Below are 131,833 nucleotides of genomic sequence, written 5' to 3'. Positions count from 1 at the left end.
TCACGCCGCACCTCAGTCCAGTGTTTCCCGAACTCCAGCCTTTAGCACACCCCCTTCCCCAAGCTTTGCCCACCTTCCTACCATCTCCCTGTTCTAGTTCACACTTCGTATTTTATTGAAGTTGGCTTGCTTTGGGGGTTCAAAGAAATTTACTTTAAAAAGGGAACCTTCTCTCATCAGCAGGTGCAGAGAACCTGAGGCTAGAGTAAAACGGAACACGAGGAAAACGGAAGAGAGTTGGGGCCAGGGGCTTCACTGTAGAGGGCGCTCTCTGTTGTAGCGAGGTCAGGGTGGGGAGGCATTCGGGGCACAAGGCACCCCCTGAGACGGTCGCCTTGCTGTGACACAGAGGAGAGAACAGCGCCTGGGTGGGAGGCCTTTGCTGCTGGGTCACTAGACACGCTCAGTCACCTCGGGGACCAGCAGGATGGGCTCCCCACACTTTGGGGGATACTGCTCATCCCACAGTGATCTGTTCTCAAGTACAAAGGCCACCCTGTGGCTCTCCTGTGCCCCGCAGCCCAGAGCAAGAAATCCAAGCTCAGTACAGCTGACCCCACCGGAGGGCAGGCTCCTCCACCCTGCGCCTGACCCTTAGACCCCAGACACCCTGAGCTTGTCATTCTCAGGGTACCAGGACCCTCCCCTCCTCCAGGCCTTTGCACATACCTGGTCCCTCCCCTTGGTGTACCCCCCAACATCTCCCCCCCACAACGTCACCTTTCCTTGCCAGAGAATCCTGCCTCTTTGCTCTAAAAGGACTTCTAGGATCTTAGCAAGTCAGCCTCAGCAGTTGCCGGCTGAATGGCAGTTCCCAGTTCTAGAGAGATCCAGGAGTTTTTCAACACAAAAGAACCTCAGGGCGGGGTCCATTCTGGGACACCTGACTGCAAACAAAATGGAAGCTGGATTCTTTTCCCTTCTGGGATTTCACCATTCTGTACTCACCGTGGGATGCGATCCAGAAACTTGGACTGAAAATGTGGGATTTCATAATTTATATTTTTAAAAAATGATGGTCCAAAAGTTGCATAATCCTCATTAGGACTTTTCTTTTTCCCCTAAATCTGTGGCTTTTGTCTAAGCTGACACAGCATTTGACACAATCAGAGAAGATACATCTCCCTCGGGCTGTATCGTGAGAAACTGTCTATCCCCACAGCCTTGAAGAGGGGGTGTCTGTCGGTGAGTACCCACAACTGCACAGCCTGGGGCAGAAAGCTGAGCTCCCCCAGGGCAACATCTCCGACAGGAATCTCTGTCAGTTGCTCTCCTGGTACAGAGGCAGGGGAACTGTGGACACCTCCCCCCAAACACCCAGACACCAGATTCTCATTCCTGAATGAGATGATCTCAGTCGATGTTCCTTCAAGAGGGAAGTCAAGAAAACAGGACACGTGTTCCTTAATACCATGTGACCCAGCTATTCTGCTCCTAGGGGTAGACCCAAAACAACTGAAAACAGGTGTACAAACAAAACTGTGTACACAGACGTTAATAGCGGCATTATGCACGACAGCCAAAAGGTGGAGATGGCCCAAACTTCCATCAGTGGAAGAAGGGATCAATGAAAGGTGATCTATCCAGACACTGGAATAGCATTCAGCCATAAAAAGGGACGTAGCACGGACACAGGCTGCATCATGAATGAACCTTGGCAACGTTATGCTCAGTGAGAGAAGCCAGACGCAAAAAGCCACGTACTGTAGGATTCCATTTATACGAAATGTCCAGTATAAGCAAATCCAGACAGACAGAAAGCAGATGAGGAGTTGCCCGGGGCCGGGGAGGACAGATGGGGAGCGATGGCTAATAACGGTTATGGGGTCTCCTGTTGGGATGCTGAAAACGTTCTGGAATTAGACAGTGGTGATGGTTGCAGAACACTGTGAATGTACTAGATGCCACCAAACAGTGCACTTTAAAATGTAAGTTTTATGTTGATGAGTGTTTTACCACAATAAAACCTGTTTTTTCAAGGAAAAAAAGAAAGAAAGGAAAAAGAGCATGGCTGGCCCTACCAACCACGACCCAGATCTGCCTGACCCTCCCTGTTCCAGAACAGAGTGTGCTCCCTTTGGGACTTTATGAGGGGCTCCAGATGCCCTATGCCATGAAGGTCTGAGAAGCTGTTCAGTTCAACGAACTGAAGATGAAATGAAATGACGCCTGTGTTATATTTTCCTTTCTTGACAAGCCATGAGCTCCTCTGAGTGATGCTGGGTTTGCACATCTGGGACTGATCAAAAACCAGTGAGTCTGCAAAAAAAGGGGGGGAAAAAAAGCTTCCTAGGTCGGGAGCAAGCAGACACAGAGGCACCTCCCATACGCAGTAAATTACTCTGGTGACAGAGAAAAGAAATGTTCCAGCTCCCACAAGGCCAAAGAGGTCGGCATTTGGGGGTCCTGCCTTTAAAAGCCAGTTTTCAAATGCAACCTACCACAAACCCCAGCTATCCAACGTGAGGTCTCTGAGGGAGGGATGCAGTTTGGGGGCTTTTAGAAGCTCATGCTCTTCTGCTGAGCTCCAGCCCCTCCCCATCAAGCCAGCTCTCCTTTCCAGACGCAGGACTGTGGGAGCAGCTGGCATTGCTCTGGGCTCCCCAGCGGGGCCCTCTGCACGTTGACACAGGTACCTGTCAGCAGAGTGGATCCCAAGCCCCTCTCCAGGCCCACCCTTAACCGGGGCCAGGGATTCAGAACCCACATGGCAGAAACCTTGTGCAGCAGCGTGCTCTGCACTGACAGTCCTGTGGCCGGCCACCGGACCGGCATCTTCTTCCAGAATCTCGGGTGGGGTCCAGCCAGGATGGCAGCTCTTCCCCGCTCTGGCCGTGTCACGTGGGGTACATACCTTAATCACTCTGAGCCTCGACCGCCTCCTTGTAAAAAGCAGGACAGTCCAGCTCATAAAAAAGTCAGCAGGATAGGTCATCCGTGTAAAACCCCAGGCGCGTCTGGGCCACAGTATGTGCCAGATAAACGTCAGCTGCTGGGAGGATTACAGATGCTATCATTACTATTCGTACTCCTATTTTTTAAGAGACTGTAAAAATCAAGATCACTCTCTTCATTCTCCCTGGCTGCGTCATCAGGGACGAGGCTGGGGCTCAACTCTGCTGCTGTTTCACGTGGAACCCCTCTCAAACGAAACGGTTCCTTGTTGAAGGTCAGGTTCAGACGTAGAGTCAGCAGTTGGGCAGAGAAGTGCCTTAAAGGAGGCAGGACCCAGCCGCTAAGTGTGTAGGGTAAGTAGACAGAGAGATCTGGGGTGACAACATCACACGCAAGCCAGGGGACCTTGGGCAAGCACTTCACCTCTTTGAGCCTCGGTTGCCTCATCTGTAATGAAAACCTGGAGGCCTCGTGCCCAGGTGTGTTGCAGGTAAAGACGACGGCAACGGCCCTCAGAGCCGGCACACCAGCAACGCAGCTCCCACACCTTCTGCTCCTTCCCCCACGTGCAGCCAGCCAGGTCAGGGGCAGAAACCGAAAATCAGGTGCACAAGACAAAGAGCCCTGAGAGCTCCCCTCTGGGTCTATCTGGAGAAGGGGGCACGGCCTTCACCTTGACCTTCACGTGGTCTCTCATCTGTCAGGCTCCAGACCCTTGGTGTCCCGATCCCACTGCGGAAGGCAGGCTCACCCTATTCTGCCCAGGCAAGGAGACCAAAGGTTCAAGGTAGAAACTCACAAGCCCACTCTTGGCTGGAAGTTGAGCTGGGCGCCTGACAGACTCCCAGCGGCTTCTGATCAGAGGAGTAACTCACCTCTGGCTAAAAGACACCCAGTTCAAATCGGACTGCAACGAGCAGGCGTCAGCTAAGCCCTTCCTGGCTTGTCCACCAGCCCAGCCCTTTCAAGGGAGGTTCTGGGTCTGCACTGCACGAGGGGCTCGCCCTGGCTCTTCCACCTGGGGCTGCAGATCTCCTAGATCCCAGAGCTGAGCCCTCAGCTCCCAGCCGTCCCCCCACAAGAAGTTTACGCAGATATCCACTCCGGTTGAAGAGACCCAGGAACTCTTCCCAGACCTGTAGGAACTCTGATATGCCCCACGCCTGGACGCATCCACAGCCACATGGAGCTTTGGAGGCAGACAGAACTGGGTCCCAGCCTCTGCTCTGCCTGGACACTTCACCTCTCTGACCCTCAGGAAGACTACCTGGAAGGTTTGTTCCAAACAAAATCATAAAGGGGTGTGGCCCTGTAAACTTGCCGAGCAGAACGCACACGCCCTTAGGATCAGCCCGGCCCTCCACACGTGGGCAGGACGCATTCGAAGTCCTGCCACATACACACCATCAGCTTTCTATTTATTGACGCCCACTGTGTACACAGGAACGAAACAGATGCTAGCGAACTGCACAGGTGAGGGAGGAGTACACAGCCTCGGGGAGCACGATTCTGCGGTCAGACGGCCTTTGAGTGCTGGCTCCCTAGCTTCCAGCATGTGAGGTCTCAGGCAACTTGCCCTCGCTGAGCCTCAGTTTCTCCATCTGGGGACGGGCATGCTGCCGAGCACGGTTCTGAGATGCAGGTGGCGCGCTCAGCTAAGAGCCTGCACACAGTAAGCCCTAAGAGACGGCATCTGCGCCGGCTATCTCAGCTCCTCGGAGATCGCGGGAGCGGATCGTACAGTGCAAAGAGGAGAACCATTTAAGTCACACTTACCTCCCTCCGCAGGGCTCCAGCCACCTCCTCGCCGGCGTCTTCTGAGTGGAGTGGCGGCAGCGTCAGCAGCAGCACAGGCACAGCGGACACAGCGGGCAGGTCGCGGGATATGGTACACCGGTGCCGCCGAGAGATGCAGTGGGTCCGAGGACCCTGCGCGCCGCCTCTTGTAGGCTGCCCGGAGCCCCGGGGCCACGCCCCGCGGCGGTCGGCGGCGCTGATCGCGCCGCGCCGTCGCTGCCCCGCCCCGCCAGGTCCTCCCCCACCCCACCGGCCCCGCCCCTCCCGGCCTCGCACCACCCCGGGAGCCCGGAGGACACCCGGAGGCGCGGGCGCCCGGGGTCGGGTGGGGGGCGTCGCAGGGAGCGCGGGATCACCCGCGCCCAAAGAACTCGGCTTGACAAGAGGAGGACGCGCTCAGTTTCTCGTCATGACCATAAAAGTATCGTTTCCATTGACAGCTTAACGATGCACCCAGCGCGATGCCAGGCACTTTCCACCAGGGGTGTGCAAATTCACCAAATTCCACTTCTCTGCGGCTCAAGTGGAAAATGGGAAAAGGGAAGCTATCTCCTGTGGATTGCAGCAAATGAAATCAGGAAGGGCGGGGGCTCCACCAACTATGGTGCAGAATACACACTTGCTAATTTATTTCCATCCCCTACGCGCGGATAGAAAACTTCACTCTTGCCACCCTGAAACACACACACACACACACACACACACACACACAATTTCCAGGTGCGAATGAAGACAGGAAGACCTTACTGGGTGAAGGCAGCAAAGCTGAGGTCCAGGCTAAGCACTTTGCCGTCATTATTCCAGTACAGGTTCACAGGAATCCAGTGAGACGGAAACGATCCCATTTCACAGACTGGGCAACTGAGGCTTGGAGAAGCGGGTGCCCCAAGTCCCCAGAGGACACTGCAGTTTAACACTCTAATCAATTGAGAGCCAGAAGCAACTGCCTTTGAGGGATGTAAAGCCAAGGCCCTTGTTGGCAGCAGAAGAAACCAAGGCTGCAGGAGCTAAAGGACTCCCCCCCCACCCCGTGCTCCCCACTTAGTCACATAGTATGGACCTACTGTGTGCTGGTGGTACCCAAGGGCGAGATGGAGCCTGTCCTCACCACGTTGCTTATTCCTGCATGAAGACACCGAATCAGCTCACTCAGTATCGACTCCCCACACACAACCCCCATCCAGTCACTCTGCACCCGCCTCTGTGCTATGCGGGGCGATCTCAGAGTCTGGGGCACCGGGACAGGTCAGAGCACACGGGGCGGGGAAGGGGTGTGGACAGGCATAGGGCAAAGATAAGGGAAGAACCTCAGTGATTGGTCAGACATGTGTGACACGGATTCAGAAAGCTGGAAGCTCTTGAAGATTTTGGTGCAGCTCTAATGCAGATAAAAAACAGTTATCTTTTTAAAACTCATTATTTTCATTTCTTCTACTTTTCTTCCTTTTCTCAGTTTTTGAAGCATCATTTTCAGCTCAACATCCATTCATCCAGTACTTATTAAGCACCTACTATGTGCCAGACTCTGTCCCAAGTACTGGGGCATTTAGTGGTGAGCAAAAGACTGCTGCAGAACAAGCGTCCTCGGTTTGACAAAGAGCAAATCCAAGGGGAGAAGAGATCTGTATTCTTTTTTTTTTTTTTACTTATTTATTTACTTCGGCTGCATTGGGTCTTCGTTGTTGGGTCTTCGTTGCTACGTGCGGGCTTAATCTAGTTGCGGTGAGCGGGGGCTACTCGTTGTGGTGCGTGGGCTTCTCATTGCGGTGACTTCTCTTGTTGCAGAGCACAGGCTCTAGGCGCACGGGCTTCAGCAGTTGTGGCACGTGGGTTCGGTAGTTGTGGCTTGCGGGCTCTAGAGCACAGGCTCAGTAGTTTTAGCACACAGGCTTAGTTGCTCTGCGGCATGTGGGATCTTCCCAGACCGGGGCTTGAACCCGCGTCCCCTGCATTTGCGGGGGGATTCCCAACCACTGCACCACCAGGGAAGTCGCAGATTTGTATTCTTGACGGATGCCTCTCAGGTACCCAGCCTCGTACCCATCATCCTGGCAAACTCCCCACTCCCAGCGGCCCTCTGAGGCTGGTGCTGTCATCATCAGGAAACTGGGCACAGAGAGGTAAGTAGCTTTCCCAAGGTTACACAGCTCCCTAGTGGAGGAACTGGGATTTGTTTTTTTGTTTTTGTACTAGGGGAGAAATTTTATTTCTTTTTACAATTTCAATTAAACTTTGGTAGAATAGTGACTGTGCATCTGAATCTCAGGAATACTGAGCAGCTTAAGGCCTCACTCACCTCTCACCTACCAGGCTGGTTCCCTGCTCTCACGCACACTCCCTCCCATCACAAGGAACTGGGATTTCAACTCACGCTCACCCCCACTCAGCTGCCACCACCTTGTGTACCATGAAACCTGGGGTCCGGGGGAGTGGGAGAAAGTGGTCCCTGCCCCAGCAGAGGGGAAGGGAAGCCACACAGAATCAGATTTCTCACGGGCCCAACATTTGGGTTGGGGTGGGGAGGTGTGGTCAGTACCGACACATCCACAGCTCAGCTTGCTCGGGCCTCCGCCTCCTTTTTGGGGCAACTCTGCAGGCTCCTCACTGGTCCCGGACGGCTCTGGGGACACCTTTCCCAGCTCGGGTGTTCCAGGGGGGCTGTTGGCAGAGCTGCAACCTGAGGGCACCTCTCTACAATGTCGCCCCCCAGCCGAGCTGCCAACTCCTGCCCAGACTGGCAGCCGCTGCCCCAGCACCCTGCACCAAGGAACTTCCAGACCCCCAATCTCCCCTGTTTCTCCTTTCCTCTCCCTCCCTGGTCTCCTCTTCATCTGTCTACCTGCTTCTCGTCTGCCATGCTGAGAGACGGGATCTGACCGTGCCCAGCACTGCCCGCTGACTTCCATCCAGCAAGCACTCACGCCTGTGACCTTGGCCCTGAACCAGGTGGTCTGAGAACAGGGAGAAGGACTGCCCGCAGTGTGAACCCGTTGGGCATTCTGAGCGACTTCATTTCTCTTTAACATCTCAGCGGGGTTAACACTTCTCAGATGGGATGTTATGGCCACTAGTGCTGTGTAACAAAACATCCCAAAATGTAGTGGCTTAAAACAACCATCTTATTTTGCTCGTAGTTTTGTAGCTCAGGAATCTGGGATGGGCCCCGCTGGATGGTTCTTCCTTGCTTCATTGTGTGGTTGCAGTCAGAGGTTGGCTGGGCTGCAGACGTCTCAAGGTTCCACTGGGCTGGTCGTCCAAGCTGAGTCACCCACGTGGTAGGAGAGCCACGTGGCCTTCCCAGGAAGGTAGTCTCAGGGTAGCCAGACTTTTTACTTCCCCCAGAGCAAGGCTCCCAGGAGAACCAGGCAGAAGATGCGCACCTTCAGTGGCCTGGCAATGGAAGTCGCAGAACATCACGGCTGCCGTACCCTTGGTCAAGACACGGAGCCTGCTTGGAGTCAGGGAGAGAGGGCACGGACCACACTTTTTAACAGGTAGAGATCAAAGAATCTGCAGGCTTGTTTCAAATCCTCTCCAAGTTTTAAAACGGACACGATAGGGAATTCCCTGGCAGTCCAGTGGTTAGGACTCTGCACTTTTACTGCCATGGGCCTGGGTTCTATTCCTGGTCAGAGAACTAACATCCTGCAAGCTGTGCCGCGCGGCCAAATTCATTAATTAATTAAATAAATAAATAAAACAGACACAATATGTGGAAACACACAGACAGTGCCAAGCACCAAGCAGATACTCAGTGAAAGATAATCAATCCTTCTCAGGGAGCTAACTAGTTAGTCCAGGGGAAGGAGGGTCTAGATGGATGTTTGAATCCCGACTCCACCAGCTTTGTGTCTTCGCTCAAGTCACCTGGCCTCTCTGAGCTGCAACTGCCTCCCAGGCTGGATCAGCCAACGGGCAGGTTGAGTCTGAGTCTGTAGCTTGTGGGTCGTGCCACCTTCTGGAACCAGTAGAGCTGAGTTCAAATCCTGGCTCCTCTACTTCCAAGCCTGGCCTGTGCTCAGCTGCCCACCTGTAGAGTGCGGTGATGATAACAGCATCTTCCTTCTTCAGGGCTGCCATTAAATGGTTAATATATGGAAAACAGAACACGGCCTGGCACTTAGCAAGTATTAGTTAATATTATTGTTATTAGGGGCCAACAAGGTACAGAGAGAGGGGTTTGCTTTCCATCAACTTTTCCATCATTGTGCAATCTTAGACTCTAATTTCCAAAAAATAACATTTGAGTTTGAATAAAATGGTGTGTCATGGGCAACCTGGGCTCCCGGGAGGTCCCGGATAGGAAAGAACCGAGAGGCACCCAACAGTCCTCCTGAGAAGGGACTGGCCACTTATAACCTTGGAAATCCCAGCGAAGGATCCCGTTTGTACCCAGGCAGGAGTTAAGTCATGGAGAGTCTGAGACCAAGGAAAAGGCCCTTCTGGTCATAACGAAGCGCAATCTGGAAAAAGGAACGCTCCGGCCTGGAGAGGTTCCACCCCTCTCTCCACTCGCTCTCTTGGAACCAAGGTGGGCTGATGGGAGGACCACACACGTCTGCAAAACGGTGGGGTTGCGCCAGACGGCATCAAGGTCTTTCTTTCCTATCTCGCGAGGTGGTTGCCATAGAACTAATGGGTCTTGAACTCACACCAACATCTTCTCACCAGTTGTTTTGATTGGCGCCTCTGATTTGGACACCAAGAGCCAAGGCTGTGGAGTTCCAGCTTCTCGTTTGTTCCTGCCACACCCATTCAGCAGCTGCACTGAGCCTCGATTCGGCATCAAAGACCACTAACAATTTGAGTCAAGGAGACACAGGCGTACCATTTTGTGATGGGCATGGCTTAGAAAGAGGAACGAAAAGGACGGGGAAGATGATGACACCTCTGCGTTGACAGGTGCCGATCATGCGGTCCTCCGGGATCTCAGCGGGGTGGATTTGCTTGACTTGTCAGAGAGGAAGGGTGCAAGTGTGAGCTCCACATCTTATATTGGCAGGCAACCCTTTGGGGGAGGGGGTGCAAATCTAGGGTAAGATCTTGATCAACTGAAGTTGCAAGTAACAGAAACCCACTCAAGTTAGCTTAAGCACAGAAGGGGGGCTCTTGGTAGGATACTGGGTTAGTGTGGAATTCAAGGACTGCCAAGACCCTCAAAGAACTAGCATTAGTCCTGGAAGGGTGTCAAGCACGCTGGCAGTACTATTTCTCACACTCTGAAAGGGGTCCCTCCCTTCTCCCTCTGCAGCCAGGCCTTGCCCATCCCCTGTGGACATGACCATCCCACCCGCATGGGAGTTATCATCTCCCTTGTTCCAGGGACCAGCTCAGGTTGTGCCCAATCATCTCCCAGTTCTAACTTCGTAGAGAGAGAATCTAACTGGCCCTGTTGGGAGCAAATGTCAATCCATGGCCAATCAAATGAGACCAAAGCCCCAAAATGCCTGGGACTTATTTAATGCCCCTGAGGCATCGGCTGACAGAGGCTAACAGGGCTGGGGGTGTAAATACCCCAGATCCTGCGCTCTCGGCTGAGATGATTCAGAGGTGGATGTTTCCCAGAAGGATTCTCTAGCTGATCACACAGTTGTCGGCTTAATGCTGTACACTTTACCACGTTCCTTCCCTTCCCTGTATCTCTTTCCTGTATTCCTTGCATCTCTCAAATAAGCTGCCTGCCCTCAAATCCTCAGTTCAGGGTCTGCTTCTGGGAACCCAAACTAAGACGAGGACCCTGAAGTCTAGGGAAGGAAATCCAGGAGTCTCCCTATTCTCTGAGGATATCTGTGCCTTCACTCTTCTATGCACTGAATATTAGTTGAGCACCTACTATATGTCAGACAAAGTGCGGGCAAATATAGGAGAGAAATAGGAAAGAACTGAAAAAGTCTAGCCGTATAAAGAGGAAGGCTTTTTACAAGAAGAAATTAGGACGCCAAAGGCTGAGCTGTGGTATTATTTAACTATATAAAAACTATGACTCACGTAGGAAAAGTGAACACCAAATCCCAGAATATGATGGGCACCCCCTTAAAGCTCGAGAGAGGTAGTTTAGAGCAAATTAAAGGAATTCTTCAGCCAACAGTGGAAAGCAAATTTATCCACCTCAAGTTACCCCACAAGAAGTAATACAGGCAGAAAATGTATATATATTTTTTAAATAAATGAATGCTGGAGTTCACTTTTTATTCTATTTGATGACATTTACTGAGGACTTCCTTTGGACCAGGCATTCTGGGAATAAAGAGATGAATAAGGCAGACATGAGACAAGCCTTGTGATGGGGGGGACCCTGAGTGGACAGTCAATGCATCCTCTCTGCTGAGGGCAGTGACAGGGATCTACAGGCTTCCAAGGAGCCCAGAGGGGGCGGGTGTCTGGACCGAGGGGTGAACAGAGGCGTCACGGATAGACGTGATGGGGGGCCAGATGCAGGTTATGGAAACGTAACTAGGACAGACTGAGGAAGACAAAGAGGTGATGTATCGGCTACTATGAGTGGGAGGCCCAGAGGAGAGACAGTTTCAGGTATACCTGGGCCTCAAAGAAGATGGTCACATCCCCCTCCCCTCCCCTGACCTCCCTCCGTCTCTCTGGGCTCTGCCTGGCTCCTCTGGTCACCCCACGAGGCAGAGAAGGTGGCCAGTGGCAGCTATGATTCAACAGGTCACACCTTCCACCTGGCTACAAATTGAGAAGTAAAATCCCAGGGAAAGACACGACTGGCCCGGTTCAGGCCACATGTCCACTTTGGCAGATGCTGTCATGCCCCATCCTGGTCCTTGAACCCTGACGGCTGCAGTGCCTGCCTGCCTGACTTCCAGCTGCCGGCACAGACATTCCTTTGCCTCTGGGCACGATGCCCATGGCAGGCCAAAATTGGCATGGAATCACACCCGTTGGAGCAGCATCAACCAATAATTTTTTTTTTTTAATGTTTGGGGTAGGAGTTTATTAATTTATTTATTTTTGCCGTGTTGGGTCTTCGTTTCTGTACGAGGGTTTTCTTTAGTTGCGGCAAGCGGGGGCCACTCTTCATCGCAGTGCGCGGGCCTCTCACTCTCGCGGCCTCTCTTGTTGCGGAGCACAGGCTCCAGGCACGCAGGCTCAGTAGTTGTGGCTCACGGGCCCGGTTGCTCCGTGGCATGTGGGATCCTCCCAGACCAGGGCTCGAACCCGTGTCCCCTGCATTAGCAGGCAGACTCTCAACCACTGCGCCACCAGGGAAGCCCTCAACCAATAAGACGATCTGGAGTATAGGTACCCCAGCTCCCTCACCGCTCAGGGGATGACACCTGCTCCCAGAGAACCCAAGGGACTACGCTCCAGGTGCCCCAGTGATAGCTGACGTGATGCCCACTCTTCATTCGCTCTTTCTCTTTTCCCCCTCCTCCTGGTATTTCCTGGGATCATCTCCCCAATAAACTACTTGCACGCACATCCTGTCTCACAGGCTGTTTGGGGGGAACCCAAACTAATACACCCAGCCATCATCACAAGTCTGTGGCCGGGGGACAGGACCTGGCGCACGTGTTCACCCAGTGGCCAGGGCAGCCAGAGCTGTTGATCCGAGTGGGGGAGGATCCAATGCAGGGGGGCTTGGCAGAGAGCTGGCCCAGAGAGATGGGTCTGGAAGGATGAACAGGGAACACAGGGACATATTGGGGAGGCGAGGCTGGGGGTGGGAGCCTGAGCGAGCCTGCCAAGCAATGTAGATGTGAACCTGCGGGGAGAGAATTAGGAGCCCCCGAAAGGCAGACTTCCATCTGGGGAAGATCACGAGGTAGCCATGGGGAGGATGGCCCGGGGCCAGGGGAGCTGGAATGGATGTCTTGGGGGGAGCTCCTGGCACCACAGAGGACAGTCAGTCACAGCCCCCCATACAGCTCCCTTTCTCTCTGGGCACCTGGGTGCTGGGTGAACCCCGAGCCCACAAGAGGGAACTAGGAACCCCAGCTCATCATCTACTGAGTGCTTTACATGAATCCTGTCTCCCATCCTCATGCCGGTACTGTGAGGTGGGATCTGAGGTTCACACGCATAAATAGGTGGCCCAGGATCTCACAACAAGAGATACAAAGGCTGTGAACCCAGTGGACCCCAAAACCTGGGCTTTTAACAAATCTGTGATGTGGTAATTGATCACTAATAGGTCCAATGGGGGGCTCCCTCTCTGTCTTTCTTTCCCTCCCTCCCTTTCTTTCCCTCCCTCCCTCCCTCTCTTTCTGAATCTATTCAGGTCCCGAGTTCCAACTGTGAGCTTCCAGCTAGCAAGGGATACCTGTTGAAGCAAGGAGGTGGTCATAAGAGAGTAACCTATTGAATTTTTTGGTTAGAAAGTACTGGAACATTCAGGGAGCTTTTCTTTACAGGATTTGGGATGGAAACGCTTTAATGGTTTTGAAGTACAAACAATTATCCTGGAACACTCATGAATCCTTCCTCCTCATCCAAGGAAAAGCTTATGAAAAGTGATAAGGTTGCCAAATCATCAACACCCAGGGTGACACAGTTTGTGGCCATCCTGGGACAATAATGCCAGCTTCCCAATGCTCCATCTCAGTGCTAGATCCCTTTCACCACAAAATTCCCCAGCAGTGACACAGAATGCTCAAGTTGCCTCCAGATAGCTCATCTCTTTTCTTCCTTAAAAATAAGAAGATTCTTGATTTCTAATCGAGTGCACTGTCACTCAGCTAAAAAATGATACTTCTCAGCCAGGCTTGCGCCTTCTCCTTTCTGTAGAACTTCATCTAAGTCAAGGAGGAGTGAGTGGAATAGTCTTGTGTGGCTTCAAGGAAGTCTCCCCAAAGGGAGGGGGAGGTTTGCCCTTCGCGGTTCTCCTTCTTCCTTCCTGCCTAGAACATGGGTATGATGGCTGGGGTGCAGCAGCCACTTTGGGCCATGAGGTACCTTGGGAACAGAAGCCATAAATGGTGGCACTTGGGTCCACGACTGATATAGGTCTCTATATCAGTTCTACTACCTACATCGGACTTCTTTTATATAAAAGAGAAATAAACTTCTATCCTTATTTAGGTGGGGAGGAGAGGTGGGGTTCTTGTTCCTCCCTAGTAGCCAATCCTGATAACGTCTTTAGTTTAAAAGTGATAATAAATCTAACGTCAGAACAAGGGAGTCTGTTTTCTGCTGTTATTGTTTCTTTGTCTTCTGTTTTTTTGTTTGTTTGTTTGGGTTTTTGGGGGTTTTTTTGGGCCGCACTGCGCAGCATGCAGGATCTTAGTTCCCAGACCAGGGATCGAACCTGCGGCCCCTGCAGTGGAAGTGCAGAATCTTAACCACTGGATCTCCAGGGAAGTCCTTGTTTTCTCTCTTTTGAATCATCCGTCTGGAACCTCTTCATTCTTGGAGGCAAACAACAAAATGGAAGTATGATTATATCTTTATGAAAACGGGAAGACTACATTTCACAATTTCATGAGAATCTTTGCTCACACTGCTTTGAAATCATTAACCTGAAACATGCCTGGGTTCCCGCCATCACCAGGGTTTCTACCCCCTTCTCTTCTCTCCAATATCCAAGGAGAAGAGCCAGAGAACACCGATGACTGTGGCTGGGAACGCCTCAGGAAATGCAGCTCTTTTGGCAAACGCTACAACGGTGATTGCTTTCTCCCCGGATGACGATCAGGCTGTTCCAGAGGAGGCTGGGCCCTGGGTTTCACACCCAGGGTGTGGCATTTCTGGAAGATTCTAAACCTTTCTGCCAGCCTGGGGGGAAGCCAAGCATCCCGATGCTGCCTGTTCTCTCACAAACGGCATCCCCCAGTGTGCGTGCTGGGTCCTTATGTGAGCTGGACCCCTGCACACCAGCCGGGGGAGTGACGGATGAACAGAATGAAAACTGGTCTCTCCTCCAGCCCCCAGGAAGGGAATCACAGCACTGCACCCTCCCGCTAGGGAGGGGCCCTGAGCCTCTAGATCTTCTGCTGGACCTTGAATCCAAGCTCTGTCCCTCTTGGCTTGAGACCCTGGGCAAGTGCTTTGACTTCCCCGTCCCTCGATCTCTCCATCTGTGAGATGGGAATAGTAACAGACCCACTTTTCAGAGCTGCTGTAGTAACGAGTTAATTGTCGAGAGTTCTAAGTATCATCCCTCTCACCCACGTCCTCTGAGTCATCAACACTCCTGTTTCTTTTTTTTAAATATATTTATTTATTTATGGCTGCGTTGGGTCTTCGTTGCTGCGCACAGGCTTCCTCTACTTGCGGCGAGCGGGGGCTGCTCTTCGTTGCGGCGTGCAGGCTTCTCATTGTGGTGGCTTCTCTTGCTGTGCAGCACAGGCTCTAGAGGCGCGGGCTCAGTAGTTGTGGCACGCGGGCTCAGTAGTTGTGGCACGCGGGCTCAGTAGTTGTGGCACGCGGGCTCAATAGTTCTGGCTCACGGGCTCTAGAGGCGCGGGCTCAGTAGTTGTGGCACGCGGGCTCAATAGTTCTGGCTCACGGGCTCTAGAGGCGCGGGCTCAGTAGTTGTGGCACGCGGGCTCAATAGTTCTGGCTCACGGGCTCTAGAGGCGCGGGCTCAGTAGTTGTGGCACGCGGGCTCAATAGTTCTGGCTCACGGGCTCTAGAGGCGCGGGCTCAGTAGTAGTGGCACGCGGGCTCAATAGTTCTGGCTCACGGGCTCTAGGGTGCAGGCTCAGTAGTTGTGGCACGCGGGCTCAATAGTTCTGGTTCACGGGCTCTAGAGGCGCGGGCTCAGTAGTTGTGGCACGCGGGCTCAGTAGTTCTGGCTCACGGGCTCTAGAGGCGCGGGCTCAGTAGTTGTGGCACGCGGGCTCAATAGTTCTGGCTCACGGGCTCTAGAGGCGCGGGCTCAGTAGTTGTGGCACGCGGGCTCAATAGTTCTGGCTCACGGGCTCTAGAGGCGCGGGCTCAGTAGTTGTGGCACGCGGGCTCAATAGTTCTGGCTCACGAGCTCTAGAGGCGCGGGCTCAGTAGTTGTGGCACGCGGGCTCAATAGTTCTGGCTCACGGGCTCTAGAGGCGCGGGCTCAGTAGTTGTGGCACGCGGGCTCAATAGTTCTGGCTCACGGGCTCTAGGGTGCAGGCTCAGTAGTTGTGGCACGCGGGCTCAATAGTTCTGGTTCACGGGCTCTAGAGGCGCGGGCTCAGTAGTTGTGGCACGCGGGCTCAGTAGTTCTGGCTCACGGGCTCTAGAGGCGCGGGCTCAGTAGTTGTGGCACGCGGGCTCAATAGTTCTGGCTCACGGGCTCTAGAGGCGCGGGCTCAGTAGTTGTGGCACGCGGGCTCAATAGTTCTGGCTCACGGGCTCTAGAGGCGCGGGCTCAGTAGTTGTGGCACGCGGGCTCAATAGTTCTGGCTCACGGGCTCTAGAGGCGCGGGCTCAGTAGTTGTGGCACGCGGGCTCAATAGTTCTGGCTCACGGGCTCTAGAGGCGCGGGCTCAGTAGTTGTGGCACGCGGGCTCAATAGTTCTGGCTCACGGGCTCTAGGGTGCAGGCTCAGTAGTTGTGGCACGCGGGCTCAATAGTTCTGGCTCACGGGCTCTAGAGGCGCGGGCTCAGTAGTTGTGGCACGCGGGCTCAATAGTTCTGGCTCACAGGCTCTAGAGGCGCGGGCTCAGTAGTTGTGGCACGCGGGCTCAATAGTTCTGGCTCACGGGCTCTAGGGTGCAGGCTCAGTAGTTGTGGCACATGAGCTTAGTTGCTCTGCGGCATGTAGGATCTTCCCGGGCCAGGGCTTGAACCCGTGTCCCCTGCATTGGATTTTTTTTTTTTTTTTTTTTGTGGTATGCGGGCCTCTCACTGTTGTGGCCTCCCCCGTTGCGGAGCACAGGCTCCAGACGCGCAGCCCCAGGGGCCATGGCTCACGGGCCCAGCCGCTCCGCGGCATGTGGGATCCTCCCGGACCAGGGCACGAACCCGCATCCCCTGCATCGGCAGGCGGACTCTCAGCCACTGTGCCACCAGGGAAGCCCTGCATTGGATTCTTAACCACGGAAGTCCTGTCACTCCTGTTTCTATAAATACCGTCCCTCCCAAGCACTATCGCCTATGGGACACCCTCCTTAATCTCCCCCACCCCAGAAAACTGTCAAATAAATGGAATCTGTGGTCAGAGTTTGAAAAGCAGGGTAAATGAGCGTATCCGTGTCACGGGTGTGCCAGAACAAATGACCACAAACTGGGTGCCTCAAAACAACAGAAGTTTGTTCTCTCACACTATCCGAGGCCAGAGTGTGAAATCAAGGCGTCGGCAGGGCCAGGCTCCCTCTGGAACCTGGAGGGGACGATCCTTGCTCTCCTCTTCCAGCTTCTGATCTGCCGTGTCCCCTCCTCTCCATATAAGGACACTAGTCACAGTGCATTAGGGCCACACTAGTTCAGTATGACCTCATGGTATTACACCTGCAAAAGCCCTTTTTCCGAACGAGCCCCATTCTGAGGTTCCAGTGGACATAAGTTTTGCAAGGACACTATTACCTTGATTCTGAACTGTGTGACCAAGAATATGGCAGAAGTAACGCTGTACTAGGCCTTAAGAACCTGGTAGCTTCCACTTCTTCCTCATGGGACGCTTGTACTTGGAAGCCCACCGCCATGCCGTGAGGAAGCCCAAGCTGCCCCGGGGAGGAGAGCCGGCAGCCAGCACCAACGTGCAGTTGCAAGTGCAGGTCCTCCAGACGCAGCTGATGCACGAGCAAAACCGATGACTGGTGCTGTCCTGAGGTGGTAAGTTTGGCGGTGGTTTCTTGTACAGCAGCGATAGGTAACAGGGACAGGAAGGGTCAATCCGCTCCTTGCTTTTACAGCACAGGGCCGGGCACACAGAAAGCGGTCATCAAATGTTTGCTGACTATAACAGAATCATCTCTGACTCCCAAGAAAGCACTCGGCAATGGCAACAACCGAAGTCATTAATACCCCGTGATCTACTGAATAGAACGCGACAGGGCTCTGTCTTCCTTCTTGTCTAAAGCAAGATAAATTGAGGTTCTTATTTCCAAATGATGGGGCGGCCTCTGTGTTCCTATTAAATACTGGCCCTAATGGAAGACAGGCTTCTGGAGTCCCTGGCAGGCTGTGGCGGGGTGAGTCAGTGGATTCATGCAGATGTGCGAGTCCTCGCGGGTCTCCGACCCAGGAACACTTGTGAGAAGGGCCTCTCCCTGTGCACACGTGTTCCCAATCAGCAGCTGAATGACCTGGGTCTGTCGCTCACTGGGGCTTGCTGTCGACCCGAGCCAAACCTGGAATCGTCTCCCCAGGAGAGTCATGACCACGTGGCCAATCGTTAGCATGACGGCTCCCAGTGACCCCCGCCTCCCCGTGTCCTCGCCCCGCTGTGGCTCTGCCCCTCAGCTCCTTACCAGGTGGAGTCTATTCTTCAGCCCTTACACCTGGCTTGCCTGTGTGCTTTACTTTGAACAATAGATTACGGTGGAAGTGATGGGGCACCTGCTCCAAGCTTGGGGCCCACAGGGTCTGCAGCTTCTGCTGTCACTCCCTCAGACCCAGACACAACTGTGCTATAAAGAAGCCCAGTCTAACCCACTGGAGGATGAGACGATGCGGAGTACGGGGGGCTGGGGACGCCAGTACCTGAGCTGAGAGCCAGCTCCAACCGCCAGGCACATGAGCGAGTGGCCTTGGACCCTCAGCCCTGGCCAAGCTGTCAGTTCCCTGCAGTGACACCACAGGACCACCCCACAGAACCTGAGGATAATACTGCATTGTGTGAAGCCCCTATGATTCGGGATGCTTTGTTACATGGCAAAGGCTGACCAAAACAGACCACGCCATGTAGCCTGGTCAAGGATAGAATGTTCTGAAAGCCATACATTCCCCCTCCAAACAGCCAACTTTCCGAGGGAAGAATCCCAGGGAATATTTTGTATTTCTCTTATAGGCTGAACTGTGTACCCTGCCCCCCAAATCTGCATGTTGAAGTCTTTTGAAAAGAAAACGACAGGGCTTCCCTGGTGGCGCAGTGGTTGAGAGTCCGCCTGCTGATGCAGGGGACACGGGTTCGTGCCCCAGTCCAGGAGGATCCCACATGCCGTGGAGCGGCTGGGCCCATGAGCCATGGCCGCTGAGCCTGCACTCCGCAACAGGAGAGGCCACAGAGGTGAGGCCCGCGTACCGCAAAAAAAAACAAAAAACCGCAGGCCCGAAATGGCGTCACTTGCGCTAAAGCCCATGGTAGCAAACCTAGACTTCATACCTGGGTTAACTGCAGTCTCCAGCAACTCAGCTCCTCCCCAGCATGGAGGTTTCTCCGCAACTCCAAGGCTCTGTAACAGGCTGAATAATGGCCCCCCAAGATGTGCACATCCTGATTCCTGAAGCCCGTCAATGTGATTTATATGATGCGTTAGCCTCTTAGGGCTACTACAAAGGACCCCAAATGGGAAGGCTTAAAACAACAGAAACTTATGCTCTCACGGTTCTGGAGGCCGGAAGTCCAAAATCCAGGTGTCAGCAGGGCCTTGCTGCCTCCGAGGCTCTGGGAGAGGATGGGTTCCACGCCTCTGGTAGCTTCCGCTGGTCACAAGTTGGGGTTCCTAGGCTCTGCGTCCCTCCAATCTGACTCCATGGTCACACGGCCATCTTCCCTGTGCCTCTGTGTCCAAATTTCCCTCTTTTTACGAAGACACCGGTGACTGGATGAGGACCCACCCTATTCCAGTGGGTTCCAACTGATTACATGTGCAAAGACCCTATTTCCAAATAAGATCACACTCTACGGGCTGGGTGGAGATGAAATTTGGGGGAACGCTAGTCAACCCACTACACATTGTAAAAGGGACTTTGTTAATGTGATTAAGGATCTGGAAATGAGGACATTATCCTGAATTATCCTGTGGGTCCAGCGTGATCACAAGCGTCCTTACAAGAGGGAGGCGGGGTATTACAGGAACAGTGGCGACACGGTGTTCCGGAACCAGAGTGGGGCATAAGTAATCTTGCTGCCATGCCTCCAAGCTGTAGTTGTGAATCAAGCTAAATTCTAAACAGAAGGTGAACCTCTGAGAAAGTCAGATATACTTTAAAAGTCAGGATGTGGATCCAAGGAGGACAGCCTTGGCAGCAATGGCCCTTGCATCAGCAACAATGGATGCAGTCACTCCAGCACCAGGAGGATCCCAGCCGGACTGACTGGGCTGCACTGGCTCAAGCTTGGATTTGCCCAAAGAGTAGCTTCAGGACAGCAAAGCATGGTAGAGCCACCACCAGGAATGATGCCAAGTGCACAAGGTACATCTACCATGGAGTCTGGTCCAAACAATCATGGGAATTTCCAAGGGGATTCAAACTTTTAACAGAACGTGGCAACCAGGCTGACAGGGGCTGGGAACACTGGAAACCTCACTGGGCATCTAGGGAAGACAGCATTTGAGGTCTCTCTGTTGCAACCTATGGCCTTTTTAGCAGCAGCCCTGGCAGAGCAAAACATGTCTGGTCTCCAATTAAAGAAAATTTGTGTCACTATGTGACAAATTAGTCTGTCAGAGATACTCTGCCCCTACCATCCACCCATCTTTTCTCTTCCTTTTTCAGATAGTGAAGATCTTCCGTAAGTTTTTATCTGTTTATTTTTTTGTCTGTTTGCTTTTTTTCACTTCACAGTACGATTAGGTTCCTTGATGCTAGTTCAGTTTTCTAGGACTTCTGTTATTATTTTTAACAGTCACTTCAAATTATTTATAGGTGGGCTTCCCTGGTGGCGCAGTGGTTGGGAGTCCACCTGCCGATGCAGGGGACAAGGGTTCGTGCCCCGGTCCGGGAAGATCCCACATGCCGCGGAGCGGCTGGGCCCGTGAGCCATGGCCGCTGAGCCTGCGCGTCCGGAGCCTGTGCTCCGCAACGGGAGAGGCCACAGCAGTGAGAGGCCCACGTACCGCAAAAAAAAAAAAAAAAAATTTATAGGTGAATCTTATTTTCATTACGCTAATGGTGAAGTCATAGCTCCTTTTCCTTATTAGTACTTATTATTGTTTCTCAGTGTAAGAATGGAAAACTCAGGAAGTAATCCTCTAATATCACTTTTAAAAGAAAAACGAATATTCTAATCTTTAACACTGGGAAGTAGTTCATTTCTAGTTTTCTGGAATCTATGCCAAATGTTCCCACATCTGAAAATGTTTTGGTTCCTAAGTTCCGCAGTGATTCACCCCGGCATTCCCACTTGCCCGACTTTACTCTGCTGGTGTTGTGTCCCAGGCAAGTGATTTAACCTCTGTGTGAGTCAGTTTCCCTTCCTGAAATTAGCAAAAAGACTACCTGATTTCTCCCTACCTCACAGGGATGTTGTGAGGATAAATGTGTTCACGGAAGAAAGAAATTATATAAAAATCTCAAGGTATTATATTTATGGTATTGTTACCGGACAGAAATAGAAAAATTCAACAGGAAAAAAAAAGAAAAGGGAGGTGGGGGTCAGAGTCGGAGGAGGAGGAGGTGTGATGCAGAAGCAGAGGCTGGAGGGGTGCACTCTGAGGCTGGAGGAAGGGCCACGAGCCAAGGGATTCAGGCGCCTCTAGAAGCAGGAAGAGGCCAGGAAAGAGATTCTCTCCTGGAACCTCCAGAGGGAACCAGCCCTGCTACACCCTGACTGTAGTCCAGTGAGACCCATTTTAGTCTTCTGACCTGCAGGCCTGCAAGACCATAGATTTATGTTGATTTATATGCTGTTTTAAGTCTCTAAGGTTTGGTTCACTTATTACAGCAGCCAGAGGACACTAACACTGATCCATGATTCGCTGTGACTTCAAAAGGGCATCCGGGCAGTCATGAAGCTGGGCCACAGGCTCCCGTGCTGCCCCTCAAAGGGGAAACAACTGTGAGTCAGCTGCAACGCAGGGAACGGCTTCCAGGCAGCGCGGCTCGCACAACACAGCACTCGGCTCAGCCCTGAGTCAGCTGGCTCCAGAGGTGCCGCTTTAGAGCCTCTTCACCGGAAATGACCCGGGTTCGCCTGGTTATTTTTCAAGCAATCAAGTAACACTTTCCAGATGCAAAAGTCGGACAGGGGCCAGGCTCAGCCTTCATCCCCGTGGGCAGCAGCCACCCTCCACCACTGGGGGAGCCCCAGGACGCCCGCAGAAGCTCGGACCAGACTGGACGTAACCGTGGCTGAGACCGCGGGCAGAGACTCCAGGCATCCTCGGCATCTCCCCTCGCTGTCCTGCTCCTCCGTGCACTTCTCATCCCTGTGGGACAGACAGCTACGCTCACACGTGGGCTCAGAGGTATGTCTCTATTTTCTAAAACGGGGTGGTTGGAGGTGATGTGGGAAGTGGTACTCGGACTTGACAATAAGCAGTATCTCAGTTTCTCTCACTTGAGAGCATCTCTGCTCATTCGAAAAGTCTCAGGTCACTAATCTGAGATGCGCCACCCAGAGCCTCTCACGGCTGCTTCTTCCTTGACTCTCTCCTTCCTGTGATGCCTCCTGGGGTGGGAGGAAAGTTTAGGGTCTTTGTGGTTTTCTCGGGGGAGGGGAGGGGAACCCACCCAACCCCCAGATCCTTTTACGAGACACAGGAGCCAAGATTAGTGTCCTGGGGCTGCCAGAACAAATGACCACAGACAGGGGGGCTTAAGACAACAGGAATCCATTTTCTTGCAGTTCTGGAGACCAGAAGTCTAAAATCAAAGTGTGGGCAAAATCCTTCCTGCCCTTTCCAGCTTCTGGGGGCTCAGGCGTTCGTTCCTGTGGCTGCATCACCCCAACCTCTGCCTCCATCCTCACACAGCCTCTCCTCTTCTCAGAGGGACACTGGTCGTTGCAGTGAGGGCCCACCTGGGTGATCCAGGATGATCTCATCTTGAGATCTGCTACAAGACCACTTGATCACATCTGCAGACTCTTTCTCCAAACAAGGTCACACTCGCCATTCTGGGGGTTGGCGCGTGGACACAGCTTTTTAGCGGGCACCTTCAACACACTCCAGCAAGCTTGGGCTCAGCTCCGGCCACTCCCTCCTAGCCAGGTCACTGCAGCAGCCTGGGCCCACGGCGCTGCCCCATGTTGGAGCTCGCCCGGTGCACGGTGGTCTCCCCTCCACGTTGCACTGGGGGTGGCTCTAAGTCCTTCTGCTTTCAGCCTCCCCCTTAATCTCCCTCCCTCCCTCAGCTCTGGCGGAGGGGGCACCCAGGGGGACATCCCAGGGCACTTCGCCACCCCCGTTTCTTTCTCATTCCCCCCTCACCCGGCTGGAGCTGGGAATGAAGGATTTCCCACCTTCGTGTGTTGCAAGGATGCCCCTTTCACGAAGCCCTGAATTTTACTCCCCTATGGCTGCTAATCAGCTTGGAGGCCAAATTCAATGCGTTTTTTTTTTAATTGCAGTACAGTTGATTTACAATGTTGTGTTAGTTTCAGGTGTACAGCAAAGTGATTCAGTTATATATATACTGTTTTTCAGATTCTTTTTGATTATAGGTTATTAAAAAATATTGAGTATAGTTCCCTGTGCTATACAGTAGGTCCTTCTTGTTTATTTCATATATAGTAGCGTGTCTTTGCTAACCCTAAGCTCCTAATTTATCCCTCCCCCCTACCCTTTCCCCTTTAGTAACCATAAGTTTGTTTTCTATGCCTGTGAGTCTGTTTCTGTTTTGTAAATAAGTTCATTTGTATCACGTTTATTAGATGCCACATATAAGTGATATCATATGCTATTTGTCTTTGTCTGGCTTACTTCACTTTGTATGATAATCTCTAGATCCATCCATGTTGCAGCAAATGGCATGATTTCATTCTTTTTTATGGCTGAGTAGTATTCCATTGTATATACGTACCACATCTCCTTTATCTATTCATCTGTCGACGGACACTGAAGTTGCTTCCATGTCTTGGCTACTGTAAATAGTGCTGCTATGAACGCTGGGGTGCATGTACCTTTTTTTTTTTTTAATTTATTTTTGGCTGTGTTGGGTCTTTGCTGCTGCATGCAGGCTTTCTCTAGTTGTGGCGAGTGGGGGCTACTCTTCGTTGCGGTGCGCGGGCTTCTCATTGTGGTGGCTTCTCTTGTTGCACAGCAGGGGCTCTAGGCGCACGGGCTTCAGGAGTTGTGGCATGCAGGCTCAGGAGTTGTGGCGCACGGGCTTAGTTGCTCTGTGGCATATGGGATCTTCCCAGACCAGGGCTCGAACCCACGTCCCCTGCATTGGCAGGCGGATTCTTAACCACTGAGCCGCCAGGGAAGCCCGCATGTATCTTTTTGAATTAGAGTTTTCACCTTTTCTGGATATATGCCCAAGAGTGGGATTGCTGGATCACATGGCAGTTCTATTTTCAGTTTTTTAAGGAACCTCCATACTGTTCTCCACAGTGGTTGCACCAACTTAAATTCCCACAAACAGTGTAGGAGGGTTCCTTTTTCTCCACACCCTCACCAGCATTTGTTATTTGTAGAATTTTTGGTGATAACAGGCCTGGCTCTTGACGCATAAGTGGGCGCTAAAGGGATTTAGAAAACCTTTGTCTTTACCGGTGTCCATTTTCAGGCCTCTGATCTCAGTAAGAACTCTAAAAGCTAGACTCCGACTCCTCTCTCATGCTGAGCTCCTGAAGCATCCCTGTTCCCCCAGAGGCAGACAGAAGCCTCAGCTGAGAAGGGGAAAGGCCAGGTACCCCGAAACACGAAAGAGGAAGGGGTATCTGCGTGTTCTCATATGATCCCCCTCCACTGACTAGCGGCGCCCACACTGACCCAAACCCACCAGCAGGGGGACGCAGAGGCGTTTTAAAATCAAACCTATAGGAGGTCGACTTCAAATAGAGCTCAACCAGTTCCAACAAACGTCTATACCGCACAACCACAATCACAGGTAGAAGGTTTCCACCACCTCATGCCCCTCCCCAGTCAGCCCTGGGCCCTCCCTCACCTCCCACCCCCCTCCCACCTCCCCCAGCTTTGCCTGTTCCAGCAGGTCCTGTAAATGGGATCACACAGTGCATTAAGAGATGACCCTTCCCTTCCCCTAGAGGTGAGCACATTCAAGCCTCCCGCTCGTCAAGCCTGGCCAGTGAGGAAAGACTTTACAATAAGTTAAAACGCATTGATTTGTATGCTAAAAAAAATAATACGGGGGACTTCCCTGGCAGTCCAGTGGTTAAGACTCTGCGCTTCCAATGCAGGGGGCACAAGTTCCATCCCTGGTTGGGGAAGTAAGATCCCACACGCCGAGCAGAGCGGCCAAAAAATAAAAAATTAAAAGCTAACACCCCCCCCCCAATAATAATAATACAGATGCCATGAGGTTGTTGTGAGGTTTAAACGCAAAGTGCCCAGCACTTCTTTAGAAACCTGTAAACGATAGTCATTATTGCTGTGCCTCCTCTCTTCCCCACTTTGTGGCCAGAACTGTCATCTGAACGTTCAGGCCTGACCAAGACACTCCAGCTTCGTCCCTGGCTGCCTTCCGGGGTCCCCTCCCGCCCTGCGCCCTCTTCCCCGCGCCTCCCCTCACACACAGCCGCCCATGCCTCCGCCTCCTGCCGCTGAGCCCACAGGGCCCTTCTGTGCCCCTGGGCCTTGGTACATGCTCTACCCCCTCCGCCTGGGGAGCTCCCGCCTCGCACGACCCAGCGCAAATGCTACCTCCTCGGTGAAGACAGACGGCTGGCAGGTCACCGGTGCTTAGGCCACTGTCCTCCTCAGCGGCACCTTGTGCTTCCTCTTTTCTTGCATTTATCATGCAATTTACTTTACTCACCTGTCAAAACGGATGAAGTAAATGGAATCAACTGAATTACTGATTCGTCACGAGGCTGGAAGACTGTTCTGCGGCCCCATGGCCTGGGGGCTTGCGTGGCTGGTGGGCAGAGATTACGCCCCATCTCCTGGCTTTGAACTTAGCCATGTTTGACCACTTTCTTTGTTCAAAGGGCTTCTATGATGGCCACAAGGAGAACAGGCCACACTTGGGGGACTGGGCACAGAACAAAGATGTGGGAGCTGGAACGGGATCCAACCTGCCGCCTGGAGGCAAGCCCAGCGGAACCTGGCACAGATCAGGTGATCCCCACCCCCATCCCCAGCTACCTGCAGTTGTGCAAGCCAGGTGACGCCAGCAACAGCATCTCTACGACAAAGACCATGTCTCGTTCCCTCTGTCTGCTCAGCACCAGCACAGGGCTGATTCCTAAGGGGAAGATGTTTCAGAAGGCCCTGTTAAACATTTTATTGTTCATCTCACCCGTGGGGGAGAACAGACAAAAATGGGAGATCCGAGCACAACGGGCCCTCTCGGGGACAGCTCCGGGCTTCAGAGCATGGGTTCTGATGGGTGGACAGCCCAGACATGAATTCCAGCCTCTGCTGGAAGGGCTGGAGCCTCAGTTTCATCACCCACAAAGTGGGGCTAATGACAGCGGGGACCTCCCAGTACTGCTGGAAGGAGCAGATGAACTGATGTAGACAAAGCTCTGAGTGTGGTGCCTGGTGCGCTGTCACTCACGCCCGTCACCAAAATATGCCCTAAAACCGATGCACTGGAGAGACACGCCAGCCAACCCAAGAGTAATTGCTGGACTTCGCAATTACTGGAAAACACTAGTCAGAGGTATGCTGTGGCCAGGGACATTTTGGAGCATGGAACACGCAGCTCTGCAGAGAGACGCTTAGCACAAGGGAAGGGAGGAAAACCACAGGGAAAAGGGGAGCCGAGGTGAGCTCGTCATTGCTGCGGGCTGGGCTTTTAGCCATCACCTCACTTCTCCCAAATTTCCAGAACTCTCCATCTTGCTCCTTTGACAACTCAAACCATAGACACCACACCTGTGAGCTTGGGGAATAAAAGGCACTTGGCTTCTGGGGTAGGTTTACTCTGTTTCCTACTGGTAACCAGAGGCAAACCCAAATATGCATTTTTATTATCATTGACCTTTTCCTTAACCAATTAATTGTCTCATGACTGGTCTCATTATTTTAGGGAAAATGGCTACTTTCTGTACATCCCTAATGAAACTTTAACTTTCTAAATATCTACAAGTAAATAAAAGAGGTAAATTAGAATCAGACAAGCTATGCAATTGATCTAAAAGAAGAGAAGAAAAAATGATAAAAAAGTAACAAAAGATAAGACAAATGGAAAGCAAAGAGCAAGATGGCAGGTTTTAACCCAATGATGTTATTTATTTTAAACATAACTGATCTCAACACGCCAATTAAAAGGCAGAGGTTGTCAGACTGTATAAAAAAAGCAAGGTGCTGGGGACTTTCCTGGTGGCGCAGTGGTTAAGAATCCGCCTGCCAATGCAGGGGACACAGGTTCAAGCCCTGGTCCGGGAAGATCCCACACGCCGCAGAGCAACTAAGCCCATGCACCACAACTACTGAGCCTGCACTCTAGAGCCCACAAGCCACAACTACTGAGACCGCATGCCACAACTACTGAGCCCATGCACCACAACTACTGAAGCCTGCGCACCTAGAGCCCGTGCTCCACAACAAGAGAAGCCACTGCAATGAGACATGCACCGCAACAAAGAGTAGCCCCCACTCACCGCAACTAGAGAAAGCCCGCATGCAGCAACGAAGACCCAACACAGCCAAAAATAAATTTAAAAAATTTTTTAACAAAAGAAAAGATTAAAAAAAAGACACCTGTACCCTTACGTTCATTGCAGCATTATTTACCATAGCCTAAGGTATGGAAACAACCTAAATGTCCACTGATGGATGAATGGATAAAGATGCTGTGTATATATACAATGGAATATTACTCAGCCATAAAAAAGAATGAAATCCTGACATTTGCAACAACATGGATGGATTTAGAGGGTATTATGCTAAGTGAAGTAAGTCAGAGAAAAACGAATACCATATGATTTCACTCATATGTGGAATCTAAAAAACAAAGCAAAACCAACAAAAACTCACAGACTGTACACTTAAAATTAACACATTATAAATCAACTATACTTCAATTAAAAAAAAAAAACTCATAGATACAGAGAACAGATTAGTGGTTACCAGAGAGGAAAGGGGCTGGAGGGTGGGTAGAAAGGGTGAAGGGGGTCCAGTGTATGGTGATGGGTGGTAACTAGACTCATGGTGGTGACGACTCTGTAGTATATACAGATGTTGAACTATAATGCTGTATACCTAATACTTATATAACAACAACAAAAAATAATAATCACAGCAAGTTATTTTGGGTAGACATTAACGAGCAGATCCTAAAATACACATGGAAACACAAAGAATATAAAATACTCAGAACAAATTTGAAAAAAGAAAAAAGAAGGTTTACATTCCTATTCAAGATTGTTAACATAAAACAGAAAGCAAGACCCACACACATATGGTCAATTTTTTGTCTGGGAAAGTGCAAAGGCAAATTTGATGAGGAAAGGATTTCGAGTACCTTCAACGAAAGGTGCTGGAAGAATTAAATATCTAAATGCAGAAAATTAACTTTGATCTACACCTTGTACCATATACAGAAATGAACTCAATCAAATCAGAGACCTACATGTAAAACCTAAAATCATAAAACTTCTAGAAGAAAACACAGGAGAAACTCTCTGAGACCTTGGGCTAGGAGGTGATTTCTTAGATACAATATCAAAAGCACAATCCATAAAAGAACAAGTTGATAAATGGGATGACAATGAGTTGTTGGTTTACAATGTGTATAGAGATGATATATGTGGCTACAGTAGCATTTAGTATGGGGGAGGGGTACATGAAACTATACTGTCGCAAGGGTCCTGTATTCTCCTGGAGTAATTCAATATGAACACTACGTAGGTTGTGATCAGTTAAAGATGCCTATTGAAATCCCTAGAATGACCATTAAAAATCATGGGTGTGGGGCTTCCCTGGTGGCGCAGTGGTTGAGAGTCCGCCTCCCGATGAAGGGGACACGGGTTCGTGCCCCGGTCCGGGAAGATCCCACATGCCGCGGAGCGGCTGGGCCCGTGAGCCATGGCCGCTGAGCCTGCGCGTCGGGAGCCTGTGCTCCGCAATGGGAGAGGCCACAACAGTGAGAGGCCCGCGTACCGCCAAAAAAAATAATAATAATGGTGTTTTCCATGACAAGAGGGAATGCTTCTAAAACATACTAAGCAAAAACAGAGAAAAAGAGCATCATATAAGGGTACAAGCCTAAAAACATATATATACATACGTGTGTGTGTGTGAGAGTGTGTGTGTGAGTGTGTGAATATAAAAAGGCCAAAAAGAAATATTCACACATATGAATGTTGAGATTACAGAGGTTTGGGATTTTTTTCCTTACTGATCAATGACTAACAAACACGTTTCCAGTGAGCATGTATTACCTTAGGGGGAAATGTGCAAAACAGGCAAATGAAAGAAATGTGAGGGAGGGAAGAGAAAGAAAAAAACAAGGAGAGAAGGGAGGGGGGGAGGAACAGAGGGCGCAAAGGAACACCTGTTGCCAGGGATCTTGGACAGCAGATGGGGGAGGGCTTCCCCACCCTCTAAGGCACCATCAAGTGTACGACGACCTGCCAGGTACCTGCAAGAGCTGGGCATCCGGTGAACGTGGAGGAGACACGTGCCTGTCAAACAGTTCGCACCTGGAGCCGCCTGGTCTGTCCTCAGTATGGACTGAGGGCAGCTGGAGGCACGGTGCTGCTTTCCTATTAACTGAGAACAGCAAGCAAGTCCACTTCCTGCCTCTGTGCAGGCGCAGGCGCAAATGATGGGGATCAAGTGCTTCTGGTGCGTGGATGGGGTCCCAGGGTAGCCCCACTTGCGGCCTGTTTCTGAGATTGATCAAAATAATGAGGAGGGGGCTTCCCTGGTGGCGCAGTGGTTGGGAGTCCGCCTGCCGATGCAGGGGACGCAGGTTCGCGTCCCGGTCCAGGAGGATCCCACGTGCCGCGGAGCGGCCGTGCCCGTGAGCCGTGGTCGCTGGGCCTGTGCGTCCGAAGGCTGTGCTCCGCGATGGGAGAGGCCACGGCAGTGAGAGGCCCGCGTACCGCAAAAAAAAATAATAATAATGAGCAGTCAGGGAAATTCCTACTTCCACCTCTTGGCAAGCCCTAGGGGACGGGTCGGGGCTCGGGCCGCTGAGTCAGTCTTGCTGACCAGGACAGAGATGGGTCAGCGGAAGAGAAGGTTCTAAAGTTCCCGTGAGTGACGGGATCTTGCTGCATCCGCAGAAGGCGCCAACTCTGGCGGGGAAATGGCAGCTCTCCACACAGAAAGGCAGCTCTGGCCTCCCAGAATCCTTAACCAAAACAAAACATCATCAACGTACAAACTCTTCAAGGATAACTCTTCTTTTGCCAATATTTCCTGCCAGGAAACAAAACTCATCTGAGAGGTTAACGACTTAGCTATTTACGAGGTCTCTGTGACACAGGGGCTGATCCGCCGGTTATGAATCAGAAAGGTTGTGACCAGCAGAACGCTGAAATTACAAAAGTATGTCCTTGAAGGATGAGCCAGCCAGCCCGCTGTGTTTACCGGGAAGACGTGTCTTCAGAATTTGATTTTTTAGTTTATCCTGGCTAAGAGGCACCATAAAAATGGGCCTGGGTTTGAATCCCTGCCATAGTGCTTCCTTGCTGTGTGCCCTTGAGAAAATCACTTGCCTTCTCTGGCCCTCACTCCCCTCTGTGAACGAGGATAGTAAGCATGATCTACCTCCAAGAGCCGCTGTGGAGATAAATGAGAGGATTATGAAGTGCATATTGGTCAGGACGCATTAAGCGCTTACTAAGTGATAGCTCTTATAATTAGTATTTAAAATACAGACTCTGTGCCACGTGCGTTTGACCCAAGTGTTCCACTGCCTAGATGCATCGTGCTCTGTTAGCAGAGACCGCAAGCACCCTCCAGTGGTGTCAGAGCCTGGGCCCGGGACGCAGAGACCAGGTAGGACCCTCACTCTGCCACACCTGTCCTCTCTGTGGCTTAGTTTCTCCATCTGTAACATGACAGGCCTCAGCCAGCTCCCTAAGAACCCAATCCCCTCTGACCTTCTCCACTTTTCCAACGAAAAGCAGAACGAAAATCAGCTCAACACATACAATCGGGATGGAGATGGACGCACACGCGCCCAGGAGAGTTGAATTCAGGGTGAACCTTACACTATTGTAGAGGAAAAAGGCTTCCAAGCTTAAACCTGATTGACTTCTGGGTCCCTGCGATGCCAGGACGTGCTGAGTTCCTTGACACCCTCAGCTGCCATGGGCTCCCACAGTGATTATCATCATTAAAAATAAAACCATGGAGGTCTGGTGCTGTCAGGATGCACCAGCACTGTCCCTCCTGCCTCTCCCACTGAAATCAACTCAGAAGTAAACAGAGGCAGACAGACGGGGGGAAGAGCTAGAACGCAAGGCATCCTGGGGCGGCGGTGAGTTTCCACGCTTCTCCTGGTATCTCCTGGCCTGAGCTCATAGGCGCTGGGAGGGAACCGCGCACCAGGCAGGGCAGAGAGAGCTCCGAGAGAACCCTTCTGTTTCTGCACTGGGCAACAGCAAAGGGAAGAGTTAGAGAGAGTGGGGAGTGCCCTGAGTTATTCTCCCTTTGTTCTGTTTTTCCCCCCCCCCCCCCCGTTGTCTCCTGTCCCGGCCCCCAGGGAGTCTGCGGCAGGGAGGCGGTTGGGCAGGCACCTGGAACTTCAAAATCTGAAAAGCTCTCTAATCAGAAAAACTGTGGTCCCAAGAATGCGGGGGCACCCCCGTGGCTTTTCCCTCACTCTGACCTCTTTCTTGCCATTTGGTCCTGGAGGCAGACAGGGGCAGGAAGAGCATGGCAGAGCCAAGAACTAAGGCCCAGGCTCTGTGGCCATGGGAGGGGGAAGGAGAACCGGAGTCTGGGGAGGTGGGAGGAGGAGGGAACTCAAGAAAGTGACCCATGAAGTGGCAGAGGAACTCCCAGGCTCATCTCTGTGCTGCATACACATGGAACTCTCAAGACATATTAGAAAATGTTTTGAACTGAAAATGAAAATACAAAGTATCAAAATTGGTGGGATGCAACTAAAGCCATCTTTAGAGGGAAATTTATAGCATTAGAAAATACTAGGAAAAATATAATAAAGATCTCAAATCCACCATTTAAGCTCCCACCCTAAGAAACTGGGAAAACAAGAGCAAAATAAACCCAAAGCAAGCAGAAGAAACAAAATAATAAAGACGAAAAGCAAAAATTAACGACACTGAAACCAGTGACAGAAAACCAATGAGAAAATCAATGAAATCAAAAGCTAAAACTTTTAAAAGGCCAGTAAAATTTGACAAATCTCTAACAAGGCTGACAAAAGAGAGAGAGACAGACAGACACACACAAATGGCCAATATTCGGAATAAAAAGGAGTTAACACCATAGATAGACAACAGAGACACTAACAGGATAATGAGAGAACACCCTGAGCATCTCTTTGCACTTAAACTCAACAACTTAGATGAATTAGAACTATTCCTGAAAAGCCACAGATGACCAAAACTCACCCAAGATGAAAGAGATTATCCAGGAGTCCCGTATGGATTAAAGTAATTGAACTTGTAGTTTAAAACTTTCCGAAAAAGAAATCTTTAGGCCCAGATAGTTTTACTAGTGAAAACTACCAAACGTTTCAAGTAGAAATAATACCAGTCCTACACAAGGAGGGAACACTCACCAATTCATTTTAAGAGGCCAGTACTATTCTGACACCCAAACCGTACAAAGACAATACAAGAAATGTGCATGGACCAGTGGCATCACAAACACAGACACAAAAACCTTCAACAAATATTAGCAAATAGAGTCCAGCAATGTATAAAAAATATACTACACCATGACCAAATGGTATTTATCCCAGGAATGCAGGCTGGTGGAGTATTAAAAAACCAATCAACACACTCCATCACATTAATAAACTAAAGAAGAAAAAACACAGAATCATATGAATTGGTGTAGAAAAAAACATTTGACAAAATTCAACACCCAGGCCTGATTAAAAACGCTCAAAAACTCAGAGTAGAAAGGAACTTCCTTAATCTGGTAAAAGACATCTACAATAAGACTAGGGTTGAACTCACATTGCCCAGACAGCCCCTCCTCTGAGCTCTCCCAGCCCCCAACTCCCGTTCTGTGACCAGCACTCACTGCTTTCTCCACCCCACTGCCTAGGTCCTGCTTTCTCCCACTACCTGTGAACCCTTCAAGACGGGAGCTGTCAAACTTCTCGCCTCATTTCATTTATGAGCTGCCTGCAACAAGAAGAAAAACCTAGCACTGAGTCGGTACCAAATAATGGTCTCATGAATGAATTCAATTCACTTAAAATTAACCCAGGATCTGATTCTCATAATAGTTACGAGCATTTCTGGAGGAGGGGGAGGCTGTTTTGTGATGGTGGAGACAGACTGGCCAGAGCTGCCTGATCCCCAGACCCCACTGGCACCAGCATAAATTCTCAGCGCAGAGGTCTCCTTGGCATTTACGGTACTGAGAATGGACAGAGAAGGGCCGCGTAGACACAGTTATTATCAATTAGGACCGGGTTGGAACTACCTGGGGTTTGGAAAAATGTTCTCAGATTACTTTCCAAGTGTTTGATGAAACCCCAAAGACATTTTCCCAGGCATTATTTCCCCCGGAAGTTGTAAACCCATAAGCATTTACGTAAGAGTTTAACCCTCAGATTGAGGATTTGTTTGTGCTGAACTCATCCCAACAGAACGGCCCGCGGTGCCCAGACAACTTGTGCTCTGTATGTATTCAAACGTGGACTTCGATGCTTGCATTCGAATGCACTCAACTGAATTTCGTATTAATTCTCAAACCAGTGCCTGAATTCCAAGAGGGTACTGGTTTGACAGATGTGTTTCTCTAATTACTGGAATCAAGATAAGCCTCTGGCATTGCAACATGGCCAAACTTCAGAACTTAGAGAACCCCGGACCCTTGGTCTTCGAGAAGTAGGGGATGGGAGGGGTGGCTACAGCAGCTACCTGGTCTGGCAACACAGGCTTGGAGACACAGAGGAGAAAGTATTTCTAAACTTACAAAGTAAAAAATGCCCGGTGTAGAAAAACTGGAATACACAAATAGACTGGGGGCAGGTACCTACCGAGACGAGCACTGGTGATGTTTGGATGAAGGTATTTGCTTTCAGGTTTTCTGGGGAAGGGGGTTGTTCTGTTTTTGTTTTGCACTGGGCTTTCGGAATTGGCTTTCAAGGTGGCAAATGCATGGGTGAGATGAAGGGGCAGGGCTGTGTGATTAACCAGCCGTTGGCCCCTCCACTAAAGCTTGGAGCCACCAAGATGCACTGGTCGCCCTCCTGTGGGCAGCAGGGTGAGCTGGCCCGGGGACCAGAAAGCAGGATCCCGGCACCGTCACTCAGCAAACTTCCTCCAGAGGACAGGGACACTGCTTTCTGACCATCTCTCCAAGGCGCACTGACAGGAGGCGCTCCACGGTGGACGGAACGCAGCGACTGCAAACCACCACTAGCTAAGCTTGTTTCCTCGTTTAACAACGGGACTAGCCGGCCCCCTTCCTAAGATTTTGGCGAGGATTAAGATGCTGTGCGAAAACTCAATGTCACCTGGTTACCCTGGCATTTGCTTATCAGGTGACCATTCAATCACCAGTAACCAGGAATAAAAGGGTTTTCTATCTGGACTATGAGAGTTTATCATTTTGAGAATCATTTACCAGTGGATACACTGATACTTTAGTAACTGGCACACCCTGCATATATTTCTGCGAGCTTAAATCTGCCTCCCACCCTGACCCTGGCCCCGGCCGTAGCCGGCCCCGGCCCCCTGCGGATTTCAACACAAAGGGATTGTGCTAACGCTGCTACGGGACGATTATAACTGCAGATTATCTTGGGTGAAAGAAGGTGCGGAGTACGTGGGTTCTTTTTGTTTGTTTTTGGAGTACATGTTTTATGATGCTGTTTCTATGAAGTCCTAAGCGGTCAAATTCGCTACGGCAGTGGCTCTCACCTAGAGGTGATTTGGGTCCCCAGGGGACATTCGGCCATGTCTGGTGATGTTTTTGGTTGTCACAACTGGAGGGGGAGTGCAACTGGTATCCAGTGGGTGAGGCCAGGATGCTCACATCCCACAACGCACAGGACAGCTGGCCACACGCAGGTGTCCACGGTGCCGAGGGTGAGGTGAGAAGTGATGTATGACGGACGTCAGGTACTGGTGACCCTTAGGGAGCTTGGGGGCCCTAGGGCCCTGGAAGTGCTCTACACGTTTACACGGGTAAATAAACATGCAAACGGCTCCTGAGCTGTCCATTTCGACCTGAGTGCCTGGCCACGTGCAAGTCACAGCTCGAGGCCCGGCACTGCCGGGCCCAGCCTGGGTCCCCTCCAGTGTGATATCACCGCCCTCGCCACAGCCCCCACTTAAGTAAGACAAGGCGTTTTCGTCAACGCATCACTTTTTATTCAAGTGAAATTCCAGGGTTTGGTTGTGGGCGCTTCAATCAAACACAAACCTTGTGAACGTGTAGACTCGTGGGAGCCACTCGATTCTTTTCCACAATATTTTCCAAACCACCCAGACGCAGACAGCAGTTCTGTGCAAAGTGGGCAGGGGGGGCCTGGCCCACCCTTTCCTGCTCCACCAGCTGCAAACCTGCTTGGGGTGTCAGCGCTGGGGGTGTGTAAAGACCCGGGGGTCACCTGCTCAGTGGGCCAGGAGGTCAGACCTGAGAGCCCAGCCGCTGGCTGTGCTCACACCATCAGCTGCGGTCACCCATCCAGCCCAGGGCAAGGACAGGCTGAAGGATGCACTAGCCGGACCCTGTGAGGGTGTCTTGCTGTGGCTGCCGCTGCCCATTCATTCTATTCTTTCCACAGTGCCTTTTATTTTCCCTTTGAATCGTATTACCTACTGTCACCATTAGGACTAACAGGACAAAAACACTGAAACAGACTTGGTTTCAAAAGGGAAGCACTCAAAATGGGCTTCAGAGGACGGACTCAGGCACAAGGACCTAATGGGGTGCCTGAGAAGGCGACATGCCTGCCATGAGCAGTGAGTAGGTGGACAGCTCCCTACACCCAAAAGGAAGGTCTAAACGAAGACACTGAGGCCTTCAGAGCTCGGAGTAAACTGTTTCCAGAAGAGAAATGATGACCGGCCGTTCCCTGTAGAGACCGGGGGCTAGTGTTAAGTTGAGTTCACTGTCAGCACCGTCTGCACAGGAGGCCCAGGCTGGACCCACGCGCTCCCCTGGGTCCGCGCCCCGCTCCCCGGCACCCTTCCTCCCCCTCTTAATCTCCATCTCCTTTGCCTCTCCCACGGTATCATCCCTTCTGTGCCCTGAAATGGTCACCAGACAGAATAAAAGCAGATTTCAAGTTTGCTGTGTTTATTGAATGAAATGTATGTTTTCTTCTTAGTTGTAAATGTGGGTCAGTTGAACTTTTTTTTTTTTTTTTTTGGCTGTACGCAGGCCTCTCACTGTTGCGGCCTCTCCGGTTGCGGAGCACAGGTTCCGGATGCGCAGGCCCAGCAGCCACGGCTCACGGGCCCAGCGGCTCCGCGGCATGTGGGATCCTCCCGGACCGGGGCACGAACCCGTGTCCCCTGCATCGGCAGGCGGACTCTCAACCACTGCGCCACCAGGGAAGCCCGAGTTGAACTTTTAAACTTTATTTCTATGAAAACAAACGTTAGGTTGGATGCAAATCTTAGGTTGGACCAGTCTTTGGTTCATTTATTCTGTGCACTGATGAATTTTACTTTTCTTTAAAAAGTCCCATGATAGGGCTTCCCTGGTGGCGCAGTGGTTGGGAGTCCACCTGCCGATGCAGGGGACGCGGGTTCGTGCCCCGGTCCGGGAAGATCCCACATGCCGCGGAGCGGCTGGGCCCGTGAGCCATGGCCACTGAGCCTGCGCGTCCGGAGCCTGTGCTCCGCAACGGGAGAGGCCACAGCAGTGAGAGGCCCGCGTACCGCAAAAAAAAAAAAAAAAAGTCCCATGATAGCTGTAAAGAAGAACAGCAACAGAAAACTCCAGGGTGTGTGTGTGCAGCTAGTCCTGGGTGGGCATCTGCATAAAAGGAAGACAGGGAGGAATGAACATTTCTACTGAGCGATTCAGAGGGCACCAGGGTCAGTTGGTGACAGGCCGCCCACTACCCAGACACTCACACTATTTTCTAGTGGAAACTCAGCCAGTGGCAAACATCTCCCTATCCTGGGGGGCCCTGACCAGGCAGTGTAGACAGTGCCCAGCTGCCTGGCTTCAACAGAAGCATCCAGAACTGACAGGACAGCAGAACTCAAACGAGGGGACAGGCAAGCAGGGCCAAAGGTCGAGGCAGGAAGAAGATGGAAAATTCAAAAGGTGAATTACCAGAGATGAGGCCCGGCCCCAAGCCCTGTGATGATGCCAGAAGGGACATCGGTGAGCAGGGCTCACTGAGCCCCCAGGCTCTGCTTAGAGATCGCACCTGTTACCTGGCCTAACCCTGTCCCTGACCCCGTGGGGCAGTGCCACCCCCAGCCAGTTCAGACACTGGACCACTGCCCCAAGATCACAGGCTGATTAGCACAGGGAGAGTTTGGAGCACCGGCTGGGTGCTTCCGCACCCCTGTTTTTAATCATTTCACTACTTTGTTTTGTTTTAATGCCACAGCATTGAGAGTTCATCCAGATTTCCCTTCTGTTTCTCTGCTGTATCACCAGCCTCTCCTGGCCACCCTAGTTTACTCTCGCGTGCCAGGACTGACCTGGGCAGGCCGCGGGGATGAGGGGTGGGCGCCTGCACACAGCACAGTGCAGGGGCTCCGAGCAGACTCTGAGCCGATGCCAACTCCCCAGCTGCGCGGTGTAGGCAGAAAGTCCGCCCGGGACTGTCAGAGGGCCAAGTGCCTGGAAAGAGCTCAGAAGTGGGCCTGGGGCTTCCCTGGTGGCGCGGTGGTTGAGAATCCGCCTGCCAATGCAGGGGACACGGGTCCGAGCCCTGGTCGGGGACGATCCCCCATGCCGCGGAGCAACTAGGCCCGTGCGCCACAACTACTGAGCCTACGCTCTAGAGCCTGTGCTCTGCAACAAAAGAAGCCACCGCAATGAAAAGCACCGCAACAAAGAGTAGCCCCTGTTTGCCGCAACTATAGAAACCCCTTGCACAGCAACGAAGACCCAATGCAGCCAAAAGTAAATAAAATTTAAAAAGTAATTTAAAAGCAGAAGTGGGCCTGGTCTGTAGGAAGCCCCACGTCTTCTTAGCTATCATGAGCACGTGAAGAAAATATGCCGTCCGGAGAGGAGAAGGGAGAGGGGCAAGCAGGAGCGCCCCAAGGGTGACCACAGAGGACGCTGCTGTGAGTCGCTGGTCCCGACACCCCTGGATCTGCTCCAGGTCACGAGCCTCACGTCGGCAGCGCCCCCGGTGGAGGGCTCCACTGGAGTCAGTGGTCTTGCAGTGGGAGGTGTGGTCCCAGTGCAGCAGGGCGGGTTTGCAGCCATAAGAAACAGGAGAAATCTTCCTAGAAAGGGAATGTTACTCACTGCAAAGTTAATTCACACGTTTACGAACACAGAACAAATTTCACATCAGTGCATCACCCCCTTGCTGGCCTCGGATGTGAAGGTGAGAGTCCTCAAGAAGGCCAGGAGGCACCGACTGATTCTCCACTGAGCACAGAAGTGCTCGGCTTTCAGCTGCAGGTGATAAGATAAGCACAAAGCGAATCCGACCCCACAGGTATCAGAGTCCAGAGCTGGGCCCGCTGCTGACAACAGGGAATAAACGAGGATGAGTCCGTTTTCAGATCCGGCAGGAAATCCACGCTTACGTAAGAGTCCTTCAATCTTTTTTTTTTTTTTTTAAGCAGAGGGATTTTTTTTCTTAAATTACGTAGAGAATCCCCAAATGCTCATAAAATGCGTGAAGAGATCTGCTTTTTTTGGAGGACAGATGAGCTCAAGGTCAGGTTCATCAGACCCAACCCCAGCATCCCAGGGCCACCCCGAACACGGCGCAAGCCTCTCAGAGGGCCCGACAGCTGAAACCAAAAACACTCCACATGGGTGAAGATGTTTGAAAAACAAAAACCAACTGCAATTTCAAAAAAGGACCAAAAACCCCCACGGGGTTGAGGTTTACCCGATTCCTGAACGTGCCGACAGGGACATGGGGTTTCTCAGGAAAGGATCGGGAACCCTTCAATCGCACACATGCATCTGACTGGATTGCTACCACAGAATGAACAAAGCTACCCTAATATTTACTCGTTAGAAAACCAACAATAAATACTTCCAACACATGATAGATAACATGATAGATAAGACAAAGAGCACGCACTTAAATGGGATCTGGGAGGAAATGGAGTTTATGAAGATGAAAACATCTTGGACGGTATCACTCAATGTGAAGTCCTAGAGTCAAAACACTTCCTAAATCGCACGGCAGCTAGGATCAGGTACATTCCCCTTAACTGAAAGAAAAAAAACACTATTTCTTTTAAATTTACTTTTTATTTTATATTGGGATATAGTTGATTTACAATGTCGTGTCTGTTTCAGGTGTACAGCAAAGTGATTCAGGTATACATATACACACACATATATCCATTCTTTTTCAGATTCTGTTCCCATATAGGTTATTACAGAATATTGAGTAGAGTTCCCTGTGCTATACGGTAGGTCCTTCTCGATTATCTATTTTATATATAGTAGTGTATGTTAATCTCGAAGTCCTAATTTATCCCGCCCCCCCCCCACCTTCTCCTTCGGTAACCTTAAGTTTTCAAAGTCTGTGAGTCTGTTTCTCTTTTGTAAGTAAGTTAATGTGTATCACCTTTTTAGAGTCCACATATAAGTGATATCATATGTGTTTGTCTTTCTCTGCGTGGCTTACTTCACCTAGTACGATCATCTCTGGGTCCATCCATGTTGCTGCAAAGGGCATTATTTCATCCTTTTTATGGCTGAGTAAACACTCCATTGTGTGTGTGTGTGTGTGTACACATAACATCTTCTTTATCCATTCCTCTGTCGATGGACATTTAGAAAACCCCACTAAATTGAAAAGCTTACTTGCCAGCTGTTTCCAACAGAAGACACCTGACAAAATGCTACCGTGCTCAGTAAATCAGAGCTTAGCAAGTCATCCCTAATTATGACCGGACTGTCTGAGAAACAAAAGGGAAGCCCAACTGGCAAACAAATTTACAGTGTAAATCTGCTAAAAGAAGCCCACACTCACTAACTAGGATGATATACCCTCTCTTGTAGGGGTGGGGGGCAGGGGGAGGTAAGAAAAGAGAGTGAAAGATCAGAAAAGGGACCAAGCGTTCGTTCACTGGTTTGTTTATTTACTTCTGAAGAGAAAGAACATCACCACAGGGTGAAGCCAAGCTACAAAGTGAATCTCATTTTTCAAACAAATACATTCGTCTCCAAAAGGTATAAGTACGATGGGAACAGTCAGTCCAAAAGATGAATAATAACAGATTAAAAAAAAAAAAATCCTAGGAAGCAAGAGCAAACGTCTGCTGAGGAAAAAGCACACCTGCTTGGCAATCTGCTGCAATTGATTTTAAAAAGAAAAAACAGCATTAGGTGTAGAGCAGGCTGTTAACACACGGCCTTGTCAGACTTTTTCAACTCTTAAGATTTTTTTCCTAATGTTTTCGAAGCCCACTGATCCTCAGGAAATTGGTGTAATGGGTACTGCCCTCACCGGGCCAGTCGACAAGGCATCTTTCCTTCTTGAGCCAGAGAAGTAATAGAGAAGTCTTTGGTCTCTCTTGATGGACTAAGCCCTTCCAAAGAGAAGCTTAACGAACCATGAGCGAAGTGGCCACGCTGGCAGGACGCTGACTCCTGCAAAGTGAGCCGAGAGCTGTGCAGCGTTGAACTCATAGGTTTACTTGGTTAATCCAAAGCAACTGACTTTGACTGCAATCTTAGCTTTCTAACTAGTCGGCCCGGTCAAGTACAAGCACCCTATGAGAACAATCACCAGAAATTTCCACTAAGGAACAGACATAAAATGATGCATTTGCTGATTACAAAGTTACTACTAGCGGGACCCACACATTAGACCATGACTACATGACTGACCCCCTGAAAAATTAAAGAAACAGCTTCTCTGAGCCACCGGGCAGCTGAACATGGCTGTACAAAGAGGACAATGGAAGGACCGCCATTTTTCATTCTGAATGGAACCCATCTCTCATTCTTTCCTTCTGAAAGAGGCACGTGCACTTTCTTGGCTTGGGGCCGACAATACACCAACCAGATAAACCTGATCACATTCTTCGTGTAAGACAACTTCCAAGTCTTGTTAGCAATATTTCACACAGTAAAGAAAAATCTCCCTGTGATGTACTTCTGACGGTACCCTAGCATTCACAGTGGTTTAAAAGCCACTGAGAAAGACATGTCAAATGCTAATGAAGGAAAAACACTAAATTTGTATCCCCAGCACCAAGGTTAAGGGGCCAAGTTCTTAGTGTAAATGACCCTAAAGCCAACGAAATAGTCTTGGAATTATAAAAATACTAAAAATTGCAGCAGGAAACACTAAACGTTTAGCTCAAAATGTCAAGAACAACACGGATAGGCCCACAATTCACCTGGGACCCTAGAAAGCACTGGATTTGCTAGAATGATTGGGTTTTCTATCCAAGGGCCAATCGATCACTGCAGGGACCAAATGCAGATAATCGTGAACTCCAGGCTAGCATCTCCTTGCTATATATTCAGCTCCTTTTTGAGCTTTGCTCTTCGTCTGCAGCTAGGCATGCTGATCCCACTTAAGCACAGGAAAATTGGGAAGCTATTATCTGTCATAAATACAACTGGAGCTGTTAGGGGGTGTGGGATTATGCATGCTCTTTCAGACAACACACTCACGTACAGGGTAACAGAGGAGCCATCTGAGGGCTACCAGACAGCTGAATCTAAAAGTCCGATGTGCCAGAGGGGACAGCAGCCTGAACAGTGAATGCAGGACTTGCCTGGTGGCGTGGTGGTCAAGAATCCACCTGCCAATGCAGGGGACACGGGTTCGATCTCTGGCCTGGGAAGATCCCACATAAAACGGAGCAACTAAGCCCGCGAGCCACAACGACTGAGCCCTGTGCCACAACTACTGAGCCCTGTGCCACAACTACTGAAGCCTGCGCGCCTAGAGCCCGTGCTCGTGCTCTGCAACAAGAGAAGCCACCGCGATGAGTAGCCCGTGCACCGAAACGAAGAGTAACCCCCGCTCACCACAACTAGAGAAAGCCCACATACAGCAATGAAGACCCAACACAGCCAAAAATAAAATAAATTTTAAAACGTGCAGTACCTCTCCACACGTTACAGGGTCACCCGAAACACTGGATGCCCCACTGCACTTAATTCATCTCTAACCACTTTTGAGAGAGACAAGACCTTCCAAAGGAAGGCCTTAGTATCTCAGTTTCCAACATATTTTGGGCTTGACAGAATATCTAACTTAGCAATTTAATGATTATGTAGACACCCTCAAACGACATCTGAGGGAAAATTGCCTCATCCAAATGCACAAGATGTGTTCTAACACTTGGAAGCAGGCTGGCGTACCAACGACGGCACTGTATGTCCGGGCTCTTGTTACAGATCCCCGAGAGAGGCCTTGTTCTGGACAGGGCGTTCACTGACTCACAGGGACACTTTAGCCGACATCGCTTATGGAGGCTGCATACTCAGGACAGATAAGCCACTTGTACAGATCGGACCTGACCTGGCTCACGGATCACAACGCAGAACTCAACGCCGGGCTTCAGAACCAGGCTCCTTATTCCACGTGTGGCTGGGCTACTGCTGGTGTGGGTTGCATCCCCCAAAGTTAATTTAGCTTTCGAAGTCCACATGTTCCCTAAGAATTGTACATTATTTTAATGAGAGGCTAATGATGTAAGTAGCTGAGCAAATCAGAGTAGGGTTACAGGAGGGCAGGCGGGCCAAGGGGGCAACGTTAGAACTGCACTGCTTAAATTTTTATACAAATATGTATTTATTGAAGTATGTTGACTTACAATGTTGTGTTTCAGGTGTACAGCACAGTGATTCAGTTATATATGTGTATACATTCTTTTTCGGATCATTTTCCCTTTAGGTTATTACACAATATTGAGTGTAGTCCCCTATGCTATACAGTACTGTCATTTTAAAATTAAGCTCCGAACCTGCAGTGGCACATGGCTACAATTAGGAACAGCGGACGGTAAGAGGAACAGCTTGGGGGAGAGGCTTGGAGCACATAAACCCGCTACTCTGGGGACCCCAGCACACTGCCGCGAGCGGCCTGCACAGGGCCTTCGGAACCAGGGTGCCACGGGCACAAGAGCTGCCGGGAGCGGCCTGACGTGTATGACGGCTCTTCTCTTCGTCTCTTCCATCTCAAAAGGCTTCCTTTCCACATCTGGAGGTGGCATCTGAGGCGCAGGTAGGATGCTCGGTAGCAGGCAATGACAAGGATGCTCAGCCATGACCCACATCCGTCCCCCCCTTGAACTCGGCAATGCAGGGGACAAAACGATGGAGAGAGAGCTTACCTCCTCTTTTCTGCTATTTGAAGATTTAAAAAAATTCATTTATCCAAATCACTAGAGTTAATAACTTTGGAAATAGTAAACAAGAATCATCTGAGGGCTTGGGTCAGCTTTCACAAACACGTCAGGCTTCCCCAAGGGCTTATTTTAATTCCAGCAGCCCAGTCTTGCCCACTTGAACTCCGGTTACTGGAAAAGGCATTTGCCGTCAAAGAAACACCACACACGCAGCTTTAAACCAACTGTGTGATTTTTATTGATGGGCGACAACTTTATACTCCTAGCTATCACTAACTGTGTACAATTAGAGACGCGGCATCGTAGAAGAGCAGACAGCAGAATTAGACAGCAGACGCAGGGAATTATCAATCTTCATCATTTTGCCCATTTTTCATTATGTGTACACAGAAGCATGAATGCAATTTGAAATCTTTTAATGGCAATAAAGTTACAATCACCCATCTATGTGACTGACATCTTAACTCCAAATATTTGATCTGCAATGTGTACGTAAGCAGCTTCGCATCGCACAATTATTAAAATGTATTTTTCCTATTAGGAACCAGCAACTCATTTTATGTGTTTGTTTATCTTTTAAAGTAAGAACTATTTCTTCTCTGATAACTGGCTCATTTTTATCATTTATCAAAAACTAAAGGGTGAGGGAAGAAAGTGTGATGGATTAAAAAATTTATTTTTTTAAGGAAAGATAAAATTCATTTTCACAAATTTACAAGTGTTGTTGCTGGTGCAGGATTTATTCTACTATGCAGTTAGACTGGGAATCAAATGCAAGTTCCCCTTCTTACTCAGGAATCGGCATTATTTCGGAAATGTGGTTTTTTGTGTATTTGCTTAAATCAAGCGACAGTCTGTCTCAACCAGATGAATTTGATTTGGAAGTTAGAAGTCAACATAAACTATGTTGTGCACAAACCCCAGGCGTCTCCTTTCATTCTAGCCCATTTTTGCAACAGGAAGAAAGAGTTTCTCTCTAAAGAGCCACTAAAGAGAGGAGGGGAGTCGGTGAGAGCCGGTGCTCTACAAGCAGCGTCGGGCACACACAGCGGCGGCTACAGCAGGTCCACGCGGCGGTAATACAGGAGGTAGGCTGTGCGCTCGGCAGCGGGCTTCACCACCTGGTACTGGTTAATCACCTTGACCGTCTGGTCGTCGATGCGCAGCCAGCCATTGAGACCGATCTGGAAGACGTCCGTGGTGTAGTGGCCGCCCGTGGCGCTGCTGCCGTGGTGGTAGACCACTGCAAGAGAGGGCCCGGGCGCCCGTGAGAGCGGCTCCGCACACCAGCGCCTAAGGTGCCCGCCTGCCCCCGCCACAGACCTGCCTGTCCCACGAAAGGCCTGGCACCAAGGCAGGTGGGACAGAGAAGTGGGATTATACAAAGCAATGCTGTTTCAACTCAAAACCGTTCAACAATTTACAATACAAAGTCATACACCTACATCTTAATAACATATTTAAAATGCTCAATACCTCACAAACTATAAAAGAAATGTCAACTAATGGGGTCGTCCCATCTGTCAGCCCTGTAGGCAGGCTCGTCAGCCGCCTTAAGACTTGATACAGGAGACAGTCCCCTGGGAAGCAGGACACAGAGACGCTCCCTGCAGAGCCATCAGCCAATGGCCCTCTGGGAACGCACACCGAGGCCCAAACATCAGGCCCTGGTCCAGCCAATTCCACTTCTAGACTGTTCTCAACAGAGTATCTGAATCTTGGACAAAGTGAAAACATGGAAAAGCCTATATTCACACTAGAAGGAATGCTGAGTGCATTACATTACGATAAGGTGAATTTTTTCGTAGACCAGATTAAAAGTATTTGGCGGTGTAAGAATATGCTTACGTTACATGAAAAAAAACAACAATCTGAGGTTTTCTGTGGACTGTCACCCGTGACAAGGACAGCACCGCCCCAGGAGGGTCGCCAGCACAGTTAGCTGGGCTGAGCGGGCAGTTGTTGAGTCACCCTGCAGACACCGGTCATGGCTCTCTTTTTCTTTTAAAAAAAATTCCCAATTTCTCTACTGCCACGTTTTAACAGAAACAGTTACCTGTCATGTACTTGTTCATTAAAACTGTGTAATTCAAACGGGAAGCCTCAGTCAGAGGTGTACAACAAATGTAACTGTCGGAAGATGCTGAAAAGGTATTAAAGACACTGGAAGGGCACATCCTCCCCCTTCTATGCAGAGAAGGGGCTGGGAGGTGGCCCAGCCAGCAGCAGACCTGACCCTGTGTGAGGGAAACAGCCTCCAGTGACATTCCGGGGAGGGGGGCTGCCGTGTGGCCAGGGTGAGCTGTGCATTGCCGTGAGTGGCATGAAGGACAGTCACTTGGAGAGAGGGGCACAATCTGGTACGAAATGTCAGCAATAAATAGGCTGAAGGTCAGCGCACTCCCCCACTTGCAGGGACATCCAAATCCACCCAGAGCCGGGCTCTGCGCAGAGGACGTTCTGCTGGGGCTCAGAGAACACTGAGGCCCTGACCCGCCGGGGACGAACGCGACTGGTCACTGAGGGACAGCAAGACTGTTGGGCCATCACGTGGGAAACCAGCAACGGAACAAGCAGCAGCTCACGGCTGCATCGAGTCCTGCAGGTCACAGAGATGGAGAGGCTGCCGCAGGGCAAGGGGAGCCCTGACACCAGCATGTCCCTCTGACCCCAAATCCAGCTGTGGGGCGTCTGTCCTGGATTTTCACCTCTAAGACCTACCAGACTTGGTTTTGGTTTTTTAAAGTGACCAGGTCAGTAGGATTTAAAGGACCTGTGGGTTTAACTGATTTGCGTTTCCTCTAAGACACTTCATTTTAAATATTTAGAAGAGAAGCGCTCTACCCGTATTCAGATTTCTCAAGCAGCAGACCTGTACCTAACATGGTGATGTGTCACAGACGCCCAGCAAGCCCACATCACAGAAGCAGAGCTGAGAATGAGAGTTTTCCAAAAGCTCACGCACTATATTAACTGATTTTCTTTGTCCCGCAATCCAAACCATTTTTAAGAGCACCTCTTTACTCACAGTTTACAGAAAACTGCAACCAATCCGGTGACCGTATTTCTGAGATCAGAAGGCTCAGATTCAGGGGTGCAGGCGAGAGCGACTCCAGAAGAAGCCCCGGGCCGGGGCGGGCAGGAGGGGTAGGGGTGCACTCACACCAGGGCCCCCTGACCAGGAGACAAGACTTGCTAACCCTGCCCTTGATCATCACCTTGCCCTGACAGGGACCCCAGGGAGGCTGCAGGGAGACTCGGAGAAACACGTCATCACCCTGGGACCTCAGTGCCAAACCCCAGGGAGCCAGGCTGGACCCTGGGGGCCCTCTGGTCTCAGAGGAAGACCACAGAGAGGCCTCCGAGCTGCCAGCCCAAGGCAGGTCAGGGGGACGGTGGCTACACGCCGGGAGTGTGTTGCCCACCAGGTCCCAGCGTGAGGCCGTGATCAGCCACCTCCGGGGAGAAGAGCAAGTCGGAGGGAGCAGGTCCTGGTGGGAAGAAAGGGCCAACCGGACCCAACACCTTCTAACCTGGCACCCGACCCACCCAACGCCCAGGGCCCAATCCAACATCCCAAGAGCTCAGGGGTGGACCGAGGGCAGGAGTGTGAAGCTCTGCTCTGCCACTTAAGGGCACAGAGCGGCCAACGTTCCTCCACGAGTTTCAGTTTGTCCTTTTACAAAATGGGGATAGTGCCACATACCTCCCAGGACACTGTAAGGACTAACTGAGATACTACATAAAAAGTATCCAGTGAAAAGGCTCAATGAACGTGTGAGGGCCAATGAACAGCAGTCACTACAGACAGGCTCCGCAAAGGCAACACAAGAGGAGCGGTGGGAGAGCAGCTGGAAAACTCTAAGACAAACGGCCAGGGGCGCAAACACAACTGCTGTGACCAGCAACTCTGCAAAGACACATAAGGCCTCAAAGGCGCAAAAGACGCGGGCTGTAAAAGAGAAAGGAGGAGGGAAGGACAGGAGGCGGGGAGCCCTGGGGGGTGGGGGGGCAGGAGGTCGTGGGCGGCTGAGGAGCCCGCGCTCCCCTAGCCTGGCTGGGGCCACGCCTCAGCACCCACTCCTACAGGCACCACAACCGCGGCAGGGAGGGTTCCCAGCCTGGCAACCCCACACCTCTGGCTCCAAGACAGAGACAGTCGTGTTAAACGACGTCTCACGTTGGGCTGAGCTTTAGAGCCAAGAGAATAGCCTGTCGAATTCCAAACACACCAAATTTTAGGTAAAACGCACATTTTCAAATGATTTCCGGACTTATAAAGTCCGCAGGGATACCAATAATCTATTCTCTACGTTAAGGGGCATGACAACAAAATTGTGGCAGGGTATAAACCTTTTCATCGTTGCTTTCACAGGAAAATGTCGTACAAATTGACTTACCTGCAAATAGCCTATAGGTTCTGTGGCATTTAAAATTCTTATTTTTAACCCCTGGAGAGAGCAGTTCTGAAAAACAAAATATCAAGAGCTTTAATCTATAAAAGCGCTGACACACAGAGCTCCCAGAAAGGGGCAGACAGCAGCCTCCAATCAACTAACCCACCCAGTGGACCAGGGAGACCAAACACAACTCCATCCCCTCATTTGCATAAAAACTGAGCAGCGAGGAAGACCAGCTGCAGGGTAGTAACGGAGGTCACCAGAACCCACCCATCAGAGGACAGGGGCATATACTGAGCCTCTAGCTCATGCTAGAAACCCCTTACAAGCAGATGTTCTAAAAAATGGGAAAGAAAAAAACAAAAGCAAAGCAGCCCTGGAAAGCCGAAGGTTTAAAATGTTGTACACGTGAGTCAGACCACAAAACTCCAATCAACAGTAAGATGATTTTCGGCTGGCGTTTCTTCCCCTTTCTGGTCCTCAAACGGACCATGAACTGGCACAGGAGGCAAACCTATCAGCCGAAGGTGGCAACTCGTGAGAACAGGGCTGAGAGCCAGAGTCCGAATCTTAGGGGAAAGGAATTGCAACGTGCCTGGGTGCAGGTGAAGCGATGGTGACCCCAGGCCCACTGCCCGGCAGGTCCCAGTGCCGGGCAGCGTGGGCAGGGAGGAGGGAGGAGGACGGCAGTTTGCTCCTCCAGGAGACCAGGGACGACGGCCCATGTGCTCTTTTCTACTCTCCAGGCCCCTGCACACTTTGAGCATCGCCTCTAGCTCGTTACGCTCCTGATCGAACTTCACTGTTGCACAGAACATTTCTCACAAATTCTGAAGCTTTCCTGGAAAGTTTTCCTTCAAGCTCACTTTTAGCAAGACAACTAAGTGCTTTCACCACGATGTGCCCAAGCTGCCGAGTCCCGGAGACCTGGCGGAGAGACCCGGGGCTGGGGCTGCAGCTCTAAGGCCGGGGTCCCTGCCGCCGGAGGGCAGGGGAAGCCCCGGGGCCCGCGGGAAACACTCCCCACCCACTAAAAAGCCCAGTTAGGCAGGCTGCTCCACATAGCTGTGAACGCCTAGTATGAGGAAGAGTATTTCCTACCACTGACCCGTAAACTTTTTATATTCAGTATTTTTCTCACCTAGTAATACTTTCATATGGTTTATTTTTCCCTTTATTTTTAAAAGGCCAATTTTAGTGAGAAATTTTAACCTAAAGGTCTATTAACAGTCAAGAAATTTAAAACAGAAAAGTCACGAAAGAGAGCTTCTGAATCCTGACGTGACACAGGAAACGCTGAGGCGTCAAGAAGCTGGCTGATTCCAGAGGACTGTCATCACAGACGCTCTTGTCTTACAGTCGTTACCTTTACTAATTTCCAAGTCCACAGGATATTCAATATTCTTGATAAGCTTCTGACATCCACCTGTCTTCTCGTAAACAAACCGTTTCAGGTGCAGCACGAGGACAGGAGGGAGCTTTTCCAGAGTCACCCTTCGACTGATCTCAACCTGAGACACACAAAGCACACAGGAAACGCCATCTTACTCCGAGCGGCAGACGCCACCCCACCTCTCGCTCCAAGACTCAAATGTTCCGGGGCAGTGCTTCTCAAAGCTTCCTGAGTCACAGGGTCTTTGGAGAGTCGAATGGGATCTTTTGAGAGGTACTGACCTTCCTCTTAGAAAAGTGCATATATCCCTACAGACACAACTGCAGGGGGTCCCAAAGGTCCCCGAGCCAAGTTAAGAACCTTTGTCCTAGGGCATTAAATTGGCATAAAAATTTAGAAGCTAACTTAGTAATACCTTGAATTACATATGTATTAACTTATTTTTTTAATAACTCTCACAGTACTGATAAAGCTGAAGCCAATGTGTTTCTTGAATTAGACGCTCTAGGTAACTCCAAAGCTATTTAGTGTAACCACTGGTTTTATAACAGTTCCGCTTTCATCAATTCAAAATGCCCCTTATGAACTTTCACGGTCTACTGAACGCTGCTTTTTATTAAAATGCATCTTCACAAGCAAACTTAACCCCTTTATGTACTGTTCTCTGTATCTGCAAATGTGTTGATGCTTCCGGTATTTAGACGGAGAATACTTTCGGTAGAAATACTTGTCCACGTAACAATCCGAAAGACAGCGGCATATAATAAACACCCAGAGAGCTTTCAGAGGACTACACACGTATCTGGCTGAAGGGACCTGAAGCGAGCCTAGCGGTCACCGCCACCTGGTTTATTAGTATTAGGGCTGAAGACCCTTTCAGGCCTGTCTTCCCACCCAGACTGAGGTCCCAGGCATGGAAATGGCCCGATCACCTCGACACTCCCATTGAGTCTCTGCAGTCCAGTGTCTCACATCCAACAAGAATTGTGAATGAAGAAAAGCATGACTCCAGTTCCACAGTCAAAACCAGCAATGACGATGCAAGACTCCAGCTTCCTCACTTGTAAAATGATAGTCACACTAAAGTACCTCTGGGATGGTTTCTCAGTGCTAGTGACGCGCGATTCTGTTCGTTAAGGGGCTAATCTCAAATCCTCAACTGAGTGTTCCGGGTTTCCAGAGAAACTGAGCCACACTTTCTAACACCCAACAAACCCAGACCTTTTTATTTAGCGAGTATTTTGTATAATCATATTTTCCCACAATCTTCCTGTGTTCCCACAGAAAAACAACTTTTGACCTAAAAACCTAATAAAATTCAAGTAGGTACTTTGAAAAGTAAATTAAAAAATCACATTCCTGAAAATGTGTTACTTGCTCTTCACAGACACGCTGTACAAGCTCGTTCTTCAGATACCTGCTTCCACAGCCATGGAGCGAGAACGGCCAGCAGCCTTCTCTGCCGTCTTCAAGGCTCCACCGAGATGCCACTTCTTCCGTGACTCCTTCCTGCAAACCTGCCACCTAGAATCCATCACCTTTCCCTCACCCTCCTCTGACCCCGGGCCAACAACCACAGCCACCGCCGCCTCAGTCATCACGCCCCACCCACCTCTGCCCAAACGGCAGTTCAACTGCAGCAGGGGCAAACGAGGAAAACAGACATATCCCCTGGGAGCGCACGGAAAGGGTGCCCCCCTCCCCAGCAGGATCAGTGGCTCCAGTGGGGAGGGGCCAGGATGGCGAGTCCACCTCTGGAGTCATGGCTGCCCCAGACGAGCAGGTGGACAGTCCCACAGCCAGTACGTGACCCGGCCTCCCGAGAACAAGTACCCACTCTCTCTCTCCCGTTAAGTTCCACCGTTTCACTAAGGAAAAACTGCCGGGATTCTCTTCCGGCTCCTACCACTTTTACTTTTTGAACAAAATTGTCCACGAGAAGCAATTAGAAAACATGGGGGAGAACTAGGCCTAACTTCTGCAGATGCCCCGAGAGGTTGGCTTGACCAACCCACAGCAGACGGACGGAAGCTCTCCACACCCCGCCTCTGCTCCTCTTCACGTGGATGGAGCCCGAGCTGCGAGGCAAGGGCAGGGCCCTTGGCCCCACGAGGTGCTGGCAGGTTTCCTACGCTGGGCCGTGCTGGCTCACCCTGTAGCCATCACATACGGCTACTGAAATCAGACCTCACAGGAACACTCTGAAGTGTTCAGAAAGGCACTGCCCTAGCCAGTCTACATTCATCTCCCCAACACACCTCTATGAATGCACAGCCACGACCTAGGATACAAAACGGAGAAGGCACGCTCTACTGCAGACGAGAAGTCGGGCCTAACTGGCGCATCTGGACGGCCAGCAGCTAACAAGCCCTCAGAGAGCGGAGAATTATCGCCTCTCTCGACGGAGCTGACATGCTTCCTCTTGACTCCTGAACGCTGAAAGACTCAAGACTTTTATCTCTTTCTCAGATCAAATCAAAGAGTAACAGGCACCAGAACAATTACTTTCTATTTTTCAACGTCCTTGAAGTTCTGCAATCAAATGCAAACCAGATTAGAACATCTTTTATATCCTAACTATCTCATGAAACTGTGCTCTATGGTGTCAGGAATGTGAATGAGCTGCCGGCCTTTGTCAGACATGGTATTCATTCTACAGTGCCATGACTGGATGGCCGGCAGATGAAACGCCGCTCAGAATAAATAGCCCCAAAGATCGCCACCTGCGTTTCATGACTTAGAGCCAAGGGAAGTTGGGAGGATCATCTATTTCAACCATTTCATTCTCAGAATGTGGAAGCTTTCAGTCCAAAAAAAAAAGGTAAGCAACCGATTTGAGAGGCAGAGCTGAAACCCACTTCTCCTCATTCCAGAGTCTGTGCTCTTTCGCCCACCCCAGAGGGCCCCTGGATAAAGGTCCAAGACCAACTGTGAACGTACCTCTTGTTTGGTTTTGGTGGTATAACCCTGGACAGACTCTCTTGCCACCAGGCTTTCCAACGCATCCTGGACGGTGCGTATCTTGTCCGACTGGATATCCAGCTGCAGCGTGAAGAATGGCTGCAGGGTGGCAGATTCTTTTGAACTCTGCTGGTAAACCACAGACCTGAAAGTGGAAAACACACCGCATCTAAGAGCTCGCCTTCCCACTCTCCGTGAGGTTACGCAGCAGGACAAGAGGAACAAACACTGCAAGCGAGATTATTCAGTATCACTGCCAGAAGACCAGAGAGAAGAGAAATGCTAAAAACACACTGAAGAATTTTAAAATAATTCCACTCAATACCACCTCGAAAGAATTTCTAGCAACTCAATCCACCAGCTGAAAATTTTCCCAGCTCAATAGCTCTGGAAGAAGACCTATTTCACCTTCCAAATGCCTCCCCTCCACTTTATTTAATGCACAGATTAGCAAAGGAGACAATCTTCCCAGAGTCAAAATGCTGACACTTTTTATCCTCTCAGGCGTCACAGCCTGTTGTAATAAAAAAGAGGAAAGCCCGAGGTAGACAGAATGATTTGGATAGCATTTCCCCTATGAAAATGACTTTTCAAAGGAAGGGGAGCAGGGTGTGTGCGACAGGAAAGTGGCCACCACCCTCAAGGAGGAGGCTGCCAGCCGAGCCTTGCTTCCTTAGCTGGGTTTTCATCTCACTTTTCTTTGTCCAAGTCTTTCTGAGTAAAAATTTGTGTTGGGCCCACGTCTCACGTAGCCTCAGCAAGGAGATGTTCCAGGAGTTCAACGTAGGACTGTCTCTCTGCAGCCTGAGTGCCCCAGTTTATACACGAATAAAAGGGGTGGACAGGTAGTCCGACTGCTGCGAAGGGCAGGTGAGCGGCTCTCTTGCCAGCTTTCCGTCTCACACACTGCTTTCCCGACACACAGCACAGGAAGCACCTCCAGGCTCCCTGTGAGGAGGAAGCCTTGAGGGGGCGGCCGTTCCCTTGGTTCCGGAGAGGAATAGTGGGAAAATAGTAGGAACAGCAGTAATGGGCCTGGACTTTACCAAAAGGGTGGACAAGGTGGAGAAAGGTGCTGGTCTTTCTGGGGTAACTGGAAAAGCACCAAAAGAGCATGAATTTGGGCTTCCCTGGTGACGCAGTGGTTGAGAGTCCGCCTGCCGATGCAGGGAACGCGGGTTCGTGCCCCGGTCCGGGAAGATCCCACATGCCGCAGAGCGGCTGGGCCCGTGAGCCATGGCCGCTGAGCCTGCGCGTCCGGAGCCTGTGCTCCGCAACGGGAGAGGCCACAACAGTGAGAGGCCCGCGTACCGCAAAAAAGAAAAAAAAAAAAGAGCGTGAATTTTAGGAGAAAACCTTTCCGTTGGTCTGAATAAAGAATAATGCTTGGGAGTTCCCTGGTGGTCCAGTGATTAGGATTCCATGCGTCCACTGCTAGGGGCCTGGGCTCGATCCCTGGTCGGGGAACTAAGATCCCGCAGGCCACACACCATTAAGAATCATGCTTAATGGTGCCCACTACACACACAAAAGCAGCTCCTAAGTTACAAGGAGTAGTTCTGTATCTTTGCTTTATAGTTTAAAAAAAAAAAAAATCAACACCCAATTTCAATGCAAAGAGCCTACAGAGGCTGAGGCTACAGGGCCATGAAGAGTCATCTGGGGCAAGCTAGAAATTTCTCCAAAGTGGATTCTGGCTTTTCCCACTGCTTATTCTCAAACACATCTGGGATCTTCGTGGCCTTGCAATCCGGTTGCTGTGCCATCCCACACACACAGAGCCCTCGTTTCTCGCCCACCCTCAGTGAGCACCCCGAGGGGGACAGCACCCGGCTGCTCGGCTAACGAAGAGCTCAGGGCGCAGACAGCCTCCTCTCACTGCTGGTCGCCAAACTGGAGCCCCGCTTTCCTCTCCCAAAAGGGCCCTTCCCGAGGATCTGCATCTGGCGAAAACAAGCTGCAGCCATAGTGGTGGGGCTGGGTGTCGGGAGGCTGACACGGGACTCCACAACAGAAAGGGGCCTGCAAAGTCTAGCTCACAGCAAGGGCATAGAAATGACATGTTCAGTGTCGTGTGACCAGCTTGGGAGGGGGTCGGGCACATGTCTGAGGATCTCATTAGCCTGTTGCAAGGGGCTCAACCTAAACTGTTTTAGAGCACAGAGACTGAACTGACTTTCGATGCCTTGAAAAGGGTGTTACTTCTTGTTCTGGGATGACGAAAGGCTGAGGCTCACTAAAAAAACCAAAAACACACTCCTGTAGGTGAAGCTGTAAGGTCTTCAGAAGGAAATCATGCTATAATGCGGTCCTTTCAGACTCTGGATGAGTAAGGAGGTCCTCGGAGTCAGTGCAAGTTCTACTGAATTCCACATAACAGTGGTACTGAACGGCTCTAACGTAAATAAGTAAAAACCTTCTAGGGCTTCCCTGGTGGCGCAGTGGTTGAGAATCTGCCTGCTAATGCAGGGGACACGGGTTCGAGCCCTGGTCTGGGAAGATCCCACATTGCCACGGAGCAACTAGGCCCGTGAGCCACAACTACTGAGCCTGCGCGTCTGGAGCCTGTGCTCCGCAACAAGAGAGGCCGCGACAGTGAGAGGCCCGTGCACCACAATGAAGAGTGGCCCCTGCTTCCCACAACTAGAGAAAGCCCTCGCACAGAAACGAAGACCCAACACAGCCAAAATTATTAAATAAACAAATGTGGGTTAAAAAAAAAACAAAAACTTTCTAGGACTCCATGAATGAGCAAAGGGCAGCTAGTTTGAGGGAACTGGGGCAGGGGAGGTGCCCAGGTACTCCAGAAGGCCACACGTCCTCCTCTGTGTAAAAGCATCTCCCTCTGCACTCTCTAAGCTTCCGAGCTCACCTGGCTCCCGTGCCTACAATTCCTCCAATCAGATACATGAATTTCTTCTCTTAACAAAACATGTATTTCCATTAACTTGTCTTTCTCTTCCTACCCGGCTGTGAGCAGCTGGACGGAGGGAATGTCAGTGTCACTGAGGGGTGGGGAGCCCCTGGCAGACAGGCGGGGGCAGCGCCCTCTGCAGGAAGCCGCCGTGGGTCGTGTGAGAGCCGTGGGGCCAGCAGGACGAGCGTCAGCAAGTCCAAGAACAGAGCGGGCACAGGGAGCAAAGGCAAACCACCCAGTCCCAAATTTCTTAGGACAAATCTTACACCTCCCCCCTCCAGCAAAATGGCAAAACCCTGAAAAAGGCAAATGCTAAATTATTCCAGAAAAGCTTAAAACCTGATGTGGCCACCAAAAATGCCAGTGATGGGGGTCTGAACAAAATCCGCCTGGCGAGTGACCGAAGTCTTGTTTCGGGGGCCCACTTGCTCCCATTCGTCCTCACTTCCTTCGCCTGCTTCTTCTTGCTCGTCTTCGTTCACTGAGTGGCTTCTGGGTCCATTGGAAACAGTAAGTTCTGAAAAGCAGACTCTGCTTAGGCTACTATTTACACAAAGAGCAAAAAATAAAAGTTCTACATAAACCACCTACACAGATTTGTCCACTGGAGCTTTAAAGTGAGATCAGGGTGTATTCTACACTGAGGACAAAAGCAATGTGTGCAATGCTATAGCATCTCCCTGCTGGTGTGACCGGCGACAGAAGATGCCGTGGGACACCTAGAGGAGAACTCGGGTGGGACGGGGAAGCCGACTACTGTGTAACTGCAGTCGGACTCCATCATTTGCGAAGGAACTCGGGTCACGAGGGAGAGCCACCCCTAACTCAGGAGACCCACGCTTTACCATTTCGGGTGAACTAAACTGCCATCTGCAACTTGATTTTGAATCCCTTGGGGAAAAATGTCATGGGGGGCTGGGGAAGTGGAAAGAGAGATCAATAAGGACGACACGGTAGCAACTGTGGAATCCAGTGGTTATGCAGGTAACTGACCTATTCCTTCAGTTTTTCTCTCTGTGTAATCATTTTCCTAATTACAAATTGAAGGGGAAAAAGCAGAGGTTCTGGAAATACATTTATGTATTTGAAATACACAAACACAACATTCTCACTGGTACACAATAAGCAAAAGTAACCAGTTATCTTAATGAGGAAATAAGTGATTTTTGAAGGGCGAATGACTGTTGGGGGGAAAGGCGGCTTACTATATGAGCACATATATAGCATTTGTTTAAGAAGAATTCGTAAGAAAATGTTCTACCCAATTCTGTAGCAAGCACACCATAACCTACTTTCATTATCTGGTGAGAGAAGTTTCTTCAGGTTCAGCATTTCCTCGTGAAGTCCATTTAGAATGAAGCCTAAGTACTCCTCAGCATCTTCTTGTCGACCCTGAGAAGGTCAAACAGGGTCACGTTAATCTTAACCAATTACTCTTCAACCCTGCACGGAATGTGTTACCTGCATATACAAACTATGCCTTCTCTTAAATTTTCAGTAAGATTTAACATAAAGTGTTTCCCAAAAATCACATGAATTTTTCTTTGGACGGTTAAGATGTGTGAAGTGGGGAAGATTGGGTGTGTGAGCGGGGGAGGATTAAATATCTCTAAGCAATAGAACAGGGATTTCTTTTTAATCTTGCTTTTCTGTATTTTCGAAATTTTCTACAATAAGTATACGTTACCTTTATAATAAAAAAGTTATTTTATAAGTTGCTTTTTTGTTTAAATGAAGTAGAATGCACAACCCCGGGGGTTACCATTCACACTGCAAGTTGTAAAATTAGCATCCCTGTATGTCTCCTTTTATTTTCGATGATGGGCAACCATAGGAGAAAGGACCCAAATTATACGTGGAAAACTCTATGGATTTAAAGACTTAGCTGCCTGCTTTACAAACACACACCAGCACAACCATTCGCAGATGAATCACACAATATGGTCACACACTCGTTGTATAATCTTACATTGGTTTCATCTGATTATATAACTTATCATGATTGGTTCATATTTCATTCTTTGGAGCATAACGGCGTGAGTGTTCCAAGGATCTGCAAATTCTTCTGCTTGCGGTCTCTGAGTAGATCTGTTTGCTCCAATGGAACTATAGCTGTGGACGGGGCTGTCTGGTGTGAGTGTGTCTGTGGGAAAGGGCAGAGGCTGGCACAGCCCAAGACGCAGAAAAGAGTTAACAGTGCTGGGAAAGGCCTGCTTGCTGGGTTGGTCCTTGGCCGGCATCTGGGAACTTGGATTTAGGAGGGCTCCCACCATTCCAAGAACTGAAAAGGGAGCGTGCCAAATTGTGCCAACAGTGTGGTTTGTGCTGAGCACTGGCTTTCCCCCCAGGAGTCTGGACTGGAGTCTGTGCGAGGCAGAGGGTAGGGTGCCTATGTGACCAGCCCCTAGCAAAACCCTAGGACACCGAGCTGGTGGACCACAAGCCACACAGCTGCCACAGTCTGATGTGGGAGGAACTGAGTGCGTCCTGTGTGACTACACCCGGAGAGGAGTCTCGAGGTTTCCTGCAGACGCTGCCCGAGTCTTCACTCTGCTGATTTTGCTTTGTGTCCTTGGGCTGTACTGAATCCGAACTGAGGGTAACAGCTCCTGAGTCCCGTGAGACCTTCTAGCGAATCCTCAACCCTGAGGGTGGTCCTGCAGACCCCAACAAGCCACAAGTAATGTAACTTCGAAAGCTGCAGGATCTCAGCGCTGCTCAGCCACAAGAAGCACCCGGAGCTTTACCTCTGCTCCCCCTGAGCTGGGGGCCCGCCCCTGGCTTAGTACTTCAAGGACTAACTCCCCTACTGGACGAGGCGCTCTTGAAGCAGAGGGCACCGTTTACTCCATGCCCGCCTTCCTAACACTAGCAACACCCCCAAATCCTGAGCTTAACAGCAAAGGCTACGCCATGGGCACATGAAGAGCCCCTGGTGGTATGCTGCTGCAGTGCCCTGAGTATTCCCTCTTCTTCGAAACAAAGGGGCTGCAAACAATACTACTTTAGTCAGTTTTAACACAATTTTCTTGAATATTTCCTATTTTCTAGCATCATTTCAACTGCTTGTACTGACTCATCACGAACTCTGCCGGGGAGGAAAGAAACGCTCCGGTTAACTGTGCAAAGGCTGCCCTTGATTTACCCTGAACGCCGTCAGGGCCCTTTACAAGACCTCCGTGGCCCTTGGCCCCATGCCTTCAGCAGCAAAGTGTATGATTAAAAATGACGGCCCCGAGGGAGCGTGGAGAAGATGCAGCACTCCTGAATGCCCCCGTCCCTGCTGCAGGGCAGTCCGTGTGGAAGTGAAGGAGCTAACTCCGCTGCCAGGCTCCGCCACTTCTTAGCTGTGACCTTGGACAGTGACTTCCCTTTTCTCAAATGGAACAAGCAGACATTAATCACACTTTATTCACAGGGTTAAGTAAGTTAACGGATGGAACGAACTTACAGCAGTGGTTGGTCACAGTAAATGACACGAGCTTTCTCTGATTACCGTCATTATCATCCCATACTCTAATTCATCCTAGCAACTGACTCCAGAGCAAGCCTAGATCCACTGAACACCCACTTAATCGCCAGAGTGCAAGCAGAGGGCAAGCACTGAATACGCAACAGGTAAGGCACAAGCGTCACGCTGGCTACGCAGCGGCAGCCCCAACCTTTTCGGACAGGCTCGACTTGATAACTGTCAGCAGTCTATAAATGTACGTGGGCTCAAAGGCAGCTCCCGGGCGGACGTCCCTCACGGCTTTATCCCCAGGAGCTGCAACGGAAACAGGACGCAGATCTTTACAACTGAAGAAGTCTTAACATGACAAAAGGCATAATCATCAAAACTTCTCCCCAACACCCGCCCAATGCTGAGAATAGTATAGGTGTAGCAACCTGCATGTAAAGAGACATTTTCTCTCCAGCAAGCCTGAATTCCTCAAACTCAGTCACCTGACTTCACACCTCCCAAAATGTAATGGCATCGGAACCCTCGCTTTTACTCACCTTGTCTGGGCTTTGGAGGTACTGGCATATTAGTAAACTCATTCATTAGCCGAACACTAGACACGGGGGGAAAACATGTTTAGTACTTGCTTTTTAAAAGACATACTATTACTAAAAAGCCTTGATGGCTAAGTAGAATGTTATCTAGTATGAAGACAGCAAACTTTAGATAACCAATGCTGTAATAGCTACTGAGCTCGTAAATCTTTTCTACATAAGTTTTTGGTATATTTCAAATGATATAATTTGGTAAACACTGAAATTTATTCAACTGAATCTAAAGGACACAGCTAAACCATGTTCCAATTCCATTTCTGGTTAACTTCCATAGAAAATCATGAACAGCACATTTAAAAAAAAAATAGAATTACAGGATTCATTTGCAGGAGATCAAGAACTTTGCCGTTTGAATCTAATTATCAGAGGGGGAAAGCCCACCCCTCAACACATTTTCAGCAGCTTACTTACAAGCTATCTATCATGGGTGTGGACGTACAAGGCCTTTGCACTTTTGAATACAGAGGAATGAACTTCATCAGGTGATACATCGGAGGGCAAGCAACCAGTGCCTGCAGTGTCTAAATGATGGCAGTAAGGAAGCGTAAAGGAAATAAAACCGATGCTCCAAACTGTGGAAAGGCATGTAAAACACAAGAGCATATAAAACTAAGCAAGCCAAGGACACTGAACGACTTAGGTATGTAAACACAAAGGGAATAAACCGAAGAATCCTGGGGATAACTGCCCTGTGATATCCAAGTCGTTTATAAATAAGAACGGGATTCAACCAAGATAATCAAATCGATTAACAAAGGATTTCCAGTTTAAGTGGTCACTCTGCCCTGTTATTCCGGACCATTTTAATGAGAAACTTGCCTGATTCTGTCCGTCACAGGTCAACAAATCATCTCTCTCTGTTTGGTCACGAAGAGCCCAGTTAATAAGCAGTAAGAAACCGAGGTTTTGGATTCAAAATGTGGGGGAGACAGCCCAGAGAAGCGGAACTAAGTCGAACGTGCCCAAGGAAGAGGAAGCTGCAGAAAGCCAGCCCTGGGGACAGCCTGAGAAGGATACAGCGTTAATGTAGCACCAGTTTCCTTTATTGACCAGCCCGCGGGGTTGCAACGACACCGGCTTATGAATCAGGGTTACGTTCTCCAGTAACTCTGAAAGAGGGAAGCACAGTGAAGACGTTAACGGCATCTCGCGAACAACCCTCACGCTCTGCCCTGGGAGGGGGGCCTCTCCAACAGAGCACACGTCACACCCAAAGCGAAGGCAGGCTGTTACAGCTTCGTTCCGTTCAACATCACATAATTATTTAATGATTAAAATTTTCAAAACTATTTCCCTCCAAACACTGATGACATTTATTTATCTTCCTGTGATAATATCACCAGGGAGCACAAGGACTATCTTAATAAGAAACAGAAAGGGCTTAAAAAACGATGTAACCGTATTCGGGAACAGACTTAAAAGATACAGGCTCTTTTAACACTGACAGCCGGGCAGGCCTCCTCAATCAGACACCATCCAGAAAGGTGTTTCCGTGCAGGACCCGTCTCGTTCACGTCTGGATGCCCAGCACATCACAGTGGGTGTTCGGTGACTCTTCAGCAAGTGATGATCCCTCTTTTGGGGACAATTATCTTCTACTAACTGAACTGTATTTCCATCAGAAGTCCCACTCGGAATACTAAAATCCCTTATTCCATTTAGAAATAAGCTTCGTTATCCTCAGATTCACCTTTTGACATCACTCTTCCCCATAGTCTTAAAATAGCTGTAAATGCCATCTTTACAAAAGAATGCTTTAAATATTGGTAAGTAACTGGCCCTTTTTCTTTTTAGAAATGTTATAACAAGGTCTCCCCACGTCCCCTACGAATCCTCTAACAGTGACAGCCACAATGTTTGGCTACCTTCTACTCTTGGCAAGTGCATTACAACTTACAACGTTAACTCACTGCGTTTAATCCTCAGGGATCCCAGAGTACCACCAACCATCCCGCTTTCAACAAAAGGAAACAGAGGCTCAAGGTTAACTCGCCTGCCTGTGACCTCACAGGAGCCAGGCAGCACAGTCGGTACCCAAATCCATGACTTGCGGCCACACGACACAGCCCCACCCGTAACTTTTAGACTGTGCACTAGGGAGCACGCATTTGATATCAGCACCCACCACCCAAAGCATCACTCAAACAAAAGAAGCCTTTTTTTCCTAGAAACACAGTTGCACTGGCAGATGCCAGACTTAAGAATTAAATGAAGAAATTAATTTGCAAGATTCTAATGTCAACACACACACTCCCTCCCTCTCTCCTGTGAGGGTAAATGCCCTCTCGCCTCTAACTGAGGAAGCACAGAGAATAATTTCCCCATTTATTAAAAAGTGAAACATAAGCGACCCAAGAGAACCCATGGAATCTGCTCAGTTAGACTAAGCTTGCCAAGGTCCTCTGGTCTCTCTCACTACGGGGCACAGCGCTGGGCCTTCACGGAGGAACAGATCAGATACAGAACTGAACCACACGCCCACGTGACTGACACCCAGCACAGACACTGCTAGGAGCTCCATCTGTATTATTCATAATCGACCTAACAACCCTGTCAAAGAGACACCGTTATCCTCCTCATTTCACAGGTGACAAAACTTAGGTCCAGAGGGGTTAGGGAACTGGTGCAGGGCGCATGACTGAGCTGACATACGAGCCTGGGTCCCAGAAGCCGGGCTCTTTGCTCTCAGGAGACAATGGACTCTACTTTAAGATCCTTTACTCTAAGGTTTCTGATACTAACTTTTCCCCACAAGCTGAAGATCTTCTTCTCCCCGGGGATTTTCACATCCGTCTTTGAGCCATTTTATCATGACAGCCCATAATTTCCAATGTGTGTCAAAGAACGGCAATTACTTCGTACAGTTACTCTGCAAAACACCTGTGCATTTTCAAACACACATCAGTCCGCAATGAACGCTCCATCAAGACACCTGTGAATCTCTGCCGTAGTACTTTTATATCTAAAAACAATATTAAGCTTTCACATAACCACACAACTCAAAACCAACTGCCTTCCTAACACAAGGACCTCTGATAAATGACATGCTGCAGCTGGCTAAGCTTTGCCTGGGCACCAGGACCTGCAGGTGCAGAGATGACTGAGCGGTGGCCCTGCTATAGCAGGGCCTGCAGACCAGTGAAGAAGGGACCACACAGTGCAGGCTAAGCTGGGTGGAGGCAGTGGCGGGGATGCCCTGCCCTATCCAAGAACTGGAGAAACCTGAGGTGGCCAGGGGCCTGTGACAGCAAATGGTACCAGGAGAACGTCTCCAGCTTGGGGTGATGGTGCCTTCCACCCAGAGGAGAGATGCAACAGGACAAGCGGGTTCTTTCCTGCTTTGGGCAGGGATGAAATAAGGAGTTCAGTTTTAAGAGTTTTAGAGGCTCAGATAAAAAGGTACACGGAAGACACCAGTAAACAGTACACTGACACTCACAGACCAGCCCGTAACATATCTACAAACACACACACACACACACACACACACACACACACACACACACAAAACCCTGCAGCTCGGGGCCTGAACTGTACATTCTGACAGCAGTGGGTCAGAAGCGGAACCCTAAGCACCACCCATGTCCAAGTGACAGGCTAAGGAGAATCCGTAACGGTGATCTAGAAGGATAGGGCAGCTGGAATCAGTAGTGGAAGCAGAAGCACGTTCGAGGGCCTCAAGGAGGAAAGCAAAGTGGAGACCACTCGTGCAGGCTCCCCTGGCCAGGAGCCTGGCTGAGGAGTAAGACAAAAGAAGGGGGCCACTAAGGGGCTCCCAGGATCGCAGGAGGGAAGGAGCTAGAGAAGGGCAGACTCACCACAGTTTACGGTGGGGAAAGAAATGAAATAGCAACCTCAATTTTCTTGATGATACTGGAAGCAAAGTCTACCCGGGTTGGGGGCAGGGGTGAAGATGGGAGGGGAAGTGGCTTGACAATATCAATTCCTGTTCAATACAGACAATGAAGGAAAACAGAAAGAAAATGATCAGGGGCAGGCATGCAAGATCTATCTGAAACTTCCCTTCCATGCATCTGTTTTAACAGACTCAAAAATAACTTTATACATAGTTAAAAGTGCTTTGGATGCATATCTTGTTAAACTAAAAACAATCATTTATGACAGCCCAAGTCCACTCTTAAAGGGGAAGCAAGGGGCTTCCCTGGTGGCGCAGTGGTTAAGAATGCGCCTGCCAGCGCAGCGGACGTGGGTTCGAGCCCTGGTCCAGGAAGATCCCACATGCCGCGGGGCAACTAGGCCCGTGTGCCACAACTACTGAGCCTGCGCCCTACAGCCCACAAGCCACAACTACTGAAGCCCACACGCCTAGAGCCCGTGCTCCGCAACAGGAGAAGCCACCGCAATGAGAAGCCCGCGCACCACGACGAAGAGCAGCCCCCGCTCGCCGCAACTAGAGAAAGCCCGCGCGCAGCAACAAAGACCCAACGCAGCCAAAAATAAATAAGTTTATATTTTAAAAAAGAGTTTCAGAGAACCAACACTTTTCAGTTCTCCAAAAAGAAATGTTTGCTTCAATTCCTTAAAATTAAGTTTTGAATATTTTGTGAGTATACAGTCTATTAATAAAGTCACATTTCAAAAGGAATGAAAGGTTGTAAAAAATTAAGATTAAATATCTTATTGCCTAAGATTTTCTCTTAAAAACCAAACATCCACACAATTTAAATGTTCAGTTTTATAACACACTGTACATTGAGCGTTCCTCTCCCTGAAGAATTTCAATGACCACAAACTGAGCCAGACGCTAACGTCTGACGGAGTCCGCCGTCCACAGCTCCTCTTCTTCCACCCAGTCAAGCAGCACCGGTGCAAAGACAACGCTAATTCCTGTAAACAATCTCCATTCCTGTTACTGAATGCTCCTAAAATAAATGAATCTTACTGCTATATTTCAGAAGTCAATATTCGTGAATGCAGACAAGCGAGTATGAATACTGCTTTTAATTTTTTGGTATAACAGTTGGCTCTATTTAATTAAGTTCCTTTTATAATAACAACATCACCGTTTCCATTTAGATTTTGCTAAAGTCCAATGAGCACTGAAGGGCAGCCAAAGAAGAGAGAGAGTGGGGTATTTCCTGAGGTTGAACCGTTAAATCTGACCTATGGTCCCAAGTCATCACTGTTGGTTTTCTATTTTACTTTCTTTTAGGGCAAATTATCAGAAGTTGACTGTAGTAACAAACTTTCCCCCTGGAGGCCTTCTTTTCAATCCATTGTTCTTGGTATAATTTACTACTCAGATCTGTTTAGACAGTAACTTTAGGAAGGTGGCCTCCTCAAGCCATCTTTTCCACAGTAGTTGGCAGGGTTGCCCCGGAATGATGCTATAGACACGGCACAAAATGCCAGAATGACTGCGTATCACATAAAAGATATGAAACTGAAACCATTATCTTCATCTTCGTAACAGCTCAAACACTGACGTATATAGTAGCCCACATACATAACCACAAATCACTCAAATGAAATGATCCGTAAACTCGATGGCAATACTGGCATTGTAAACTTTTAAGTCCATATAAACTAGGATTATTCTTATATTTTTATGCATCAAATTTTGTTTTCCTAAAATTAGCATTTAGGTCATATTACCGTTTAAAATCCATGAAAACGCAAGCTGCAGAACTTTCACTGATTCTTAAGGCTCAATAACTGGCTCGTAATTGACATTCTGATGCTGCTGGCCTGCTTTTCTGTCATCTTCCTAACTGTCCAGGACATTCTCCAAGTGTTTTTCTTTTCCTCATTAGGTCACTTTGGAAGAACACACGCTATCTTGGTTACCTAATCAGGTGGAGGACAGCAGAGTGACCAAAACGTACCACTACCCGTTGGCTATAGATCAACTTATGTTCTGTAAGTGGAGGAGTGTCCATTTAGTTCTTTAAAAGAGACATGACAGAAATATTAGCAAGGACATACACCTATCAAGTTAGACATGGACTGAACTCTCACCCCACAAGTGTGACTTCTGCAAACAGGTGCTGGACCTCCTCAGCTCAGGGCCTGCTGCATGGTCACTGCCTGTGCTGCTTCGGAGAATTTGAAGAGAAAATGCAAAATGTTGGAGAATTATTTCCCAAGAACAGGGAAAGTGTTGAATAGAAACGTGATTTATAAACCACTAAAAGAAAGCTCAATCGGGGTATATGTTTGTTTACAATAAATACAGACCCAGGAACTCATTTTTCTGAGCAGATCCAACTTGTAGTGGTTTTGTTGCTCTCTCCAGCAACAATTTTTAGGTATAAAACTGTGCAAAATCATCTATTAAGTGTGTTTTACCAAAATTCATAATAAATGACATTACTAGATACCTCAATTCCCCCACAGAATAGAATTTTTTTAAAGCTTTCCACGACCTCAGTTTACCTAGTTCTCTAACACTGGAATTTTAACACCTTCTATTTGGGCATTTGGCCTAGTCTCTCTCCTCGCCCACCATTATTTACACTCCATTAAAACAAAATACACTGATGCAAAACATAAAATACAAAACAGCTCTATTTGTGATTTGAAAGCATTTGATACAATTTAGGTTTGGGATAGGACAAGTGATCCTCAGTAAAAACCCAGGGGGAGTGTAATGTTCATCACAAGGATATGTTTCATTTCAAACTCTGACCCTGAGCTAATGGAGGGAGCACAAGGAGAGATCACTCCTACTTTTCTGGTATTTGTCATACTTACTCTCCAACAGGGGCGTGCCTCAAGTTTTGCAACTGTTTTCAATACAAGCTATAAGAATTAAGATTTTCACGTTTCTTCTGCTCACCTCCTAGCTCAGTTATTCCTACTGAAAAATGGCATATATCCCCTCGCAGACACAAACCACTCACTGAAAACACGGACCCCGCGGGCCTCTTGTGCAGGTTCATACTCCCCGCGAGGTTAGGGAAGGCATTTGGTGCTTCAGTGTAAGTGCTCTTCCCTTCCATCTCCTTCTTAAGTAAGAGTTTACACTTAAGAAAAACAGCAAATGAAAAAAAAAATGTTGACAAATGACACCAAGAAGACGGCCTTGCCACCAAAAAGGTAAAAGCAGAAGCCATTACAGCAATGGGTAAACAGACTGTGGGTAACTGAAAGCTGGCTATGTTTCATTTCAAAAGGCTTTATGTGATTCTAATTCTTTGTTTACAGCTGATTTGTCTTTCTAATTTGTGTTTCACTTGTGGTTATACAGAAACTGCTTGGCATCTGTTAAGCACAGACTTAACGACAGGGCAGATGATCCAGAAATGCAGACATCCAGAATAAACGGCCCTGGGGTCAGAAACTGGCTGTGGAGATTGATATTACTCTAAGAACTCAGTAAAGAGTGAATTTATCTGAACGGCTGTTCCCTCCTCTTTCTTTCCCAAAAGTCAATAAATATAATGATAAACACAAAAATTATTCTCTCAGTAGAACCACTTAGACGCTAATGCAAGTCAAATTCTATGATAACCAACATCAACAGATCTTTTAATGGAGCTAGAATTTCACACAGTTAAATACCGCTTAAAGTAAGTGAGCCTACGCTTAAAAGCGTGCCCATTTAGGGGGAGTCTGTGGTAGTGATCTGACCTACAATAAACTGAACCTACCTTACCGTTTTTATAAAGTAAAACCTCTCAGGAGGAGAAGGTGACAGAAGAAAAAATTCCAAGCAACCCTCTTTACCTAAGCTCGGTGTGATTCCAAGAGTGACGACTATCACTGCATTATTTGACAACATGAAATACCGAAAACTGTCAGCAACTACACTGTATATTTCTAAGGTTCAATAACCAGGCTCAAAAGAATGAAGTATTTTAAAAGGAACCACACTTCTGCTCAGATAATTAAAACATCTTTACAACTGACCTAATCAAAAATAGAATTAAGAAAATAAAATGGGGGTCCCCCCGCGGCAATGGAGGAACACACCGCATCAACTCAAAAATGATTAAATTGTAGCAACGCTCTCCATTAATACAAATAACTAAGAGCCTCTACTTTTACATCATTTTAATTTACTTTTCTTTTTTTGTTGTTGTTGGCCGTGCCGTGGGGCTTGCAGGGTCTTAGTTCCCCGACCAGGGAACCCAGGCCCCAGCAGTGAAAGCGCCTGACCACTGGACCACCAGGGAAGTCCCTTCACAGTGTTTCAGAAAGCACGTTAACATTAGATTTTAGCAGGTCAACTAGATTTTAACATACACGGCAAACTACGCATCAAACCACATTTAAAGTCATATGACTAGAATGCTTTAAAACATTTAAAATGAATCTTTTCTTTCTTATTTTAAATAAAGAATGAGAAAATTTCCCAGGAATGGGAGGTTCTTCCTTTGTGAAGCAATTTTTAGGAACAGAAATACAATTACAATGCCTTCTGACTACACTCAGAATGCACGTTTTTAAAAGCATCACACCATGTATCTCTCATTACAGACTAAAAATAAACTTAACTTAATGATCTATTCAAAGGCTTTTACTCCCCTTTCCTGACCTTGACAGCTTTCCCTTGCAATGCACACATTTTAATAATAATAAAACATAACTAGCATTTTAATATTTATAATAAAAAATTCACCCAAATAACCTAGAAGTTATCACTTTAAAGCCCAAAATGGTGATTCATCTATCAATTAACTTCTCATTTTAAGAGAACTCCAGATACCTAGATTATTCAAAATAATGTATTCTGTATAAGGAATAAAATGCTCATTAAGAAAGATTTTTAAGTATTGCTTGCTGTCATCTTACTGCCATCAAAAGGATGTGTTTTATATTTGATGGAACTCTGGCCATTCATAAGAGGGTATGCATTTTGCATCTTGCTACTGCTTTCCCCCTCACCCTGGTAATGAATGCTGTCAGGCATACCAAAATGTTAAATCAGCAAACATCACGTACAGCCTAAGTGAGACGGCTAATTTTAACTCGGCTCAGGGGCAAAAACCTGAAAAGGTGGTTACTAGTAAACTCCTCGGTACAATGAAACCTGAAGAGCAGCCCCAGCTTCTTAGACGTAAATAAACAGACACGGCTCCTCTGTTTCTGACTTTCTACTTTAACTTTAAAAATCACAAGTCATGCAGCTTTATAGTTTTACTGTGAACTGGTCCTACTTTTGAGCCTCAGCACGTCGAATAAAACATTAACTTTATGGCAAACTGTTACCATTTTTCTCATCTTGTCAAGAGTTTGCCTTGGTGTGCTGAAACTGAGTAAAATCCATTTACTCAATCCAAAATAGGCATTAAAAAGAAAAAAACCTAAATACTTTCTTATATCCTGAGAAATAAAGAAACAATGCAAAGTGAGTCCAAATCAGGGATTATGACACCAAAGGTATACAACAGCTGGAACACAGATGGGGCTGCCTATTACACAGTCACACAATGGAGCACAGTCACTTGATCAAAAGGCAAGAAATGGAAATGTAATTTGTCAATAGGAAAGGACTGGTAAAAAAGTGGTAATGGACATGGATTTTCCACTTAACATAAAGGTACGACACCCCCTCCTCACCCCATTTTGCTCATATACCATTATACTTTTAGTAAAATTTAAGGTACAGGCATTATTCAGAAATTCCTCTTAACGCACGGGTAATCAATCTACCACCGCTGTGGGCAACAACATACCAGCAAAGTTTTTAGCCCAGCCTGTCTGCTCCCATCTTGGCTTCACACTTGTATCTTTTGAACTATACCTGCAATCTTTATGGCTACAGGATCTTCTGAAACTGGAACCAGCCCTTCCTTGACTTCGGCCTGCTTTTCAGAGACCAGGGAAGATGTGGCAGGAGGGGAATACTTAGCTTCCATGGAAACCACAGGCGAGGGGGCGGCGCAGGAGGAAGGGGGCTTAGAACCATGAAAAAGACTGGCCCACGACTTGGCGGGCTGACTGTGACCGGCAGGGGCGGTGGCCGCTGCAGAGGCCGAGGCGTCCGCAGGAGGGGCGCCGCTCTCGGCCCTGGCGGGCTCCAAGTCCGAGCTCTCCACAGTGTGCAACTCCACCCCGTTGGCAGCCGTGCCCTCACCCAAGGATTCAAGTATTTGTCCGTTAGTGACTCCAAGGTTCTCAGTAGTATCGGTCCCAACGGCAGGCTGAGCCACAGCTGTCCTCAACAGGGTGTCCCTGCCGGCCTCTGCAGGGAGGCGAGAGGGCTCCAAGTCGGCCCCGGGGCAGCCCTCAGGCTGCCCTGCAGTCCTGGCCCCGCTGTCAAGGGCTCCGGGGAAAGAACCAGCAGGCACGGCGTCGCTGACGAAGTCCGTGGTGTCCTGGGGGCTGCCCCAAGTCCTGGGTGTCCCCACGGGGGGCACATCACCCATCGAGTCCACATCCTCCGTGCCTACACTGTTGGGGACTGCTGGACCGGCATGGCCATTGACCAGGGCTTCTGTGGAAGGACCACCCTCACCGCCGTCTTTCAAGTAACTGTAATATCCAGGGGGGCGTTTTTTCTTCTTTTTACGCTCCCTTTGTCCAAGACCACCCGAGACGCCATCGTTCTCTAAAACTTCCGCCTCCACGTTAGAGCTGCCATCCAGGGCGAGGGCAGAGCCTGGGTACTGGCAGTCAGCTGAGCTGTAGTTCACTTCTTTATCGATGTCATTGGGAATCTTTTTGGAAGTTGTACAACTAAGGATAAATTCAGGGGCCTGAGGATTCAATGTGCTTGAAATACTGTAGTTGGGAGTTCTCAGCAAAGTGTCATTGGGTTCAATTACTTCATTAACACCAAATTCAATTCTCTGACAGTCCTGCCCTGTTTAGAAAGAAAATGATCAGTAAACATCCCATTAGTTAAGAACACAGCTATACAAACTATAAAAGTCTCAGTAATTATGCCTTTTTGAAAATGAAGCCTAAAGTCTTGTAGTAATTAACGAAGCTATGACATTTAATTTCTGTGCTGAATAAATAATGTGCTGAAATAAATAACTACAAAATTATATTTAACCTGGGGATATGCGATACAGAAGCCTGTATTTATTTTCCACTCTCAGGGTAGCTAAGGGAGACTTTCAGAAGGTAGAAATTAAAACAAAATTATAATAGAGAGCAAATAATATTCTGCCTATCTAAACACATCCCTCAATAATGATATCTGACTTTATTAGCTAACTCTATAAGCGTGAGACTAGGGCACATGTATCTTGGAAAACTTAATTTTAAAAAACCAAGATGACTAACATGGGGACTTAAAAATCAATGCTATGTATATATATATATATATATACACACATACATATATATATACACATATATATGGCTTCTCTAATTCGTGTAATTTAGTAATTCCAAAAATATGAATCACACAAAAGCACTCTTTCAAATTATCCATCTCCCGGATCTTCTCTACTGACAACCTTATCTGAAGTCCAAAAATGGCCTTACATGAGTGCATGTGAATTCTGCTAAATTAATTCATACCAGATTAACTCCATGGGTAATGAAGGCACTTCCAAAAATCCCAAAAAGATAAAGTTAGGACTGCAAACCTTTAAAAATCTCCTTGCAATCCTTCAATTACTTTCTCCCCACTGACAACCATCTACATATTCTATCCATTCTAACATGGACATTTTTCCGTAGGCCACATCTCAGAAATTAGGTTGAGTTTTAGAATCAACTGAGTCTTTCAATAGACACCGAGCACCAATGTCATCTTACATCTGATGAAGTAGTTATACATTTAGAAGTTAAGGAAAGGACACGTGCTTTTTAACTCATTTTTCGTGCATAACTGAAGACTTCTCCAAGTCTAGAACAAGAGACACACTTTTTTTCCAAGGTATGTATTTCAAGGAAAAAAAAAAATCACCATACCAAAATAATCATATTCTGTTAACAAAACTGAATATATTTTACTTTGGAAGTCTTTTTAGAGAAGAAAACACAGCCCCACAGAGGGGCCAGGGCCCTAAACAGTTTCCTAATTCTCCATCTGCTTTGATATCACATGCCCTGGGGGTAGGGGGAATACAACAGCCTGACAAAAAGTTCCTGAGAAAAGAATACTAATGATGGTTATGCCTAACAGCAGGCTTTACTATAAAGCCGCCGACAGGACAATTTGAATCCTTTGGCCCCTGAAAGCTGATCTGTTGTTTCCTTATTTTGAAAACAATCACCACAGAGAAATTAATTTCTCTACTATTATACCCAAAAGTGAACTGTCCAGTCTGCTTCCAGGTATCCCCTGTCCTGTGAGGTTGCAAGGGTACAGTGCTCCTAAGGGGACTGAAATGGGTGCACGTGAAGAAGCGAAGGACACTCGGCATGAGGAGGCTGCCCTCTGGAGACTGTGATGTACCTTGTGAATCACACTAAAAATTAGTATGTGCTGTACCATGCAGTGCGTGCCAGATTTTATTTCCAATAGACACAGCGCCTTCCACATCTCAATTCTTAATCTTATCGTATCATACAACATTCTAGAATGTGATGTGACATTAACGGAACCATTTCAATATGCTACAGTTGTCATCAAAACATTTACCCAACAAAGTATCTGATCACATCCCTGGAAGTCCGATTCCTACCCAGAACAGTTCCTTTTCCTATTCAGGAACACTGGTCGTGGACACACACGTGCACTGCCCTCCAGGGCAGAGAGGTCAGGACAAGGCCCAAGCTGTCAGGCCAGAAGAGTGGTGGAAGGCCTGGAAGCTCCTGAGCACTCGGGTCACGCAGCCAGTGGAGTTGTTGAGGGAAGGAAAACCAGCTCCAATAAAACATTTACATCCTAACACATCACTTCTCAAAGTCTGCGCACCGTAGCACACACGGTACCGTGGCCTGGGGTGCCCGGATGGGGTCCCGGAGTCTGCAGAGGCCCCCAGGAGATTCTCATGCCCAGGACGGTCTGAGAGCTACTGCTTAAGTGGCCTCCTCGGCTGATTGCTCCGATCAACTCTTAGTGAGTCAATTCAACAATCACGGAGCACCTAGCTATGTGCAAAGCGCTTATTATTGGGGAGGGGGGTGGGGTACAGAGGTAAGGCAAGGCCTCTGCCTCAAGGAGTTACATCTACTAGGGAGACAAACATTTAAGACGGGAGATGACAATACAGAGGGTGGGTAAGATGAGGCCTCAACAGCTTTACAAAAAGAATGCTTCCTGACACAGGGAAAAGAGATCTACTTCGATCAGGAGCTACAGAGAGGTCAGTGGAATCGACAGGATAACTGGATGGGGTGGGTGGTGAGAAGTAGGGGCTATTTCCCGCTTTGAGAACTGACTTAAAAAGGCAGGAGCATAAAAGGCACGCTGTGCAGGGGCCCCCGCCAGGAGCGTGAGTCGCTGGCTATGGTGGGCAATAGAACAAATCCCTCTAAAGTGTTCATGCAAAACCATCCTGAGGGCTTCGCTTCCCTGGTGGCGCAGTGGTTGAGAGTCCGCCTGCCGATGCAGGGGACACGGGTTCGTGCCCCGGTCCGGGAAGATCCCACATGCCGCAGAGCGGCTGGGCCCGTGAGCCATGGCCGCTGAGCCTGCGTGTCTGGAGCCTGTGCTCCGCAAAGGGAGAGGCCACAGCAGTGAGAGGGCCGCGTACCGCAAAACAAACAGAAACAACATCCCGAGAGTGTACAGCACGGCAGATGCTATTACCGTGCAGCTGCTAAACGCGGAAATGGATGGACTGCGGTCTCCGCCGCCCACAGCTGAACCCCGCCTAAGAGGGGGGCAGAGTGAGCTAGCGCTGCAGGAGAGACAAAGTAACGGAGACAGAGCGGAAAGGGCCTTGGAGAAAAGGGGCCTTTAAGCTGGCCTGTCACTAACAGTGTGAGCAGCCGTGATTCTGGAGGATTAAAAGATGGACTTGAGAAGAGAGAGGAGAGAACGGAGAAAAAGAAACAAGAAGGGCTCCCTGGTGGCGCAGTGGTTAAGAATCCACCTGCCAATGCAGGGGACACGGGTTCGAGCCCTGGTCTGGGAAGATCCTACATGCCATGGAGCGACTAAGCCCGTGTGCCACAACTACTGAGCCTGTGCTCTAGAGCCCGTGAGCCACAGCTACTGAGCCCACACGCCACAACTACTGAACCCGTGCGCCTAGAGCCCATGCCCCACAACAAGAGAAGCCACCGTAACGAGAAGCCCGCCCACGGCAATGAAGAGTAGCCCCGCTCACTGCAACTAGAGAAAGCCCACGCACAGCAACAAAGACCCAACGCAGCCAAAAATAAAAAAAAAAAAAGTCAAGAAGCGTAACTGAGCAAGGATGCCAGCCTAGAAGGATGGATGTGGCGAGACAGAGAGAGAGAGAGAGAGGGAGAGAGAGAGAGAGAGAGAGAGAGAGAAGAAGGAAATGGATTAGAGGCGAATGACATTGGAACACTGGGGGGGTCAGACGAGGGGAGGAGGGGGAGGTGCAGCCTCCATCTCCAGCCTAAGCGACTGGGAGGATGGTGAGGCCACTACCTGGACCAGGACGGAAGGACTATTATGACAGGGAAAATAATGAGACATGTGTTAAGCACTGAGTAAACACCTGTGGCACACCTCCTATGTGCCAAGTACGCGAAGATAGGGAGAACCTCAACCCACAGATAACAAAGCCAGTCTGGAGGCTGGGCGGCCCTGCAAGGGCATGTGGGTCCCTGTAGCATCGCTTAGTTTACTGTCATCCTAAGCAATCATTGGAACTGTTCTCTCCCTATGCTCCTTACAAAGTTGCTAATAATTTTAGATATAATCACTTTCTCATTTTACTATAGACAGAAAGTTTACATAGTCTTTTCAGGGTTTATATTTAAATCTAAACTATAATAAAACCCTTTCACAGGTCAGACAAGGCTAAAGAAACAGGGAACCAAATCCCTGCTCTCAAAGAAAAGGTTAGGCTTTTAGCTTCTCCAAGGCCAGCGAGAACCTTTAACACGATGCAAACTGAAAAGTGGTCTAACGGGTTTGACGTGTGCGAGGCCCCTGCTGTTAGTAACGCTGGCACGTAAATAATACGAAAGGGCTGCATCTCAACAACGGCCATCTCCACTGATCAGCTCAGCGTCTGGGACAGAGGCAATCAATCAATAACAACAGGACAAGAGGTGAAGAGCTCACCTGAATTCCCAAGAGCCTTGGTGACATAAACACAAACTGCAGGACAACAGACCTGAGCTGCCACTGAACCGGGCAGAAAGCACGTGCTCAGAGAATCGCCAGCTCTGGACCCAGCAGCCAGCGCATCCGGAGAGAAAGCTCACTTCAGAACCTTTACAAAGAGCTTTGGCTATGAAGGAATACACATCTGTGTCACTGAGGACTGTTAGGAGAAATCAGAAATGAGCAACTGTTTCCTTAACTCACCTTTGCACGTCCGGCACTCTGAAGCACAGAAAGTGGTTCGGTGATTAAATCTGCTACAGCTCACAGCAAAAACAGCAAGCAATAAGGGAACGCTTATCCAAAAGGTATGGACCAACAGAACACCACTTCCAGGGAGCCTGCCCACCCCGCACGCACGTCAGGGAATGAAGGAGAGCTCAAGCTTACCATCGGGTAGCTCACCAGCGGCCTGTGCGCCACACAGAACTGCTCCACCGTACGGAGGAAGCTGCACAGGGAACCGGAAAACAAACTTTAATTCAACCAATCGTTAAAACGCAAAATATGCTATTTCATTAAAGCAACCTTCATTAAAACACTTTATCCATGCAACTTCTCGTGACATTTTAACAAAATAACACAGACGGAGAGACAGTAAGATTAAACATCTTCATTTTAAAACACCATTGGAATGCTTTCAAACATTTATTGTTAATAAACAGATTCAAAAATGAGGCAAAAAATAAAAACGGGCTCCAACGGACATGTCAATCCACTACAATAAAAGGCTCATGACACACCCTTCATTTCACAGGAGTTGCAGACTGCCCACCAATGCAACAGTGCTTGTCTTTCTCCATCCACTAGTAAAGAGTCTTCATGACCATCTGCGCTTGACGTTCACCATCACTACATGTCCACTCAACCAGAGGCAGGAACCAGGCCCAGGGGCAGAGAGTGGACAAAGCCCCTGAGAAGGAAAAGCCTGGGAATCGTGGCTCCCTTTTTCACAGGAGGCCTTAGACAACGGAATTAAGGGCTAGTGATCACATTCCTTGTTTGGAAGAGAGAAAGCAAAACAGCAGGTGTCTGAGCTCTTTGTAAATGCAGGAAGGTATCATGAATATACCAAAATGTTCCTTCCTAGCTATTCCATAATACTTAGAGGAGTTACAAATGTTTCAAATGGATATGTTTGAGGTGAGAAAGTTTAGGATGGGAAGGGGTAAGGTAAGTGGACAGATAACTGCTACCTGAAAACAGAACAAAAGAACAGAACAATTATCGATACATCCTAACACAGAACTTCTCGAAGTCTGCGCACTGCAGCACACACAGTACAATGGCCTCGGGTGCCTGGATGGGGTGCCGGAGTCTGCGATGTTCAGAGCACCCGTGAGATTCTCATGCCCACGACTGTCTGGGAACTACTAAAGTGGCTTCCTCAGCTGCTTTCTGCAGTCAAACTTACTAAGTCAATTCAACAATCACAGGATAAAAGTTCTCGCCTGAGAGAATTAATGACAAATAAGAAGCTAAGAAAACAAAGGTAGATCTGAAAGGAACTGACCGCTTTCTGGACTTGAGAGCAGCATAAGCTTCCACCACACGGGGGCAGCCCAGCATTCATCACGGCAAAGCCCAGGTGGGCTGCACTTGGCCTGGCACCTGCAGCGCAAGACCATTCCACATAACATCCAAACGCTCACACCCGGTGCCCCAGCATTTACCGCTGGCATGGACACACGGAGCAGAAAGGTGCCTCTGGGGAAGCCACAAATCAGGGTAGTGTCACTCGGCAGTCACGCAGGACGTTTAGCAAACGCCCATACACAGAAAACTGCCTTTTTGCTTCCATCAGTGATACTAGGGTGCCCCCTGGTGATGAAAATTACACAGCTGTAAGGTGCTCAAAGTATTTTACTTTGTTTTTTAAAATCACACTGCACTTCCACAAAATCTAGGGAGTGGTAGAGGCAGGATCTGAAAACAGAGCACCTGGCACACTCCAGGGCAATACTACCATTTTCTGTTAGTGTATTTAAAACATTTATTTTCATTTACTAATCTGGTAAGTGCATAATTGTGGGAATTACCGAATGCTGGAGTGAGTTCAGGCACAGAAAAAATGTGTTTTATTTTTATTCTATAGCCTCATACATGGCGCCTTTAATTCAATGAACCTCTGTCACTTGTAAGATGCCCCTTAGTCTGTGGTAAGTGGTATAATAAACACACAGCAGAATAAAAGTGTAAGACGTGTTCAATGTTCTCATAGTTACTTATAAGAATAGAGAATTTTAAAAGCACAGCAAAAATATAAAATCTCACACACAAATGCAAACTGAGCAGTGTAAAAAATAGAAATCTAGTTATATTAGATACAAAATCAAATCGACTCAGTCTGAAAATAGTGCTATCACACTGTGAGGTCAATACCTGGGCCCTTCAATAAGAAGGTAATATTTTAAAATCTTTTTGGTGCTGCCACTATTTACTGTGCTCTCTCTAAAAGACCCTCATGAACCCTGAATCTCCCCTCTGAAATCCCAATAAGACACCAAACCACTGAGAATAACTGTCTTAACTCTGCATCACTATACACACCCACACATGCAGGCACACACCTCTACAGCTTGGACTACGCTATCCTGGGCTTGTTTATTCCACGGCTGGTTGAGGCGTAAGAGCTGCCCAAAGTTGAGTTTCTGGAAAGCTTCAAGAACAATAAGCATTGTCTCCCTATTTGTGAACACCAATATAATAGGATTATGACTGGGGCTCAAAATATGCTTGTTCAGTAAGTATACTGTACGTTTTTTCCAGTTGGAGAAATTCATTTGTAAATTGCCCTGGCTCATCAACTGGAAGACAGCTTCAGGAAAGGCATCAAAACTCTCAGCGGAGAGTATGATGCTTTTGTAGAAAGTTAGACTATTTTTACATTTTAACACCCTGTATTTCTCAAATTTGGTTTCTCAGCCCTTGGTCCCAAGCAAAGAAAAAATACTTTAAAGTTCCTAATAGCCAAAAAACTATACGACAGGGTTCTAATTGATGCCATGGCCACATGGAAGGAACTGTGACGGTATGAGGTGCAATTATTTTATCTTTGAGATAAAAGGTCAAACAAATGATTATGCAGTGGAATGAGATAACCATTCCTCACCCACCAATGCAACCACACACCACCCCCATTAAGCAGTCCATGTCCCATGTGGTGATATTACTGTTATAACCCAGCCCCCTGTGTTATAATAATGATCCAGTGAGAAAGATAACTCAGCCTAATCATGTTAATTAGCCTGTGTTTCTCTTTTGCAGGTTACTGGACCATATGTGATTCTGTCAACACCTGTCATACCTCCCCCCCAAACAATGATGACACACAACTATATAGCTTCCGCAAATAAAGAGTCTGGGGACTTCCCTGGTGGCACAGTGAATAGGACTCCGTGCTCCCAACGCAGGGGGCCTGGGTTCGATCCCTGGTCAGGGAACTAGATCCCACATACCACGACTGAGTTCGCGTGACACCACTAAAGATCCCGCATGCCACAACTGAACATCCCACGTGTTGCAGCTAAGACTCAGCACAACCAAATAAATAAATAAATTTTTTTAAAAGTTTGATGTAACTTTACTATCAAAATCCTTCACATCTACTAACATTTGGTATACACGAAATACTACACAATACATTAATGGCTTCCCAACATTTCTGTGAGGTAAATAAGCATCCTCCACTTTCCAAATTTACAGTTTTAAAAAAAGGCACAATGAGATGGAGGAAACTTGCCCAAGACCATCAAGCCTGTTTAAGTAGCAACGGGAGAAAGGAGCCCAGCTCTTTAGACTTGATATATGGTACATTCTCCATTTTCATACCACAGGAAAGCCCAAGTTTTTATTCTGACACTTACTTGCAAAGAGGCACTCACAAACTCTCACACACACACACTCACTTGAGACAAGCTATAAAGTACAGAATTGGGCTTTTATTGTTTTTTTAAACTCTTAATCACAAAGAGTACAGTTACAGTTAGCCTGTGGTGTTCCCAGCAAGTACCACCATACTTTAGCGCGAGTCAAGACAGAAATTGTTTAAAACTTGAATCATTAATATAGTACACAGAGTATAACCTCAATTAACACTAGCACTTGGGGAATACAGGGTTTGATTATGTTTGTCCTAATTAACTGCTTTTTAAATCATTAAAGACTAAACTTCAATCCTTACTCCACAGAATTCTAAAATGCATAGATACATTTTATTGCCTGAGGAAATACAATATATCATCTAGGTTTCACTATTTCCCAGCTCATATCCTTAGATTTCTTAAAATCATAACTGCTAACATCAACAAACACAAAAGACAGAGATGGCATTGAGCTGAATTTGTTCATTTTCTAAAATAAAACCTGATATAAGCTTTATCTTCTCTGATATCTTTCTTTTTCTTAAAGTGAAGAAAACAAGTAATAAATCTTTCTTATATCTGCATAGCCTACATAATGCTTTCAATATGTTCTCATTTAATCCTACTTCCACAATCCTAAAAAATTTTAGAATTCAAGAAGCCAGGGTGAAGAGCCAAGGACTTGCCAAGGTCACATGTAAGTGGCCCACCCAGACACTAACCCTGTTTTGAGCACTTAACTTCTCCTGCCCCATTTTAACAAACAAAAGAACTCCATACATGAATATCTAATATGCATGCAAATATCCAAAATTAAGGAGTCTAAAAGGCTAGTTAGATTTCATTAAAAGTTAACTAAGATTTTACTTAATACATACACTTACTTCTCCCTTTTCTCCTTTTCAATGCAATTTCAACAGTCTTCATATTTAAAACATCAATCTGAAAAAATGTTCCAGATAAGTTTTTATTAAACTAAAATAGTAACCATCAATCACATGAAGAGTGGACATAAAAGCGGACCTGGATGGAGATACAGCACGATCCTGTTCAGGAAACTATCATAGAGATGTTAACTCTCCTACAAATTAATGCATAATTTTAACACAATTCCAATTGAAATTTCAATAGGATTTTTCATGGAACCTCAAGGGCTGATCATAAATTCCTAGGGAAGAGTTATGGATGAGTAAGAGACAAAATACCTGTAAGTATAAAAGGGTGCCTGTCCTATCGTAAGACTGATTATAAAGCTGCTGCAATTAAAACAGGGGAACCAGAACCCACTGAGCCCATGTGGAGATGTGCGGCCTGACTGTGGCACCCCAGTAAAGGGTGAATGGTATTGGGACAACCTGCTATTGCCATTGGGTAGGGGGAGGTTAACATACACACACACACACACACACACACACACACACACACACACACACACGATCACCACCACAATCCCAGTTTCATTATATACTAAACTGAAAACAAAAACTTTAAAACTTTTTAAATGTCTTTATTACCTCAAGGAAAGGAAGAATTTCTTAAAGATATTTTTTAAGAAAACCAAAAATCCACAAACCATGAGGAAAAAAAATCAATACATTTAACATTAAAACTTAAAAATGTACTCCCAAAGATTATTAATCCTATAAATCAATTTTAAAAAAAGACAAGCCGGGGCTTCTCTGGTGGCCCAGCGGTTGAGAGTCCGCCTGCCGATGTAGGGGACACGGGTTCACGACCCGGTCCGGAAAGATCCCACAGGCCACAGAGCGGCTGGGCCCGTGAGCCATGGCCGCTGAGCCTGTGCATCCGGAGCCTGTGCTCCGCAACAGGAGAGGCCACAGCAGTCAGAGGCCTGTGTACCACAAAAAAAAAAAAAAAAAAAAGACAAGCCATTTGATAAAAATATGGACAAGGGATATAGACCAGGTAATTAACAGAAGAGTAGAAATCTACACTGCCAACAGACATATGAGTAATGTAATGGTGCTCAATTGTTTGTAATCTCGAAATGCAAATTAAAATAATGAAAATCCATTTATTACCCATCAGATTAACAAAAATTTTAACTATGTCTATGCTGACAATTAGCAAGAATTTTTTTAGGGACTTCCCTAGTGGCACAGTGGTTAAGAATCCACCTTACAATGCAGGGGACATGGGTTCAATCCCCGGTCCGGGAAGATCCCAGACGCCGTGGAGCAACTAAGCCCATGCACCACAACTACTGAGCCTGCACTCTAGAGCCCACAAGCCACAACTACTGAGCCCGCATGCCACAACTACTGAAGTCTGCGCACCTAGAGCCCACAAGCCACAACTACTGAAGCCCGCGTGCCTGGAGCCCACGCTCCGCAACAGAAGCCACTTCAATGAGAAGTCCGTGCACGGCAACGAAGAGCCAAAGCAGCTCCAAAGAAAAAAGAATTGTTTTAAAAAATGAGATCTAAAAACCCTCATGCACTGCTGATGGGAAGGGAGACTGCTAAAACCACTTATAAGGCAGACGCACAGTCTGTAATAAAACTAAAGATTCTTATTCCTTGCAGAGCCTCACAACTCCATTCCTAGGAATATTTCCTGGAGAAGCCCACAGAGGAGCACTAGGAGACATGACAAAATGTTTACTGCCACATTTTTGTAACAGTGGAAGAACTGAAGACTTAAATACTCCTCAACGGGGGAAAAGGTATGTTCAATATTTAACAATTAACGGTGAATTCCCTAGCGGTCCAGTGGTTAGGACTCGGTGCTTTCACTGCCGTGGGCCCAGGATAATTCTCTGGTTGGGGAAGATTGATCCCACAAACCACGCAGGGCACGGCCAAAAAAAAAACAAACAAAAAAACAATTTAACAATTAAAATCAAAGACCAAGAACTAAATGTATAGATAAATCTAAAGAATATTTAACTTAAAATAAACAAACTACAAAATGATGGATACAGTATGAAACCACTTATGTGACATTTTTAACCACAAAAACAATACGCTGTACTATCTACCAATACATATGTATGTAGTACAAGGTGAAAACCATCGTCAGGAAACAATGTTGAGCAATTTCAGCAGAGTCAGCATTTCTGGAGAAGGAGGATGAGAGGACACAATGGGGGCTTCCACTGTAATGCTTTGCTATTTATAACTATAGCAAAATGTTAACAGTAGTCAAATCTGATTGGTGGGTTCAGTCATTTCTCATGTTAGTCTCTACGCTCTTCTGTACACTGGAACTCCTAATCAAAAGGCATATATTAAAAAACAAGAACTAAAACAACCATCAATTAAACCTATGCACGTACTCAATAAAAGAAAGTTGTGTCTTACCTCAACTGAAGAGCGAGGAGTCACAAAGAACTGATTGAATTCATCAGGGCTAAAATCTCCAAAAATATACTGAAAAAAAGAGAATTACTGATCACATAAAATACACAAATCATACAGTTTCAGAAAAAAAGCGTTGTATCTCAATCCTATGACTAATTGGGCCAGAACCCCCCACACCCTTTCCCCATTAAACAAATCAAGGATCTGCAAACAGATTTCTAGATGGAGTGTTTTTCAATTACAAATAATAAAATACTTAGGTTTTCCATAAATTGTCAAAGAACAGCCTACGGTTAATAGAGCTTGCTTTTGTTACCAAGGCCGTTGCCCCAGAATCATACCCCTGCCCCTCCCTCAAATAGAAACCTGATTCTTATCTAAGTTTCGGGAGGAAGCTGCAAAGAGGAAAAAACAACTGGTTAGAACCAACAAGGCCCAAGATGGCGGAAAATGTGACTTCCAGCGGAAGTTGAGTCTCATTGTAATACATGAGCATATGCTAAATGACCCACCCACCGGCACCAGTAGAGGACTGCCATGACAACTGAGAAAGCCCATACAAGGGCTGAAAAGGAGAACTGCAACAGTCCCAGGTCCAAACCACACCCCTGTTCTCCAATAAGTCATGAATATTCCTCCCACTCTTTCCAAATCCCTCTCTTTTACCTTGACCCTCCTATATATTTGGTACCTCTGACCAAATAGGGTTGAGAAGTTGATTTGGAACTAGGTTCCTGCTTCTCCATTCTTTGGCCACCGAATAAAGCTTGCGCTGTTCCAGTCTCAGCATCGGTTTTGTTATTGGCTGCACCAATCCGATCAGAAAAAGAACCTCGCTAGCAGAGACAGGTGGCCTCAGCTGGGGCTTAGGACCACAGCTCGGCAACACTTTGAAACAGGTCAACTCTGTACACCAAACTTGTAAGTAGACTCCTGCTTGCAGGAGAAGTTTTTTGGTTCACAAACATTTCTAGTTGTTCCATTTACCTTTCGGCTGACTCATGTCACTACCTCCATTTCAGCTTTCCTTACCATACATACTAAAGAAAAGCAAAAAACGTGGTTCCAACGGGAAGACAGGGAAATCCAAATAAGGGAAATGTTAATGACTCTGATGGATGAACTTTAAAAATATATGTGTAATTTTTTTACCTTAAAAGTACACTGGGACGTGATACACAGATAAACATATTGTTCGACAGACACAAACCTCGATGTGAACTCTCACTTCATAGAATTCTGAACGCTACTTTCTGAAAAACTGGTTAACCCACACGGAAGTTTGACGAGCGCCAAGCAGTTCATGTTCTCCCTGAAGCTTCAAGAAACAAGTCATTGATAAGAATCAGTATGACCTGATTTCTACAGCAGAGAATCACTCACTTAATCAATACTTACTTAGAGCCTATTAAGTGTCATGCACAACAATCGGTATTAGATATAAAAATGGCAAAAGCAGAGTTGTGGTTCCTCTACTCTAACAGAACTGCAGTCTAATAACTTGTGGGGAAATTTACAGTAACTAAACATATATAAAGAGATAATAACCATTATTATCGTAACTGAGTAAATGGAAACTAAGTCTCAAAATCTGTTGGTAAGAATGCACCAGCAGGGACTTCCCTGGTGGTGCAGTGGTTAAGAATCTGCCTGCCAATGCAGGGGACAGGGGTTCAATTCCTGGTCCGGGAAGATGCCACATGCCTCAGAGCAACTAAGCCCGTGCGCCACAACTACTGAAGCCCGTGCGCCTAGAGCCCGTGCTCCGCAACAAGAGAAGCCACCGGAGTGAGAAGCCCGTGCACCACAACGAAGAGTAGCCCCCACTCGCCGCAACTAGAGAAAGCCTGCGTGCAGCAACCAAGACCCAACGCTGCCAAAAATATAAATAAATAAATTTATTTTTAAAAAGAAGGGCGGGGGGCTTTCCTGGTGGCGCTGTGGTTGAGAGTCCGCCTGCCAATGCAGGGGACACTGGTTCGTGCCCCGGGCCACGAGGATCCCACGTGCCGCGCAGCGGCTGGGCCTGTGAGCCATGGCCGCTGAGCCTGCGCGTCCAGAGCCTGTGCTCCGCAACGGGAGACCACAACAGTGAGGGGCCCGCGTACCGCAAAAAATAAAAAATAAAAAAATAAAAAGAAGGGGGGGCTTCCCTGGTGGCGCAGTGGTTGAGAGTCCGCCAGCCGATGCAGGGAATACGGGTTCGGGCCCCGGTCCGGGAAGATCCCACGCGCCGCGGAGCCTGTGCGTCTGGAGCCTGTGCTCCGCAACGGGAAAGGCCACGACAGTGCGAGGCCCGCGTAACACAAAAAAAAAAGGGGGGGGGGGGGGAATCAATTACGGAACCAGAAAGTATTCACAGAAATCAGATTATTAAATTTAAATTACTAAATTTACAAGCTCAACAGAAGATCTTAAAGTAGAATCTACAAAATAAATACAAAGCAAGAGAGCAATGCCTTGAAAGTTCCAAGAAAAACAATTTCCTTTTTGTTTTCATAGAATTCCATTCTATAGTTTATTACTCAAGTGCATACACCCTTGGGGTGGGCGGGGCGGGCTGCTTAAGAATTCCAGGAAATGAATTCAACAGATACATGAGCAGTAACAAAGAGGATCCAAAAGACGACTGACGCTGTAGCTGTGAGGCCCAATGCAAACATGAACACTCATGTTGTTTCTCTTTTTTGTTTTTTTTTTTTTTTGCGGTACGCGGGCCTCTCACTGTTGTGGCCGCTCCCGTTGCGGAGCACAGCCTCCGGACGCGCAGGCTCAGCGGCCATGGCTCACGGGCCCAGCCGCTCCGCGGCATGTGGGATCTTCCCGGACCGGGGCACGAACACGTGTCCCCTGCATCGGCAGGCGGACTCTCAACCACTGCACCACCAGGGAAGCCCCTATTCTTTTTTTTTTAAATTAATTTATTTTTATATAGCAGGTTATTAGTTTTCAATTTTATACGTATTAGTGTATATATGTTAATCCCAATCTCCCAATTCACCCCACCCCGCTTTCCCCCCTTGGTGTCCATACGTTTGTTGTCTACATCTGTGTCTTTATTTCTGCCTTGCAAACCGGTTCATCTGTACCGTTTTTCTAGATTCCACATATATGCGTTAATATACAATATTTGTTTTTCTCTTTCTGACTTATTTCACTCTGTATGACAGTCTCTAGGTCCATCCACTTCTCTACAAATGACCCAATTTCATTCCTTTCAATGGCTGAATAATATTCCATTGTATATATGAACCACATCTTCTCTATCCATTCATCTGTCGATGGGCATTTAGGTTGCTTGCATGACCTGGCCATTGTAAATAGTGCTGCAATGAACATTGGGGTGCATGTGTCTTTTTGAATTATGGTTTTCTCAGGGTATATGCCCAATAGTGGGATTGCTGGGTCTAAGTTATTCTCTTTAGGCTGTTGTGTTTTTTTTTTTAATTTTAATTTATTTATTTATTTTTATTTTTGGCTGCCTTGGGTCCTTGTTGCTGTGCACAGGCTATTCTTCGTTGAGGTTCCCAGGCTTCTCATTGTGGTGGCTTCTCTTGTTGCAGAGAACAGGCTCTAGGCGCACGGGCTTCAGTAGTTGTGGCATATGGGCTCACTAGTTGTGGCTCACGGGCTCTAGAGCGCAGGCTCAGTAGTTGTGGCACACGGGATTAGTTGTTCCACGGCATGTGGGATCTTCCCGGGACCAGGGCTCGAACCCGTGTCCCCTGCACTGGCAGGCGGATTCTTAACCACTGCGCCACCAGTGAAGTCCCTATGCTGGTTTTCTCTTGGAAAAATAAAAGTAAATGAAATGCTCATTTAAATCACATTTCTAAGTAAATTTCTTTGAGTTCCTATATAAAGTCTTTTTAAAAAAAAGAGAAATTGGCTAATCCAATAAGAGAATTAAAATTCCAAAAGATTTAATAAAATCTTGTCAATCGAGGGGGAGGGGCGACAGAACCGTGACACCCCCCACACACACACCTTGCAAGCCTTCTTGTCAAGTCCCTGTGCCAGTCTGCTGGGAGCAACCTCATGGTCAACAGTCAGAATGCTTAGAAAGGCTCCAGGGAAAGCCTTTTTCTATTATTTTCAATTTTACTATTTTTACTTAATTCTTTATTTGTTAAGTATTATTTGAAAGGCTTTGCTATAGATTTTAAATGTGCTTTCTCATTACAACTTCATGTTAACAACTTCACGGATATGCACCTTTAACCTGAATACAAAATCCACGTGGGGGGGCGGGGCAGGGCACGGATTCCCCAGCAGTCCAGTGGTGAGGACTCCACTGCAGGGAGCACGGGTGCAAGCCCTGGTCACAGGGAACTAAGATCCCGCATGCCCTGTGGTGAGGCCAAAACAAAACGAACAGCACACACACCAAACTCACTGGGTGGATGGGGTGGGGGTGGGGCTGAGGAAGGAGCAAGTACAGAGAGCAGAAATCTCCAGACACAGGGAGGGTGGGAGGGAGGGAGACGCAGAGGGAGGAGATATGGGGACATATGTATATGTATAGCTGATTCACTTTGTTACAAAGCAGAAACTAACACACCACACTGTAAAGCAATTATACTCCAATAAAGATGTTTTAAAAAAAGAAAGAAATTTTCAGGGCAAAAAAAAAAAAAAAGAAATCTCCAAGACACTGTTAAATAGAAAACATTCTTTAGGTAAAAAAAAAAAGGAGGAAAACAGAAATATTGATTTGTGTTTGCATAAAGAGATAGATATTGGAGAGGGAACCAAGAAGGGAGTAAAACCCTTGAGTATTCACAGTCGGGGGGCGGGGTGGATCCCTGTGGAGGTAGTGGAGCGGAGCAGAGTGAGATTTCTTAGCGTATATCTTTTCAGAGTTCTTAGGTCTGAACCATATAAATAACTATCTATTCAAAATATTAATTGTAAAAAGTCAATGTAAACAAATCATTGTACAACTATTCAAATATACGCATTTTGCAAAGTTGTGTTTGCACCTATGTTAGTTTCAAGATCTCCCTGAGGACAGAGACTAGGACTTGATGAAAACATTTAATCCAAAAAAGATACCATAAGCAACTGCCAACTATCAAATATGCAACGCTAAAGTATCATTTAACACCTGACAAACTGCTAGCCAGAGCTGCTCTGAGCTCCAATGTAACTCCTGTAACACCAGCCCACATATATCAATAAACAACTCCAACAAAACACACGTGAATCACATCCTCTTGCCCTAATCGGACCTATTTTCTACCTTTAAAATGCATGAGTTTTTAAAAATAAGTAGTTACATTTCAACAATATAAAAAACAGTCCTTTCAGTTTTGCGACTGAGATAACAGAGGGAGTTGCTAAGAAGCTGGTATTATCAGCGTCTCTGCAAGGTACTCACTGCCCAGAGTTTTGGTTAGGATTTCTATTTCCTGTACAATGAGTATTTCCCATATGCTCACGGCAGATAAACTACATGTATCTTTTTCCTATGTATCTGTACACATATTTCTTAGACTCAAACAGAAATTCAAATGAAACATAGTAACTGCAGATAAAGAAAGGCCTGAATAGTTGGGGAGTTCATTCTCAAAGGTCAGCAAAGGTCAAGTCACTAAGGTCTCAAGTAAGGGGAGATTAAGGATAAAAGACAATTTCCTGCCATCACAGTGCTGTGGAAAAAAGGTAAATTATTTCTTTCACAGGCAAAGAAAGTCATGTTTCTTTGGTAACCACTCAAACATTTGTGGGAAGTGACATAATAAAGTACCCCACATAAACCTGGAGGCTATGACTTCATTTCAGTGCTTATCAAAATCATCTCCATCACTCAACAACAATTACAGGAAGCATTACTATGAAGAAGCATTTCTTAACCACACCGTTCCAAAAAGGCAAACAGAAATACTGCTTGTACAGTAAAGTTTACCTTAAACAAATACGAAAAAAAAAAAGTTAAAGCTACAAAAGCAAAGAAAGGCCAAGTATTTATTCAACTGCAAACCCCAGTGAGTGGACATAAATCACACTGCCCTACATTTTAGTGACAATTATTTAACTAAAACTGTATCTGAGTAAAGGTTAAAGCATCACAAGTCTTGTGACACCAAGGAGTTTATCACAGAAATTCAGGGCAGCCAACTGCCATTAAAATGTTCAAGTCTCACCATCCCCCCAAATTTTCCTAATCTTCAATCACAAATTATTTTAGATGTTTGGCAAAATGAAGAATGTTACCGAAAAGCAGGGGGAAGACTGTGCTCTTCCAAAAACTCAATATCACAAAAGGTTGTGGAAAAGTTCCAGATTACAGGAAGCTAAAGAGACAGGACAGGCACTTCCCTGGTGGCGCAGTGGTTAAGAATCTGCCAGCCAATGCAGGGGACACGGGTTCGAGCCCTGGTCCGGGACGATCCCACATGCCGCAGAGCAACTAAGCCCGTGTGCCACAACTACTAAGCCTGCGCTCTAGAGCCCGTGCTCCACAACAAGAGAAGCCACCGCAATGAGAAGCCCGCGCACCGCAACAGAGTAGCCCCCGCTGGCCAAGGACCCACGTGCAGCAACGAAGACCCAACACAGCCAAAAGTAAAATAAATAAACTAATTTATTAAGTAAAAAAAGACAAAGAAAGAAAAGAAACACATCAGGAAAACACATCAGGAAAAGGGGCACGCCCACAGCACATTTAGGGTAGAAACAAGCCACTTCACTGCAGCCCAGCCCCGGGGGCATGGCTGCTCTGGGTTGCGTCTTGGGAGCCTGGCCTAGGGCTGTACAGCCTGGGGAAGGGGCAGACGGAACTGGAAATAACCAAATAACCGTGTTCCTGCTAAAGGAAAGCAAAGACACAGTCTCAGCCCAAGGGAGGTAAGAAGAAGGAAAGGCATTTGCCAGTCGCCCGCATAACCTACAGTTGGTTCTCCACGGATCTAATGAAGCCACAGGAAACAACACTTTCTGCTTTTTCTACAGAAAGCAGGGGACACGGAGGACGACCACCAAAACGCGGCACTAGGGGGCGCTGGAGCACAGCTTCCAAAGCTCCATCTCCAGAAACACGAGTAATTATATAGGCTGCCACCAAATCCATGTCCTCTGCCTTCAAAAGGACTCAGGAAAATAAGACGTCAGCCTCTGAGGTAAAAAAATGAGGATACAAAGGCATGATCAGTAAACACATTGCTGCGTGTGCACTGCACACACTGTACAGGTTCCAAGGCAATCACCGGAACCACTGTGAACCCAGCCCCTGGGACAACGTCCCGAGAACAGACGCAAAGCCAAGCCTCGCAGGGTTCAATGACAGAACCAAGCACAAAAAGTACAAAGTCTTCTCTCTCTTTTCCCAACCCAAGGAAACTGAATTTGGGAGACAGGAGGAAACATTAAGGGCTAATAAACTGTTCCAAGTGATAAAAACTTTAATTTCAGCTCTAAAATAAGGGTATGCCAAGTGATAAAAACTTTAATTTCAGCTCTAAAATAAGCGTATGCCAGACTAAACAACCTTCAAAGTTCTTCCCAGCTCCAAAAGGATCTCCTGGATATAACCAGGAGAACACAGGTTTGGAAATGCTCTCAGACTAACACGGCTACCAGGTGGCTGGCCCCTGAACACATCATGCTGACTGAAAGAGGCCAGACTCAAAGGGCCGCACGTTGTATGATTCCCTTCATGTGAAATGTCCAGAAGAGGCAAATCCCTAGAGACAGAAAGTAGATGGTGGTTGCCAGAGGCTGGGTGGGGAGGGGATTAGGGAGTCACCACTGATGGATATGAAGTTTCTTTTGTTTTTAATACATCTTTACTGAAGTATAATTGCTTCACAATGCTGTGCTAGTTTCTGTTGTACAATCTTTCTGGAATGATGAAATGTTCTAAAATTGACTGTGGTGATACTTGCACAACTCTGTGAATATACTAAAAACCACCAAAATGTGCAGCTATTTTTTTTGTACAGCTACTTAAATGGGAGAATCCTATGGCATGAAATGATTTCAACTAAATAAATGAAGTAAAAAAGAATCAGGTAAGTACTTGCATAAAAAAAATTTAGATTTCTTTACTAAACTTTTTTTTTTTTATCAGAACCCAGTACTTGAGGACGCTAGCTGACATCTACTGAACAGTCACTGTGTGCTCTTAACTTTGGAAAGTGGTGTGGGTGGCCTGGGGAACACCTGGAGATGACACTGTTCAGTCAACGCACGGCAGAGATTTCATTGATTTAACAGTATGGATCCACACTGAACTGTGCTAGATTATGAGAATAAATTTTGAATAAGACACACATAAGGTTTGGGACATCACGACAATTAGTTTCGTCACAGTGCAAGTGGACTGCAAGTTGCAAAGAGCATTACAGATGGCAGAAGCAGACAAAGGCAGAGGGACGCAGGGAAAGGCTGATTCCTCCGCTGACTGGGTAGCACAGCAGGATTCTGCGTACTTTCTTGGGGCCAAGGAGTCCTGAGAAGGGAACAAATGGAAAAACTGTGACAAAGCCACTCCCCCAGAGAGCATCCCTCCTTAGGATTCAAATGTCAACCTACTACAGTTTAGTGTTAGCTTCATGTGGTTTGTGTATTTCATTCTGACTACTAAAGTCCTATCAAAAGTTATTCTCTCACTTCTCCAAGTAGGATTTTTGATAGGTTGGATGTATTTCTTTAAGTGCTCTCGTGGAGAGTCTAAGCTAAAACTTGTTTGCACAGACTGCATTCTCCAAATTAGAAAACATGATTCCCTTAACAGAAATCCACTTTTACCAACTTTCAAGGCCTATAGTACATTACACAATGCCAGTTAAATTTTAACTTGTTTTGCTCTAAACTATTACTAAACAGCCCTCATTATACAATAACTTGGTATACAGACTTTTTATCACATGGAACAGAGCTGATAAGTTAGGGAGTCAGTGCTTGTTATCTGGGATGGCCCTAGTAGAAAGAAGTTCAAAATTCCACCTATCTTCATATCCATTACAATCACCTTGGTGCTAATCTAGGAAGGAAATGGAAGGGATGGGAAGGGGAAAAGCAGAACACCGATAAAAAAGAAACATGTGTCAAAACTCATCAAACTATATACATTAAATGAATGAAATTCACTGCACATATATAATGCCTCCATAAAGCTGGTTTTAAAAAAGGAACAGACACCAAGTTCAATTCATCTTTCCATCGCCTGCAGTTAATGCAGTACTTGGCTTATAGCAGGTGCTCAAGAGTTCTGTTGAAAAAATTCAGGTAGAGGAGGAAGAAAAGCAAAGCCCACAACAAATACAAGTTGCAGGGCTGAGGAACGATGACCTGTAGTTCTATTGCTCTACAGCAACAGTTCCACTCCCAGATGTCAGCAGGCAACAAAACTCCAACTGAACTACTCATTGTTTCTTATTCTCCTGTTTTTACTATCGCCAGAGATGCACCAGCAGGGGCACAATTTTCATTTTTAAATATAAACTTTTAATATAGTCATGATATAACATTTAATTTTTAAAAGTAACACTTAAACATAATCAAGAAAACAGAATTAAAGCTTTACAGAAAACATTAATAAGAGGATACCTATTCTGACCTAGAGAAAAATAATTATCACGTGGTCTCCCAAACTAAAGAAAAATCAACTTCCAAAATGTTAAATCTTGAAGGGGAAAAAAAAGGGCAAAACAAACCATGGATGTGCATCGGGGCAGGTCAATCTTTTGAAAGTCCATTTTTACTCCCCATCCCTACATGCCTGACCACCAAATAAGTCTCCTGTGTCCAGCATGAAGGAGGCATTCTCTAGTCTTTCTTGCCCCCTCTCTTTCCTACTTAAACTTCTTTTTAAAAACATATTTCAGGGGACTTTCCTGGCGGCACAGTGGTTAAGAATCCGCCTGCCAATGCAGGGGACACGGGTTCGAGCCCTGGTCCGGGAAGACCCCACATGCCACAGAGCAAATAAGCCCGTGCGCCACAACTACTGAGTCTGTGTGCCACAATTAATGAAGCCTGTGCACCTAGAGCCCGTGCTCCGCAACGAGAAGCCACCCCAACGAGGAGCCCTCGCACCGCAACGAAGAGTAGCCCCCCGCTCGCCACAACTAGAGAAAGCCTGCACACAGCAACGAACACCCAATGCAGCCAAAAATAAATAAATAAACAAAATTTATTTTTGAAAAAAACATATTTCAGGCTTCCCTGGTGGCACAGTGGTTAAGAATCCGCCTGCCAATGCAGGGGACATGGGTTCGAGCCCTGGTCCGCATGCCACAACTACTGAAGCCCATGCACCTAGAGCCTGTGCTCCACAATAAAAGAAGCACCAAAATGAGAAATCCGCGCACTGCAACGAAGAGCATCCCCCGCTCACCACAACTAGAGAAAGCCCGAGCGCAGCAACGAAAACCCAACACAGACAAAAATAAAATAAATAAGTGCATTAAAAAAATAAATAAAAACGTACTTCACTAAGAACTCCCTATTTGCAGGCAGATTCACTTTTCTGTCATAGATGTGACTCATGTTCCTGTGGACAAAAAGTCTTTCCTTTAAAACTGAGGCACAGTAAAATTAAGAAGACTGACAGTACCAAGTGCCGATGAGGTTGCAGAAGGAGAATTAGGCACTGCTGCTGCAGACATGAAAGGATATCACCACTTTAGAAAAGCTTGGCAGCTTCTTACAAAATAAAACATATACCTATCCTATGACATACAACCATTCTACTTCTAGGTATTTTAACCATGAGAAATGAAAACATATGTCCACACAAAGACTTGCACATGAATGTAGTCAACAACTTCATTCATAACAGTCAACACTGGAACAACAAATGTCTGTCAAGAGGTGAAGAGATAAACTGTGGTCCATCCATACAATGGACTATTACTCAGCCCTGAAAAGGAAGGAACTCCCACAACATGGGCAAATATCAAAAACGTTATGCTGAGTGAAAGAAGGCAGATAGAAGAGTACTCCCTATATAATTCCACATAAAGAAAATTCCAGAAAACAGAAATTTAGCCTATAGTGACAGAAAGCAGTAATGGACAGTGACAGTAATTGCCTGGCTAAGGGATGGGGATTCATGGTGAAGGGGCATGAGGGAAATTTCTGGGCAATGAAAATGTTCTATATCTTTACCATGGTGACAGTTACCCTGGTATATACATTTGTCAAAACTCAAACTGCAAGCTTAAAATCGGTACATTTATTGTATTAAATTATACCTCAATATGGTTGACTTTAATTAGACGCACATCTATAAATAAGGTGGATGAGGCAGCTGTATTATAAAAACAATTCTTGAAGACCAAAGACCATAATATTGCTTTTTCATTTACATAAGTAGAATTCTTAAGTACTCTATAAATATTCACACATCAGGACTTTTTTTTTTTTAAGATTTCATGTTCCTTGGTTCAAAGACTCTAACTAGTGCTACATAACACCACCTAAACTAGTAGGCATGTATTTGTACTGCGCTACCTGTTATCACTGTAACAGGCTCCTTTAAGCCTCCAACCTCAGATGGTTCATGACTGGCTTGGCCTTTATAACTGCCTAGATCTCCTGACCACCTACTCAAACTCCACACTACATACAGATAATAACTGCCAACAACGCTGAATCAAAACTAGTGTTGCACTAAACAGACTGCTCCATGAGCAGAAACTTGTTAAATCCATCTGTTCCACAGGATTTTTCACTTAATGCAATATGCTGGAACCAAACCAACAAAAGCTTGGCTACCGAAGGCCACCTGCCAGAAAGGAAAGTGCACCACTAAACCAGAGCTACACATTAAAAGACATCCAGGAAAAACGAAGTGTGACTACCTACATTATTTTCTTCTAATCTAATGGTCACTGCCAATGGTCTCTTCAAACACCTTGGAAAATCTAGAGATGACTACGAAAAAGGACTCATGTTAGCTGTTACACACACCCCTCTCCTTCCAATTTTAAGGAGGAAGTATAGAGAATATTCCCTTTCATGAATTACTTTGGTTGTTAATGAAAACCAAAGTTAGAAGAGTTGGTTGAAGCAGTAAAAGCTGCAAAATTACTATTTGCTGAAAATAAAAGAATGCAAAAGCAGGTGCTGAGGGCGTGAGGACCACCATGCCTACTGAGGAAGCAGTCCACTGCTTACTTTCTCAATTTAACCTCCACCTGATGGCCTGTTGAAAAACAGCCTCCGAAGACTGTAATTACGGAGGTACAGTTTACTTTACCAGCCAAAACAACAGACTGCACTCCATTCTTGAATTATGTAAGTTCACTGTTACGATTAAAAATCTTTTACTAGAAAAATGAAACTTGGGACTTCCCTGGTGGCAAAGTGGTTAAGACTCTCCGCTCCCAAGGCAGGGGGCCCAGGTTCAATCCCTTCAAGGACCTAGATCCCACATGCATGCCGCAACTAAGAGTTCACATGTCACAACCACGAAGCCCGAGAGCCACAACTAAGGAGCCAGCCTGCCACAACTAAGACCCAGCACAACCAAATAAATAAGTAAATAAATTTAATTTTAAAAAAAGAAAAGTGAAACTCAAGACTTTCCAGAAAGTCTCCCTTATGTTAAGTATGTGAAGCTCAGGCCTTCAGTATCCTAGAAAAGAAATTTTTTTCACCCAATCAACTCACAATACTCTGTTTTTCATATAAAGGCAGAAAACCAACCCCAGGAAGAGCTCACCAAGCAGGGGAACAGGGTCAGCTGTGCAGGACAAAGGCCTCAAGCAGTGCTTCTCAGCCTTGACTATACCTTAGAATCACCTGAGGATCCTCAGGCCACAATTCTGGGTTCAATGGTGGGAGGCAGGCTTCCTGTGTGACTCTGATGTGCAGTCAGGGTTCAGAATCACTGAACACAGGGGCATTCCCACACCCAGCGATTCAGGGATGGGAGAAACTAAGCAGACAACTGGAGGGAGGGCCAGCAGAGCTATTTCGACACTCGAGTATGCCCCCAAACCAGACAGAAGAAAGTATAAAACAATTTGAGATGACTGTTCACTCTACAGGAGGACCCACTGCTTGATGAACAATCAGAGCAAGTGTTTTTACAATGGGACCGACTTTAGTGCTTTTAAGGGTTTATTTATCATTAACACGTTAAAGGCAAACAGTCAGAAGAAAAACTAGAATGCAACCAAGCTAGAAATAATTTGATAGAAAAATTCCTCTCCAATGCCACTTTTCAGAAACGTCTTTTCCACAGACACTCCTTTGTAACTGAACTCATTTCCCATTTGCTCTTTTGCCTCAGTGAAATCTTTCACCTCCAACATGCTACTTTTTCAAAAATGACCTCCCAGTCTAAACCAAGATCACTCCACCTCCTTAAGCTAGTCAATCCATCAAGCACTTGATTAGTAATAAGATCTCTCTCACATGCACTTTTCATAATAATTTTACCTTCAGGGGATTCCGTAACTCTACAAGACTTGGTCCTGTTTCTTTAACCATTCTCTCTCCTCTGGGATGGCACCTGGATATTCCCCCACTAAGCAGCTCACCTATTCTCAGCTTCAAGTATGCTGATGAATTCCAAACCCACATCTTCGACTTGGATTGCCCAACTATACTCCAGTTCCATATTTCAAGCTGCCAGCCCCTAGGCTCTTCCACTGTTATGTTCTAGCTTAACCTTAAAATCAAAAGGTCCATTATTTTCTCAAAACCAGGTTTTACACTTATGCCAATAGCAAACTTCACTGTTCTTCCAATCTTCTAGATGAGAAACCTTGACGATTATCTTGAATTATAAACCCCAACTCCTGGCACAATCTCATCAAAATGTTCAAAAATTTTTATTTGGTAAAAACAGTAGCAACTGCATGAATTGAAATAAGCATTCTAATTAAGTGATGCGTCCTGACATCCCACACAGCCACACCTGAGACCCAGAGAACAGGATCTCAAGGAGTCAAAGGCAAGAGCAGAACCTTACTGAACACAGAATATACCTCAATAATAAGATTACTAAAAAAAAAAAGGTGTGGTGGGGGGGGCTTCCCTGGTGGCGCAGTGGTTGAGAGTCTGCCTGCTGATGCAGGGGACGCGGGTTTGTGCCCCGGTCCGGGAGGATCCCACGTGCCGCGGAGCAGCTGGGCCCGTGAGCCACGGCCACTAAGGCTGCGCGTCCAGAGCCTGTGCTCCGCAACGGGAGAGGCCACAACAGTGAGAGGCCCACGTACCGAAGGAAAAAAACTTAAGGAAGACTATAAGATACAATAAGAAACCATCAGACAGTCCAGCATGACCTGCCAAGGAGAAAGGACAGAGTCTGAAGTCTGAGGAGCCCAGGAGGAAACGAGAAACCTGGAACAAGAGTGGGGAGGGATGAAGCATCAGGTAAAGGACTTTGCGGCCATCCTCCCAATGTTCATTCTCTTCCTCCCCTGTTGGATAATGGTCACCCAGTTCAGAAGGCTGAAACCCCCCACTCCAGAGGGGAGCCAGCACGGCATGCCACCCCTGTAGCCCAGAGCACTTGGTTCAGGGTGACCCAGAGGGCACAAAGCTCAGGGCACTGCCAAGAATTTCGGGACACACACACACTCGTGCGCCGCTTTGTGCGCTGGGCACAAATGTGAAGCCCGCAACTACTGTAGCCATTTTGCCATCGGGGAGAAGACTAGGCTTAGGATAATAGCGATACAACACAAGTGAAGAGAAACCAGGTCTTCAAAGATGTCACTGAACCGATGAATCAAACCAACCTTGAAGCCTGACCTACCTACAGAATTTCTAGTGCCGTGAGCCAGTAAATCTCTAGTTTATGGTGTAAGCCAGTTAGAGCTGAGCTTTCTTTTACTTGTTATCAAAAGTATCCTGAGACAGAAGTGGAGTGAGTGATCCAGGAGATTCATACCAAGTAAGATCACTCAAAAAGCAAAAAAAAAAAAGTTAATCTGAAACCTAAGTCCTACTCACCCTCCCACATGGAATGCCCTCCTCCTTTCTCTCCATTTGCCCAAATCCTATTCATTTTCAAGGTCACTCATTGCTCACTTCCTTCACTCCCTGAATTCCCCCTGCAGAACTTGACATGTGCAGCACCTAGTTCAACACATCACACGTCTCAGAACCTAACCCAATGGTTCCCTCTGCTTCAGTCACCTGCTGAGTCACCCACTGCCTACACAGGGTCAGAACCCTCTGGCTGCCTTCCTGAGCAGCTACGAGCAGTAGCTAAACCAGCCTTCAGCAAACGTGAGCCAGCTGACTGGCAAATATTATATAAAAAGATCTTCCTCAATCTTCTGCAAATATTTCATAGTGTAACTTGCTTTTGATCAAATCAGTATGTAGTTTAAAAATAAAAACATAAAAAACTTCATGTTTTAATTTACCACTAATCATTTCCTTAATATTACTAAGCAAAATGTATCTCCCATTCTGCCTCCAAGTAACCAACGAATTAAAGATGTTCATCTTTCACTTTACAATACTGTGCTTTAACTATCTCTGGGAAATAAGATCATCCACTCATAGTGAGAAACAGCTAATAAATGGAGCCAAAAAATGCCAAACATTACTGTTTTTAGTATGCATAAAATATAACTTGTGGATACTCCACAGTACTTAAAAATAACATTGAAGGAAAATGTTTAATAATCAAGAGTGTTTACAATACAAGAAATGGGGAAAAAATACTAAACAACATACAGCATAGTCCTAGGTTATTAAAAAAGAAAATGCATTGTCACAAATACATTACAAGGAAGCCGCCCTGTTCCCTACGCATCCCGTGCCAACTGCTCAGGCCAAGGCCTTCGCTTCCTCCACCCCCGGCCCCAGGCTGAGTTGAGGCCTTCAGCACTTCTCAACTGGACCACTGAGTGCCTAACTGGTCTTCCTGCCCCCGGACTCATCCTTCACCCTCCAAACCACATGCAGCCACCACACTGCTTTCTCTAAAATGTGAACCTGATTATTTTGGTCCCTAGGAACAGGCTCGCAAGGCCCCGGAGACCTTTCAAGACAAAAGGCTCCAGCAGAGCACGCAAGAGGCCCCAGGGCTGCGCCCCACCGCCCAGAACTGCAGGCTCAGGGCCATCCACACAGGGTCTCTTGCCCAGAGCGCCCTCTCTCCCACCAGGAGGGGCGCCGCTGGCTTCTCCCCACATTACAGAACTCAGTTCCAAAGTCTGCCCTTCGGGAACTACTCTCCTAACAAACATGAGTTACTCACTCTGGACTTCAACAGCTGACGAGACTCTTTCCCACACTCAACCACGGACTTCCTGAACATACCGACGGTGTTATATCTTTCATTAATTTATCAATAATATTTTTGAGCACTTACTACATTCTAGGCCCGGGGAATGTATAAGTGAACAAGAGAAATCCTTGCCCTCGTTAATCTTACATTCTCGTAGGGAGAGAGAAAATGAACAAAGTAACTGTTAGGATATTAGATACAGGGTATCAGAAGGTGGTAGGTGCTGTGAAGAGAAAGCAAGGCAAGAAGGTGGTGGGGGTTCAGGAGGCTGTATTTTAAAGAGGCCAGGGAGGCAGGCCATCCTGAGAAGACATCACCCACACCGAAAGCGCCCAGGGCCAGGCAGCAAGCTCGTGGGCTGAGGCGGGGCATGCTGCAGCAGAGGGTCTCGGGTAGAGAGGACTTATTCGTACTCATTTTTGTGGCACTTAGCTGAGCTCAAAAAATAACCAGTGGATGGGGCCTCCCTGGTGGCACAGTGGTTGAGAATCCACCTGCCAATGCAGGGGACACGGGTTCGAGCCCTGGTCTGGGAAGATCCCACATGCCGCGGAGCAAATAAGCCCATACGCCACAACTACTGAGCCTGCGCTCTAGAGCCCACGTGCCACAACTACCGAAGCCCGACCGCGCGCCTAGAGCCCATGCTCCGCAACAAGAGAAGCCACCGCAATGAGAAGCCCACACACCTCAATGAACAGTAGCCCCCGCTTGCTGAAACTAGAGAAAGCCCATGGCAGCAACGAAGACCCAACGCAGCCAAAAATAAGTAAATAAAATAAAATAATAAAATAAATATTTAGGGCTTCCCTGGTGGCGCAGTGGTTGAGAGTCCACCTGCCAATGCAGGGAACGCGGGTTCGTGCCCCGGTCCGGGAGGATCCCACATGCCGCGGAGCAGCTGGGCCCTTGAGCCATGGCCGCTGAGCCTGTGCATCCGGAGCCTGTGCTCCGCAGCGGGAGAGGCCACAGCAGTGAGAGAGACCCGCGTACCGCAATAAATAAATAAATATTTATTTATTTAGTGGATAAATGTGACATTGGCTGAGATATCTAAGGTGACAAAGGTGGCGAACACAAAACATAACTGAGGCAAGCCAATGGAAAGTCCTCTTTCCACACTCACCGCTGACACACACTTGGGCTCTCCACCTTGGAAGGTAGACAGCTCTGTGGTTCTTGAATCTGGGGATAACAGCGTTTGTTCAGAGCAGGCCAACAAAGCATCAATGCTATGGACCACTAACTGGGACTGGGAAAGCTATGGTGAAGGCATTTTATTTACATCAGTAACGGTCCTCTGATCTCAGCTACACCTGTTGAGAAACAGCCCAAAGAATGAAACAAAACAGCTTATTAGCTGATACACAGATCAGTCACCTGGATTCAAGAAACTACACAACAGAGATAGAGAGAGTCGTGAAACCCTTAAAGGAAACTTAGAGGTCACCTGCATTCTTAATCCAAGAATTACAACCGATCTGAATACCTCAGGAGCAGCCCACCTCTTCTGCATCAGCTCTCATTATTACAAAGGTATTTCTAGGGAGGGCAAAGCTGTCCCGTGTGGTTCTGAACACCGTCATCCTGATCTTCAGTCCTAGAACTGGAAACACCAAAACAAACCCTCGTGCAGTTCTGAACCTGACAGCCAGCCAGCTGCTCCCACATGCAGGACAGTGGGGCCACTGGAGGGGAAGCAGACCCCTCAGCGCTCAAGAAAGCCTTCCTGAGCCCCAGGCCCCTCCCGGGCCCCTGTGCTCCTACCCCGAACACCTGCCAGACTCTATCTAGCCAGACGACCGTCTGTGTACTGTGCCCTCCGCCAGGCAGGGTCATGCTGTCCTTCCGCCACTCAGGCACTTGGCCCATTCGGGGCCAGCAGGCTGCAGGCCTCCGGGAAGGGCTGACTCACCAGGGAGGAAAGACACGGCACCCCCAGAATCAAAGTCCACAGGACCCTCCGGGCTCGCTGTGCACGACATATGTGGGCGGGAGGAAGCTAACTCAGATCTCTGTTTTCAACCAAAAAGAAGTCAATGGCAAAGAAACAAACTGGCAACGTATTTTACTTTCTGTCCACCTTAAAAAGAAAAGAAACTCATTTTTCAACATGTGTCAGTGGGTGAGAGGCAAACTCTTTCCAAACTGGGCTGCGGCAACTGTGTCCAGGACTAGTCATGGCTAGGATATTGCTACAGTGTCACTGCGTGTGAAGTTCAATTTACAGCCAGTAAACTTCCAGCCAAAACTGAAGAGAACGCTTTTTAAGGTTTTTTTTTTTTAAGCTATCTCTTAGCTCGTTCTCACTGAATAGAACTCTAGTCACAGATGAAAAAGGAAGTTTGTGCTCCTGGCACTTAACTCACACTGTGTAGTGTGGCATGGAAAAGCCAAGAATTCAGTAAGAACCAAGACGGAACCAAGAGTGATTATTTTAACACCAATTTGTGACAAACTGGAGACAAGAACTTCTAAGCTGACAAATCCATGACCAGCAACCAAAAGAAGGCAGCAAGAGTTTCCGGCAGCAAATTGGCTTAATGCTCTGCACAAATCCCCAAAGAGATCTTGACCACAAATGGGCTTCGGGATGAATTAGGAATTCTGTTCCATCTCGCTGGGACATCAGACGGTCACAGTTAAATCGAGCTGTGGCCGAGTCTGTGCTGCCCTCACACCGTCCACAAGGGCCCCATCTCACCGCACGGAGCACAGCAGTCTCTCGTGGCTACGGGGAACATAATGTTCATGTATGTGTGGGTGTGTGTATATATATATATATGTGTGTGTGTGTGTGTGTGTGTGTATATTTGTAATTGTGTTTTGCAGCTTATGAACCCCAACACAGGCCTCAACACAGAGCAAGAGCTGGATACATGTTTGTTGAGAAGGAATGAGTCAATGAGTTAGTTACTGAACTTCAAACAACACTGACCTCTCATTCTGAAGACCCAGTACGGCAGGTCTTCAAACGGCAACATTTTCAGGCTCCTCAATTCACTCTACTCAGTGCTAAAATTAATATTATCTCTCAGAGAGCCACAAACCTGTATCTTTTGTTGTTGTTCATACCTAACCTAGACTGGAAAAGTTTTTAAATGTGCAAAATAAGATTTAGTTAATCCTATTCATGGAAAAGTGCTCGGCAGGTTAAGGGAAAAGGCTGTAAACAAAACTATGTGGAGGGAGACTTCCCTGGTGACGCAGTGGTTAAGAACCCGCCTGCCAGCGCAGGGGACACGGATGCGAGCCCTGGTCCGGGAAGATCCCACATGCCGCGGAGCAACTAGGCCCGTGCACCACAACTACTGAGCCTGTGCTCTAGAGCCCGTGAGACACAACTACTAAAGCCCACACGCCTAGAGCCCGTGCAACAAGAGAAGCCACCACAATGAGAAGCCCGCACACCACAACGAAGAGTAGCCCCACTCGCCACAACTAGAGAAAGCCCGCATGCACCAACGAAGACCCAACACAGCCCCCAAAATTCATTAATTAATTAATTAATTTTAAAAGAAACTATGTGGAGGCTCTGACACCTGCATATGGCTGAGGCCCTGGGGGGCTGAGGGAAACACAGACTTGGGGGCCTAATTAGGAGTCCCTACTTAGTGTGTCTGGATGGCCACCAGGATGCCAGGTGACCTGATGAGAGAAGACCATGACCAAGGATCACAACTTAAAACATACTATTACATAAAAGGATCCCAAACGTCTAAAATTTACTACAAAGAGTACCAAAGGGAAGCATTTCAAAATATTAACAAACGTCATCCCAAACGTCGTGAGTTACTAGGGGTGATGCTTTTCCTAACATTTTCTTTATTTTCTAGGAGCATAATCAAGTACCTAACGCTTGTTTTAAAGGTGCCCCCCCAAAACAGAAAGGGAATAATGTCCCCAAATGACCTTCACCTACCAACTCTACCCAACTATCACTGAGGATATTCAAGGGCTATTTGCCTTGCATTAATCTGCCTCAGATGACCCCAAAAGAATGTCCTAATTTTTACCCCCTCAAAGTTTTGAGATTTAAGATGCTTGAGGTGCTGAGGTGAGCAGAGCGAACACTCTGAGATCTGGAGGAGAGCCGGAAGAGGGACACACCCTTGCCACCCCATGCAGGACCTCAAGCGGGCCTCTGCACAGCCATCTCCCTTAGCAACGCTAACAGAGAGCGGGACGACCCACTTCCTCGAACCCATGCTTTCCCACAGATGCCCACCTGCTGACAAGGGCAGACGCCGTCTAGGCTGGACTCGCAAGGTCCCTCGCCCCTCCTGACTTCGGTCCCGGCCCCTCACCCTATACGCCAGGCACCCATCGAGCCCACGTGCTCCGGCGTACCGCAGGCTTTGAGACTTTGGTCCTCTGCATGCTTTCCCTCCACACCCTGTCCTCGTGCTTCTCTGCTCAAATGTCGCCTTTCTAGGAGAGTCATCTTCCCAGCTTCCCCTGATCTCCCCCTTGTCCAATCCACGTGACGCTGCCACTCCTCCCCACCTCCACGGCACCCTGCCCACTGTGGTTCGTGGGAGGCCCCCGTGAGCCCACTGGGACGGTTCTGCAGGGTGGGCAGAGTGTGAGGGCGTGCCGCCCTCCTCCACACTCTCCCCGGGGTAAGGCTGGCCGCCCGCACCTCAGCACCCAGCGTTCTGGGTTCTCAGGGGCTCCCCACACCCTCCAGCTGGCAGAGCCGTCTCCGGCTGGGTATCAGCCAAGGCGCCGCTTCCGGGAGCCCATCCTTGACTTCCCAGGGCCACGCCGACAGACCTTGTGCCCTCCCTCCCGACTCAGTCCTCAGCTTGGAATGACACAGGCATTACTGTGACTATCTGATTAGCGTCTGTCTCCCTCACTAGACAGTAAGCTCCCTGGTAAGAGGGACAATGCCCGTCTCTGCTCATCACTCCATCCTCAGTGCCTGGTACACAGTAGCCACTCAATAGCTACCTGCTGAATGAATGAATGCATGCATGAATGAATGAATGAAAGTCTTTGACTGTATTGTTCACACCTCTGTTACAGGAATTAACACCCTAAAACAGTATTTTCCAATTAGCCTGTTTCCCTCTCCCACTACCCTGAGAACTTCTAAAGCACAGAAACTCTCTTTTCAGCTCTATGCTGCTAATGCCTGGCCACCAAAATTTTTTGTTTGAACAATTACAAAAGGTATAAAGTCCTTTATATGTAGTTCTGAATAAAGGTGTCTGGTATCCTACAAATTAATTCCAAAGGACACAGAATGCAACCCCTTAAAGACCTCATTTTGCACTTTATTAGAAGTAGTTGAATATGGTTTCTGGGGAGAGGACCTGACATGAGAAATGGGAGTTTTTTTGGATGTTTTTCTTTCTTTTGCCATTGCAGTACTTTGATAAAAACAAAGTGGGAGGGACTTCCCTGGCAGTCCAGTGGTTAAGACTCCACACTTCCACCGCAGGGGGCATAGATTCGATCCCCGGTAAGGGAACTAAGATCATGGCGTGGCAAAAAAAATAATAATAATAAATAATGATAAATAAATCAACAAAAACACAAAGAGAGAGGTGAACAAAGCCTGATTTTGGAGGAGATGGGGAAAACCCAGGTTCATTACCCAATTCCCCACTATGCACTAGGGTTGATGACCTATCAACCTCTCCAAATAACAAAAGGGTTGTCCTCTCAGTAATCTTCTTTAGTGCAGAGTTGACCAAGAGACAAGAATTTAATTTTGAATCAGACATTTTTTTTACAATACAGAAACTGAACAGCATGGCTGCTATAATTAAGGGGTTGAACATCTTCAAAATATCATTTCTTTTTAAAATAATGGTTTGGGCATTTTAATAGTCATAAATTTCTACAGCACTTCTACAGTTCTCAGTATACGGGTCCCAGGGAACCACTTTAACCTCCAGAACATCTGCTCCATCCCCTGGCAAAATTTGGTAAAAATAAGAACACTTCCTATACTTGAATAGATGCCTTCAATAGTTTTAGAAACAAGACTAGCTCCAAAAAATCCAGCTCAGTGACTACCTGGTTAGAAGAGACCGCATTATGAGACAAGGGAACAAAAACAACAATGCCCAAACACAAAAAGGCACAGAAGACAGACATCAAGGTGAGGACCGAGGATCAGGGAGGAAGAGAGGGACATACTTTTTACTTTAAATATTTCTGTTTCAGAAATTGCAAGTCTTTATTCTGTATTTTAAAATAAAATCAGTGGGACTTCCCTGGTGGCGCCGTGGTTAAGAATCCACCTGCCAATGCAGGGGACACGGGTCCGAGCCCTGGTCTGGGAAGTTCCCACATGACTTGGAGCAACTAAGCCCATGCGCCACAGCTACTGAGCCTGCGCTCTAGAGCCCGCAAGCCACAACTACTGAGCCCGCGTGCCACACTACTGAAGCCCTCGTGCCTAGAGCCCATGCTCCACAACGAGAAGCCACCGCAATGAGAAGCCCGCGCACCGCAACGAAGAGTAGCCCCCGCTCGCCGCAACTAGCGAAAGCCTGCACGCAGAAATGAAGACCCAACGCAGCCAAAAATAAATTAATTAAAAATCAGTAAGAACTTTCACCAAAATGCACTCTACACAAAATTTTGTAATTAATAATTAGTAGCAGATTAGCAACCCTTAGTAATTACTAACACATTAATATCTTTAAACATGTAAACCTTTATTTCATTCATTTGCCCATTCCATGAACCTTCACTGAGGAACTACCATGGGGGAGTCACACTGTGAAACATCAGGCCTTTATCAGTTCGGCCAAGTAGAAAAGGCAAAGGATAGAAGTCCAAAGACCTGCTCTTAAGTCCCTGATGGCTCATTTAAGAGCCATGCGACTTCACATCACAACCTCTTTTTTTAAACTTTTTTTAAATTTTTATTTATTGATTCATTTATTTTTGGCTGCATTGGGTCTTTGTTGCTACGCGCAGGCTTTCTCTAGTTGTGGCGAGCGGGGGCTACTCTTCCTTGCGGTGTGCGGGCTTCTCATTGTGGTGGCTTCTCTTGTTGTGGTGCACGGGCTCTAGGTGCATGGGCTTCAGTTTTGGCACGCGGGGTCAGTAGTTGTGGCTCGTGGGCTCTAGAGCGCAGGCTCAGTAGTTGTGCATGGGCTTAGCTGCTCCGCAGCATGTGGGATCTTCCCGGACCAGGGCTCAAACCTGTGTCCCCTGTATTGGCAGGCGGATTCTTAACCAACGCGCCACCAGGGAAGTCCCACAACCTCTTGAGTCTCACTTTATTCATCTGTAAAATGATGATAATACATTACAGAGTTGCCGTAAGGATCAAACCAGTCACGGCACTTCATAAACCATGCAGCTTATACACTGCACAACTTTCTCCACATGCTGATTGCTGCAATGCTTAAGTTTATAATAAGTATGTTATTCCTTATCCAATTATCCGATCTACCCAGAAGGCCTACTCTCCAGGGTCTCAAATAAATACACACATCTTGGCAGCCACTTGAGGGGAATTACTATTTAAATATCTAGAGAAGTTTTTTATAACATCAGGCAAGAATCTCTGAAAACTCCAGAATTAAATGTCATTTTCAAATTCTCTTCTATCCCCCCCCAAGTCCTATCACAAGAAAAAAATTGATGTTTTCAAAAAAAAAAAATAGAAAGGGTATATATTTTAACGATGAAAGTCTCTCAAAGGAGGCAACTGCTTCACTCCTCTGGAGTTATGAACTGTCTAAAATAGGAGAGACACAAAAGAGGGACACCAGAAATCCTCTTGACAATTATCAGAATACCAAATAAATTCACAAGTTGAGTGGCCCTGACTAAATTTAAATGAATATAATAAAATTTAACATGTATTGCTTATATCCAGAGCAAAGGATACCATCATGTTTATGCAAGAACAATTAAACAATGCAGACTAACTCATTAGACCAAAAGGCCATCAAAACGTCCCCCCCAGAGCCATGTATTACATGTTCTTGGGCGGTGCTAGTTCTAGTTCACAAGGCCCATGGCTTGCAACTTGTAATTTATACAGATATCCAGCTTTATTCAACATATTTTAAAACACAGAAGTGAGTGTTTTTGACTTGTACTCACAATAATGATAAACTTCTATTTTTGTGAACAGTGAGGAGAGTAAGTTGAGAAAATGGTCTGAAAAGCTGTCCCCACCGCTTCCCGTGCAACCAGCGCACCTCATGGGACTAAAGCCCCAGGAGCGGGGGGGGGCATGGTATTCATGGGACCCCTCCCTTCCCACCCCAGCCAGCTCGTTCACAGTAACAGGTCTGTAACATGAACCCCTCTATTTTGTGCGGTCTTAAATGCACATTTTTTCCTACATTCAGTTTCTTACAGCAGGAATACCTCTAATATTATTCAATTAACATTTAAGGGTTTTTTTCACAGTAGCTCCAATGACAACGTAAGTTTGCAGCTGTCACGGTGAATCTTTTGAAACTTTAAAGACTACTTGCTACAAAAGAGCACGGGCATGCCAGCATTTCTTCATAAAACAAGTACAAATGGGGAAACAAAACTGTACCATCAGAAAAAGAGAGGGAGAGAGAGAGAGAGAAAGGCGGGCAGCTATATGTAAAACCAAAGGCACAAGAGTGGGGCACCAGCCTTTCTATTAGGAGGTACTTTCATTTCTAATGCACTACTTGTGAGACTCTTAAATCACAGAGTGTGGACTTACGAGATGGCCCTTGAGCTGATACCAGAAAAATACATTGAGAACTGGTCTGAAGAGTGACAACCAGTAAAGCTGCAGACGAAGCCCAGGAGGGAGGGGCCTGAGGGACAAGAGCAGGCGTCCTGGGTGCGCAGACCCTTGGTGCAGACCTGGGCTAACGCTCTGCAGGCACATGGTCATCTCTCAATTCTCAAGTGAGCCAGAAAGGGAAAGTCCAGGAAGACACCCTGTATTCTCTCACTCCCTGCCCCAAACCACACTTCCACTCTACACCTCACCGACCCTGTTCCCAGGAGAGGGCAACCTGAGCACAGCGCCTTTCAAAACAGGGAGCAGCGTGGAGCTATTGGTTCCTTGGGTCTCCTGCTGAAAATGGGGTCATATCTGCGGAGCTTTTAAACAGTCAGAAAGTAGCCCACTCATGGAAAGTCTACACTCTGAAGACTCCACATCTAGGTTTACGATAGATTCTACAATTCCTGATTCTTGAAACAAACAGTACTATAAACCTACCCCACGGGCTACCTTTATCTTGCCTATTGTTCTTAGTACAGACTGCACTGACAGAAACGGTCACAGAAAGACCTATTGGGAGATCACTTCAATAAACAGGAAAACTGCAGTCCAAGCACATGTAAGTCTTTGGAAATGAACATCTACACTGCTGAAGTAGCACTAAAGTGACAAATGACAGTAATCCAGTGGCCCAAGGCCAGTAAATTCCACTGCAAACAGATTTATCTGTCTTGTGCCACAGTGATTCTTGCATGTGTGGCAGTAAAGACAACTGTAACAGCGTAATTACAAATTCAAAAGCAAGTGCTTCCCACTGTTTTGGTATTTAGTATATTATCAGTAAGAAGTGTCCTCAGCAACCACCCTTAATGTGCCACTTGAAAAACCAGATCCATTAACAGCAAGTATTTGCCTGTCTGAAATTTGTAAAAACACAAGAACAAACAAAAAATAACCCTGACGAACTATAATTCAAGCAGAGACGATACAACTTTTCTCAATTACTTCAATATTATATTCTGAACACAGCACAAAGTAAATGTGCCACTAGGCCTGGCATTAAATAATCATTAAGCTTTGGAATTCTTTTCTCCTTTAAGTTTTCCTATGCAAACCACTATTCAAGTCACTTCAGTTCCACATAAAAAAGCTCTCGAATATATGTCCTAACTGTTGCTCTAGAGAGGAATTTGGAATGAGGCGGTCCACTTACTATCTGCTCATTTCAGGACCCTGGTCCCCACAAGACAGGCTCCAGAGGGTGAGGGTGAGGCCCTGGATAAGGCTCATCTCCACTGCTCCTGTGTAAAAACCACTGAGGCGACCACCAACGCACAAGCTTCAAATGGCTTATCTAGTCTCAGGACATGTTTCAAGATTTTGCTGTCACGATGCAAAGGAAAACTGGTATCTCCAAATATCCCGTATTTCAAATAATTTTATTTACTTCAGTTGCTCACTATGAAACTCCAATAAAAATGTATCTCTTTGGAGAACTACTAATACAGCTTTCAGTTACAAAGATATGCAACGATACAGCAACACTCTACCATATGCTGTAAACTGGATCCAAGAAATTCCACAGTGTAAAATGTGGGCGCCACAATGCTGTATGTGAGGCAGTGAAAAGAGGAGGGGGAGCCCGCTGCACAGGACCAGGACGGGAGCAGCCACACGATGTCCAAATAGGATGTACGAAGCATTATTGTAGAGTTTTCACTATAAATGACTGCAATGATCACAAAAATCTCTTCTGGTTTACGGCAGAATTGGTCAGTTCAAATTAATTACCCCAAATCATTTAAATCAGTTCCCTCATGCCAACAAATGTCAGAGATGTACTTTCACTTCAACTGTCAAAGTTCGCTGTATTTATTAAAATGTGTTGAAAACTACTGGCATCAGAAAAGTTTCTAAGTTTTGCACTGTTTCATGTCAATCCCGGGAAAAGGGTTCAATCATTGGTATGGAAATAGGCTATAAACTATATAAATGTTTTAAACTGTAACCTTAAAAATCCAATTTTAAAATAGGACCCTTATAAAAACTTAATAAAAGAAAAAAGAAAAGAAAATAGGACCCTTACTGTTAATCTGTGATTGATATCCCCAATAATAAACAAGTAACACGCATAATAACAAGTAACAGTGCCTAGCAGAGAGCAAGAGCCCAACCAATACTTGGTGAATTAATGAATGGCCATGACTGCGGCAGGACCTTCAGGACAGCAGGCAACTGAATAAAACAAAATTATCAAAATGCTTGGCCTGACTCAAGCAGGATCCAATCATTAAAGCCTATCACATATGTTTCATTACTTGTTTTCATTACTACTCTTCTAAAAAGAAAATTAGGAAAAGAAAGAAAAATATGAGAACTCATACTATTTCCTTTCCTACCTTCTGCATGCTACAACTTAAAAGCATTTTAATCACACTTTAATTTTTTTTACAAATTTATTTTTGGCTGCATTGGGTCTCTGTTGCTGTGTTTTCTCTGGTTGCGCCACGCAGGCTTCTCACTGCAGTGGCTTCTCTTGTTGCGGAGCACAGGCTCTAGGCACGCGGGCTTCAGCAGTTGTGGCACGCAGGCTCAGCAGCTGTGGCGCACGGGCTTAGTTGCTCCATGGCATGTGGGATCTTCCCGGACCAGGGCTCGAACCCGTGTCCCCTGCATTATGTTCAGCTAACTGTTGCCACTCCAATTTTCTAAAGATGTGTATAGGCAATATTGCTGTATAAAACATAAATACTAGGACATTTAGGAAAGTAAATGAAATTACAATCACTTTTAGCTATTCTCACCACTCATTAACATTTCACTTTGCATTGCGATTGGTGCTTCTGATAATGGAAGTGGGGACTTCCCTGGTGACGCAGTGGTTAAGAATCCACCTGCCAATGCAGAGGACAGGGTTCGAGCCCTGGTCCGGGAAGATCCCACGTGCGGCGGAGCAACTAAGCCCGTGCGCCACAGCTACTGAGTCCGTGAGCCACAACTACTGAAGCCCGTGCACTTAGAGCCCGTGCTCCGCAACAAGAGGAGCCACCGCCATGAGAAGCCTGCGCACCCCAAGGAAGAGTAGCCCCCGCTCAACGCAACTAGAGAAAGCCCGTGCGCAGCAACAAAGACCCAACGCAGCCAAAAATAATAATAAAATTAAAATTTTTTTTTAAATAAGAGCAAAGCTTAATTTAAAAATAAAATTTAAGGTGAGAAAAAGGTAAACACCAAATCTCTTAAGGAAACAAATCTTTGAATTGCACCCTTGTAAAACTTATTCAACCACTACTAAGCCCTTTTTTTGTGCAAAGAACTATACTGAGTTACTTTAAAACGCAAATGTACAAGTGAACAAAAGTTTAAAGCGGAAAGTTGTAGAGCAAACTAAAGTGCCTAAAGTTTAACAAAATTGCTGCTTCCTGTAAGATCTCATTTTTTTTTAAGTTATCGAGTCTCAAATTCTACGACACGCATTAATTCCAATAGTTACTAAAACCTGACTCTATTTCCAAAAGGGCAAGAAAAACCAATTGCTTTGAAAGGGTTACGATTTACCGGCCACCAGTTTTCCAACAGCTACTTTGTTTCATTTTCCCTTATTTAATACAACAGCACACTGAGATGATATAAAAACGCGCAATAACTTCTAGGGCTTAGAAGTCAACACATCAGCGGTCCACAGCAAGCCTGACAATACCACATGCCGATTTTTATCCAGACCAATTGTATTTGGGGGAGTGGGGAGAGGGAATAAGAGTTCAACTCTACACTCATATCTCTCTAAAAGGGTGAGATTTACTCTTTCTTTCCACTACGGGATTATCACAAACGACCCCTAAGATACCGCTCTGACAGGGTGCGTTAGTAGTGTCAGCCAGGCTGAGGCGGATTCGTGCAAAAGATGTCACTCAAAGGCAGGTACAAGTATGGTCCTGGCGAGTTATTTCGAGTTTTCTTTGCACCAGTAACCTTAGGCTGCTTCTTAGTGACTTGAGTCTAAAAGTCAGAACACCGGCAAGCCGCCCCCCCCGCCCCGGGTCAATCAAACTGCGAAAGCAACCTTTGGGGCCATGGGGAAAACGAGGCACCCCAAATCTTGGTGGCTCGTTCCAGGCAGAGAGGCGACCACAGGGCGTGGAAGGCTGTGCCGCCCCGGGGCCTCCCGAAGATTCCCGGTTGCCTCCCGGGGCAGCCAGGGCCCCATCTGCACCGCCGGCTCGCCCCGCGGTCCAGCCCCGAGGTTAACCCCTTCGCGCCCCCCACGCCCTCTCCAGGCCGGCCCGGGCGCCCTCTCTCCGCCGCCCCTCTGAAGCGGGGCCCGGTGGGCTCTGGCGCGGGGCGGGCCGGGCAGCAGGCGGCGGAGGCGCGGAGGCGCGGAGGCGGCGGGAGGCTCGGGGCCTAGTCCCGGGCAGCGTGTCCCGGCGCCCTCCCCCACTCCCACACGCTCGCTCGGGGCCGGGGTGCGCCCGCCCGCCCGTCCGCCCCGGCGCCCACCCGCCCGCGGCCCGGGGCCCCTTCCCGCCGAGGGCGCCGGCCGGGTGCTACCTGCGGGTTGCGGAGGGCCATGGCGGCCCGTTTCAATGAGCCTCGGCGCTCGTCCGACTCCTCACGCTGCTTCCCCCGCCGCCGCCATCTTCTCGCCCGCACATACACACTCGCATCGGCCGCCGCGCCTGCGCACTGGCCGCGTGCCGCGGGGCGCGGGGAGGCCGGGCGCGCCGAGCGCGCGCTGCGCAGGCGCGGCCGACAGGTGGGCGTACGCGGCGGGAGTCGGCCCGGGGCGGACAGCGAGCCCGCGGCCCTCAGCGGATGCGGGCCCGCCCGCCGCGGACCTGGAGCTCCCGGGTCCGGCTGCGGCGCCGGAGGGGAAAGGACAGTGGATGGAGGTGATAACGCCAAAGCGCCCGGTCGGCCCGGCTTTCTTACCAGCCGGGAGGCCACCTGGATGGCGGGCGGGACTCGGGATGTCCGGAGCCCGGGAGCCGCGGCCTGAAGTCCGCCCGCGCCCCCGAACCCCAGGATCGTCCTGGGCGGGGGTCGTCCTTGGGCCGGGGCCTCCGAAGTGCGCGCTGAAGATCTCAGAGTAGTCCCGGTTTATCGAGGTCACATCCGTCCATTCATTAATTTATTCACTTTTCATTCATTCCACAAACACTATCTGAGCGTCTACTTTGTGCCACGCCTTTAGCTAGGCATTGGAGAATATTTTGAAGAAATAAAAATGAAAACGCACCGGTAAAGCGTTTAGGATTGGGGTCTGGCAAATAGTAAGCACTCAGCGTTGTCTATCACACGCATACATGCACGCATACAGACAGACCAGCTTTCGGGCCATTGGTTCAAGAAACAGTGAACCCCCTACCCGACCATGCAGTTTATCACCTACTTTGGTCCTTCTAGCTGAGTGATTCGGGCAAGTTAATTCCGTTTCCTAAGTCTTTGGTTTCCTCACCTGTGAATGAGGCTAATAAAATTTCTTAACTCCCAAGATTTCTGTGAGGATCAAATTAGGTGAGTGTGAACGTACCAGCCCTCAATAAACATTAGCTTCTGTGATTATTATTCATAACCATGATCGCTGTTTTCAAGTGCTCAGCAAACAGACAGAGAGGCTACTATTACCAGACCCCGTGCTGAGCAGAGGGAATCAACAGTAAGATCCATTGCCACATTCCATAAGGCAGAGGGCCTGGTCTTTGCAACAATGGGATGCCATGAAAAATATAAAAAGGGGAAGGGATTGTCTAAAATAAAAGAGCTTAACTGATACAAACTACTATATATAAAATAGATAAAAAATAAGATCCTACTGTATAGCACAGGGAACTATATTCAATAGCCTGCGATAAACCACAATGGAAAAGAATATGAAAAAGAACATATATACGTATAACTGAATCACTTCTCTGTACAGCAGAAGTTAACACATTTTAAATCAACTATACTTCAACACAAAATTCTAAAAATAAAATAAGAGATTAAAAAAAAAAAACCAAATACAGTGCGTGAATCTTGATTGGATACTGGTGTTTTTTAACCTGGTAAATATTTTTTGACGGAGAAAGATGCGTATGGCTTGGATGTAGATGATTTTAGTGAATTATTGGTAACTTCCATAATATAATAATGATATTACACTCATGTGAGAGAATGTTCTTTTGTTAGGATATACATCTGAAGAATTTAAGGGTGAATGTCATAATACCTGAGTTATTTTTTAATGGTGCAACAAAAAATAAAATTATATAAGCACACACAAATAGACATAGAGGGAGAGAAAGTAAATAATGCAAAATGTTAACAGTTGTTGGATCTAAGTGGTACCATCAACTTTTCTGTACGCTTGAAAAAAAATTTTAACAAAAAGCTTGGGAAGGGAATTCTCTGGCGGTCCAGTGGTTAGGACTCCGTGCTCTCACTGCGGTGGCCCGGGTTCAATCCCCAGTCAGGGCAATATGATCCCACAAGCCCCGCGCCTCGGCCAAAAAAAAAAAAAAAAAAAAGCTAGGGAAACAATACAATACTGTATCCATGCTATGGTTAAAACCACAGAAAAATTCTGCCTACATATAGAGAAAGACAGGGAGGGATATGAAAACACATTGGTGACATAATGGTTGATATATGATTTTCATCATAACGGTTCTTGAACAAAAAATCAAAATTATGGGACTTCCCTGGTGGCACAGTGGTTAAGAATCTGCCTGCCAAAAAAGGGGACACGGGTTTGAGCCCTGGTCCAGGAAGATCCCACAGAGCAACTAAGCCCACGTGCCACAGCTACTGAGCCCGCGCACCTGGAGCCTGTGCTCCGCAATGAGAGAAGCCACCACAATGAGAAAAGCCCGCGCACCAAAACAGAGTAGCCCCCGCGCGCAGCAACAAACACCCAACTCAGCCAAAAAAAAAAAAAAAAAATCAAAATTATGATCAATGATACTCAGTTCTAATTTTCAAATCACTTACAGAGATATTACCACAAGTTGTTTTTTTTAATGTTGACACTATTTGGGTGTTTTGGGGGTGGGTTTTTTTTTTTGGTTGTTTGTTTTTTTGGGTTTTTTTGGCCGCACTGGGTAGCTTGCAGGATGTTAGTTCCCCAACCAGGGATCAGACTCGTGGCGTGCCCCCTACATTGGAGTCCTGGAGTCCTCTCACCACTGGACTGCCAGGGATTACCAACAGTATGTTTTATGTTTGTTTGTTTTTAATGGTGGCACCACATAATTTCAAGACAAGGAGATAAATATGAAAAGGAAAATATGAACAAACACTGTGGGCCCTGCAGTCCTTAGCAAACCCTCATACTTGCAATAAGAGACAAGGGAGGAGCCCAGAGTTAAGACAGGCCAGAAATAAAATCCTGAGTCCCCCACTCACTGGGTTGCGTGAATTTCAGCAGGTTACTTAAACTTTCTATGACTCTTTTGTAAGAGGAGGTGTGATAGGCAGAAAAATCTCATCCCAAAACTGTTCACTTCCTAATCTCCAGAACCCGTGCAGATGTTGAGAAAGGGAGAGAGGAGTATTTTCCTGAAAAGTATAGTCCTAATAAGGAATGGCCTTTTTTAAGAAAAAAAGAAAAAAAAGGGAATGACCTTTTTTGGTAATTATAGACATTTTTCTCTGTTGCTCTGTGAAAAGCAGACAACTTTCTTAAAGGAAAACTGGAAAGTGGAATGTGAAATCATCTCTGAATTTTTCGTGGTAAAAGGAATTTTGCAGATGGGATTAAATTGAGGACTTTGAGATGAAGAGATCATTCTGGATCATGTGGGTGGGACCCATATAAACACAAAGATCCTTAAAAAAAAGGAGTGAGGAAGCCAGAAGGTCAGACAATCAGAGAAGTAACAAGTGGGGGGGGGGGGGGTGGGATTTCAAGATGCTAAGTAGCTGGCTTTGAACATGAAAGTAGGGTTATGAGCCAGGGAATGCAGGAGGTTCTAGAAGTTAAAAAAGAAACAGACTCGCTCCTAAAGCCTCCAGGAGGAACAAAGCCTTGCCTACACCTTGATTTTAGCCCAGTGAGTCTTCTGACCTACAGAACTATAAAATAATGATGTGTAAACCAGTCAATTTGTGGTCATTTGTTACAACAGGAAATTAACATAGGGGATAATACCACCTCCTTTGCAAGCCTGTTGCCAGGAGGAAACAAAGTAACGGATCTAGCACATGGAGTATGGTGCTGAGCACTTTTTAACTACCAATCAATAAGTGATAAGGGACTTTTTTTTGCGGTACGCGGGCCTCTCACTGTTGTGGCCTCTCCCGTTGCGGAGCACAGGCTCCGGACGCGCAGGCTCAGCGGCCACGGCTCACGCGCCCCCCAGCCGCTCCGCGGCACGTGGGATCTTCCCGGACCGGGGCACGAACCCGTGTCCCCTGCATCGGCAGGCGGACTCTCAACCACTGCGCCACCAGGGAAGCCCTAAGAGACTTTTTATTGTATCCCAGGGAGGCTGTAAGTTTTCTCCAAGGAGGTAACATTTGAGCTAAGCCTTGATGGCTATCTCTTGAGGGGGCACCCATATTTCCCCATGTGAACCAATGGATACATGTTCTGACAAGCAGGAGTTAACTCTTGGGCCCAAAGGGTCAGAGTATCTCAGTTAGACCTGTCCTACCTGGAAAATTCTTTTCTGAAACTCTGATAGTATAGAAGAGTACCACTAGCTGTGTGACCTTGGGCAAGTACCTACCTCTCTGGACCTCAGTTTCCTCATCTGTAAAATAGGAGGAATAATACCTTTCAGGAATGTAGTAGAAATGAATATAATGACAAGAACAGGTACGTAAATGGCTTAATAAGACGTTCAGCATAGAACAAGGGCTCGATAAATGATGGAAATTATCATTAGGACTCCCAGACTTTTTGGAAAGGAAGGTGATGTTTGCACAGGCTCAGTGCATTTGACGCGATTAATCACCAACGATAAAATTCAAGCTTTCAAACAAAAATTCGAATTTGAGGAAATGTATCCACCATTGTGAGCTGGGCAGCTTCCCAACCCTGAAGGACTTTTCTGATGAGATTGGCGGTGATAGTAACAAATGAGATTTTTTAAAAAAAATATTGACTAATGGAACATTTTAACATCTGGAAGATGTGTATAACTCACTGAATCAATATTTTCCAAATGACCCATGTAGGATGTTATAAAATCATACATGAATAAAAGATCCATTCAAAGTACAAGATAGACCAATGGACTTCAACAGTGTACGAAAAATTCAGAGATGATTTCACATTCCACTTTCCAATTTTCCTTTAAGAAATTTGTCTGCTTTTCACAGAGCAACAGAGAAAAATGTCCATAATTACCAAAAAAGGTCATTCCCTTTTTTTTCTTTTTTTCTTAAGAAAGGCCATTCCTTATGAGGACTATACTTTTCAGGAAAATACTCCTCTCTCTCTTTCCCAACTGCATGCCCTGTGTGAGGCTGGATTTTCTTCACACTTCAATCAAAGCAATATATCACAACCAACTGAAGTCACAAGCAGGTATGAGAATGCAGCTGACATGAAAAAGCTTTAAAAAAATACAAAATAGGGCTTCCCTGGTGGCACAGTGGTTGAGAGTCCGCCTGCCGATGCACGGGACACAGGTTTGTGCCCTGGTCCAGGAAGATCCCACATGCCGCGGAGTGGCTGGGCCCGTGAGCCATGGCCACGGAGCCTGCGTGTCCGGAGCCTGTGCTCCGCAATGGGAGAGGCCACAACAGTGAGAGGCCTGCGTACTGCAAAAAAAAAAAAAAAAAAAAAAAAAAGCCACTCTTCTCACCAACATGTTTTGTTTTGAAAACAGTTATGTTTCATTAAAAATATGTTATTTTTTACGTGGACATGCAATGAGTTTATGAGAAATAAATTGCCATATGTATTCGTAAATGTCTTGGTTTTCATTCCCAAGTGGTAAACAGCAATAAGATAGAACACACAAAAACAAAAGCTTCTGGGGGTCAGCAATAATTCTGGAGGTGAAAAGAAATCTGAGGACCTCCCTGGTGGTCCGGTGGTTAAAAATCCGCCTGCCAATGCAGGGGACACGGGTTCAAGCCCTGGTCTGGGAAGATCCCACATGCCGCAGAGCAACGAAGCCTGTGCGCCACGACTACTGAGATTGCGAGCCACAACTACTGAAGACCACACTCCGCAACAAGAGAAGCCACCGCAATGAGAAGCCCGCGCACCGCAATTAATAGTAGCTGCAACTAGAGAAAGCCCATGAGCAGCAACAAAGACCCAAGGCAGCCACACACACACACACACACAAATTATTTTACTGAAGTATAGTTGATTTTAAAAGTGGTGTTAATTTCTGCTGTACGGCAGCGATCACTTATACATATATCTACATTGTTTTTTACATTTCTTTCCCTTATGCTTTTTCACAGGATACTGAATATATTGACACTCCCTATGCTATACAGTAGGATGCTGTTTATCCATCCTATATATAATATAATAGTTTGCATCTGCTAACCCCAAATCCCAACCCATCCTTCCCCTAGCCCCCTCCCTCTTGTTCTCTATGTCTGTGGGTTTGTTTCTATTCTGTAGATAAGCTCATTTGTGTCATATTTCAGATTTCACATATCAGCGATATGATATTTGTTTCTCTTTCTAACTTACTTCACTCCGTATGAGAACCTCTAGGTCCATCCATGTTGCTGCAAATGGCATTATTTCATTCAAAAAGACATTTCTGAGACAACCTAGTAGTGTACATAAGGCCTAGAGGAGACTAGAGAATTATTCACCAACAAATGTGTTGGGTGTGCTAGTGGTTTTGAGATTACGCTAGAAAACACTACTTCCTGTTTTCAGGGATATATGCTGAAATATGTACAGGTGAAATGACAGGATGGATGGGATTTGCTTCAAAAGATGTGAGAAAAAAACAGAAAGGAAAAACGAATAGATGAAGCAAAAAAGGTGAAAGCTTGAGAACCATTGAGATATGAGGGTGTCCGGTCAGGTGCTCTGAGAAGCAAGAGGGGAAAATGGGAGGGAGCTGGGGGCGGCGGGGAGAGACCTGGACTGGTGCCTGGCTGTCCCCTGGGCAGGAGTGGGGATGGGGAAGGGCTGGGTAAAAGTCCTTGAGCCAGATTTGCCCATCACAGCAATCCCATTCCCTTGGGAAAGGACCTGCCTAGTAGGTCATACAGCTCATGCTGCCGGTATGAGTTTCCTAGGGCTGATGTAACAAATAGATGCTCTGAGGAAGCATCTATTTCAGGCCTCTCTCCACCTTCTGGTGCTGCTGGGGATCCTCGGCTTAGAGCTTCAGCACTCCAATCTCTGCTTCCATTGTCACACGGTCTTCTTCCCTCTGTGTCACTTAATAAAACCAACTCTGGGGCTTCCCTGGTGGCACAGCTGAGAGTCCGCCTGCCCATGCAGGGGACGCGGGTTCGTGCGCGGTCCGGGAGGATCCCACATGCCGCGGAGCGGCTGGGCCCGTAAGCCATGGCCGCCGAGCCTGCGCGTCGGGAGCCTGTGCTCCGCAACGGGAGAGGCCGCAACAGTGAGAGGCCCGCGTACTGCAATAAATAAATAAATAAATAAAACCAACTCTGAGGGTTTTTTCATCCAGAGCTGAAAGGAAAGGATCCTCAGGTTGTCCCCCTGAGCCCCTAATCACGGCTTGTTCTTCAGCGTGTTATCTCAAATATGTTAAATCTTTAAACATCAACATCAAATTCAGCCCAGCAACCTGCCCTAGGAGGGAAGGAAGCAGATGGAGGAGGGAACACGGGTTGCTGCCTCTCCTCTCAGCTCCCTGAATGGTGTGTTCACCCATTTCTTTCTTCTCCTTCCTTTGCTCTTTTATCCTTGGTGGCAGAACTCGTATAGTTGATGCCTCTTCTTGAGTAAAATACCTACACACTGCCAGTGCAGTTCCTCCTTTCTCTGCTGTACTTATGTCCTTGTCTCTGCCCTCCCCAGGGTGGGGCACTGTCCCCAGATAACAGAACAGGTGCCACTATCTCAAAGGACCTTGACCAGGGGGAAAAGTGCTCAAGAAAAGGAATAAGACAAGGTAAGATACACCATTGATCTGGGTTGCATTAATTCTGGCCTCAAGTCACTTTGAGCCCTCAAAGGAATCATTGATTTTCTGCAACTTAGTTCCTATGTAAGCAGGAAAGGCCAGTGTGTCCTGCCTGCCTCTTGGGTTAGATACTGAGACCAACTGGGACGACGGAAGGCAGCTTGTACCATGTAGATTAATCCATTAACTGCAACACATTCATATCACTAATTAGTTAAAGTGGCGACATCACTATTTAATACCCTTTCATGTTTCTTGATTCAGTCACCCCTACAAACTCTTCCCTTTCCCATTCATCAAAGAATTTCTTATTTTTCATTGATTTTCACCTAACATTTTTTATTTTCTTGCCAGACAGACAGCTGGGGGTGGGAAGAAATAGTGTAGCATTCTTTCAAGCTCCTTTAGCCTATGAAAATAAGTATCTTTTCTACTCTCAAGTGAAGATTGATTACTGTAACAAAATCAAGAGATTTGAAAGAAAAAAATAATAATCCATGACTCCAGCACTCTGGCACAAGCCCTATGATTGTTTGATTTTTTTTCCCCCATGAGCTTGTTATTAGCATGGATGTGATTGGAATCTACAACACGGGCTTTGGTGTCCCAGAGGTCCAAGTTCAGTTTCCAGCTCTTGCCAGTCAGCAGGGGGTGGGCTGTGGGCACATCCACTGCAGGAAGCCTCGGTTTCCTCCTTTGATGCCTTTTTAGAAGTGTGGTCGTCAGGATTAAATGAGATCGTACAGGGCTTCCCTGGTGGCGCAGTGGTTGAGAGTCCGCCTGCCGATGCAGGGGATGCGGGTTCGTGCCCCGGTCCGGGAAGATCCCACATGCCGCGGAGCGGCTGGGCCCATGAGCCGTGGCCACTGAGCCTGCGTGTCCGGAGCCTGTGCTCCACAACGGGAGAGGCCACAACAGTGAGAGGCCCACGTACCGCAAAAAAAAAAAAAAAAAAAAAAAAAAAGAGACCGTATATAACAGCCATATAACAGCATCATAAATAAGGGTCAGCCAAGGCACCCCAAGAAACAGACGTCACTGACCCTCCAAGTGGTGTGGTGGAGCATGAACGGGTGAAATAGAGGCATACACTCAGTACCTCTAGAGCCCAGGGTTGGCCTGGCAGCTGAGTCGGGGGTGAGGGAGCCAGGGAGTCTCGGCAGAGATGGTGTTGCAGAAATGATAATAACATCTACCATTTACTGAGGGCTGTGTGCTAGGCGCTCCTATTACATCCTTTAAACGCAAAAGCCGATCTTTTTTGTTTCTGGCCATGCTGCACGTCTTGCAGGATCTTAGTTCCCAGACCAGGGATCCAACCCGGGCCCCCTGCAGGGAAAGCCGGAGTCTTAGCCATAATTCCCCATAAGCTCGTTTAGTTCACGTATTCATTCATTCGGCAAAGTGTAGAGAGCTCCTACTCTATGCAAGTGTCCACATAGAGGCTGGAGACAGGAAGGTGAGTAAAACAATGTACATGCTGCACGTATCCATACACAGACTGTACATACAGAGATACACACGTGTTCTCAGCTCACTGGCCCAGGCAGGTTGTTCCCAGTATTTCCATCATGGAGGATGCTGTCATGTGTTTATTATCTTCCCTGGACTTTTTTAAAAAAATCATTAAGTAATAAAATAATCAATGACTTGGTGGCTGGTTGAGCACATTTTAGGTGGGGGAACCACCCAAGCGTTTCTCTTTTTTTTTTTTTCTAATTTATTTATTTATTTATTTTGGCTGCAGTTGGGTCTTTGTTGCTGCGCGTGGGCTTTCTCTAGTTGCGTTGAGCGGGGGCTACTCTTCCTTGGGGTGCGCGGGCTTCTCACTGTGGTGGCTTCTCCTGTTGCAGAGCGTGGGCTCTAGGCACGCGAGCTTCAGTAGTTGTGGCACGTGGGCTTCAGTAGTTGTGGCTCATGGGCTCAGTAGTTGTGGCTCATGGGCTCTAGAGCGCAGGCTCAGTAGTTGTGGTGCATGGGCTTAGCTGCTCCGCGGCATGTGGGATCTTCCCGGACCAGGACTCGAACCCGTGTCCCCTGCATTGGGAGGTGGTTTCTTAACCACTGCGCCACCAGGGAGGTCCCCACCCAAGGGTTTCTTGACAGCAGTGACTCCTCTTAAGGAGGCCGCTTACAGCTGATGAAATTGATCAGGAGAGTAAGCGATGGTTTTGTCCCATCACACGTTGGTTTCCGGTTCAGCCCCAGCAACCACGATTCTGCTCTGGGGAGGTGGGGACCACGCTCACCTTGCTTTCCACTGTAGTCCCAACACGAGGCAGAATCTCTAACACGTGGTGAGTACTTCACGAGTTCCTGATGACTTCATGAAGAATTAGGGTCTCAAAGAACATTTGAATGGTAGCTAGCCTCTCCAGACAGGGACGTGACAGCTTCAAGCCTTCAAAAACCACCTTCCTGTCTTTTCCTGAGTAGAGATTCTCTTTCTCCCATTGCAGGACAATCTAGGTTTTGCAGACTTGGCAAGCTCACCCAGCTAGTTAGAGACAGAGAAAAATTAGCCCCTCTCTCCTTGCCCCGACAATGGCAATTCTCTACTAATAGAATATCCTACAGTTTCACCCTGGTCTCTTTCCAACTACCCTCCATGCAGCAGCCAGAGGGATCCTGTTAACACTCAGATTGGATCCTGGGCCTCTGCTGCTCAGAACCCTATGCTGGTTCCCATCGCTCTGAGGAGAAGTCCATACAGTGACCTATGAGATCCTAGGAGAGCTGGTTCACCCTCAGTTCATCTCTGTTCCTCTCCGCCATATTCCCTCTGCTCCAGCACACTGGTCTCCTTGCCAGTCCTCAAACAGGCCAGGATGCTCCTGCCCCAGGACACGCGCACTAGCTGCTTCCCCTGCCTGGGATGCCCTCCCCACGTCCCAGTGGCCACTCCTCCCTTTTCTCCAGGGTCACCCTCTCGTGACAACTTCTCCGGCAGCCCCAGATAAAATGGGAACATCCTTCCCAACACTGCTTACCCTCTTGTTTCATTTTTCCCCTTAGAACTTATCACTCACAAGCCATCTGTTTAATTAATTCATTTCCCTTAATGTCTGTCTTGCTCCCTGAAATGGGACCTCCTCAAGAGCAGAGATATTTATTTGTTTTGTTCACTGTAATACCCTCAGAGCCTACAGCAGCACCTGTGACATAAGTGTTCCATAAACACTTGCCGACTTTGCGAAGCAGTTAGTTAACGAACCAGACTGGAGGTCTCCTGAGAACCAGTGCAAGTCACTTTCTGTATATGGGGTCTTCTCTAGCAACACATGGAGGATGGCCTCAAATTTCCAAGATCTCTTTTATCTCTGAAAACTATTACTTCCAAACATCAAGATTTTGACTCTTCGTCCATTGGTTCCAAAACATTCTTTCCCGCCACACTCCCTTTTGAAATGTGCTCTAAAGCATGCTAGCCTATAGCTCCACCACGTTCAAAGTCACCATGGGGATTTCTTCCTGAGTTGACACCTCAGAGCCACCTGTGTGGAAGATTAAAGATGGCGGCCAATCCTCAACACTCCACGTAGAGAGATGGAGTCTCCTTTTCTCCCCTTGGATCTGAGCTGGCCCTGGGACTTGCTTTGACCCACAGAAGGCCGTGGAAGTGATGCTGTGTAGATTCCTAAGCTGAGCCTTTCTCTTGAGCACTTGGAGCGTTTCCTTGGAAACCAGCCCCCATAGCATGAGAAGCCCAAGTGACAGAGAGACCCTGTGGAGGAGAATCAAGAATCCCTGTCCCCGGGCTTCCCTGGTGGCGCAGTGGTTGAGAGTCCGCCTGCCGATGCAGGGGACGCGGGTTCGTGCCCCGGTCCGGGAAGATCCCACATGCTGCGGAGCAGCTGGGCCCGTGAGCCATGGCCGCTGAGCCTGCGCGTCCGGAGCCTGTGCTCCGCAACGGGAGAGGCCACAACAGTGAGAGGCCCGCGTACAGCAAAAAAAAAAAAAAAAAAAAAAAGAGTCATCTGTCTCCAAAATCTGGACTTTGCTACCATGTTTGTGCTGTTATGTTAAAACTCCTTGAGGAGTTTTTGCTTTTGCTTCTGTTTATAGTTTTAAACTACTGACATGGGGACCCAATCCTAGACCAATTCAATCAAAATCTCTGGGTGTGTTTAATGAACACCCCATCCCTCCAGGTGTTTTTTATTTTTCATTTTTTGGCCTTATCGTGTCTTCATTGCTGCGCGTGGGCTTTCTCTAGTTGTGGCGAGCAGGGGCTACTCTTCATTGCAGTGCACGGGCGTCTCATGCGGTGGCTTCTCCTGTTGCGGAGCACGGGCTCTAGGTGCCTGGGCTTCAGTGGTTGTGGCGCACGGGCTCCGAAGTTGTGGCTCACGGGCTATAGAGCACAGGCTCAGTAGTTGTGGCGCACGGGCTTAGTTGCTCCATGGCATGTGGGATCGTCCCGGACCAGGGCTCAAACCTGTGTCCCCTGCACTGGCAAGCGGATTCTTAACCACTGGGCCACCAGGGAAGTCCTCCTCCCCCCAGGTGTTTTAACACGCAGCCTGGACAGAGAACTACCGTGAGGCTCTCTGGCCCGGCTATGGCCTTACTGGGTTGCCTTCCCAGTCGCAACGTGGTCTCCCACTGCTCCATAGCTTAGCGGTGCCCTTCCCTCTGTCTAAAACACCCTTCCCTAATCCCTCCAGTCTAACCTGGCAGACTCCTAATTTATTCGCCTTGCAAGCCCCAGCACAAGCACGATGGGAAACCACACAAGCTTCGGATTTGGATGGACTTGGGTCACCGTCCCCGTCACTTATTAGCTGTGTAAACTTGGGTGACGTCCTCAGCTTTTCCAAGCCTCAGCGTCTTCTTCTGTGAAATGGAGCTAATGCCGGCAGGAAGAACGTAGAGCTGTTTGTGATGGGGAGCAGATTAGGAAGGTCAAGCATTTGGCACAGTGCTGGCTCCTTAGCATGGACTCAGTGATAAATACAAGGTATTATTATTATTATTTGTTGTCGTCGTTGTTGTAGGCACAGTAGAAAAAGCAGCAGTAGTAGCAGACTACAGTAGTCGTCTGCAGTAACAGAAGAATTATGCTGGTCTGCCAGCACCCCGCTCCTACTCCAGAATCATCTTGTTCCTTCTGGGGGACGGGGGGCTCCCACGCTCCCCTACCCCAGGGTCAGGCCCTGATCTGGACCCAGCTAATCAGAGGCTGATTCTCATCAACTGAGCTCAGTGTTTGGCTCCTAGGGGGCACCTGACCCAAGCTGGGTTCATCGAACTGCTCCCAGGATATATCGGAGCCCATGAGACAAAGACAAGCACTGCAATGGGGCCACACGCTGAATGCCAGGCTTCTAGTGGGTGGGCAACTTGTGGTCACGTGAGAATCCCCTCTTTAGAAGCGAAGCAGGAGAATATGTATATGTGTATAACTGAATCACTGTGCTGTAAACCTGAAACTAACACAACACTGTAAACCAACTATACTCCAATAAAAACAAGAAAAAAGAAGCCAAGCAGAGTTCAGCAGAGACAAGATGGAGAGAAGGAGAGAAAGACAGAGACAGAGACACAGGTGAGAGAGAGCTGACACTATTTCTTGAGCCCTTGGGTACAGCAGCTTGAAAGTGGAGACAACTCAGATTTCCACGTGAACTGAGACCCCCACCCCCCTCAAACTTTTGCTACTTTGGACCGGAACTTTGTCACGTACCGCCAAATGAGTGCCATAAATACATTACTGTCGTCGGTGTGCAAGTGTCATTTTCCAAAAGTTAAAACATGACATGCAAATATAATAGCGAGCCCACGTCAGAGGTTCGCTTAGCTCAGGAAAAGCAGCAGCGTCGGGGCTGGGTTCAAGGGAGAACACAAGACACTGAGCCTGTATAGTTAATGAGAGAAAGAATGCTGGAATAAAATGATAAAGTCGAACTCAGAAAGGTTAATGCCCTGCAAGGCGATAAAATGGTAGCATTTGGGGCTATCTTTTCTTGCAGAAGTAAATCATTTTCATGTCTGTGGGACAAAAGTCATTTGTAACTTACTAATACTCCTACAAGTTAACATCTAAATTGACAGAGTGTAGGTCCTAATGATAAATAGTAAGTCAAACAAAATGACCATTCCTTGGAGAGGCAAACACCGGGTCAGATAAGGCCCACTGCTTGTTTATGTAAACAAAGTTTTATCAGAACACGTTCAAGCCCGTGCATTTACATATCCCCTCTGGCAGCTTTCTTGCTGCAACAGCAGAGTTGAATAGTTGCAACACAGATCATCTGGCCCAGAAAATCTTTACTACCTGGCTCTTTCCGGAAAACTTTGCCCTAGAGCTGAGGTTCTTAAAAGTGTGGTCCCTGGACCAGTTGCATCAGCCCCAGGGAATTGTTAGAAATGTAATGCTCAGGTTCCACCCAAATTCAGGCCCACCAAATCAGAAATTCCAGGAGCAGGCGGGCCAGCAAACTGGGTTGTGACTCCCTCAGGGGGCTCCTGATGCCTTGAGAGTCAGATGACCCTTGGGCAGACTTGAGAACAAAGCTGTGGTAGTCTGCTATAACATCCTGAGGGCGTCCAGGGTTCCAAACTGGGGATAATTTTTCTTTATATGGCACGTGGGGAAAAAGAGTGGGAGGTGAGATTGGGGAGCTCGACATATGAGAGGCTGTGCCAAGGGAGGAGTTAAGATATCCTGCCAGTGAAAGCTTCTGGTGATCACATTTTCATTTTAGAAAGACATCTCAGGGATTGGCAGATAAACGGATGGGGTTGGGCTGGGAAGGTAGTGAAGAAGCTGGAGGAGCACAAACAGATAGGAGGACTTTTTAAAAATTATTTATTTATTTATTTATTTTTGGCTGTGTTGGCTCTTTGTTTCTCTGCGAGGGCTTTCCCTAATTGCGGCAAGTGGGGGCCACTCCTCATCGCAGTGCGCGGGCCTCTCACTATCGTGGCCTCTCCCATTGCGGAGCACAGGCTCCAGACGCGCAGGCTCAGTAATTGTGACTCACGGGGCTAGTTGCTCTGCGGCATGTGGGATCTTCCCAGACCAGGGCTCGAACCCGTGTCCTCTGCATTGGCAGGCGGATTCTTAACCACTGCGCCACCAGGGAAGCCCCAGATAGGAGGACTTGGTGCTAGTTAAGAGCCTGCAACTTGGTCCCAGGCTGGAGACACTTTGTGAACTCCTGGATACAGCCATACCTGAAGCTAGAAAAAATTCAGAGACTTCCCAATTAAGCCAACCTGAACAGAATGCTGCAGAGGAGCTGGTTCACAGGGGAAAGAATTGAAAGATATTGATGTAATGGAACTCACCAACTGTTGTGGAAGGTGAGAGAGAGGCAATGTTATCCGAACGGCACACGGATTTCTGTTTTGCTGGGCTGGGTAGATGGGACAGTCTAGGAAATGGAGCAGGATCCTGTGGGGCCGTCCTGGGTATAAGCCCTCTCTGTGTCCTTGTTTCTTGTTTGTAGGAAATAAGCTTCATTCAGCCTCCTTGACCTTCCCTGAGTTCCAGAGGGCAAATCCAAATGGTTGCTAATCAGGGAAGGGAGGGGATGCAGAAACAAAGGAGGAGCGTTCAAGAAACAATAGTGTAGCCATGGGGCAGGGTCCTGGTTCCTCCTCAAGGGATATACATATACAATTTTTTTTTTTTTTTTTGGCCTTGCCACGTGGCTTGTGGAATCCCAGACCAGGGATTGAACCCAGGCCATGACAGTGAAAGTGCCAAGACCTAACCACTGGATCGCCAGGGAATTCCCCATGACAACGTCTTTGAGTTCTTCTGCGGAACTAAGGCCCCTACCCAGGTGGAGGATGGTAACTTCAGGCCGAGCACAGGATTCCCGAAGCACCGCCCTGTCACCTCACCACCAACCAATCAGATGAAAGTCACAAGCCCTGCAGCCCTTCCCCCAAATTTTGCCTGTGTGAACATCTCCCCGAAAACCATTGGTGAGTTTGGGGTTTTCTGAGCACGAGCTAGCCATTCTCCTTGCTTAGCCCTGCAATAAACCTTTCTCTGCTCCAAACTTGGGCATTTCAGTTTGTTTGGCGTCACTGAGTGTCAGGCACACAAACTTGCATTCGGTGACAGAACCTCTCTGGTTGCTCTCAGTCTGATGGGAGACAGAAACACAAGCCAGGGGAATGACAGTTCTCCTCGAGAGGCCTAGTGCCTTATTTTTTTCTTCGTTTGCATCAACACACCTTTGTGAACAGAGGTTAAGAACACACCTGTACTGACGATGCAGCATGCTGGCTAACACTGCCCCACTTCTGAGTTACGTGCTCCAAGGTTTAAATTCCAGCTCTGCCCCCTCAACAAGAGATTTAATTTTTCTGTCTCTGCTTCTTCATCTCTAATCTCGTGATTTACGAGATGCAGCTCCATCATGGAAGTGAAGAGACATCAAATCCCAAGGGTTCTGCATGATGCCTGGTCCATGATAAGCATTTCATAAAGGGTAGATGTTACCACGATCATTCTGGGCCCTCCAAACAGACAAACATTTTTTGACTAACTGGCTTGTGACATGGATTGTTTCTTTCCAATTTAAGATGCTTTCTTTTCACGGAAGTTTAAGAAATAATAAAACCATAATTACCATTTGATAGGTAATTACTATGCCGCGCTTGCTCTATGATTAAATAAGTGTTTTGCATATAAGATAGTGTTGCTGTTGTTAGCAGTATGGATACATTAGTTTTACAATGATTTTGAATTTAACTTCAGGAGCAGATTCTGGGGAGGGTAGCCTCCCGGGAGAGGGGGAGGGGCACCCAAGCACCTGTCATCATTACCCCCACTAGGACCATGACCTCAAACAAATGGGACGAAGGGTCAGAGGCAGGAGTTTGAGGCTCCATCCTACTTGTGAAATGCCAGTTTGTTTTAATTCTTTCCGATTACGAAGGCAATACAAGCTCAAGGCGTTAAAGAGAGTAAAGCAAAGTAGAAAGAAGAAAAACTCATTTCTCTTCAAAGACAAACACTGTTGGCTTCTTGATGTATCACTTTCTTTTTTTTTAAATAAAATTTATTTATTTATTTATTTATGGCTGTGTTGGGTCTTCCTTGCTGTGCACGGGCTTTCTCTAGTTGCGGCGAGTGGGGGCTACTCTTCATTGCGGTGCGCGGGCTTCTCATTGCGGTGGCTTCTCTTGTGGCGGAGCATGGGCTCTAGAGCGCAAGCTCAGTAGCTGTGGCGCACAGGCTTAGTTGCTCCACGGCATGTGGGATCTTCCTGGACCAAGGCTCGAACCCATGTCCCCTGCATTGGCAGGAGGATTCTTAATCTCTGCGGCACAAGGGAAGCCCTACTCATTTATTTTATAACAGCTTTATTGAGATATACTTGACATACCATAAAATCCACACATTTAAAGTTTTCCACCAGGTAGAAGTCAGAGCTTAAAGTCTAATGGGGACCGTTCTATGTCCCTAGGTGGAAACATTAACTCCTCTGAGAACTTGGACCTCTAGACCCACGGAGCCAAAAGTTGAAGGGCTGAGAAGCACACCTCTCACAGGGTCGCTGGGAGTGGTACTGACCAGGACCAAATCTGCTTCTCTGTCCCTTGCTTCCAGGACCAATGTATTCTCCCTTTTGGGGACACATCATACTCTATTGGTAGTTAAGTTGGGGAGTAGATTGCATTTGGGGAGATAGTATGCCAAACTCTCAGGGAATCATCTCTAAGCTGGCGCCTTGACCGTGCTTTCAAAAGATCTTTCTGTCATGTTATCATGCTGGAAGCTTCTGGTATAGGTGATAGGACCAGGAATCCCATGGCTATATGCTCACCTCCTTACCTCCTTTCCTATAAAATGCATCTTCTGGTTCAAGGGGATGTTATGTTGGATTCCATGGCAGCAGATGAAACATTCTGTATGCCATCAGATCGTGACGCTAGCAGAGATCTTTTGGACAGAAAAAGCAAACCTATACCTGGGTTATCATTAAGTCCGGTCGAGATGACCTGCTGAGCCTTCCAGGGTAGAAGGGGTCCGTTGTAACCAACTGGCCGCCAAGCGGTAGGTGGGTCTCCTTGAGGGAGGGTACCATATGTGGGGCTTGACACTGGTCTACGGTGGTGGCAGTGGCAGCAGCTAGATGAGCCTTGGTAAATGGAGCCGATGCACAGCCTTCATCCCTGTTGCCATGGCTACTCTGGTCATATGCCTGTTGTGTCAGCATCGGGGTGGCCTCTTCCATGGTGAATGTTCTCTAGTGAACATTGCATGTGATACAAAAACCTACACGCTTGGTTTTAGTCCCCTTTTTCTTCCAGGTCTCTGATCAACCAGTGAAGCTATTTATCACTGGCCGTGAATCTATATATATTCTTATCTCAGGTTACTTCTCTTTCCCCGTAAAGTGGGTGACCAGCTGCATCGGCAGAAGTCTGCTCTTGGGAGGAGTTCCCCTTGCTGAATTCTTTCAGAGTCTGGCTCATGTAGTAAGCTCCTTGAGTCTGTTCTTTTACGGGTGCCATGTTAGTCAGGGTTCTCCAGAGAAACAGAAAGAATGGGATGTGTATGTATATATAGAGAGAGACGTTTGTTTTAAGGACTTGGCTCACACAATTACGGAGGCTGGCAAGTCCAAAATCTGCAGGGTTAGCCAGCAGGCTGGAGACCCTGGGAAGAGCCAGGGCTGTAGTTCAAGTCTGAAGGCCGTCTGCTGGCAGAATTCCCGCTTTTGCTCTGGGGAGGTTGGTCTCTGTGCTATTAAGGCCTTCACCTGGTTGGATGAGGCCCACCCACGTAACGGAGGGCATTCTGCTCTACTCAAAGTCCACTGATTTAAATGTTAATCTCACCCAAAAAACACCTTCACAGGAACACTGAGAGTCATGTTTGACTAAATATCTGGGCACTGGGGCCCAGCCAAGTTGACACATAATATTAACCATCACAGATGCATTAACCAGATCAAGATTCTAGATACGCAAAATTAAAAGCCAGACCTTAAAACACAGTAACCGCATCAAGCCAACGTCCTCCATGGGGAATCCCAAAAAATCAGCTGACCACCTTCTTTGACATCTTTGTGGCATCTTTCCAAGCGGGTGACGGGACAATCGCTGAATCTTTGACTGTCACAACTGATGGGACACAGAAATCTTTTAGCTTCCTACTCCCCAAGGGGTGTTATGATGACATAAAGTCTCTAAAGTTATTAACGGAGGAAAAAGCAGGGAAGGGGCCGGGGGCAAACAGGCTCGGGAAATCCTGGGTTAACTATAGTCAGATAAGTAACTTTTTTTTTTTTTTTCCAGCTGCGCGGCTTGTGGGATCTTAGTACCCCAACCATGGATCGAACCCACGCCCTCAGCAGTGAAAGTGTGGAGTCCAAACCACTGGATCACCAGGGAATTCCCAAGGTAGATGTCTTTAATGGGGTTGTCAGAGGCTGTAATATACAAATGCGCAGCCTGATGTGAACCTCCAAGAGCGGGACCTCACCTCCACAGTCCCCCACGTATTTCCTGACCAGAGCTCCTTCAGGCAGCTGTTTAGGGGACAAGGGTGATGCAGGTCACACCCTGAGGGACATCTCATCCCACAGTGTAAGGAGCTGAGATTTAAGAGATAAAATGTCTTGTCCAGGTGGCATGTGACAGAGTCAAAGCTAAAACCCACATTCCTGGCACTTCCCCGCTGGTCCAGTGGTTAGGGCTCTGCCTTCCAATGCAGGCGGCATGGGTTTGATCCCTGGTCAGGGAACTAAGATCCCACATGCTGTGGGTGTGGCCAAAATCTTAAAAACAAAAAACAAAAACCCCCCACAAAATACCCCACCTTCGTGATGCACAGCCCCGTGCTTCATCCATGTCACAGAGGTGGGATCTAGTCCCCATTCTGAAAGGAGGAGACACCAAGCACAGCCTTCTTCGAGGCTAATTAGTTACAAAGATCAGACTGGAATCCTGGTCTCTTGAATTTCAGCCTGGAACAAAAAAAGAAAGCCCACAGCATCGGGGCACTTAGAAGTTCAGACCTGCGTACAGGAGTGATATATTTTTAGCGCCTTTAGGTGACCCCTGAGAAGATGAATCATCACTGCTGTGGCATGCCCGGTGAAATGATTCCATTGGGCCAAGCATGAAGTCCCACAGCCAGCGGATGCTGGAGACCATTCAAAGGGTTGGGCTACACCCCAGGGCTTCCTGCCTCCTCCCCTCCCCCCCATCAACAGGAAGTCCATAGATGAGGTTCACTTTCCCTGGGATGCAGCAGGTGTGTGGCCCCTGCAGGGGTTTGCTCCAAGACCGAGCCAGCCTTCTCAAGCTCAGAGCTTCAGCTACCCCTGGGCTGCGTTGTATTTAACCAGAGGGAAGCCCCATGGTTCAGGTTTGGCCAGTGCAAACCAGGCACAGCTGTCGGAGATCTGTCCGACTCACAGCTCGGGAAAGCCTTTGGGTGCAGAAAGGAGACAACCCTCTAGAGAGCAGTGATTCTCAACCGAGCATGCGTGAGACTCTCCAGGCGGGCTTATGAAAAACACATGTCACCGGGGCCCACCCCAGGAGTGGCTGAGTCAGCTGATCTGGGGCGGGGCCTGAGAATATGCATTCCCAAACTCCCTGGGATGCAGGTGCTGCTGTTCCAGGGACCGCTGTTGGAGGACCCCTGCTCTAGGGCGCCTTCTGAAGGATGCCATGAGGTCTGCACACACAGAATTGCTCCCTGGTGGGCCTGAAATCAACACTACCTCTATGCTTACCATTTTATCCCCAATTCTAGAACCCAATTAGGGAGGTTTCTATCTGCGCACTCAACCTGTATAGCTATCTGGGAGACTAACACAGGAAACTCAGAAAACGGGGTGAATTACCGCTCTCGTATTTTCAACACATTTAATGAGATGTAATTCACATACCATACAATGCAAAGCCTTTTCATATAGTCACAGATGTGTGCAACTACAACCACTGTCAATCTTAGGGCATTTTCATCACCACCGAAAGAAACCCATACCCTTTAGCTCCTGCACCCCTATCCTGTCTCATCCCCGCCCCAGCCCTAAGCAAATACTAATCTACTTTCTGTTTCTAAATTTGCCTGTCTGGCCACTGCATATAAACAGAATTCTACAATATGCTGTCCTTTGTGCCTGGCTTCTTCGGCTTAGCATGTTTTCAAGGTTCATCCACATCATCACGTCAGCGCTTCATTCCTGTTCGTGGCCAAGTAATATTCCATCATCTTGCTAGACCACATTTTGTTTATCCATTCACCCATTGTCGGGCTTTAATTTTTGCAGTGAATAGTTGATTGGTTATTTGTTTAAATTCATAGAACTCTACACACACACAGAGTACATTTTACTGCAGGTTATTTTTAGAAAAGGACATAGGCGGCTTCTACCTCTTATCTCTTAGAACAAGGCTGCCTTGAGCCAGCAGGCGGGAACTCCTCAGCCTTCTCTGAGACCACTCTGTGGGAAAGGCCAGGGGTGCAGTTATAGGTCCCAGGTGAAGCCAGCCTTCCCCTTCAAAGCAACGACATGAGTGCGGTTGTAATACCAAGGGACCCCGGCTGGAGCCACGTGGAACAGTAGTATCTCCTAGTTGAGCCCCACACCAATTCCCAGCCGACAATATTGTAAAATATAATTAAGTTGTTTTGAGCACCAGCAATAGGGAGC

General features: G+C 47.6%; 1 protein-coding gene and 1 pseudogene across 1 annotated transcript; one reads left to right on the top strand and one right to left on the bottom strand.

Moving 5' to 3' along the window:
- The first annotated feature begins 19,738 nt into the window (after positions 1-19,738).
- LOC136141431 (arginine/serine-rich protein PNISR pseudogene) lies at positions 19,739-20,022 on the top strand (annotated as a pseudogene).
- Positions 20,023-43,406: 23,384 nt separating this feature from the next.
- USP10 (ubiquitin specific peptidase 10) lies at positions 43,407-110,765 on the bottom strand. The gene is made up of 14 exons (XM_065898796.1): positions 110,677-110,765; positions 81,224-81,292; positions 74,428-74,488; positions 68,629-69,690; positions 59,937-60,028; positions 59,331-59,440; positions 58,863-58,918; positions 58,526-58,629; positions 56,156-56,255; positions 55,203-55,380; positions 51,926-52,091; positions 48,959-49,103; positions 47,593-47,658; positions 43,407-44,435 (listed from the first exon to the last, which is right to left on the bottom strand). Exons 1-14 carry the CDS (start codon positions 110,695-110,697, stop codon positions 44,248-44,250), a joined length of 2,418 nt encoding a protein of 805 aa, XP_065754868.1. The 5' UTR covers positions 110,698-110,765; the 3' UTR covers positions 43,407-44,247.
- Positions 110,766-131,833: the final 21,068 nt, after the last annotated feature.

Source organism: Phocoena phocoena, chromosome 20 (genome assembly GCF_963924675.1).
Source record: "Phocoena phocoena chromosome 20, mPhoPho1.1, whole genome shotgun sequence".
Taxonomy (NCBI): domain Eukaryota; kingdom Metazoa; phylum Chordata; class Mammalia; order Artiodactyla; family Phocoenidae; genus Phocoena; species Phocoena phocoena.
This window is presented reverse-complemented; position numbering and strand designations above follow the sequence as displayed.

Coding starts and splice junctions, on each gene's coding strand:
- USP10 (XM_065898796.1), bottom strand. CDS start 110,697: ATGGCCCTCCGCAACCCGCAG. Junction 69,691..74,427: donor CGCTGGTGAGCTACCCGATG/GTAAGCTTGAGC, acceptor CTTTCTAAACAG/GGCAGGACTGTCAGAGAATT. Junction 60,029..68,628: donor TGTAGCCATAAAGATTGCAG/GTATAGTTCAAA, acceptor TCCCTCTTTCAG/AGTTACTGGAGAACGTAACC.